This window comes from Acipenser ruthenus, chromosome 2 (genome assembly GCF_902713425.1).
Source record: "Acipenser ruthenus chromosome 2, fAciRut3.2 maternal haplotype, whole genome shotgun sequence".
NCBI lineage: Eukaryota > Metazoa > Chordata > Actinopteri > Acipenseriformes > Acipenseridae > Acipenser > Acipenser ruthenus.
Window position 1 is genome coordinate 64,850,506 of NC_081190.1, and position 144,179 is coordinate 64,994,684.

The 144,179-nt window shown below is 37.4% G+C and overlaps 5 protein-coding genes, 2 long non-coding RNA genes and 3 other non-coding genes across 13 annotated transcripts; 4 read left to right on the forward strand and 6 right to left on the reverse strand.

Moving 5' to 3' along the window:
• Positions 1–10,552: 10,552 nt before the first annotated feature.
• LOC117408790 (TNFAIP3-interacting protein 2) lies at positions 10,553–17,091 on the reverse strand. 3 transcript variants are annotated; one of them, XM_034014099.3, is made up of 7 exons: positions 17,022–17,091; positions 16,226–16,604; positions 14,226–14,531; positions 13,569–13,646; positions 13,204–13,452; positions 12,795–12,911; positions 10,553–12,661 (listed from the first exon to the last, which is right to left on the reverse strand). In XM_034014099.3, the coding sequence occupies exons 2-7, from the start codon at positions 16,550–16,552 to the stop codon at positions 12,377–12,379; spliced, it is 1,362 nt and encodes a 453-aa protein (XP_033869990.1). In that variant the 5' UTR covers positions 16,553–16,604; positions 17,022–17,091; the 3' UTR covers positions 10,553–12,376. The 3 variants fall into 3 exon arrangements, with proteins under 3 accessions (XP_033869990.1, XP_033869989.1, XP_033869988.1); XM_034014098.3 differs by lacking the exon at positions 17,022–17,091 and adding an exon at positions 16,729–16,811; XM_034014097.3 differs by lacking the exon at positions 17,022–17,091 and having other exon boundaries at positions 16,226–16,804.
• A 7,285-nt stretch (positions 17,092–24,376) lies between these two features.
• Positions 24,377–30,135, forward strand: LOC117409025 (uncharacterized). Its single transcript, XR_004545467.3, has 6 exons — positions 24,377–26,733; positions 27,486–27,687; positions 28,022–28,220; positions 28,656–28,816; positions 29,210–29,381; positions 29,934–30,135. It is a non-coding gene; the product is annotated as an uncharacterized LOC117409025 (long non-coding RNA).
• Positions 30,136–35,445: 5,310 nt separating this feature from the next.
• On the forward strand, positions 35,446–67,655 carry LOC131700620 (uncharacterized). Its single transcript, XR_009308450.1, has 3 exons — positions 35,446–35,679; positions 44,352–44,418; positions 65,988–67,655. It is a non-coding gene; the product is annotated as an uncharacterized LOC131700620 (long non-coding RNA).
• trnak-cuu (transfer RNA lysine (anticodon CUU)) lies at positions 36,579–36,651 on the forward strand. Its single transcript has one exon. It is a non-coding gene; the product is annotated as a tRNA-Lys (tRNA).
• On the reverse strand, positions 36,917–36,990 carry trnai-aau (transfer RNA isoleucine (anticodon AAU)). Its single transcript has one exon. It is a non-coding gene; the product is annotated as a tRNA-Ile (tRNA).
• On the reverse strand, positions 48,782–48,897 carry trnal-caa (transfer RNA leucine (anticodon CAA)). The gene is made up of 2 exons: positions 48,859–48,897; positions 48,782–48,827 (listed from the first exon to the last, which is right to left on the reverse strand). It is a non-coding gene; the product is annotated as a tRNA-Leu (tRNA).
• LOC131700617 (N66 matrix protein-like) lies at positions 61,198–70,107 on the reverse strand. The gene is made up of 7 exons (XM_058999122.1): positions 70,012–70,107; positions 68,532–68,598; positions 68,357–68,404; positions 67,881–67,904; positions 67,266–67,310; positions 64,249–64,473; positions 61,198–62,864 (listed from the first exon to the last, which is right to left on the reverse strand). The coding sequence occupies exons 2-7, from the start codon at positions 68,583–68,585 to the stop codon at positions 62,445–62,447; spliced, it is 816 nt and encodes a 271-aa protein (XP_058855105.1). The 5' UTR covers positions 68,586–68,598; positions 70,012–70,107; the 3' UTR covers positions 61,198–62,444.
• Positions 70,108–75,959: 5,852 nt separating this feature from the next.
• On the reverse strand, positions 75,960–85,414 carry LOC117974140 (dentin sialophosphoprotein-like). Its single transcript, XM_058999138.1, has 5 exons — positions 85,264–85,414; positions 84,701–84,771; positions 83,612–83,653; positions 81,464–81,508; positions 75,960–78,028 (listed from the first exon to the last, which is right to left on the reverse strand). Exons 2-5 carry the CDS (start codon positions 84,752–84,754, stop codon positions 76,574–76,576), a joined length of 1,596 nt encoding a protein of 531 aa, XP_058855121.1. The 5' UTR covers positions 84,755–84,771; positions 85,264–85,414; the 3' UTR covers positions 75,960–76,573.
• A 5,540-nt stretch (positions 85,415–90,954) lies between these two features.
• LOC117409139 (serine-aspartate repeat-containing protein C-like) lies at positions 90,955–97,092 on the reverse strand. Its single transcript, XM_059007531.1, has 15 exons — positions 96,979–97,092; positions 96,318–96,386; positions 96,169–96,216; positions 95,015–95,041; positions 94,833–94,886; positions 94,299–94,331; positions 93,933–93,965; positions 93,544–93,585; positions 93,386–93,418; positions 93,134–93,166; positions 92,519–92,554; positions 92,345–92,386; positions 91,989–92,024; positions 91,697–91,762; positions 90,955–91,329 (listed from the first exon to the last, which is right to left on the reverse strand). The coding sequence occupies exons 2-15, from the start codon at positions 96,369–96,371 to the stop codon at positions 90,979–90,981; spliced, it is 888 nt and encodes a 295-aa protein (XP_058863514.1). The 5' UTR covers positions 96,372–96,386; positions 96,979–97,092; the 3' UTR covers positions 90,955–90,978.
• A 31,696-nt stretch (positions 97,093–128,788) lies between these two features.
• On the forward strand, positions 128,789–134,679 carry LOC131700625 (calcium-binding protein P-like). Of its 2 annotated transcripts, none has more exons than XM_058999155.1 (10): positions 128,789–128,862; positions 130,023–130,090; positions 130,194–130,238; positions 130,444–130,497; positions 130,600–130,842; positions 130,934–130,987; positions 131,075–131,200; positions 132,045–132,137; positions 132,460–132,495; positions 132,781–134,679. In XM_058999155.1, the coding sequence occupies exons 2-9, from the start codon at positions 130,031–130,033 to the stop codon at positions 132,493–132,495; spliced, it is 711 nt and encodes a 236-aa protein (XP_058855138.1). In that variant the 5' UTR covers positions 128,789–128,862; positions 130,023–130,030; the 3' UTR covers positions 132,781–134,679. The 2 variants fall into 2 exon arrangements, with proteins under 2 accessions (XP_058855138.1, XP_058855128.1); XM_058999145.1 differs by having other exon boundaries at positions 128,792–128,862; positions 132,460–132,536; positions 132,781–134,672.
• Positions 134,680–144,179: the final 9,500 nt, after the last annotated feature.

The window sequence follows — 144,179 nt, forward strand, 5'->3', positions numbered from 1 at the left end:
TAACATATTTTTTGTGGCAATTGTAGTTTTTCATTTGATTTTGAAAAATAATTACTTTTGTAATGTGGATTTAACAAATTACTATAGCAGACAATTTATCAAGGTCTTTACACCACAAAGCAATTTGCTCCAGTTTTGTAATATAAAACTACTATTCTTACAAAAAAACGAACAAACACCTTGTAAGGTTAAGGCCTCAAAGGTGTGCCTATAGTGTTTGTTACTTGTTCTGGTACATTATTAATAGTTTTATTTCTTTCACAAAAGGCAGATTAAATTGCAGATTGAATTTTGATGTACATACCTAAGGTAATATGACCCCATGTCTCTTGACATGGGTAAGATGTATTTTATTTGCATAAAAAATGAAATACACAACCGATATTGTTTTGAAAGTTGTGAGGAGGGTGGAATTATTTATTATTCATTTCTTAGCAGATTATCGAGGGCGACTTACAATTGTTACAAGATATCACATTATTTTTACATACAATTACCCATTTATACAGTTGGGTTTTTACTGGAGCAATCTAGGTAAAGTACCTTGCTCAAGGGTACAGCAGCAGTGTCCCCCACCTGGGATTGAACCCACAACCCTCCAGTCAAGAATCCAGAGCCACACTGCTGCCCAATCAGCTGAGAGCATAACAGTTCAGCAGTAAATTATAAGAGGCGTGGGGTAGAATGTTGGTGATGTCCAGTTGTTCTAGGCTATAACATGATATCATGGGAACACTGAAGTTCCAATATGACATACTGTATACCCCAGCAGGCTACTCAAAGTAGGTTTGTTGCTTTAAGCTGAGGCTCAGGAAAAGTCTTTCTAAAGATAGGTAATGAGACCGTGCATAACCACAGTCTGCAGCAACACCTACATACAAGAAAGGGAACTTTTTTGGGTCAAATATCATATATAATCTAAAGTTCCTTTGTTATTTCCCACTTCCTGTCATTTCACTATGCTTTTGTGTGTGGTTAAAAACGACCTATAGTTCATCCTCATAAGAAACAATGAAAGGTAAAAAAAATAAGGGGGTGGGGATTAACTTTCTCACCAGAACTTCCAAGATACATATAAAATAGTATTTTAAAGTTTATTGTTGAACTACCTGGGTAATCATTCTTTTGCTGAAAAAAACTGTAATATTGGCTTATTAATATGCCAAAACATATACAGTTTATTCATACTGTGACTGTGTCTATTGGTTAAATCTCTTGTGAATCATTATATTAAATAAGAGTTACATGACTGTATGCCAGATAATTATCCAATGACTATTTGAATTTACACTAATAAAACACGGAAGAAAACAGAGGAATTAAAAAGTACAATTGCCATGAAAAATAAAAACAGCACATATAAACATGTTGCTGCTTTATTGTATCAGGTAGATCCAGTTCCCCTGTGATTGTTAAGAAATTCATTCCAAGAAAAGGGGAAACTAGATGTTAATTCTTAACCGGTAGGATTTGACAACTTTAATATATGCGTATGTCCCCTGACTAAATTGACCTTGTAACTGAATTTCATCTCCGTCAATAAATTATTCACCCTTTTGAAGAATGTTAATTTAAAGCTGCAACGTGAAGTGTGACTTGGTTTAACACCGTTGGTAACACTGTTTAATACTTCATCTATGCACTGCACAGTCCAATTGATTTACATGAAAGTAGTTTTTGACTTCCTCCTTTAATAGTACTGTATAAATGTTGCACCTAAATAGGCAGTATAGCTTGTTAAATATTTAAACTTTTTAACATAACAAAATTGTCTGACTGACAGACACCTTGAATTAAAATGATACGTAATTTTGTATTTTTTTTCTTATTCCAACTTTTGAAATAAGCACATCCTTTGGTTTTAAAAGCTTAGTTTAATAATGTTTTGAAATGGATACACCCAAAATTCAAGTTTACTGTGCACCTTTCTATGTTAAATAGCCTCTAATCATGGCATTTGCAGAGCAGTAAAATAATGTCAGTTACTTTTCTATATATTAAGATTACATAATGTTTTCTTTTTAATATTGTTAATATACAGTATAATTGACCAACTGACCATCAGAGCAATCTATTCTTTTTCTGGCCCTTTTTTCTTCTGACAGTATGTTTACCATGCACAATATTAGGTCTCTGCAAATTTTATTAAATCTCAAATTACTGTCAAATAGATGTCTTCTAATAAGATGTTTACAATTTCTGAGTCAACCACAGGTGCATAGGATAAAATTCTACTTATAAAGCAAGACTAACTTGACTAGGCACGGGCTTTTAACTATTTCCCCATGTTAGAAATGAATCACACAGCGGCAGGTCACATAGCACATGCAAAACAATATTGGGAAACTTATATCGAACTATTCATTTAATTGGGGCAGATATTGAACAAATGTAACTGATAAAGCAGAGGAAGTGCTCTAAATAACAATAAACCATGTGGTATTAAACCTACATTTTTCTAAGAACTCTTTCCTTTAATCAAGAGCTATAACTAACCCATATTTCACTTCGACATTTAAATGGTTCTGAGTTTCTAACATATTATTGGCAATGCCGCAATACTACAAACACATTTACTTTAAAGATATGTGCTAAATGTGTTACACACTAAAAGGGATTGCCTGAGGCAATAGGAAGAAAACATTATTTTATTTTTTGGGGAAAATCCCAATTTTCCACAAAGAGAATTCTGCAACAATTACTGGAATCAACACATATTGTATGCCATGAAAATGTTTGCTTTTATATTAAAAACAAACCAACCCAATAATAACACATAAATGCTGCTTCAACCTTCAAGTACATTCAGCTTTTCAAATGGAAGTACAGACTAGTCCTCAGATCTATGGGAAGTCCCTTCGTTTACGGGAAATTCCCACAATATATGGATTCACAAACTGAAAAAAAAGAGCGTAACCATAAATATACTGCCTGTGTATCAGCAGAGGTTATTCCTTCATTATCTAAGAACCCCATCTTACCAAAGCAAACACTGGAAATGAAAGGTTTCTGAAGCTGATAAGAAAAGAAAATATGAAGAAACACTGATGTAGTCATTCATAAGATTACAAGAGTTCTGTTCCTCTAAAGAAGATATGACCTTTTTCAGGATTTTTAAACTTCAAGTTCACGAAATACACCCAATACATTTATGAACTTTATGATGACAATCAGGCTTTTTGAAAATAAGATGGACCTTTTTTTTTGGCACTTTGCAAGTTCTGAGTGAACGACAAAAATGTTACGCTTCTAAGAATCTTTTGCTATCCCCTTGTGACCTAATTGTTCCAATGTAGTAGTAAGTATGGGGGAGGGTTGTATTCAGCAAGAGACGAAAGGGAATCCATAATAGGCCAGCGAGAATAGTGTAGGTGGACCTGTAACTTGTGGGAGGGGGAATCCCTAACCCCTGTGATTCTAATATGGCTGCTTTGTATATACCACAAGGTTATTCTTGGTATAATAAGTACAAGCCTGCCATGCTGTCATAAAACAATATAAGTTAAAATTGTCCTTAGGGTAAGAAAATGGCTTCTCTTGAAAACATTCAGTAAATCCCTCAAATGTCCTAGCTGCATTCAAAATATTTACATATCCTGGAATAAAATTTTAAGGCATCATGTGTTACATACACAGTTTTATGAGTAAATTACAATCATGTTTCAAAAGTTTGGGGATTTTTTTTTAATGAAATGGTTTTATTAAAGCATTGTCTGTGTGACGAAACCAGAAATGATTTCACAATGTGTCTGTGTAATTTGCGGAGCCTAATAAACTCATACATGTCAAGTCTGTGAGTATAGTGTGGGCTGTGCAGTGTTTTCCCATTCTTCCTTTGTGAGAATTGTCAAGTCAGAATTGGATACCCAAGCAAACCTGAAAAAAAAAAAAAAAATGATCCATAATTCTGCATCTTGGGAAAAGGGAAATACCAGAAAATGCCCCTTGTCTGCGTATAGCTGTTTTCAAAGTTAGATAGACTGCTGTGTCAAAAAGTTTCAACCCACTCCCCCTGATGATGTGTCTGTGAAATCGGTGGGAGCAGCAATAAATATCCAGTATCATAGCTTAACCTTCATAGTGTGGGTACATGCATTTTTAAACAATTTACTTAAATGGAAAACAGTTTTGTGCTGTGTTTTGCGGTCCTCTCTTTTTCTCATTTCAGAGACACCAGCCTTCTGCCGGGTTACATGAGTGAATCCTGCAGTATTTTTTATTATGGCCCAGAAATAAAATACCAGCCATCAAAATGCCACTTTGTCTTCAAAAGACTGCAGGAAAACGTGCCTGCTCACTGCAATAGAAGTAACCTATCATCTAAATATTGCCACCTTGTCAGTGGAGGAGAACCACAGTTGGGTTAGCTTTTATTTTCAGAAGGACTAGTAACGTTTAACATTTGCAAATTATTCATTAAGGGGTGTGTTTTCAAGTCTCGTTGTCCTGACTACAGTCAAAAATAAAATGATAATGTAGGCAAAGTGAAATATAAAAGATAATGTCTCATCTACACATAAGCTAGTCAAAATTATAAAAGTGATTATAATGTTGTAGACATCATCATCATCATAATAATAATAATAATAATAATAATAATAATAATAATAATAATAATAATAATACGCATCTATAAAAACAAATAAAGTGAAATGATGTTCTGCTTTATTTCCTACTGCCATGTCAGGTGGTTGTCATACAGTCAAGGTAGCAAGTGTGGTTAATCCAGCAGCAACAGATAGACAGAAGCAGAAGTTTCCAAAAACAATATTTTATTTATTCTGAAAAAACTGAAACAGAACAAAAGAACATTCAGAAACAAACAAAAATAGTGTACACAAAAACAACTAGCATATAGTATTTAAAGAGTCACGTCACGTCACTCTCCACACCGAGCTCATCATAGCATGGCTAGTGCCTACAAAGACACTAAGCTGTTTTATATACCTTAGATACCTAACTCTTCCCTCAGGGTTAAACCATTAACACAGGTAGAAGACACAATATAAAAATACAAATATATATATATATATATATATATATATATATACGATACCCTAACTAATATAGAATAACATTTTCAATGTATAATACATTTTACTAATACTAATTCTATGTTAGTCTTGTACTCATTTTAACAATCCATATATTTAAACTAGAAAGGAAGGGGGGAGAAACCAAAAAAACAGAAGGGAGACCACATCTAAACAAGGGCAACAACTCAGGTAAGACCACTATTAAATGTATTTATCTTAATGCTAGAAGTCTCAGAAGCAAAATGTTAGAACTTGAAGCTACTGCACTAACAAGTAACTACGATGTGATAGGTGTTACAGAAACTTGGTTGTCTGAGAGTGATGGAGACGAATATAATATTAGTGGGTACACACTGTATAGGAAAGACAGGCAGGACAGAAGAGGCGGAGGGGTAGCGCTATACATAAGAAATAGTCTTGAAGCCCAGGTGATAAATCAGGACAAAGAAAACAATGCAGAATCAATATGGGTCAGAATAATGGACAAAATAGGAGCATGCTATAGACCGCCAAATTCAGACGCTGAGCAAAATAATCTGTTATACAATGACATTCGAAATGCGTGTAGAAAAGGAGAAGCCATACTAATGGGGGATTTCAACTTCCCCCGTATAAAATGGGAGAACCCGGTGGGGAGCACAACGGACGAAATTGAAATGGTGGAAATGACAAATGACTGCTTCCTAATGCAATTTGTCAAGGCACCGACTAGAGGGGAGGCATGCCTTGATTTAGTCTTTTCAAATAATGAAGACAGAATAACTAAAACAGAGGTCAGAGAGCCATTGGCAAACTCAGACCACAACATGGTCTCATTTGAAGTATTTTTTAAAACCCCAAAAGTAATGACTAAAGCTAAGGTTTACAATTTTAGAAAAGCAAACTATGAAGGTATGAAACAGAGACTAACAGAAATAGATTGGAGTAAAATAGAGAGAACATCCACAGAAAAAGGATGGCTGTTTTTTAAAAATGTAATACTAGATGCGCAAAACAATTACATCCCAAAAGTAGACAAATCTAAATCTAAAACAAAATGGCCAAAATGGTTTAATAGATCAATTAAAAAAATATTCAGCAAAAAAGGCACTTTACAGAGCATTTAAAAGGGACCAAAACCAAAGTACACAGAAAGAGTACTTAGAACTGCAAACACAAGTCAAAAAGGAAGTTAGAAAGGCCAAGAGAGAGATAGAAATCAATATTGCTAAGGGGGCTAAAACCAATTCCAAAACGTTTTTCCAATATTATAACAGCAAGAGAACATTCAAAGAGGAGGTTAAATGTCTAAGAGACACAAATGGCAAAATCACAGATGAAGAAAAAAAAATAGCAAATATATTAAATGATTACTTTTCACAGGTTTTTACAAAGGAGGACACGGACAACATGCCCCACATCTCGACCTGTTCCTATCCAATTTTAAATAACTTTAGCATAACAGAGGCAGAAGTGTTAAAGGAACTAGGAGCTCTTAAAATAAACAAATCCCCTGGGCCGGATGAGATCCTCCCAATAGTACTCAAAGAAATGAAAGAAGTTATTTACAAACCGCTAACCAAGATCATGCAACAGTCTCTTGACACAGGGGTTGTACCGACAGACTGGAAAATAGCAAACGTAATACCGATCCACAAAAAGGGAGACAAAACCAAACCAGGTAACTACAGACCAATAAGCCTGACTTCTATTATATGTAAACTTATGGAAACTATAATAAGATCCAAAATGAAAAATTACCTATAAGGTAACAATATCCTGGGAGACAGTCAGCATGGTTTTAGGAAAGGGAGATCATGCCTAACTAACCTACTCAACTTTTTTGAGGATGCAACATTGAAAATGGATAATTGCAAAGCATACAACAGGGTTTATTTAGATTTCCAGAAAGCTTTTGACAAGTCCCGCATAAAAGATTAATTCTCAAACTGAACGCAGTAGGGATTCAAGGAAATGCATGCACATGGATTAGGGAGTGGTTAATATCTAGAAAACAGAAAGTACTGATTAGAGGAGAAACCTCAAAATGGAGCGAGGTAACCAGTGGTGTACCACAGGGATCAGTATTAGGTCCTCTGCTATTCCTGATCTACATTAATGATTTAGATTCTGGTATAGTAAGCAAACTCGTTAAATTTGCAGACGACACAAAAATAGGAGGAGTGGCAAACACTGTTGCAGTAGCAAAGGTCATTCAAAATGATCTAGACAGCATTCAGAACTGGGCATACACATGGCAAATGAAATTTAATAGAGAAAAGTGTAAAGTATTGCATGCAGGCAATAAAAATGTGCATTATAAATATAATATGGGAGATACTGAAATTGAAGAAGGGAACTATGAAAAAGACCTAGGAGTTTATGTTGACTCAGAAATGTCTTCATCTAGACAATGTTGGGAAGCTATAAAAAATACCAACAAGATGCTTGAATATATTGTGAGAAGTGTTGAATTTAAATCAAGGGAAGTAATATTAAAACTTTACAATGCATTAGTAAGATCTCACCTAGAATATTGTGTTCAGTTCTGGTCACCTCGTTACAAAAAGGATATTGCTGCTCTAGAAAGAGTGCAAAGAAGAGCAACCAGAATTATTTCGGTTTAAAAGGCATGTCGTATGCAGACAGGCTGAAAGAATTGAATCTATTCAGTCTTGAACAAAGAAGACTACGCGGCGATCTGATTCAAACATTCAAAATCCTAAAAGGTATAGACAATGTCGACCCAGGGGACTTCTTTGACCTGAAAAAAGAAACAAGGACCAGGGGTCACAAATGGAGATTAGATAAAGGGCCATTCAGAACAGAAAATAGGAGGCACTTTTTTACACAGAGAATTGTGAGGGTCTGGAACCAACTCCCCAGTAATGTTGCTGAAGCTGAAACCCTGGGATCCTTCAAGAAGCTGCTTGATGAGATTCTGGGATCAATAAGCTACTAACAACCAAACGAGCAAGATGGGCTGAATGGCCTCCTCTCGTTTGTAAACTTTCTTATGTTCTTATGTTCTTAACTATGCCCCCATTCTACATTTCCCTATGCTTTACATTGGCTTGCTCCCGAGTGAACAGTGTGCTCAGGCATGCGTGCGCTCTTCCAGCCACCCGCTGTCCATGTACACACAGAGACTCGCATGACTACCAGCGCCATCCACCAAACAATGCACAACAAACTCACAAAATCTCGACAAGACTTCCATATCAATACTCAGTAACAGGTATGTTACTATACTTTAAGAAAGATAATCTTTTCTCAGAAACAATAATTATAACCGGCACTTTAATCACCACAAAACTTTGTTTTTATTTATTTATTTTTCAACCAACTCCCATTAAAACTACTGTATTTTACAAAGGGAAAGCTGCAACCATCGATGTCACTATAAATACGAGGGTTTTGGGACCAGTGAGAAAACACCAGGTAGCTTTCTCAAATGCCACAATATTCAGAAGTATATTTGTAGGGAATTTTTCAGAGTTGGTTGATATTTTAATAATATAAAATAGTATCATAAAAATGAGTAAATGAATACATATGAATGCACAAAATACCAGAATGGCAGTTCAGAATAACCAGGCTTCTGGTTAGGAACCGAATACTGGTCCTGACCTCATCTCACAACCAGAGCTGTCTTGGTATTTCATTTATTGTATAAAATTACTGTTGCAGTAGGCACTTACACAAATTACATATTAATGGTGTCTAAAAATACAAAAATAAAACATGTCTAAAACCTATAGGGCATTGAATTCATTAATCTCAGATGACAATGCTGCATGTAATCCTAGAAACCTGAGCTGCTACTGTTAGCATTAATGAGTGAAAATAATAGGTGCATCTACCAACCTTTTTTGGAATGCACCTGTTACTTACTGACCGGAAAGAATGAAGATCCTAATTCCAGGACTGCAGCCAAAAGATAGTTCGGAGTTGTCCAAAGCAATCAAGAAAATAGTAAACAGAACAGCAAGGTCAAACACATCTTACAGGTATATAGTTTACTGGCTCTTTAAAGCAAAAAGGTTATTATTGTGGGCCCTTCCGTTGCTATAATTAATCAAGGTATAACTGATAGCCGCCACCATTTTGTTTTTTAGTTAATAAACATCTGTTATGCACAAATTTTCTAGATCAGGTGACCTGAGGAAATAAACATTTAGTGTATGTTTGATAATTAGGCAAATTGTAGTGACCCATGTTTCTTTATTCAAAATAAAGCTAGTTTTATTATTATTAATATTATTTATTTCTTAGCAGACGCCCTTATCCTGGACACCCTTAGTCACAATTGTTACAAGATATCACATTATTTCTACATACAATTACCCATTTATACAGTTGGGTTTTTACTGGAGCAATCTAGGTAAAGTACCTTGCTCAAGGGTACAGCAGCAGTGTCCCCTACCTGCGATTGAACCCACAACCCTCCGATCAGGAGTCCAGAGCCCTAACCACTACTCCACACTGTCATAAAGTATCAACAATTTCCAAGTATGTATTATAGAAACATATAACTGCTTTGGTATTTGCTTTTTTTTACAGCCTGTAATAAAAATAAAAGTGAGGTGCCACTTGTGCCGTGATTTTTACTTAAATGTTGTGAAACTCCATTACTATATAAGTCACATGTGCATTTTTAAAAGACTCGCCTAATCTCCAGATCACCAAGTTCAAGACTATTTCTGAAATTAAGGCTTGCATACAGAGATTGCTTCAACTCTGTAGGTAATCATGGATTGTTGTCTGGAAATTTACCTGCAAAATTTCACAAAAACCATCGAATGAACAAAAGCAATTATCATCAACATCTAGGGAGGGGGAACATGTTGCAGTCATGTTTCTCGTATAAAGCAGGCTATTATTTCACTACACCTATCAAACCTGTAATGGAGTGCAGGATTGCTATATATCCTTTTGAAAACCCAGATAAAATAGCTACAGTAACTCCCAACCCTACCAATGTTGTTTCATTAAATTGACAGTGGGGTAGGACACTCCTACTGATTTTTGCCATGGAGCCTGGATTAAACCAAAATTATGGTGCCGACAGACTATTAGCAGCACCACCATAAACTTAATCAGGTTTTTACATCAGTAGGGTAATCCCTAAATTATAGTTAGATTATGAAGTGTTTTAAATACACTGCCACTCAAGGAAGGGAAGTTTATTCTTATACTCCACGTTATGAAAGGTAATAAAAGATATTAGTAGACAGGCTGGTTTAGCGATGCAAGCTGGTAATGATGGGATTTAAAATAAAATGTTGGTGGTCTTTGGGAGTAATACATATGCTCTTAAACACTATATGAAACAAGCCATGTTGTCTAGGAGATTTTGGTTATGAGTGTAATAGTCAAGAGGCGACATTCTGTTACTGTCAAGATATTCCAAGTTTGTGAATGCACTTTTGCATATGTTGTGATTATGGGGACATTGCCAGTTGAGAAAAAAAACACTGGGATGTCTAAAGAAGATTCATGATGCCTATGGACACCCAAAAAACAACTGCAGTGCATCATAGACTGAAACATGTTTTATTATAAAAAATATTATTTTAAAATAACAATACTGTATACAATTATTATTAAGATTATTACACATTTTATGTAAACATTTAAATAATCCCAATATGTTTGTATCTTATGACAAACGTGTAAATCAGTCCACATAAATTAGAAAAAAACAAATCAAATAACATGTTTAGTCAGTGGGTTGTAAATGGTACTAGCAATACCGTCTGACTGCTATACAGTATATACTGGATTACTGTTAGGACCCTGTCTTAATTTAAGGAGCTGAAAAGAACTCAAAAAGATTATTTTGTTCAATGAGACACCCAAATTAGGACCATTTCAGTTATTTGTATGCCTGCAGATACCAGATACTGGCAATCATTTCCACTTTGTTGGGACCTTGCATAAATACAAGTCAAAATATGTCATTTTAAAATGTCTGTCTCAAAATAACTGTAATAGCTTCAAATACAATTTGATATTTAAAATGTGCCTGTATTATTTTATTTATTTTTTTTACAATTGAAAATGTGTTTGCTGTACTCATTTAACTTCTGAAATGATTAGAAATCTGTATTCTTGAATTATTAGACGTACCGCTATGGCCAAAAGTTTTGCATCACCCTATAGAATTAACAAAATGTGCAATATCTTTTGCAATATCATTTTCCAGTTTCCTTGATTACATGATGCTAAATAACATATCTAAATTATGTTCATAAAGGTTTTTTTTTTGTTTGTTTGTTTTTTAAATTATGTCTCAATCCTAAAATTCTAGGTGTTGCAAAACTTTTGGCCATAGCTGTGGCCTACACAAAAATGTATGTCACTCTTGAGTAGAGAGACTTGTGTATAGAGCCCGGTTTCCCCCAATATTTATCCATGCAGCAAAGTGGACATTGTCTGTGTAGTCTTACATAACACTTGAGCTAAAAAATATATATATTATTATTATTATTATTATTATTAGAATAGATAAACTGCCCTAACACTGAATTACGCATTCTAAGAAAACACGCTATTACTATTAAATTAAATATATTACCATTTACAATATGTACACAAACCAAGCACCAAGTTATTACAACTGCACTTATCCCAACCTTACTGTTCTTTTAATTAATTAGACATACTGTACATAACAAAAAGTGCAATAAGTAAACATTTATTACTGTGGACAGCACAGTAATAAAACAAAACTCCCACTAACACCTTACTTGAATAAGAGATTTACTGTATCGGGTTACAGCACTATTAGTCAAGTGCTCTGAGAATAGCTGTTGCTGTTGGTTCTCACAATAAAATCTCAGAAGTACAACTGGCCTTTTGGAGCACACAGTTGCGACAGTTAGTGAGTTGATAAGAAAGATATCTAAAGTACAGAAAAATATAAACAGATGAAACAGAAAAAAACACTATGTTAAATCAGAAGAAAATGATTTTGCTTCAGTTTACCAACATAGTGTCACATGACCAAAAATAGCATGTGCTATTATCCACAAAACAATAATCACTAGCAGTCAATTGTCACATTGTAGCCTGCAGCTTTGGGTCACGTTACCCACTATCTGTCAATTTAACTAAGAGCCTCAACTCCAGTAAATACAGTATCTGTATAAACTGACATTTGGAATATATTGGGTGCTATTTTGGAGTAGTGAAGACACAGAGAAGTTGGAAACTACACAACAGTTAAAAGGATGTTGTAAAAGCAGCAAGACTGTAGCTATTTCTGACAATAGCATTGTAACAGGTATTTGAAACCATTCAAAGTAGTGCCGTTACTTCACCGGTTGAATATTGCCTCCTTGGACTGTTTCTTTGTTTTATAGTTCAGCACATTCTGTACAATGTTTTAGAAATGCAGTCGCCTGGTCATCGTTATAAACTACCAAACAGCGTGGACACTGTAAGTCAGTCTGTGCTCTGTGCTCTGATCTTGAATTCCTGTTTGCCGCTGCAGAATCTTGAGTCGACTGGGAGCTTGATCTGTTTGCTCCTGATTGATCACGGCTATTGCCCAGCAACACTTCAGCAGCACCCGTCTCTATGTGCATAAGGTTCCTGTTGCCAATGTGTATTCTGAAGGGGGCAGCTTGATCTCCTGAATCCTAATAAATTAAAGGTTTGGATTATTTATGTGTTAATATTTTTTCAAGATTATTACAAAAATTACTTTTCTAAAGTATCTTAATGTAATATTGCTTTCTTGAATCACTGATGAATATTAGAATTTTCAATTACCTGTCTTCTCAGCTGCAGCTCTAAACGGACTATATCTTCCTGAAGATCTTGTATTTTGCTTTGTGCCCTCTCTCTATCAGCTCTCTCAGACTTAAAATCATCTTTATAAATGAGAACCTGAAAAATAAAAGAAGCGATTATAACCGGATGTTATTCTTTTATCACAGGAAATGTATTGTTAGGAGTTAATAACAATTCTGATAAAACAGGATCGAAGAGTCCCCCACTGGACTCAAGCAAAGGCAACTTTCCTTAGAACAAAACAATTGTATACAACTACTGAGTTGCAGATGGAGCTGTTAAATTGCAGCTTTGAGTAGTTTTTTGTTAGCAGTATGCTTTTGCTTCAAAGTAGGCCCTGTACAACTTTTAAGAATTGTAATTAAGAAATGTATGTGTGAGAAAGTACCTGCTGTTCAAGCATTTGGATGCGTTCTCTGTCCGTTTTCCTGGTTTCACTGCTGAACCTGTTGCATTCCTTCATCTTTTCTTCCAAAAGCCTGTTAAGCCTCAGGATCTCCTGCTGCATCATGTCCATGTTGGTCTGCACTGAGCCAAAGCCCTGCTTTGAATTCACTTTCAGTTTTTGACACAGTCCTTTCACATACTCTTCCCTGCTAGCATCATACTTCTGCCACTTGGCATTCAAGCTTTCTACCTGTGGCACAAAACAGAATAATAGTGTCTTTAACATATACATTATATAAACTTGTCAACTCAAGTGTCTTTAAACAGTATGCAAAATATTGTCATGGAGTTTAAGAAATAACTTACATAAGCCACTTTCTGCTGTAAAGCTTTATTTTCTTCCTGTAGCTGGCATACTATAGTCTTCGAGTCTGCACACTGAAGCTGTGAAAAAAAACCCATGAATGTATTATTATTTTGTTTATTTAGCGTATTATAAACTGTGGTCAAGATAACATTTACTATTTTAGTTATTTTTAAGGTTAGTTTGTCAAAATATACATGGTATACTTTCAGGTAATTTTATAAAAAGAATCCCCTGAAATAAAATTTTAAAAAATCCATGATGTTTACACTTGCTTTTGGAAAGTCCCTACTTATCCTGTAGCAGAGAAAGACATTTCAGTACTGGTAAAAGATGTACTAAAGCTGTTAACATCCAAGAACAAAACTATTGAAATTATTAATAATTAGAAAAACTTCCACCTCCAAATGGACAGTTACTGTTTTTTCAGTTTCAATATCAGCTCTGTGAAATTCCCAAAGCAGCTTCAGATACACATTTGGCTATTATCCATGAAATTAAATGATACTGGTTTAAACCTGTATGAATATGCCTACCACCCCTTACCGTCAGTAAACATGACACTATTGGGTTTGGTAGAAAATCCTAGGTCTAAATAATAAATAATAATAACATTGTTTATAGGGTATTTTAAATTCTGTAAATGTGATCCGGCATACCTTGCTCGATTGTTCTCTATGAATCTGTTCATCCACAGATTCAGGATGTTTCTTCTGTTTACCCTCCAGTCTTTGTGATAGCTGCTGACATACTTCCACTGTGGCAGACAGCTGAGCCCGGAGCTGCTCTGCCTCATCAGTGAGGGAGAGACACAGCACCTCCCTGGTTGCCTGGACCCTTTCCTTCTCAGCCAAAACCCCCCGGAGATGCAAAATCTCCAGGTCTTTCTCATGTGGAGGTCTACTTGTCATTCTCTGGATTTCTTCATCTTTGTCTCTCAAGTCCTTTCGCAGTTTCTGAAGTTCCTGCAAGTGAACACCAATGGTCTTTTAGCACAGTTTGGAGTAATACAAGCTTTGCCATGCAACAGAGATGAAATTGGATGACGATAGGTTGCTATATCTATCTCAGCAATAAATTTTGTTGGTCAATGGAAGTGAAGCAAGCATAAACATACAAAAAGTTCAATAAGGTAAGTTTGTCAACAACTTTAAACCTCCTGTGGGGGGAAAAAAAAACCTAAACCCCATTAAAAAGATGTCCCTCAGGTGGTTTTGTGTGCAGTTATATCAGATTTTAAAACCAGTTTCATTCTAATTTTTCAAGACAATAATAGGCCTGTAATATAATCAAACACATCCTGAAAAGAGGTACATACATTATTTACAGACTTATTTAGGAAAAATTGCTAGCAGTTTCCACACTTCATGCAAAAACAGGCTGAGGAACAACATTATCTCCATATTTTTCAGAAATATGTAATCTACCTGTGTCATACCCCGGTCTACCAGGGTTGGCAGGAATTTAGGTTGACACGCTTTGACCCGGGACAAGTGAGACAAACTACACGATGTGCGTTAGTAAGGAGATAAATAAACAAACAGCTACTTCTGTGTGAAGGTTTCACTTCTGCAAGGAAAACTTCTGTTTATTCTGTTTAGCCATATTTCTGTTGATTGAGACACACCATGAGCCAGACTGAAGAAACATTTGCTCTAATCAACAGTTGGGCGGTGGTCATGTGAACGTTGCTGCTTCCGGCACACTGGGTACACCCACTGCATTGCGTACACCCATTGTGTACTTGCTTCTGTCACCCAGGTCGACCCTGCTATCGGGTCACGACTTGGGTTGGGTCTGACCCAGGGAGAACATTCCAGTGTGAAAGGGGCTTAGGTCATTCTAAATTTCAGACCAAGTTGCCAGTTATTGGCAATGCTTTAGATGCCAAAAGCATATTAAAAAGGCAAATGACTTATCATGGTCATTCTGGTTTGTTACTAAAAGGATCAGGTGTGACTGAGGCCCATGTTAAACCCATATCATTTTAGTAATAATTGTCATAAAGGAAACTCGAATAACTAGGGCTGGTTACAGTCGACTGGGATTTATCAGAACAGATCACATACTGTATTACAAGTCTTAACTTACCATGACAGATATGGGTAAAAAAATGTATTATTGTTATTTTAATTATATATATATATATATATATATATATATATATATATATATATATATATATATATATATATATATATATATGTTTAAGGCCCGCATATACAGCCGAAGTCCGAAACTATGTAATTTCCGCATTCACAATATGACTGTTGCATGCGTCACTGCAAAAGTCCTGCATTAAAAAATACACATTTTATAGTTGCCATTCTGAATGTTTAGTGTACAACTTTATGTTAATACATGTCAGTAGAGTAGATAATGTTTCAGTGATTAAACTGCCAATTGAAATGGGAAATAGATTTCAACCCTATTTCCATGAGTTAATCGAAAACGTAATGGTGTGTGCTTGTAGATTATTTTCCTCAGACTACGTCACAATGCTTATTTTTATTTATTTATTTATTTTTTGCTTATTTTTTTTAGAAATAGCAACTGTATAATTTGTCGTTACTTTACTACAGCATAGCCTTCACTGTTCGATGTATTAACATTACAAGCAGAAAACAAACATACGGATAAATAATAAAGCAACACTCACTAGTTTCATTGTTTCCAATTGCTGTTCAGAACTTCTTTCAGTCTCTTTCTGTTGCTGTTTAAGTTTGCTGATTTCCTTACATAGATTCTCGAATAAGGACTTTGAAGGTCCGAAAACCATCGGCCCCTCTTCTCCCATATGAACAGTGGCGTTTTCGTATCTTGCTAGCCTTGCCTTTAGGTCCGCGATTATATTGTCTTGTACGCTGACTTGTTGGTTCATTCTGGCCAGTTCCAGGCGTGCTTCCTGATAGAAAGTGCTCAAAGTTGTATAGCTCTGTAGTTTGGTTTTAAGCATTGCGTTTTCCATCTTGATTCCTTCCACCATCTCTTCTCTTTGATTGTATCCGTGGATCAGTGGTTCTGTGCTGTTGAAGCTGCTGTGGGAAGACATTGTAGTATTATGATAAATTATTCCGCTTGCATGCCAAATGTGTTGGGACAGAAATTCAACTCTATAAATTATAAAACACCTACTGTAACAGTACGTTTAAACTACAGTACCTGTACACAAATGGTAACTAATATCTACCAGCGGCAAATCAATGCAATCAAACATACATGCTCATTACATTGCGAAATTAATAATATTCCAAAACCTGAGGGGGGGGGGGGGGGGTTTCCTTTTGGGACTTCCCCCGCTGCTCCGGCGGACTTTTTATGTAATTTTTGTAATGCTAGGCTCCTTTAATGACTGCTCCTTTCTGTACTGCTGTGATTAATCCCTGCTGGTAATCGAACTCGGAAGATTGTGTTTTTTTTATTTATTATTATTTAATGAAACTGGTCCAATTTACCTTTCAAGAAAATAACTTTTCGGTGAACATGCGCACTGATGCTTCCGGACTGTCTTTTACGTAGGCAACTATATTGATGAAGAATGTCTCTCTGTTTTTGTTATTGTTTTGTTTTGTTTCAATCAGAAAACGTTTGAGTTACCATTTGCTACGATGTGCCTAAGTTCCACTATTTTATAAACTTGATAATGTAACTTCTACTGCTCTATAAATTTACTTTCTATGTTGTCTAATTATACTAATTACAAAGTTGTTCATTAGTTAATAAAGCTTAAGCATTTAAAGCCTACAAGCCCAGTTCAAAAAGCTTGTTAGGCCTATTTAGACTGTAGTTAAAATAAACTTTATTTATTTAGTTAAAACAGAGTAGTAAAAGCTTTGTGAAGTGAAAAAGACCAAACAAAACAAACAAATTCATAACCCTGTAGTAGTATGTAAGCAGTATATAGGTATGGCAGTCAGAATGGCGTGATTTGATGCAACAAGCCCCCCTATAAAGCGATTTCGGTTAACGCAGGCAGGATCACACGCACACACACACACACACACAGATAGATAGATAGCTAATATATATATATATATATATATATATATATATATATATATATATATATATATATATATATATATATATATATATATATATATATAATTGATTTGTAATCAATTAATCTACCTTATTATTATTATTATTTATTTCTTAGCAGACGCCCTTATCCAGAGCGACTTACAATCGTAAGCAAATACATTTCAAGTATCACAATATCACAGTATCACAGTAATAATACAATTAAGAGCAAGATAAATACAATGACTTTGGTTCAAGCAAGTACAAGTGTGACAAAATACAATTCAATAATACAGTAGATAACAGTGTCAGTGATAGTTACATCAGGATATGATTAAATACAAAATACTACAGATTAAACACTTGGCAGATTACAGTACTCTGAAGTACAGGATTAAATGCAGTAAAAAAGGGGGCAGATAAGAGCAAGTAAAGCGCATTTAAGGAAGGGTGGTAAGTGTCCCAGGGGAAAAACAGAGGAGTTCTACAGGTGCTGTCTGAAGAGGTGAGTCTTGAGGAGGCGCCGGAATGTGGTCAGGGACTGGGCAGTCCTGACATCTGTAGGAAGGTCATTCCACCACTGCAGAGCGAGGGTGGAGAAGGAGCGGGCTCTGGAGGCAGGGGAGCGTACTGTAGGCTAGTACAAGAGTCTTGAACTGGATGCGAGCGGTGATCAGGAGCCAGTGGAGTGAGTGGAGTAGTGGAGTTGCGTGGGAGAAGCGAGGCAGAGAGAACACCAGGCGGGCAGCGGAGTTCTGGATGAGCTGGAGCGGACGGGTGGCGGACGCAGGGAGGCCAGCCAGGAGGGAGTTGCAGTAGTCTAGGCGGGAGAGTACCAAGGCCTGGACCAGGAGCTGGGTGGCGTAGTTGGTGAGGAAGGGTCTGATTCTTCGTATGTTGCTCAGGAAGAATCGGCAAGTGCGTGCCAGAGTGGAGATGTGCTGGGAATAAGAGAGGCAGGGGTCCAGGGTGACTCCGAGGTTCTTAGCGGAGGAAGAGGGAGAGAGTGTGATAGATTCCAGAGGAACAGAGATAGAGAGATCAGAGGAGGGGGAGGAGGAGGGGGGAAAGAAAAGGAGGTCAGATTTAGAGAGGTTGAGTTTGAGGTGATGCGAGTGCATCCAAGAGGAAATAGCAGACAGACAGGTAGAGATACGGGAGGGGATAGTGGAGTCAGAGGTGGGGAAGGAGAGTTAAATCTGAGCATCATCAGCATAGAAATGGTATGAGAAACCATTGGATGCGATGAGGGGGCCCAGGGAGCGGGTGTAGAGAGAACAGGAGAGGACCCAAGACTGACCCTTGTGGGACTTCCGTTCGAGAGAGGGCGAGGTGTGGAGGTTGCTACACGCCAGGTTACCTGGTAAGTGCGGTTGGACAGGTAGGAGGAGAACCAGGCCAGAGCAGTGCCAGAGATTCCCAGGTCAGCAAGAGATGATAGTAGAATAGCGTGATCAACAGTGTCAAAGGCAGCAGAGGTGTCGAGGAGAATTAGGACAGAGGAGAGAGAGGCAGCTCGGGCAGACTTTAGTGAGTTGGTGACAGACAGGAGGGCGGTTTCAGTGGAGTGAGCAGAGCGGAAGCCAGATTGGAGAGGGTCGAGCAGAGAGTGGTTGGACAGGAAAGCAGAGAGCTGGTGGTGTACAGTCCGCTCGAGGGTTTTGGAGAGGAAGGGTAGGAGGGAGACAGGACGGTAGCTCTGGAGGGAGGTGGGGTCGAGGGTGGGTTTTTTGAGGATATCTGAGATTTTAGAAGAGGAGGCAAAGTCATCAGGGGAGATAGAGGAGGGAGGAGGAGGGGGTGGAGGGTTTAGGAGGGAGGAGAAGGTAGAGAATAGTTTACGTGGGTTGTTAGTGGAGGCTTGGATTACAGATTGGAAATAAGTACATTTAGCAGAGGAGAGAGTAGAGGAGAAGGAGGAGAGGAGTGCGGTAAAGGTCTAGGGCAGCAGGGAGTTTGGTTCTCTTCCATTTCTTTTCAGCAGATCGCAGTGTGATTCTTGCCGAGCGGAGCGCAGAGGAGAGCCAGGGATGGGGAGGGGAGGGGCAAGCAGGTCGGGAGGTGAGGGGACAGAGGGAGTCGAGGGAGGAGAAGAGGGTGGAGGTAGCAGAGTCTATGGAGAGTTGTGAAAAGGAGTCAATAGTACCTGAAATACCCTTTTCTCTTTTTTTCTTGTTTCTTATTGATCATTTTGGTATACAGCAGTTTTCCTTTTTCTTAAACTTATATATAAATAGTTTATATATATATCTTCACAAGTCATATTTCACAAAAAACAGTCTCAAAAGTGACAAATACAATTTTAGTGCCTATTTTGGGAACAGACTTTGCTGCAGAAATCCACCCCCAACTTATCTAAAGGAATTAGAGATCGTAATCTTTTACGAATGATCACTTCATCAAAAACTATTTAAACACCCTGGCTCGTTGTTATTATGAATTATAAAACTATATATATATATATATATATATATATATATATATATATATATATATATATATATATACACTGTATGTGTGTGTGTGTGTGTGTGATGCGCCTGCCTGCGTTAACCAAAATCGCTATATGGGAATGCTGAGTGATGAAGTCACAGTCCATGATAAACTGTAATGGACAGTAAAGTGCATGTCCCTCCAGTCCATTCAAGGTATATAGTAGTTGGGAAAAGTCAAGTTCATACTAGAGGTGACATTTTCTTTTCTTTTTTATTGTTTTTGTGAAAAAGTACTGCTATTATTTGCAGCAGTTGTAACAATTAACTTATATTTCTTCAGCTTTCCTGGTTAGTATTAACTTTAAAATTATTTAGAACCATAATATAGTTGTATATTGCATCTTAAGCTAAGTAGGTTTATGAATCTAGTATGATGTCAGTATACATATACAGTATTATATTTTATGGAAAATATAAGCTAATGTTTTAATGCTTTTTTATGGACTATGCATGATGTTTTGTCACATTGACAGAATGAGTCACTCCATTATGCCAATTGTTTTTTTGTGTTTAGTTATTTTACTCTGAGTAACTATGCTATTGTACTTTGTTAAATTTTACATGAATATTTTGCTTTCTGTACTATCTCAAGATATATACTTTTGTTCTCTGGCTCAAACTGGCTGAAGTGACATGATAAAAAAAGAGAAAAAAATAGGGTTGATGATAACAATAGCACTACGCAGTATTTCTTCTGAAAACTTGTTAACACCAAAAGCACACTTTCAGAGTTACTATTGTGATTTTGTACAATAAAAGGCTCCATTTGGAGTTATTTTAATGTATACATTTATTTGGGTCATTCTAAAGTAAACTGGAAAAACCAGTAGTTGTTGTAATAACTGTACATGTTTTTTTTTTTGTTTGATTTTTTGCCAGGATAAAAAAGCTGATTGAATTTAGCGTTCAGCTTGTACCAAATTTTACTGATGGGCCGACAAAGTAATTTGTTGACTAAAATTATTTATAAATCCTTCAATTTTAAGAACTGGCTTAAAATGCAGAAATAGACAACTTCTGGTGTTGTAACTTACTAAGGCCTACTTGTATTTAAATTATATAAGCACGGACAGCTCACTGAATTTATCTATGCTGCTCCTGTGTTGATGCAGACTACCATAGACCCAAAACCATATAGCCATAAACAGAATTCACAAATAACTGTTGCGTGAATTTGGGGTGGGGGGTGGGGGGGATTAAGCCAGCAAACGTGTGTTGCTGTTGGGGGTTAATGTGTAATTTACAAACCTTACCTTACCTTTCGAGGAGCCATGCCAACTTGAACAATCACATATTAGTGCTATCGATCTTTGAGATGTTGATCCTACAGTGAAGGACCATTGGTAAGGGTGTTTTTAGATATAAATGGATATTATTAACTGTCTGAAAATATGAACAGATAACTGAGATTATTGTTCTGTATTCTCAACCGGAGGACAGGAAACTATTGGTCAAATTTTATAGTTTCCTGTTTTATTTATTTATTTATTTTTAGAATTCCTGTAAGGATTAGTCAAACCATGCAAAATGCAGAACACTGTATAATCACACAGAAAGTCAACAGACGGATGATATACCTAATATGGGGATCATAATTACAGTATGCTGTATCTGCCAATTTGGGTTTCCCTTGAAAAAAGAAAATCATAAAACAAATTCTGAAATGTGTACAAATCACCAAAAGGGAAAAAAAAACGTAATTGTAGAATTACATGCTACAGTACCAGATATAGAAAACATTGCATTGTTCTCTTAAAATTAAGATCTCATGATTTTAAGAAGTGTTGACCGTGCATTTTTCGGTAGTGTGGATAGTGTATTTGAACTATAATAATTAAATATAAAGCCTGTAGACTGTTCAGACTGTAATCAATATCTAATTTTTAGATCGAAGACGAAGAAAAATGATTCTGAACAGATCAGTGAAATTTGAAAACACCCACAGTACACAGAGAGATGAGTTTCTATGGTTCAGGAACAATTACTTAACTAGCACTGCACTCCCCAGTGACCTCTTTACCACAATCTACAATTTACAGTAAGTATAAAGGAAGAGTAACCAGGAATTAAGACTGAAACTCACAGTACTGCACATTGTTGTGTAATTGATACCAAATAAAAAAAAAATGCTGCCAGATTCTAATAATATTATTATTATTTATTTCTTAGCAGACACCCTTATCCAGGGCGACTTACAGGTGTTACAAGATATCACTTTTTTTTTTTTTACATACAATTACATTATTTTTACATACAATTACCCATTTATACAGTTGGGTTTTTACTGGAGCAATCTAGGTAAAGTACCTTGCTCAAGGGTACAACAGCAGTGTCCCCTAACTGGGATTGAACCCACGACCCTCCGGTAAAGAGTCCAGAGCCCTAACCACTACTCCACACTGCTGCCTGCTTAATATACCAGAATTAAAACTATAACTGTTATTGCAGCATACTTTGTGCATTGACAAAACCAGTGTATACTATAAATACCATTTTATGTAATGTGACATGGTAAAAAAATACTTTACATTATTTAGTGATACCATATTGGTTGGAGTTTAAAAGATTACTCTAATCACAACCCAGTTTAGTCAGCTTTTCCTACTTTTACAGCATGCAGGCATGCTTCCATAACATTTGATTCAAATTTAAACGTACATGAAGAAAAAACAAGCAATTAAATAAGTAATTATCTGTAATTGTCTCTGTTTTCCAGTAATAGTTATTATTGATAAGGTTAAGGCAAAGGTTAGGCCTAAGATTATGCTAATACAATTAAATAATTTGTAAATATAATGTGGTACCACTTGTTATCAATGTGTAAATATTACAATAACTAAAATTTCAGGTGATATAGGGATTATTTTCTGATTCACTTATTTGATATTTAGACAGTTATTTGTATTGAAGATGCTGTCGGAATGGAGGGCATTTTTGTAGAACGACAGGTCAATTCTGTATTTGATTGTTAGACCACTATTTAGTCTGTGAAACCATAAACTAATCTCCCAGCCTACTAAATCAGGCTTAACTTGTTTTCACATGCCAGCCTAACTAACATGTCATTCAGCAGGAATAAGTTGATCATATTTGGGGTACCACTGCACTTGTGGGACAGACTGATCTTTTGCATATTTTTAGAGGAGACAGTTATCTATTTGGGGATACCAATATATTTAGGGGCTGATTTTAGGATATTTACAAAGTGATTTGTGGCTGCAACACACCCATATTGCAGCCAATATGGGTGTGTTGCATATTCAACCCCAGGGTCACTTTGTTTGGGATGCCGAATGATGCGTGGTAAGGCGTTATCATCTCATTCCGCAGGATCTCACACAGCGCCTACTGCCTACTGTTCTCTGACTTCTAACTCACCTCATCGACTCTGGGCTGTGTAAGTGTGGCTGCTAAATAGCCCGATGCAGAGGTGGCACTCATTGCAGCCCTCGTTATGATTGTGGCTCATTATTTGTGCCTGTTAATTTGCATTGCTCTTCAACTTGCATAGGCCGCTGTGCAAAATAATTGCCTGGCTGCTAGGCAATTTGGATTTTGCAGCCGCAATTGTTTGAACTATGCCTATCCTTACATCAGCTTCTTAGAGAGCAAGTAGTATGTGAGTTTATTCGGAAACAAACTCCCTAGCCCCAGTTTTACTGCTTTCCTAGAAAAAAGATACGAAGTCAACCGAGTTTCTTAAATTGTCAGGTCCAGCCACCAGTTGAAAGACATAAAGACATAAAGACTCGATGACGTACGCACCACCCTTTTTCCTCTACGGTGTCAGCAAACATCCAGACTGGAGTTCGTATGGCGTGAAATTATGGCGTGAAATACAGCTATCAAAAATCAGTGATAGCAGAAACGAAGTCTGTATTTGTAAAACCCAGTTTATAACTGAAAAATGGGGAAAAAAAATACAATTACGGTTGTAATCTACACTTACGAAACTCAGTCTACGCTTACAAATCTGCTTTCTGCTCGTTCGCCACTTTTGAGAGTGAAATTGCTATCAAAAATACGAGCGCGCAGAAACGCAGTTTGTAACTGTAAAATGAAAAAAAAAATACAACCTGTCAATTTTTTTTCACTTACGGTTCTGTTCTGCATGCGCTCGAGTCCCTTTTCACATTTACAGTTTTTCTGCACACGCACGAAACTCGGTCTACGGTTACAAATCTTTTTGAGAGTGATTTCACGCTCAAAAAAAAAAACTGCAAATGTGTAGCTCAGGCAGCCTAGTTAGTTGATTGTCGGCACTGTCGATCGGTCACTGTTCATCACAGCCAACAAAGCCGGAACGAGACGGAACGTTACATTAATGAATTCAATTGCTTTAAAAAAAACAGCATAAAAAGTTACAGACATATGAGGAGAATATTTTAACAATCAGAACCGATTAATAACGTGCTGTCATTAACCCGTTACGGGCCAGAACCCTCTTTTTATCACCAAAAAGCTCCCGGAACACTGGGTTCCGAAGGTGCAAAGACGACGAAAATTATACACATAATACAACTAAGTTAACACTATTGAAAAAAACACCGAACCGACCTTTAACTGCCCATTCCGTGCAATAAAACTGTGTATTTGTTTTTATATGATCTCTCTCGCTCTCTCTCTCTGGTGGAGGATTGTGGGATCGCTGGAGCCTGTGGGGAGTTTGAGGAAGCGTAGGGTAGGAGTGTCGTTTTGTTTTTGCTTTTTGTTTTACTTTAACTATAACGTTTGGTTGTTTAAATTAATTTGTTGTGTGAGCGTGAGTGAGTGTGTGCTGGGGTTTGTGCTGACAGCTAGTCAGCTGAGCCCCAGTGATGAGCTCTCATTCCCAGGGAATGAGAGATTTGACCCGCCGGCACGGCTGTCGCTGTGTCCCTGACAGCGCGGTGTCGGTGGAAGATTGCTTGCTTGCAGTATGCAAGGTAGTTGAGGGGGAGAGGATCGTTTCAGCGTCCCGGGTGAATAAAGGTCTTGTAGTCTTTTTTAAAGATACGCCGGATGTGGATAAACTTGTGCAGGAAGGTTTTGTAGTGCAAGGGAGTTTAGTGCACGTCTCGCCCCTTGCAACATCCTTTGTAAAAGTGATTTTATCAAATGTCCTCCCGTTTTTAAAGAATGAATTGCTGGAAAGGGAGCTATTCCCCTGGGGTGTAAAAATCCACAATTAAATCATATCATGTCTTTTAGGAGACAAGTGTATATTTTATTAAACAACCCCGGTTTTGAAATAAATGTTGCCTGGACTTTCACAGTAGAAGGAAGCGGCTGTGTGGTTTTTGCAAGCACTGACACCATGCGCTGCTTCAAGTGCGAAGTGCGGAGTCCAGGGGCATCAGAGGAAAAACTGCCCGATGAGAGAAGGTGAGACAGGGCAGGAGAAACAGAACGAGGCTGACAGGGGTCCGGGAGCACAGGAGGAAGAGCCGCAGCGGGAAAGGGAGAACAATGAGCCTGGAGCCCAGGTAAATGAGGAAGACAGTGAAGATAATGAGTTCACTGTGGTAAATAGGGGGAAGAGGGAAAAAAAAGAATGAAATGGAAACAAAGAGGAAAAAAGAGACATAGAGCTGGAGCGGAGCTCTGAGGCGGTCTCTCCAGATCACAGGCTCTCTCTGCCCGCCCGCCTTGAAGGAGCGAGCGGTGCTGAGATAAGGCTGCTGGAGAACCAGGGTCTGGGAGTGGGGGCTGTAGTGCAATGGGGGAGAAGTCCCCTGCTGCAGAAGCTCCAAACTCGGACTGGGGGGGGGGGAAGAGAGAGACTCCGGCTCTGGGTCTCAGCCTGGAGCGGCGGTCCCCCTCTTCTCGGAGGAGGTGGAGCACAGCGCCGAGTCGCAGCTCGACGCTGTTGCGATACTCTCTCCCCCAGACTCGCAAGAAAACGCTGCAGATGAGCTGGGTGTAGCGGCTGAGAAAATACAAAAACGTCAGTGAAAGTGAGGAAGAGATTGAGATGGATGAGGAAGACGGAGGTGACGTCTCTGACTACCCTCGGTGCTTTCCCACTTACGGAAAAAACACATGTGATTCACATGGGAAACACATGTTATCACATGTGAAAATATGTGACAACATTAAAATGTCATTGATGATCACATGTGATTATAAAATTCTCAGCTGAAACACATGTGAATATGAAATTCACATTTAAACACGTGAATATTTCCTGATCACATGTGAGTATACCATTTTACATCTGATATGTGATAAGCTCTTACAGCAAATTAAACTTGTTTGATCAAATAAAAACATGTTAAGTTAAAAAATTATAATAATGGATACAATAAAGAATAAAACTATGAATACAAGTATAAATTAAAATAAGCCTAGTATTATTACAATGAGTTTACAGAACACCACGTATTTTTGCTCTAGCCTGATCAGACCTCGAGACCCAATTTGAATAGGATATGTTCTTTGTAGTTCTAACGGTTAAAACAGTTAAAATGTCTGCAATAGAAAACAAACACCACCGGCATGTTCTCATATTCTGGGTCAAATCAAAGGAAATTTGAAGAGAGATTTGTACAGGACAAAAATCTCCTCTCTGATCCTGAGAGAACTGGACTTGATTCATGGATAAAAAAAAAAAAAAAGGAACCAAAAGATGGATGGAAATCGTACCCGGCCCGAGTCTTAGCCGTCAGTGGTAAGTACGTTTTAACTGTAAATTGTATAGATTAATAAATTAGACAGACGCATTAAGTTTGTGAATACAGGGTTTTTATAAACAAATATTAAGAATAACAATTTGTGACAACAAACTCTTGTTACATCGCACTGACTCGCTCTCTTCCTCGACTTTATTTTACTCCGCCCAACACCAGGATTAACCAACCCCATTTTCTGGACAATTACGCCTCCTAGCTCCACCCCTCGACCAACCCACTTGCTGGCAGCACAAGTAGCCATCGATATATAAACACTAGATAGGACATTACATCAGTTTGATGTGTAAATTGAGACGCTGTCTTGTGCACTGTTCTGAAGCAACTTCACAGCTACAAACACATACAGTGCTTTCGTATTTACCTATTTCTCCCCCCATATTATGTATTTTTAAAAACTTTGTTTTTAAATTATTTTTTTTATAAAAAAGCACATACACTTAAAGTGCTACAATTGTTTACATATTAGTGGTTGTATGTATAATACAATGTATACACGTTTACTATATATTATTTTCTTCCTATTGCTTCTATATAGGTCCAGTGTTAACGTGTTCAGATGTCTTCAATAAAATTGTTTAATATTTAATTTATGTTTTCTTATTACCTGCTCACAACTACTTTTTCTTATTACCTACTTAACAACGTGAATTCCATAAAAAAATGTTACAAAATTATTTCTAAGATAATCAATAAGACCCTTCTTATTCATTTGTCATTTTCATCCCTACAGATAACCTAAGATGCATTAAAAAAAGAAAAAGAGTGGTTAGATGCACAAATAGATGACATCGAAGATGACAGTCTGAGTGGCAAGGGGCAGAGAGACCTAAAGCAGCCAGTAAGGTATTCACCTGAGCAGACTTCTGAAGAATCTTGCTCTGATAGTGGCACAAAAAAGACCCAGGATCTGCAGTGTTCCTAAACCTAATAAGGTAGTGTTCTGGCTGTCATTCCGCCTCAACCATTAATAATAAATTATTGGATTATAACTGGTCATACTACCCTTAGGTTTTAAACAGACACAGTGTTAAAGAAGTATAGAAAACCTACTCGATTGTAGTCCTCAAGGACTATTGCATATAGGCTGACGTCTATTACATGAAAGTTTAAGTGTAAACATTTTTTTTTTGCTATGTTAATATAGCTTTTCTGTCCTAAATAATAAAGCAGATTAAATTAATATGTAGAACTTTATAAAAACAGTAAATTATTGCTTTTTCCCCCATTTGCTTTGATTAATAATATATATGTTATTTTATTTTTCAGAACAAAGTTGCTGCTGCACAAAAAGCTAATTCTGAATTGCTTGAGAAATACAAAACAGCTAGCAATACTAATGATGGATATCCTGGTCAGATTAGCAGAGATAGACTCTTTAAAAAAATTGAAACTCTGGAGGATGAGCTACAAAGAAAAAGTATTAAAATAAAACAACTCACTAAACTGAACATGCAACTCCAAGAAGGTATGCAACTAAAATAAATCAATAACTTTTTTTTGTTACCTTACTGCCTATTTATTGACTCCACTGCACTTGGAATTGATATGTAACCCCAATGTAACTATCACCATATCTACTACTTGCACTGTCCCTTGATTGCACCATGTACTACATTATGTAATTATTTTAGTTAAGCTTGCTCTTATTAGGACTGATGTTACTATATATTGTACTTTCTCTTATTAGGACTTAAGTTATTGTACATTGTTCTTAGTTAAACTTGATCCTTTTAGGACTGAAGCTAATGTATATTGGACTGTAGTTATTGTGAAGCATTATGACTCCTGTAATATGTATATTTTGTGAAAGTTGTAAATCGCCCTGGGTAAGGGCATCTGCTAAATAAACAATAATAAAAATATATATTAAACAGCAAGGTTAATGCTCTTGTATTTGTAGGCATACCTGCACTGATAGATGCTTCAGTAAAGAAGTATGTTCAGAAACATCTACCAAGTAAAGTCAGGCCTCCAGAAACTTCACCAGAACAAGCAGCAAATCAGTTGCATCCAGTTGCCAACTCTGCAACACATGCAGAGATTTCATGCAACAGGGATAGTGTAAGTAATCTAATAATGACATCCTACAATAAATGTTTGAGACGAGTGATGCTACTCATAAGTTTAGCACACCACCACCTGGTTTTAATTTTGCATATTATTAAATAGCTTTGTGTAATTCTAATGAATACAATACAAAAACTATTTAACCACTATATAGAAGACTACACATGATATAACTTCAAATATGTCACACAGTATGGTAGGAAATATCATGCATAGTTTCAAATTATTTTTTTTGTTGTTACAAAGATAATTTCAGTTTCACTACTATATACTATTATTAGATTAGTGTTTGTTAATATTTTGTATTGCATGGTCAAGTTTTTGTTTTGCATGTTGTATCTCTAGTTTCTTATTGTTCTGTTTTTATTATTTATGACTGCTTTTCAGAAGAAAGATGGCTTATTGAATCCAATAGCCCAGCAAGAGGCAAGACAGGCCAGTGACTATAAAAAAAAATGACAAGAAATCTGATGGGGGCAATGTTCTCAAAAGAACAATTAACAGAGTCCTCAGTCACTGGCAAAAAAAGGGCATCCAATGCAATGACGTCACTGGATAGGTAATGTATATTTCAGGCACAATTTGTCCATGAAACATTTTATCTACCACACTTGATTAGTTTACATTGTGCCATCCACCACATAGGTATATTGTGTTTTCACAAAAAAGGATAATTTTTTTCTATACTTTCAAATATAAAATATAATTCTGTACTATAATTTTATACTCTACTTTTATTTAAAAATTAAATGGATAAAATAAACTATACAATGCAACTTACATATTACCTTTGTGCTATAGTAATATTATTTATTATGTAAGAAAAAGTAAAAGTATTTAATGTTATTTATTACTTTTGTTATTTGATTTATTATGTTTTTTTAAAAAATTATTATTATTTATATGACCCTGCGATGTTGACATACAACTATTGTATTGAGCTTGGGATTACACTCTAAACAGGACTCCATGGATGGCAACACACACACACCGTACACTCCAAACACACAGGGTGGTTCAGACTCAGAGGACAATCAACCCAACCAGCATGTCGTTGGATGGAAACCCCCTGTTGACATATAGTACTATTAAATCTATTGTTGTTTTGCAGATCATGTGAAAACCAGGTTCCCTCATACTGATGATACAACCATCAAAGCCTGCATGGCTCAAAAGTTGAGGGATGAAAGGACATTGAAAAAAAGCTGCAAGATAAAATGGAATCTTGTAAGAATGGACATCAAAATGACTTTTTCCTAATTACGTATTTTTGTTTATATTTAAATTGTGTTGATGTATGTGTTCCTGTAATTTTGCAACAGTATTAAAAATGATTAATTTCACATTGTCTGGTCTATGTTACTCATATATGGGAATACATTTAATTTAACTTTACAAAAAGCACTTTATCTGGTGGCAATGTGCGTCTGTGTAATGTCAATTTGTGTGCATGTATATCTGGTACAATAGGAGGAAAAAATATTCACCTTTGTGGAGAATAATTGTATACAAATATTAAATAACCTTACAAAACATTTCACATATGCATTTGAAAATTCAGGTGGAACATGTGAAAATAAACATGTGAATGACCACATGTGAAAATAAACATGTGAAATACCACATGTGAAAAGTCACACAAGAAAGTCTGAAAACCTTGTGTGAAAACTCACATGTGAACACATGTGTTTTTTCCATTAGGGCGAGATCCCTGACAGTCAAACCCCAAAGGAAAAACTATATTCTGTAGAAGAGATAAATAGCTTTTTAAACACGACCAAGGGAAAACGTAATGTTGATATAAAGCAATTCTTTCCCTGTCTTAAACTGTTTCTGTACTCTGCTAGTGTGGCTTTTAGAAAAGCCACTTTAAGAGAAATCGACCAGCCAAAGCGGTACAGACTCAAAAAATATGTACAAGTAGTCAGGAAAATGAGCAATACAACAACTAAGAAGGTTTAAAATGGCCCAGTTTTATTGCAATTTTATACTTTTTGTTGTCGGGTATCTTGTAATAGTTTTAAATAATTTTACTATTATGAAGAGGTTCAATTTAATCTCTTTTAATGTAAACGGCTGCAGACAGGGTTTTAAAAGAGCGCAAGTCTTTGAGTTTTTAGAACAGAAGAGGACGGGGATCATTTTTTTACAAGAAACACATATAGATGAAGGGAATTCTGCTGAATGGGAGGCGAAATGGGGAGGGCAATGTGTGATGAGCCATGCCTCTAATAACAGCGCTGGGGTGGCTGTGCTTTTTAGATTGGGGTTAGGAGCAGATATTTTAGAAGTAAGAGAGATTATTAAAGGAAGGCTTTTAATAGTAAGAGCTAAGGTGAGGGAGGCTACTTTTAACTTAATAAATGTTTATGCTCCTAATATAGGGAGAGATAGGATGGTGTTTTTAAACATTTTAAAACAGACTTAACAGTTAATGATGAAGACTTTTTATTAGTGGGGGGTGATTTTAATTGCACAGTGAATTTTAATATAGACAGAAACAGTATAGAACCGCATCCCCCTTCTGCGAAGGAATTAGCTGCAATTTTAAAGTTCAGTGGCTTGGTTGACATTTGGAGGTGTTTGCATCCCACCACTCGCCAGTACACATGGTCACATCACATTTCACAGTACATAGTTAGAGCACGATTAGACAGGATCTATACATTTAAACAACAACTTAATATATTCACAAAAGCCAGTATAATACCAACCAGCCTGTCAGACCATCACTGTGTGCAGAGTACTGTTACACTACCTAAGGAAACACATACCGCACCATTTTGGCATTTTAATACTAAACTATTACAAGATTTCACATTTGTGCAACAATTTAGAGATTTCTGGAAAATTTGGAGAACACAAAAAGATCATTACAGAGATCTGAGGCAGTGGTGGGATATTGGTAAGGTACAAATCAAAGTTTTTTTGTCAAAAGTATACCTCTGGTGCAACCAAGTCACTGAACGCAGCAGTGAGAGAGCTGGAGAGAGAGATTCTTAAAATTGAAAGCCAGGCTGAACAGAGCACAGTGGCACAGAAGACCTTGCGGGACCAGAGACAAGCCTTGGGCAGCCTGCTGGAGGAGAAGGTGCGGGGGGCACAGGTGCGATCAAGATGTTTTCCAGTGAGCCATGTGGTCAAAATGACAGGGACTCAATGCTGCAGGGCTTGCCCACCCTGAGCGAGGAGGAGAAGGGGAGTCTGGAAGGCAATATCACTCTCCAGGAAATGACCACGGCAGTTAAGCAGATGGCCAGCAGGGATTGATGGTCTACAAGCAGAGTTTTTCCAATACTTTTGGAAGGAACTGGGACCAGATCTGCTGCTGGTCCTGCAGGAGAGTTTGAGAGATGGAGAGCTGCCGCTTAGCTGTCGCAGAGCTGTACTGACTATGCTGCCTAAGAAAGGAGACCTGTGCCAGCTAAAAAACTGGAGACCAGTCTCAATTTTATGTGCCGATTTAAAAATATTTTCAAAATGTCTGGCGATAAGACTGAGAGAAGTATTGAATAGTATAAGACACCCGGACCAGACTTACTGTGTGCCAGGATGGGCAATATTTGAAAATATATTTTTAATTAGAGATTTTTTAACTTGTACTCAGAGGGGTCATTTTAATGTGGGACTGGTCTCCTTAGACCAGGAGAAAGCTTTCGATCGGGTCGACCACCATTACCTGTTTACAACCCTGGAGGCCTTTGGGTTCGGCCCCAGGTTCATTAACTATGTTAAAATTTTGTACAGTAATGTTTTTAGTCGGCCTTTCCCGGTGCACAGGGGCATCAGACAGGGCTGCTCCCTGTCTGGCATGCTGTACTCCCCTGCTGGCTCTGCTGAGGAGCAGGCTGTCGGGATGGGCGGTGCCTTGTTCTGCCCCTGCTGTGGCAGTAAAGGTGTCCACTTATGCTGATGACATTAATGTGTTTATTTGCAGCAACCAAGATGTCCAGCTATTACAACAGAGCCTAGAGACATTCCAAGGGGCTTCATCAGCAAAAATAAACTGGGCAAAGTGTGACACGTTCTTGTCAGGTAGCTGGAAGGAGGGGGGCCCTCCTGTTCTGCCACAGACATTGAGGTGGGAGAGAACAGGACTAAAAATATTAGGTGTCTTTCTGGGAACTAAAACATACATGGCTATGAACTGGGAAAGTCTTGTGGACAAGGTGAGAGGGCGGCTTAAGTGTTGGCGGGGGCTGCTCTCTCAGTTGTCCTTTAGGGGGAGGGTTCTTGTAATTAATAACCTGGCTGCGTCTATGCTTTGGCATAGGCTTATGTGCCTGGACCCTCCCCAAGGCCTGATTAATGAAATCCAAAAGATATTTGTAGAGTTCTTCTGGGGTGGGAGGCACTGGCTGAAGCCAGCCATGTTGTACCTCCCTCGAGATGAGGGGGGGCAAGCGCTGGTCAGCATTACCAGCAGGGTAGCGGCTTTCAGGCTGATGACAGTTCAGAGGCTCCTGTACGCCGGGGAGGAGGCTCACTGGAGGAAAGTGGCTATTTTTTTCATCAAAAAAGTGGGGGGCCTAGGGTTAGGAAAATATCTGTTTTTAACTGACCATGACATCCTGAACAGTTCTGGTCTGCCTGCTTTTTATCTTAATATTTTTAAAATGTGGAAGACTCTTAAAGTGAAAAGAGAAGAGGAGGATTTGACAGGGCAGAAACCTGCAGGAACCTCTTTTCTTCAACTCTCTGTTCCCGGCACCATGTCTCAGGTCAGAGGCATTGTGTGCCAGATTTGCAAGGGCAGGGGTGATCAGACTGGCCCATTTAATGTTACCTGGGAATTCTCGCTGGCTCAGTGCTGCTGAACTGGGTGGCAGGCTGGGCTGGCGAAGTGAGAGACAGATTGAAAAGCTATTGGATAGTGTCAGGGGCTGTCTCTTTCCAGGGCTCAGAGAGGTCCTGGTGGAGGAGATGGCAAAAGGACAAGAGGAGGATCAGGACTCTGACTTCCCAGTGCTGCTTGTGTCTCCCCAAGTAGGTGAGGAAGAAGAGGAGGAACAGCATGAGTATGGCAAGCTGTTAAAAATTGACAAAGTTATTAACAGTCTTCCACTGTCTAGAAAGTAAAGAGCTTTATTTTTTTAGTGTTAAAAATATTTTTTTATAAAGAACTAAAAGGAATGGTGGACTCCAAGTGGAGGGACAGTCTCTCTGTGAAAGAGGAGACAGCCCCAGTGTGGAGAGTTCTGTATAAGCCACCACTTGACAAGAGAACTGGGGACTTGCAGTGGAGGCTTCTCCACTGCATTTTAGCAACGGGGAGGTTCTTGCACAGAGTAGACCCGAATATCAGCTCTGTGGGCAGGAGGAGACAGTGGTTCACACGTACAGTGAGTGTGAGAGACAGCGGCCGCTGTTTCAACTCCTCACGGAGCTGCTGCAGGGGCTGGGAGTCACTTTTAGTAAACAGCTTTTTATTTTTGGAACTCCTTATAGTTTTAAAGAAAAGGAAAGGTGTGTTTTAATTAATTTTATTACAGGCCAGGCTAAACTGGCCATTTTAAAAAAGTAGGAAAAGTAAGCTGTCTGGAACAGGGATAGCTGATGTACAGGCTGTTCAGGGTGCTGGCCTGGTTAATGATCTCTGGGGCTTTCAGAAGAGGTGGTGTGTGGAAGATATACTGTGCTCTGTAGATGAGGAGGGAGAGCTTGCTGTGCTGCTCTAAAACAATTTTTTAACTGTTTTAACAAGAGTACAGTGTATTATGTTTTTATGTTATTTATTTATTTATTTATAGATGCTGAGTTAGTTTTCTCGAACCCACACTCGGCACAAATATAAATTTATAAATTTGTACTTTTGTTTTTTTGTAATTATTACATAGAATAAAGGACTTTTAAAAGTCAAAAGTCTCTCTCTCTCTCTCTCTCTCTCTCTCTCTCTCTCTCTCTATATATATATATATATATATAATATATATATATATTTGTATCATTATTTTAGCAGAACCATATTGATTAACATTGTTTTTATATTTTCTTTATAGTGGAATATAGTGAGGCCTTCTTTCTACTTTGCAGGGAAGGAGGTGATAAAGTAGCAGTATTTACACAAGTAGAACAATTGCAAAGGTCTAGAATTGCTGGTAGCCCCTAAATGAAACAGTTATATGTGATTAAAATATAAATTAAAATAATAACACATATATATATAGCTGCAACAGTTTCATAACATTTATTTTTTGCACCACTTTTTTTGTTCTTACTTACAATGATAAAAAAAAGTCTTTAAATGTATTTAACATATTCATATATGTACATAGGCTTATATTTGATACAAAATGGATACAATGCAATTACAGTGCAAAGGCAAGCAAACACACTAACTTACAATTATGTAGTTTACAACATGTAAGGAAAAACGAGCAAACAAAGCAAAACATTCGTACCCATAGGGGTTGTATTACATTAAAGGCTTATGAAACCCCAATCTCATCATGCCTACAGATACCACGTTAAAAATGAGATACAGTTTAACAACCCGACCTACATCTCACTCGTTTTACATTGCAATCTTAATATCACACATTTTACTACTGCCGCTTTTGCATCTCACTCTAAAAACAGTCTCATCAACAACGCTAGCGTGTTAAAGTGAACAATCAATAATTTCTATGTGGTTACACAGTCAACATCTTAAAAGTACACACACACGTTTCTTATATTATGACTCTTAAAATATGTACATCTGGTAATATTGACGAATTCTCTCGCTTTACTAGTGATGCATGGACCAAAAAGAAGCGCATGGGAACCCAGGAGCAAGCTGATGTTCTCTAACTAACCCCTATATTCTCATAATTCAGTCTACAACAACATCCAGTGTACGGATTGGGCAGTTAAAGGTCGGTTCGGTGTTTTTTTTTTCAATAGTGTTGTGGTTCTCACTTAGTTGTATTGTGTGTATCACTTTCATACTCTGTGCAGCCTCGGAACCCGTGTTCCAGCCGGTTTTGTTTATACAGCTGTTTATTGCACGGAATGGGCAGTTAAAGGTCGGTTCTGTGGGTTTTTTCAATAGTGTTATGTTGTTCTCATTTAGTTGTATTGTGTGTATAATTTTCGTCGTCCTTCAGAACCCAGTGTTCCGGGAGCTTTTTGGTGATAAAAAGAGGTTTTGGCCCGGAACGCGTTAAAGACATAGCGTTATTAATCGGTTCTGATTGTTAAAATATTTTCCTCATATGTCTAACTTTTTATGCTGTTTTTTAAAGCAATTGAATTCATTAAAGTGCCGTTCCGGCTTTTACCCCATCCCCTTGATTACTCCGCCATGTTGGCTGTGATGAACAGTGACCGATCTAACTAGGCTGCCCGAGCTATACATTTGCATTTTTTTTTGAGCGTGAAATCACTCTCAAAAAGATTTGTAACCGTAGACCGAGTTTCGTGCGTGCGCAGAAAAAATGTAAATGTGAAAAGGGACTCGAGCGCGCGCAGAACAGAACCGTACGTGTAAATCAGAACCGTAAGTGAAAAAAAAATGGAGGTTGTATTTTTTTTCATTACACTACAAACTGCGTTTCTGTGCGCTGGTATTTTTTATAGCAATTTCACTCTCAAAAGTGGCGAACGAGCAGAAAGCAGATTTGTAAGCGTAGACTGAGTTTCGTAAGTGTAAATTAGAACCGTAATTGTATTTTTTTTTACCCATTTTAGTTACAAACTTAGGTACGAAGTGCAAAAAAATTCAAAGGCAGTGGAAATATGGGTGTATGAAACATATTGTCAGTATTTTTTCGTAGCCCGGCTAGCTCAGTCGGTAGAGCATGAGACTCTTAATCTCAGGGTCGTGGGTTCGAGCCCCACGTTGGGCGCATATTTTTTTTAATTTAACGTTGTATTTTTTTGTTTTTCAAAATCAATATTTATTTACATTTATGTCTGTGTTACATGGAAAATATGGATGTACTTGCATGTCGCCATGCCGTTGGTCCCCTATAAAAAAATGGTTCCTGAACAAAATGTCGTTGTGAACTCTAGTCCGTCACACTTAAGAGAACAACGTTTTTTTATTATTATTATTATTATTATTATTTTACAATGACTATTTTATTATTTTAATTAAGAAAGAAAAAAACATGGCCAGTACGGGGATCGAACCCGCGACCTTGGCGTTATTAGCACCACGCTCTAACCAACTGAGCTAACCGGCCAATTAGGACACAGTCTGAAAAGGTTGTATTATTGACTCATATTGACTCAGGAGAGACGATTTTATTTATTTTTTTTAATGGTGCATTGTTTCTTTTTTCTGTTTTGTGTTCTAATGTACCCCAGCAAACATCTATAGCATTTCATTCAGCACAAGTTGGACTTTCCTCTGGTCAAAGCCCCCATGTGTAAAGCTGATCGCAATATTAAACCACAAGTGTAATGTAAACACTAAAATGTATATGTTATAATCTGTTTTGTTCCAGTTTGACCTGTTTTGTTTGCTATATTAAAAGCTGTATTGTTGAATTTGTCTTTCAATGTAATTAAATATTTCTAGTATGTTATTCATATTTCATACTACCTGCTCCACTGTTTAAAAAGTATCAGTATCTCTGGACATCACTTTTCTCATAAACACGTTGTTGGGTTTACCACTATGTCCTTGGATGTTAGGCTGATGTAATCAAGACAGCCAGACAGGTGGGGGTGAAACACTGAACACTGAAACAAAAGATCATCTTGTTGGTTGCATGAGATATGCCTTTAATTTCTATTCATTCAATGTAACAGAATAATTTATTGTAATATATATATATATATATATATATATATATATATATATATATATATATATATATATATATATATATATATATATATTAGCTCAAAGAGCCAGCTTAAAATAACAGAATAATTTATTGTAATATATATATATATATATATATATATATATATATATATATATATATATATATATATATATATTAGCTCAAAGAGCCAGCTGCCCAACGTTTCGATATGTTGTACATATCTTTCTCAAGGGAGCCTGTGTTTGAATCCAAACATTGGAGGTATTTATAGGTTTTTGACGGCATGACAACTACTTGTTATTGTTTACATTCAAATTCATGATTTATTCTTACATGATGTAATGGTGTTCTATATATTGTGACATCATTTTTACTTCTATCTTTGAATCTGTATTAATTCTAATTAACACTACTTTATATAAACTTATATTTTTATTATATCATGCAATGCTGGCTCTGAGGATCAGTCTAGATTTGGCCTCCCCAGCGCATCAGCATGCACAACTTTTGAATGAATTTTGTTTATTTATTTAAATGTTATATATTTATTGGAGTTAATTAGTTCATTCTTTTCTGTTGAGTCCCGCCGGCATAATCGTGTTCAGTCTATTTATCCATTTACTTTCTTTTATTCTTCTATATGTCGCATTGTCTAATTTGAGCTGTTCTAATACTACAAACTTTACATCATTTATGTCATGTCCCTGACTGGTGAAGTGCTGTACTATTGGTTCATTCATTTTTTTATTTCTAATTAATGAAAGGTGGTTCTGAATTATTTTATATAAAGTAGTTCCAGTCAACATATTTGATTTCATCACATTTTTCACAGGCTATTCCATAAACAACATTGCTATTTTTATAGTAGGTATTAGTTTTTAGTGGATATGTGGTGTTCTTATGTTTAATTATATTTTTACGTTTGTCTATGTATTTACACACTTTACATCTACTAGTGCATATGTTCGTAGAACCTATTTTGTCAATTATTCTTTTATGTTTACTGTGAACTAAAATATCACCTAAATTAGCTTCTCTTTTGAATGCTACAACTGGGGCCTTAAGAAATACTTTTTTTAATTTTTCTGAATTATGTAGAATCCGCAAGTGTTTCCAAACTATCTTAGAAATATTGGGCAAAAGTTTAGAGTAAGTCATTATTAATGGGACTCTTTTGACCTTTTTATCTCTATTTTTATAATCTAGTAGATCATCTCTTTTTAGTTTATCCACTTTTCTTAGCTCCGTCTCTATAATTCTTTCTTTGTATCCTCTTTTTTTAAGATTTGTTTTTAATACATTTCTTTGTTTTACATAGTCACTTTCTTTTGAGCATATTCTTCGTATTCTTATTCCTAGACCTTTTGGGATTGCCCTTTTAGTGTGTATCGGATGTGCAGAGGACATGTGTAAATAATGGTGCATGTCAGTAGGTTTACAGAAGAGGTCAGTCTCAATTGAACCTTCTTCAAGTTTTACTATGGTATCTAAAAATTCTATTTCTTTCCTTGTCCATCGAAGGTCCACCTTAATATTACTGTGTATTTTATTTGCCATTTTATGAAACTGGAAAAGAGATTCATCTCCATGTGTCCAAACCCCCAAAATATCATCTACAAACCGAATGTATTCTAAAGGTTCTCTTTCTGATTTTCTAAGTAATTGTTCTTCCCATTTCCCCATGTATGTACTGGCAAAATGCATTCCTAATTTAGATCCTATTGCGGTACCATCGTTTTGTTTGTAATTCTTATCAACAAATGTAAAATAACTGTTTTCTAAAACTATGTTGATCATGTTCAGTACCTCTGCTGTAGGTATTGATTTATCTAGTCTATTATCTAGTGCTTTTTGACAAGCTTCTAAAGTTTCTTTACGGGGGACACTTGGGTACAAGGATTTTACATCCATGCAAAATAAAATTGTATTCTCTGGAAGGTTGTGTTTTATTGATTCAAGTCTTTTTAAAAATTGTGTTGTATCCTTAACATGGCTTGGTAATTTCTCAACCTGCGACCTAAGTTGTTTTTCTGCTATTTCAGCTATTATGTGTGTTGGATTATCAATTGTACTGACTATCATTCGCATAGGGTGATTTTCTTTGTGCATTTAGGATTTCCTCTTGCTAGGCCTGTTCTTGCATTATGTGGCTGCATGTATTTTTTTAATTCTTTTGATATAATGCCTTTATTGTATAGTCTCTCCGCAATTTCCTTAACCTCTTTTACCGATTTATTGATCTTATTGCTTTTAACTTCTTCATATGTATATGTATTATTTAATTCACATTCTACAGATTTCATATAGTCATCTGTGTTCATTATCACTATTCCTGAGCCTTTATCTGCTGGTCTTATCATTATATCATCATCATTTAACAACTCAGTCATAGCTTGTTCTTCAATATTGGTTAAATTAAGTTTACATCTTTTCTTTAGTCCTACTGTTATTTCTTGTTTAACTACTTCAATATACATATCTAACCATTTATCTCTTTGTGGCAAAGTGCCCCCCCTGTGTATGTTATGTTACGTGTTGTGTGTAAATGTTGGTGTATAGGCATTGGTACACGGGATATAAGCGGTCTGTGTTTCACGTGTGTGTAAATTGTATATTTGTATTTAGGCACGGGGATGGCACATCACATCACGTGCAAGTAAAAAGTAATATGTGAGCACGGGGAATTGCACTTTAATTAATTCACGTGCAGTTGTACCGAGATTCCAATTGAATGATTGACTAGCAATCGAATCTCGGTACAACTGCATAAAAGCTGCATGTTTTCACTCACTGGTGGTTGGGTGTTCGAGAGTGGAGAACGGGTGTGGAGAAGGAGAAACTAAATAGTGAAAGAAAGCTTAACTATAATAGTTGTTTGTACTCACTGTGTTTGTTTGTCTCCGTGCACCGTTTGTTAAGTGTTTAGTCCGTTTTATCTACCTGTTTATTTTGGCGTGTAGTGCCGTGTCCTGTTTTGTGTTCTGTTTGTTAAACCTTTTTTATTTTGTTATTAAACGCTGAGTGCAACCATCGCACTCAGTTTCTCTCATCATCACCGTCTGTCTGTGTGTTTCTCTCTCTGGTCTGAGTTCCTCCCTGCAGCCGTCTTTGTCACACTCTTCCATCCGGAAGAGTCCATGTGCTTGTACTATTAACCTTAATCCCATGCTCATAATTACCCTCTGAATCCGAGATATTTTCATTGAAAAAATATTCTGCTAATCTCATGCGTCTCTCCCACTCCTTTAATTCAGTGGCCAGTTTATCTTTATCGATGTATCTTTTAGTCGGTATAAACTTAAGTCCTTTACTCAGTACCGCTTTTTGATATATATGTATGTAATAATTTGAATGCATTCAATGTAACAGAATAATTTCCTGTAATACATATATATGTAATTGTTTGGTGTGGATTTAAACACTGAAATGCATATATTCTAATCAGTTTTGTTCCAGATGTACCTGTTTTGTTTACTATGTTAAAAACTATATTGTGTTTCAATGCAATTAAATATTTCTAGTTTACAAGTATGGTATTCATATTTCATACTACCTGCTCCATTGTTTAAAAAGTATCAGTATCTCTGGACATCACTTTTCTCATAAATACCTGCACTGAACATTGAAATAAAAGTTTTATACCTATTGGTTGCACGAGATATGCTTATATGCTTTTAATTTCCATTCATGCAGTGTAACAGAACAATGTCCTGTAGTAAATTGTATGTAATTGCCTGGTGTGGATTTAATGCATTTTTCATCTGTGGTTTTATCTTTTTTTTTTTTTTGTACACGTTAAGATTTATCAATAAAATACATTCTTATTTTTAAGCACGTTGTATTGCTTTATTTCATTTTAAAATGCCTGTAATAGAAAGGAATTAGCAATACATAGTATTTGATTTTAAAAAAATCTTCTCCAGGGGTTTTCCTTACTGTTGACATCATTAATATATCATCATCATCATCATTATTACTATTATTATTATTATTATTAGTAGTAGTAGTAGTCGTAGTAGTAGTATGCATACTACATTATTCTATCAATTTTATATTATATAGCATCTTTCACAAAGACATAAACACTACATACTAGAATAAAATAAAAAAGAATAAACTAGAACATACTAGAATAAAAACAAAACATTACACAATCTGTATTATAAAAACATGACCAGTTTTAAAAGTAAATACATTTATAAAAAGTACAGGGGCTGTAGGAAAGTGAAGGTTTGGATGTGATCTGGACGTTTGTTTATTTGGAACGCCGATACTTTTTTTTATTATTGTATTAGGATCGCATTTGCGCAACGGGTCACGTGACACACTGATTAATGTGGAAGTGTTTTTTATTTATTTTTTCCAAAGCAGATACTGTCGATGCTATGACTACGGGGGGCTTTTTTAAAGCAATTTATACGGCGCGTCGGGGGCCCGTGCGCCGGGAGGGCACGGGCGGCGGCCTCCCCCCTGTCGGGACGCGAACTCGGCACCCCGGGCCCGCGACTCGAAGATTGAGCGCTCCCACCCATTCAAAAGTCGATGTTCAATCTTGGTAATATCTTGGTAGTTTTGACCAATCATAGCCTGTATCGCTACCAAGAATTGACCAGGAAAGAGCCAATCAGATTTCGCAGAGCTACCAAGAATCAAGTGATGGAATTATCCAATCAGATCTCGTAGAACTACCAAGAATACTGAGCGTTTTCAACAATGGGAGATTATTGAATCTTGAAGTCTTTTGGTTATTTCGAAATACTGAGTGTTAAAAGATGTAATATTTACGACAGCTAGAAACTTGTTTGAGAGACTGTTTTATCCAAAGCGCAATTATATTTAATACATTTGTCCGTTATAATGTTACTGTAATACTTGTATCTGGGACAACAGAAATCGTACCATGGGGGGCTCCCGAGTGCCGCATCCAGTAAAAGCACTTGTGTAAAGTACCGGATGCGCCCTATAGTCTGGACATCGCGAGTTCGTGTCCAGGCTATTCCTTTGCCGAACAAGGACGGGAGCTCCCAGGAGGCGGCGCTCACTTGGCCGAGCGTTGCCCAGGGGGAGGGAGGGCTAGGTCGGACAGGGTGTCCTTGGATCACCGTGCACCAGCGACCCCTGTAGTCTGGTCGGGCTCCTGCAGGCTTGCCTGTAAGTTGCCCGAGAGCTCTTGGGTGGCTGCATGGTGAGTCCGCAGTGTGAAAAAAAGCGGTCAGCTGACGGCATGTGTTCGTCTTCGCCCTCCCGAGTCAGCACAGGGGTAGTAGCAGTGAGCTGAGCATAATAAAATAATTGGCGATTCCAAATTGGGAGAAAGTAATAAAAAATAATTGGCAACTACTAAATTTATAAAAAAAAAATAAAAAATAAAAAGAAATCGTACCATGGTAAAATAAATAGTAGCTTATAGTACCGTGGTAGAGTGTTGCATTCTACTGTAGATACCATGATACTTCTTAGAAATAAAAAGTACAATTGTATTATCATGGTGGTACTGCATTACAGTACCATAATAGTGCATTGTACATTGATAGTATAGGATACATTGTGTTTTTCTATCATTTATTTTTAATTACGTATCCATGAACGTTATATTACTGTATTTAACTTTAGGTTTTTAAGTTTAATTTAGTTTTCATTGAAAAATGATCTTGTTTGAAAGCAATACTTGAAAAATGTGAACATGGGTACTCCATGCTTTTTTTTTTTTTAATAATCTCTCTTTTTTCAACAGTAAGTCCCTTTTGCCATTGTATAGTAGTGTTTATTTGTTTTGACCCAGTGAACACCTTTTTGATTTCTTGTTTTGTGTAGAAACCTTTTATTTGACCATTGTGACTATTTTGTGTTTTAGGCTATTTGTTTAATTGAAGTCTTTTGTTTAACTGCAACCTTGCTATTCTGTTACAAATGCTCTTTTTTCAGGTTCAGATGGAACCCTTGTTTAGAAGAAAGGCTGATGGCAGGCTCAACCTGACTGGTACCTCAGCTGCCTTCAAAGTGAAGGAGGAAAATCGCAGGAGACCATAGTCCAGGGCCACTTCTCCAGAGAAAGTTTTGAGCTCAGCTAGTAGTGCGGTTTTGCGTGAAGGCTGGTACCCAGACAACAAAGTGTATGTTTTGGGACAATATAAACTTCAGTTTGGTGTTTTCAGGGGGCAGGTATTTAAGTGGGTTGCCGAGAACGCCTTGGGATATGCTGGGTTTCTTGTGGCTACAATGGATAAGGACACAACCTCAGACTCAAGGGACTCTAAGAACCACAGCGCTAACAAGCTGTCCTTCAAGGAGTATATTGAGCTTTTTCCAGAGGGAAAAGAAGCTGTCAAGCTGAAGAGTGTGAAGGATAAGTCCCCAGCCACCGACCAGTAAGCCGCAGCTGACAGCAGTGCCTGCACCCGTGTCATCATCCCTTCCTTCACTGTTGGTTGGAAAGATGCCTCCCCCTCAGGCCCTTGCCAAAGTAATCCATAAGCTGGTATCGCCCCAGAAGGTTCAACCAAGTTCTAATTTGAATCAATGCTTATAAAAATAACGATCTTCACATTATAACTACTTTATAGGTCTCCCTTTCAGTGCTAATTTCATTATTTATTACAAAAAGCATTTTTATAACTTATTCTGTGATTTGAACTTGGGTGCTATATAATGAATGTTTTAATATACGCATATCAAATACTGGCATTATTATATTTGGAGGAAAACAGTCAGTTGATATAAATGATGTGGTCCAGTTACCATACCGGTTACCTATTGCTGTTGTTTTTCAGCTCTGATGACTGGTGCTGAAATGAGCGACCAAGAACTCCTGACTGAAGCTGAACAGATTGAGTCTAAGTAAGTGCTAAGTAAGTTTTTGTTTGGAAACAATAGAACATGCTTAATATTAATGCAGTAATGGCCAGTATATGTATAGAGTTTCTCTTTAACTACACTCCTGAAATTTCCAAATGTTCAGGCATCACATTACATGTTACCATAGAATACATACATTACTGTACATGAACACCTGCTGGAGAATTGATACTGTGACATTTCCAGTTAATACTTTTAATAATTCTGTATTTTTTTTGCTTGCACGGTATTCAGTGTAAAATGGTAAGTTATTGTGGTAAGTAGTTTTACTCTGTACCTATGTGAGTGCAGAGTGGCATAACCCATAAAATCAGTCCTTCAATATTTATCAGCACAAATTGCATGTGACTGCACCACTGCACATTTATATCCTACTCCCCCATATAGTCTGGCTGTGGTGATGTCCTGTCAGAGCTATCATTTATTATTATTATTATTATTATTATTATTATTATTATTATTATTATTATTATTATTATTATTATTATTATTCAGCCCTTGTAAAAGCAGAGGTGACATTTTGAAAATATTTAAGCCTGTGCTTATAATTCAAACCATCGCACTTCTGTGGTGTAATTGGTGAACACATTGGCACTTTGGGTGGAAGATCCAGATTCAAGTCCTGGTGGGAGTAAAAACTGGTTCGAAATAGAGATGGCTTTAAACAGTAGGCTTAATTCTTAAACCTTTTAACTACAAGTATTTGGATGCACAGAATTAAAAAGACAAGTATTGGGTTAGGAGCACACCTATTTTTTTGTAACATTGACGGCCTTTTTTTAAATTTTGACAGCCTTTTGTAAAAGGCCTTTTGATACCCAGCATACACTGCAATACCCAGCAAAGCTATACACTGATACTGTGATAGCACAGCAATTCAAATGTAGTTTGTAATTGGTTGTGTTCCTCAAATACACAATAAAAAGTGATATTTATAGGGTATACAGTTATACAGCGATACAGTGGTTTCGGACATCTAAGAACAGGTACTGCGAGCATCTGGATTCATACCCAGAGGTACTCTGTAGCCTCCTAGGACATTCACAGCTTGTTTGACACCCTCTTGTAGTTGCCCGTTTCTGCATATAAACCAAAATGCTGTTTGTCAATCTCTCTTTTTTCTTATAAATCAGTCTTTGCAGGAATCATTCCAAAAACACTTGAATCAGTTAGGGACTACCAGCCTGACACTACAGGCCTTTAAATTGCAGTACCAATTTGCAAGTTGCTAAGTGGTTGCGTTCCTCAAATTTGCACTGCAAAGTGATATTTTAAAGAATAGGGTATATAGTGCTTTTTTTCGCCTCTACTTGCTTTTGGTGCAAGACTATGCTCCGATACACTCAAGCTGATACTGTGATCACAAAACACTTAGAATGGACTTAAATTGGTGCTTCTGTTGTATAAATACACAACAAAATGTGCACATTTCAGGTCTTATATAATGGACATTTTTTGTATGTATTTTGCTATAGGAAATAGCGGTTGGGGCGGGGTGGGGGGGGGGGTGGGGGGGGGGGGGGGGGTCCTCCTGTCGTACCCCATGAGTCCACAAATCCTGGGCCAACAAACTCGCTAGTACTCTCTTTAGATGCACAACAGTCTTAGCTAAAGAAAATGAGCTCCTTCGAGTTCGTACGACCCACGACTGCCATTGGCCGAGCCTTGCCCCGATGGTGTTTTTATAATGGGATTTGCCATAGGGAAGGGGGTGGTCTCTTATCGTACCCGTATCTCCACGATCCCTGGGCCAACGAACTCAGAAGGGCACTCTTTGCGTGCACAAGAGTCTTAGCTAAAGAAAGACATCGGCCACGAGTCATACGCCACCCCACCGCCAGATGGTGGGCGTTGCCCCAAAGGGGTTTTATAATGGGATTTCCCATAGACATTTTTCAGGGTGCTATATCTCGGGTTCCGGGGGTCCTCGAGACTTGAAAATCGGTACGGAGGTCCACCTCGGGGCCTCTGTCGATCCCTCCAAGCGACGTGTCCCCAGCTAGAAAGGACACCAGTTTAGACTTTTTTTGCCAACCTGGAGCTCAAAACTATTGGAAATGCAACCTTGACATGCCATCATGCTGAAAATGTGTAAATTTGTTGAAAATGTAGCATTTGAAAACGGGTGGCTCCCTATGAAAGAGGGCCCCCAGACATGACAGGGCGTATCTCGAGTTCTGTGGGGGTTAGGAACTTGATTTTTTTTTGCGGCTGGGCCCCATGGGGCCCCGCACAAGGAGTCACCATTTTCATGGTTCAGATGCCAGGACAGCTTGGCAAAGTAAATTTTTTCGTCATGACATGAGTTTTTGGGTGAACCACCACACCACACATATCACTTTGAATGGTGGTTCTATGTGCTCGGGTTCGAGAGATATGCCTGAAATGTGTTTTTCAGCCCTGCCATAGACATGAATGAGGCTGAACCTGAACGCCCTGAAAATATTTTTTGCAAAGAATTGCTATGAAACTGGACATATTACATTCAGGCTGGTCTAGAACCCTTCGAACGGTGGTTGTAGGTGCTCTGGTTTGAGAGATATGACTGAAAATGTGTTTTTTAACACTGCCATAGACATGAATGGGGCTGAATACCCGAAAATATATTATGCAAAGAATTGCTACGGTGGGTGTATGCGTGCAGGGGTTGCATGGTGGTGTGTGCATGCAGGGGTTGCATGGTGGTGTGTGCATGTAGGGGTTGCATGGTAGTGTGTGCATGTAGGGGTTGCATGGTGGTGTGTGCATGCAGCGGTTGCATGGTGGTGTGCATGCAGGGGTTGCATATTGGTGTATGCATGTAGGGGTTGCATGATGGTGTGTGCGTGCCGGGGTTGCATGGTGGTACACGTGTGTGGAGGGGAATTAGAGTGCAGGTTTTGCGCAAAAGAGGGGCAGGGAAAAGACTGGGAAGGGTAGGGTAAAAGAAAAATTACTACAATCATTTATTTTCACTGTCGACTCCCAGTCTCCTTACCCTCACTTTATGATTTTATTTTGTGATTATTTAATTATTGTCAAAATAAACGGCCTTCATCTACTCACAGTTGCAGTCTCATTTCTGTCCAAAAAGAACCTGAAACACTACAATATATTGATGGACATTACATAAGAAAATTAGATTTTTTCGGAATACCATGTTCCTTCCCAAAAATGTGTTTTTAATATTAGTCTTTAATAAAGGAAAACAACTGCTTTAATTAATTTTCATGTATCTATTTCAGTGCAATGTAGTTTCTTCATGTAATAAGAAATACGTTTTTTTTTTTAACATTTACATTTTATTTGTTTTTTCATAAAAAAAAAAAAAAAAAGATTTCTGGGGAGAGTAAAAAATACATTAACTTTGATTCATGTACTAAGGGTTACTCTCAAATGAATTCACGATCCAGTTTATGGTAAACTGTGCATGGATGACTTAGAAGCTCTGCTGTCAGCTGAGTCCACAAAACTGGGCTGAATTCGAAAATGCAAAGCGGCCCAGAATTTGGGACGTTATCTAAAAATCAAGGCGGCCCAGAATTTGGGACGTTATCTAAAAACCTAAGCGGCCCAGAATTTGGGACGTTATCTAAAAACCAAAGCGGCCCAGAATTTGGGACGTTATCTGCAAATCAAATCGGCCCAGAATTAGGGACATTATCTGAAAAGCAAAGCGGCCCAGAATTTGAAAATGAAAACAGGGCCAGTCTATATGTAAAACTGATTACATTCGAGATAAACTAATGTATCCTCTAACAAAACTGCAATAGTGTATACATTTTATATTAAAATATATCGCAAAAACGATTATAGATATATGCTACTTGAAAGAAAAAAGTACACCACCACAGAAAGCCAATTCTTACATTCGTGCATAACATGATAATTAATATAAAGTAATCACCCATAGTTTGTTATATCAGTACAGCGTAATACCACATTATATTTTAATGGTAAGGTTGTGGAAAGCAGATCACTCTCTCTGATCACAATGTTAGAAATGCCTGCACGCTTTTCCACTCGTGTGACGACATATTCATGTGACAGACATGGACCAATCAAAACGCGAGACTGTTATGCGGGTCCAGCCTAAAAACCGGGCTTGTGTCATACGGTTTCGTGTTCGATCGGTTCGATTACCGTATTGGACATATTTTTTTCTTTGTTAATTAAAACAGTACAACAACAACAACAACAACAACAACAACAACAACAACAACAACAATAATAATAATAATAATAATAATAATAATAATAATAAAACGTTGTTCTTATAAGTGTGTCGAATCAGTTGGATTAACTCAAATAAATAACTGCGCAAAAACTAACGCATTTCACCCCTATCCCCCCCAAATAAAAATGATTGTCAGAGTGGGATTTGAACCCACGCCTCCATACGGAGACCAGAATACCTATTTCCATGGAAAGACTTCATCAGTCCTTGAGTCTGGCGCCTTAGACCACTCGGCCATCCTGACAAGTTGCTCGGGAAGTTGTTCATAATGTCTCCTATAGATAGTTAACTGGCCATAAACATTTACACCACAAACCCCGAGGACGGCGAGAGAGCTGCTGCTTCCTCACTCGCATGGGACTGCAGCCTCGATGTTTGCTGATAACGTAGAGGAAAAGGGGTGCTGCAGGGTACGTCATCTATTTTATTAACTGCAGCTATTTCATTTATTTTCTTTGGGGGGCTGGGAGGCATTTTGTTAGTATATAAAATAAAAGTAATATAAAAACATAAGACGAGACAGTTATAATGTGGGAGTTGTGTCCCAGCCTCAAATCCCATACAACATTTAGAAGTGTTTCTTAAAATATCTTTTATTGCCTTTATATTCTTGGAGTTGTTTCCTTTTTTTATTGCTTATGATCTCCCACAAGTAACCCAACGTAATGTATTCATTGTTACCATCTAGGCCTTTTAAATGCTTTTAAACAAACACTGTCTCTAAAATAAAATGAAGAGAAACCACATTTCTGTTTCAAACCCTTTTATAAGTTTTAAACCCACTTATTAATAACCATCCATAATCTGTTGAAGATAATAATATAGATCATATGCCCCGTTACTGCAGAATTGGCTATGCAAATAACGGAAACTTTCCTTTCTCTTGTTCTTTTGTTGGAACATTTTGGTTCATTTTACAGCATTACAGCATACTTTGTATGAGGTTAGTTCATCTCCACGTATTTTTTTTTTCTATATTTAGTTAAACCTGCATGCTAGTTAAGTACATCCTCACATTTTGATCAGAATTAAAAACATGGCAACATATCATTTACGAAAATGTAAAAGAGAAATATTTTTTTCCATTTGGAAGAATGTCTGATAAGCGCTACTCTGGTGACCTCTAGTGGTGGCAGTGTGCTTTGTAGTTTTGATAAGTTAATTTATGATCACAAATCATGCAATCTGTTTCCGACTTTATTTGGGAGGGTTAGAACGCTATTTTAAGAGTTCAAAGTATTTTCTTTTTGAATAAATAATTGTGATGTAGTTTGTAATACAAGCAGAGTAGTGCAGTCCTTCATAAAATGAACCAGATCCAACAGTATTTCCTAAAGAAGTGCATCATTAAGACAGTAAGCTTAGTTTTTAGAATGCTTATTTATTTAACATTACATACAAGATCTTGCATGGTATTTCACATTGAATGTATTGTTAAATAGGTTTCTACTGCTAGTTAAGATTTATTATTTAACTATTTTTTGTTTGCATATTAATATTTTAATGTATGGAAAATGTCAGCAATTCGATTGTTATTTCCATAATTCAATAGATCGTTCCTTATCTCATTTTTTTTTTTGTCTCTCCGCTTCTGGAATTAACATTTTGATCTTCAGCATTCAAGTACTTTTCTTGTTGGTCATGTAGTTGTTTTTCTGCCATATTTTCATTGTCAGCTACCACATGATGGTACATGCCTGCTCCCTATGAAGAATTTAGAGATACATATCAATTGCAAGGAATATAACTGAAATGGTTCAAATGAAGTGTATGTATACCTAAACCCATTTAATAATGAGTTCAGAATGGGTGCCATAAACATGTGATAAAAACTAGTGTGGATGGAATACAGACACCATCTTCAACCTCAAGGGGGCATGAAGAGTCATTTCTAAAAGCTTTTATAAGGAAAACATTTACAAATGCGAAAGCATGATAATAAAACAAACAGTTACATACGTTTAGATGCGGATATTTTCCTGGTGGATATACATGGAGTTGTTTGTAAATGTAATGCCCATTGTGGAAGATCCGGCCCCTATAGTACATCTACAGAATAACAAAAAAAATTAATATTATGAAATGTATGAATGATTTTATAGATTCCCCCCCCCCCCCCCCCTGTATTATCTCTTCTTTTACACAGCATGCATTGGGCAATGGACAAAATACAGTATGAAACATTTTAAACAAATACTTAACTGTATATCAAGTTACACCTAAATAAAAACTAATATTTAGATGTTTAAATTGATTTCAACAAAAATAATAAGCTAAGCTTAGTGACAAAAACTGATCATAATAGCCCTAAAAATAGGACAATTGTCTCCTCCCTCAAAGTTGGAGTAGATCCGATGATTGCATTTGTAAATAAATCTTTACAAATACACAGTGTAACATGAACTTGCCTCCTATTACATTTCAGAGTCTATTAAACAGATTAGGTCGGTTTCACCATCTTTAGCAAGTCACTGTGCAAATGCTATGAAGATGTTGAATGTGTAAGTTAGTTGCTGTAAATAGTGGACACATGATTCTAATTACATAAAAAAAAAAACATGTTCATAAAGATCTGTTAGTTATTCCTCATTGAGTAATACTTTTTATATAACAAGTTCATTGTTTTTTTTATTCCTGATTATAACTGGCTGCAGTAATGCTGTATAGTTTTCTGTAGGCTGATTGGCAGCGGCACCACCTTGGTCTATTAAAAGGCCTAGATGGTCAAAATGAAGACATTACGATGGCTTACTTGTGGGATATCATAAGCAATAAAAAAGGAAACAACTCCATAAATATAAAGACAATACAAATTATTTTAAGAAACACTTGTAAATGTTTTATTGGATATGTGGCTGGGACACAACCGGATTTCACCCACATTCTAACTATAAATTGATTTGAAAAGATCTCAATTACTATTAAATATTTAGTTATTTATGCACAATCATGTCTATATAGTTTACATTAGCGTTTTCAATAATAATAATAATAATAATAATAATAATAATAATAATAATAATAATAATAATAATAAATACTAGTTTTGATACTTGGCAACATTGAAAACAAGCAAATGAGAGTGTAGTATGTATTTTCTACATACATACTACACATTTTATAAGTCATGCAAAATTGTATGCTTGTTTTAAGTTATGTAAAACTACTAACATGTGTATTACTAACTAAATCAACTGAACAATAATAATAATAATAATAATAATAATAATAATAATAATAATAATAATAATAATAATAGAGTGAATATTGAATGCATCATTTTACCCCGTGTTCATCATAGCAATTTAACCCAGGTTGTTGATAAGGGTGACGAAACATCTAAAAAAAAATAAAAAAAAAATACAGAAAATCATTTTAACGATAAGGGTACTGTAGTTGTGTAAAGAGCAACAATTTCTCTGAAGCAGTAATCAGCAGAAACACAAACAGTGAACATGAAAACATGAAAAAAGAGCTTGCATTTATTGGGTAAATGATCTCTTCACCTTTCATCCAAAATCATCTTCATTTCTTAAACAACTCCTTAAAATACATTTTTGAATCCCTTATTAGGTTTATTGATCAATAATCGGTTCTTCACATGTATTTTACTGTTAATTTGGGATATAATAATAATCCTTATTTTTATATAGTGCCTTTCATAGCGAACACCATCACAAAGTGCTTTACAAGATACGAGACTAGGGTGTGTGAACTATGCATCAGCTGTAGAGTCACAACAACGTCTCACCCAAAAGACAGGGAGGTTAAATGACTTGCTCAGGCTCACACAAGAAGTCAGTGGCTGAGCTGAGATTTAAACCAGGGACCTCTTGGTCATAAGCCTGTTTCTTTAACCATTGGACCACACAGCCTCCTATGCCAATATTCCAAATACAACGTGGTTTGACTAAAGTACATGAAGTGATGGGATGCCAGGAAGTGGCAACTTTTCTTTCCTAGCATTGTCATTTAAATATCTGCATATTCGAAATCGAAGTAATGAAAATACATGAAAAGAACCAAAAGATCTTAAACAGAAGAAAAATAATATAATATAACCTGATAGTTTTTACAGTGAGCAAAATGTGATACAGCATGTTGTAAATGTGAAAGTCTGAGGCAAAAGTTGAACTCAAAACATGAATAAAAAATAAAATAGAAAATAGGCTGACATACCATCAAGGCAGAAGCTGCGCTCACAAGGAAAAGGCAAACAATTGCAGTCTTCATGTTTGTTGTCCTAGAAAAAAAATGTGTATATTTATACAGGTATATACAGCAGCTCTCATGGAATCTGTCTTACATGCATTCAAATCCAATGATCGAATATCTGGCTGAATCACACCCTATCAGGGGCTTGTCAGTTATCCGGCTCAAGAAAGGAATGACTACAGTAGTCCATGAACGTTCATCTAGATAAGTATGAGAATCCTAGGATTTGTATACATTTCATATGCAGTATTATATATCTTTTTTTCAAAGATACGATTTCAAGTATTGCAAATATAGCTTGTGAAATTAAAAGAAAATGTAAAGCAATTCAATTATTCTTTTTAAATCAGCAACCTTCTATAACGTATGTATTAGTATATAAAGTATAAAGCTAATGTTACCTTTGGTGTGCAACGAGCTAGAAACCTGAAAAAACAAAATATCTGAGATCCTGAGTTAAAATAAATACTAAATCTACCCCTTATATAGGATATCCATAGTGATATTAATAATACAAATTGGATTATCAGACTCCCACACTTAATTGGTTGGGAGGGCAACAGTGAAGGTGGTTTGTTTGTGGGGGTTGTAAAGTGCAAAGTCACTATGCATCTTCTGTTACAAAATGCAATAAGCTAAAATAGCTAAACTTGTTGACATTAGAATTATAGGTATCTACGTTTTCTATGGAATATTTTTTATAGTGCTTTTAATATGTTTGGATTTTGTCCCAGATCTGGATCTGTTTACAAATTGGCTGTGTTAACGCAATGGAAATCCTCATTGACCAATCAGTCTAAATTAATTAATTTGTAACTGTTCAACATTACCTTACTGTTAATGTTAAGCAGCAGATAATAGGGGAAAGATCTATCCTTCTCCACGGGTATGCCATTTTTAAGTTAAGCAATCAAGTTAATCATCATAATTGAAGACATTGAGAAAGACTTTTAATTGTTGTGATTTGAAGAGTTGGTAATGTTTATTTGATTAACTTATATTCAAACCCTAAAGAAGCAGGTGCCAGTGTTTCATTTGCCATGACATAAGAAAATATGTGGAAATTAAACAGACAGGAACTAACGCCTATTAGAAAATGCTGTGTTTGTTGTTTACCAGTATGCCAATTTATTAAAATGAATTTTAAAAACAGGACTTTCAGCAAAGAACGGATTTGTTTTTTTCATAAAAGACAATTTTGTAAACTTGGACCAATTTCACCATTGGATGGTAAACTATCCAATGCTGTCTTTGGATTAAAAAAAAAATCTGTCCAAAGACATCATTAGACTAGCTTTAGCCAATGTTTTCTATCCAGAGGTACAGTAGCAACAGACACATTCCATCCATATTCAGCCTCAGGATTGATGCTGGTTGGAGGAGTAGCATGTATCTCCCAAAATTGATGGACTGAGTGTGCAAGATTAGAACAGTCAATGGGAAGAACATTATCAAGTTCAGGGTTTTTCTTTTTTTTTTGTGAGTTCTCTAAAAAGGATCATTTTTGTGGGATCAGTCTAGCTTGTGAGTAAAGCTCTTAATGATTATGTACATTAAAGTCTGACTCTTTAAATAACAAAGAAGATCAAGTTTTGGGATTTGAGCCCACCATTTAAAAGAACAGTCCTAAATAAAGCAATTCCTCATGTATTTCAGTAGCAAGATGAGGACCTAATTTTAGATTTCCTCCTCAGAATTTAATTCAATGTAATTATTGATTTTATATATATATATATATATATATATATATATATATATATATATATATATATATATATAATGTACATGTTCCAAATGACAATCAAAGATGTTATCAATCTCCACTCCCATCAACATTCAACTTTGTCAGAAGCACTTCAACATCATCCAGACAAATCATTAATTTCATATCTCATCAATGGCCTTTCATATGGATTTTCCACCGGACTTTCCGAAATTCCGTCATCTTCTTTCACTTGCAAAAATCTACACTCTGCTACAATACAGCCGTATATAGTTAGCACTCTTATTCAAGCAGAAATAGATAAGGGTTTCATGGTTCTGTTTTCTGCTCCTCCATTTCCCACTTTTCGCATTGACTCTTTGAGTAATACGAACGTACTGGTACGTTCACTGCTCTGGTCCCCAGGGAGTACTAACGTACCGGTACATTCTGCAACTTTAAACTTGAATTATTGAGCCTACAAAACTTCTGATAACAAGATATTGTAACACTAGGTTTCTGTAACACCTTTTATTGGTCTCTTGTGCCATCTGCTAGATATTGACTGAAGTACATACAATAAACCATCACAAAAATGTGAGCGATGTGTGTAAACTGGCGAAAATTGTTCAGTGAGAAAGAAGTATTAGAAATAATACTGAATTCAGATTCCAATTTAAATTCAAATACATACAATTCTACCACTGAATCGGATGTCAGCAAGTGTGTCAGTGAAGACGTAAGTGAAGAATATTTACTATCAACGTGACAGGCGTCCAGCAAAGAGGCTGTGTGCCAAGCTCTGTGCATTGCTCTATGCTTCAAGGAGTTCATACGCTGAAGCATTAGACACTCTCACTCCCTCCACCCCCACAACCTGTTTCCCCATATATGATTTATTCGTCTCTCTCTCTCTCTCTCTCTCTCTCTCTCTCTCTCTCTCTCTCTCTCTCTCTCTCTCTCTCTCTCTCTCTCTCTCTCTCTCCCTCTAGTTCAGCCCATTTGTTTTTTGTTAGGACATGTTGTTATGGTTGTTCCAACCCGTTGTTTATTGTCTACCTGTTGTTTTTTAGTCAAAACCTTTACCTATGACAAAATAAAACATTATATTTATTTACGGTAAAAAATTTTTTTTCTGTATTTCGTTAGTGTTCATTACATACATACAAACATATAGCTTTCAGCTTGCTTGTACGCTGTACTCGTAATAATCAAGCGCATGCAGTAGACAGAAAAAAAAACCTCACTCCCGTAGGACCAGCAGTGCATTTTAGAACTCACTACTCAAAGGATTAATCCCATAGACATCGCTACCCGCAAGTATTCAGGTAAAAAAACGCCTCATCATCGACCACTCAGCCCCCCGAGGAAGCCTTACAAGCAGCATAAACTCTCTCATTTCTCACGATCAGTTCTCGCTACATTATATCAAGATAATAGACGCCATCAACCTTATAAAAATAGCAAGTCAAGGTTCATGGCTAGCCAAAGCCAACATATCGGATGATTTCAAAGTTATGCCTATTCACCCCACATTACGTCACTTGTTCGGAATTTGCTTGAACAACAAATATTATTTTTCCACTTAGCTCACTTTTGGCTGCCACAGCAGCCCAAAATTATTCGATACCATTTGAGAAGCACTGTGCTGGATCCTTCTTAATTCCTGCCACGTTCCATTTTTGCTCCACTTAATGGATGGCTTCCTCTTCATTTCTCCTCCATCACATCATCCAGCTCAAGCAATCAACCAACTGAAAACCCTGTTCACTTCCCTCGGCGTCCCACTCTCCAACGACAAAACCATTGGTCCCGTTCATTCTCTGGAATCCCTGGGCATAACGCTCAATACAATAAAATTCAAAACCAGCCTCCTGTCTACTAAACTAGAGCGTATTCGCTCCCTCATCACTTCATTCCCGCTCTCATCTTCTATCAAGAAATGAGATCTTCTCTCTCTTCTTGGCCATTTTAACTTTGCTTTACATATTATCCCCCAGGGCAGGACATTCATCTCTCGTCTCCTTGCACTCTCCAATACAGCCTAAGAATTTAAACTCTCACATCAACATATGATCCAACGCTAGGAAAGACATAAAAATGTGGACTACGCTAATCTCCCACTGGAACAGTCTCTCTCCATTCTATGATGACTACATCTCAGCATCCCATGATCTCTCTCTCTTCACAGACGCATCCCTCATCAACTTTCGGCAGTTTCCTAGCTTCTCAATGGTTCGCCAGCAAATGGCCCCCCAAAATTCAGAATTTATCCCATGTGTTCATATGCTTATGCAAAACTTTTGTCCGTAGCTGTATAACTTTCACTTCGCAGCACCTATTGTTTCCATACATATTAAAAACCAGATAAACATTTTTCTATTCCATTTACTGTGAATGTAGTCAGTTTAGCTACCGTATAATATGTCAGCTCAGACACGAATATACAAATTACTGGTGCATTGGTTTATGAATAATATTGTTTTTTGATTGAAATACATTTGGTTGCAACTCAGCAACTTTGTTTTGGGTGGTTCTATCTTGGTTTCCTTGTAGGTTGGTTGGTTTCTCTGTAAACATATTGTTTTAATTCCTTAGTTGTAAAAAGTAAGACATTACATTACACTGGCCAGAATATGAGTGCCCCGTTGTAGTAAAATAAAATAATAAAATGTTTAATATAAAAAAAGCAATACAACATTTTGTTTATACAAAGATTTGTTGTTGTTTTAATGTTAATGTATTTCTGGAAGCAACAATTTAAAGGTGAACTCATGTCGTTATTTTTTATATAAGAATGACATAGATTTGAATTCCTCATGACATTTCTCATTGTTTATTTGTAGATCTTTGTTTAAATGTATAATATGTAAAAACAAATATGGTGACTGAATGATGTAATGCATGGCCCCAGAGCAAATGACCAGTGAAGTAGGAAACCTTTTCTGCAAGATTGATGAAAAGGTAAAGCAGTGAAGAAGTATAACTGTGTTAAACACAATTATAAAAGGTGTTAAATGTATTTAAAAAACAGTTTACCTTTATGAATGAAGGAATTAAACAGAAAGAGATTATAAAACCAAGTACTTGAGGGTAGTATATGAAATACAGGAGTGCCAACAAGAATATAAAATCTGCTTATTACATAGAATATCCAATCAGCAGGTCAACAAAAATAAATGGTTCCACACAACTAATTCAGTGGGTAATGTAGTTGTTAGTGGAAAATTGTTGTTAATGGAGCCAATTCTGTTTATCCTATTACACTATTACACAATGTACAGACTTATTTTCACAAACTGTCTTACCTTGTTGGCATGTTATTTATAACTCATACTTATTTTCTTTGGCAAATTGACAAATTGTGTATTAACTTGAGGAAAACTGCTGGCTATATAGTTGCAGGCACAAGTATTCCTTATTATACCATGATTCAAGGTAACAGATTGACGACAAGCATCTAGTAAACTTTAACCCCTTATAATAAAACAAAAAGCAAACCACACTTCCAGTAATTTAACAAATAATCTTTATCAAAAAGCAAACAAACATATTTTGTTTAAAGTATTCATTCATGACAGAAGTATTGTCACTCTTGCTTTAATATTTCATGTGTCCTACTTTTGCTTTTATTATGGCTTTCAGACATTTATGATAATTCTTAATCATCACCGGTCTATTTATAAAATAACTAAGGAGATGGGAGTAAACAACCCCTTTTACTTACATCCATGATCACTGCCTGGCAACAATTCACAATACAAAAGAATGTTTTGGCGGCAAAATGACGAGGCACACTGTATGATTCTCACTGAAATGCAAAACCTGCATGCACTTGGGTTATGCTTTTTTCTAAATGAGTTCAACTTAATAATACTAAATCACTCTTAGTACAGGCATGAGTTTTGCTGAAGAGATGTCATTATTACCATACCAAATGTTTGCCCTATGGTACATTTTGATTTAAAATAAAATCGGCAGTGCATTTTTTTTTACATAAAGAGAAAGACAAGGGAGATAAAATCATTAAAAATAAACCAGAAATCTGTCTTTAATCATGCCTGCATATAGGACAAAACATTAATACATGGTATCTGCTAAATACATAAATTATTATTATTATTAATAATAATAATAATAATAATAATAATAATAATAATAATAATAATAATAATAATAATAATAATAATGGTGGTCTGAGTGGTCCAGACCACTGTGACGTCACAACGCTGAGTGGTGCAGACCAGGGCCACAGAATGCTACAACTCCTACTGAGTATTGGGGAGAAACAAAACAGGCTAAACAAACTTATTAAATGCAGCATTGTTTGAGTATTTCTTGTGTCCTCCTTTTGATTTTAATATGGTTTTCAGATCTTTATGATAATTATTAACCAGTATGTTACATCTTGTTGGTGAAATCTGGGCCCATTCTGTCTTGCATATTTCCTTCAGCACAGACAGATTGGGTACAAGATGCTTGGCTACAGCTTTTTTCAGATCAGTCCAAAGCATTTTTGTTGGATTGAGATCTATTGATTGCAAAGGACATTCCAGAACTTTTATCTTCATTTTCTTCAAGAATTCCAGTTGACTTCACCGTATGATTTGGGTTGTTGTATTGGAAGATAAACTGACTGCCAATCAGCTTATGAGCAGATGGTATCATTGTATGTTGTAGAATGTTTTGATACATGGCTGTGGTCCATTTTTGGGGAAACACTCTATTTAAGTCTTATTGGGCAAGATCATTTTGTTGAAGAATGCTTCAGATATCTGTTCATATTTCTGGGCAAATTTTATAGAGTTTGTTTTATGAATTTTAAAAGTGGTTTGCAGCGAGGTCTATGTGCATACAACTCCCCTGTGTTCAGGTGCCTCTGTACAGTTCTTTTGTGCACCATTATGGCTGATGCTTCTAAATCTTATTTTAGTCCTTGTCTCTTGGATTTTGTTTTAGCTGCTCAGATGATTCTCTTACCTGCTGCAGCCATAATCTTCTTTGGACATCCACTTCTTTGAAATGTTTCAGTTGAATTTGTTCTGTGGTACTTCTTGATTATTGCTCTGATTGTGGATTTTGGTATTCCATGTTTCTTTGATACTGTTCTGTAGCTATTTAATTTGTTGTATTTTGCTATGAGTGCTTGTCTTGACCATTATCTGCTGTGTTACTAAAACTTTCTTCTTCAACAGATGTTGAAAATGATTACCTTTTACTGGCTATTGGCTTGGAATGTAAATGTGCCAATACTTTTGTCATTAATAAATATTTGAAAATGCTTACATGCCTCTTTTTTAAATAACAAAAATGGTGTATTTTGGTCTTTATCATATTAATTAGTGACTAATGGGGGGGGGTTGGTGGAGTAGCCCAGAGGTTTGATACAGACAGGACTACATCCCCCAGAATGCCTTGGGGTTTGGAATTAGAGCCAGCAGGGGAAACACCTGGCTCTAATGAAATGAGGGACATCTACCTGTGGTTAAGCAGGCAGGCATATAAGGAATTCAAAATGTGTTTGCACTCTGTGTGAAGTCTGTCGGCCCCTTGTGGAGCCTGGGTGTAACCTGTGTTGGAAGATCTGAACAAAGTTACTGTGTATAATGGGTGTACTGTATGTAACTTGTTGTAGTAACAAGTGGTTTTGGTGCCCTGTAAACGGCTTAGCTGTCCGGTTGATAGCTAAGACTGTGAAAAGTTTAGTTAGCACTCCTTGGTGGAGTTAGGCTTTTTTTGTTTATTTTGTTTAATTGTTTGTGTTAATAAAAGTGAGTGAAAGTGCTTAACTTGCAGTTCCTGTGTCTGGGTCTACTATTTCAAAGGGCGCCAGCCAGCCTTGCCCTACTCCACAATATATATTTAAATGTGTTTGGGGGTGACTTAATTTGACATGTCCTAGTATTCCTTTCTGTGTTCTACCTGTGTGTACAGTACCTATACAGGTTGTCAGTGTGCTGTACCCTGTTGTTGCAATAACAATTTGTTATATATTTGTATTAAAGGCTAGAGACAACAATACACCTGTACCTGCTGTGTTCTTTAGTTATGTGTGTTCTGATGAGATCAGCATCAGAATATCAATATCAACTATAGTGCAATACTGTCCAATCATTTTGCATTAAGTTTCATTCTTTATACACCCAGAATATTGCATTTAAGGAGTATTAAGCATGTCAGCTCAATACCAGGATAACAATACTGTTGATTAATACCAGGTTAACCACAGGGGCTTATGCAATCTAGTGGGATTCCCATGTTTTGTCAAATGTTTTAAGTTTCCATGTTTCCTTTTTATTTTTTTTTATTTTTTATTTGACCGACAAATCATTGCCCAAACACTGGCATGTTACTTAATAAAGCATAAAAACAACACTGGTCATGTATTTACTCAAGAATGTATTTTTTGATCCAATTGTAAGCGACTCTGCAGCAGTAGCAGTTGTGATACATAGTTCACCCCCTGGTCTCTGTAAGTCTCTTCGGATAAAAGTGACTGCTAAATGACTAATTAATAATAATAATAATAATAATAATAATAATAATAATAATAATAATAATAATAATGCAGAAATCATTCAATTCTTGTGATTACTGGGGTCAGTTGCATTGTCAGTATGCACCTGTTTAAAACAGGATAGTCTGTCACTTTTGATGGTGGAGGGTTTCAGTGACTGGCTTCAGGGTGCATTGCCATATTATTGGTAAGCTTGAAATAAGTTTGTGAGGATGTTTTTTTTTTTCAAAAAGTAACCTTTATTTTACATTTGGCCTACCAGGGAGCCAGGGGACAGCAAGAACACATTCAACCATTACAACAATCATATCAACTGTCTATAATACACAACGTATAACACCAAATAAACCTTATGCCAGATCTTTGTTCTTAATGTTTTGTTCTTAACAAAACAAGATAACTATACTTTTTATTAGATAATTTGGCAGTTATTTGAAAAGGGCCTACTTTCACTCACAGTGCCCAACTATTCCTTGGTGTCTTTTTACCATATGCTTCCGCGGTTTACCAAGAGTGTGCTCTATTTATTTAAAAGAAATTACAGTACCGTTTAAATAATTTCTCCAAAGGTATTGGTAAATGTGGGGTCCACTATGTCACTGGGCATGCTCATGTTACTACTTGCAGCAGTAGGAGGTTAACATAAATTAAAAAAAAAATAATTTTTGTTTTTCAGAATGTTTTTAGACTGATAACATTGACATTTTAAGGCAGGATTGCACATTAGGCCATGCACCTCCCCAAGCAACAACCTGTGCCCCCTATATATAAGCATACTCTGAGCATAGTAATTAAAGTAGCCAGTAGTGTTTGATTTCTGTTTTTGTTTAAAATAAGTGGGGATATCAGAACAACTGCTAATAAACATATTTTGTCTACAATAGTATAAAAAAACATGCAGTTGTATTATCTAAAATAGCAAATGAATTATAAAAATAAAAAAATGCCCCTTTGTTTTTCAAACATATATAATATACAGTTGGCATGATTTCTATTTGTTTATTTATGTACATTTCTAATTTATTTAAAACATAGGTATGCAGTCAATGCATCAATCTTCCACATTAAAATGCTGCTCTAGCTTCTCTAGTGCAGAACTATATATTTGTTGACATGTGACAGATAATACACTTTTTAAAGGGAAAATCTCATATTTAAACAGAACATGTTTAAAACATTCTTTGTGCAAAGCATATTATATGTAAATAATGTAATCTTGGCGTAGTATATCTTAAGCTTATTATGTATTATTGAAACCACTGAAATACATTATTAATTTGAGTACAGACAAAATCATATTTTTGCATAGGTATTTTTATCATTGATGATAGCATTGCTGTTCAATCATCATCTCCATGTTAATAGCCTCCATTATTATCACTGTTTTCATATCCCTGGTCCCCTTTGTCTGCTTCATTGTCATCTCCATCCTCACCATTATCATCTCCCCCATTGTCATAACGTTCTTCATTATAATAATCTCCACCATCACCAGTATTCTGTACATTAGTATTCTCACTATTGTCACCAGTATCTTCAGCATTATCATAATCTCCAATTTTGTAATAGTGCTCATTTGCAGTGCCATCGGTATCTCCCCCATTATAATAATCACCATTTTTGGCATTAGCCTTCCAATCATTTTCACTGTTGCCAGCTTCTTCAACGTCAACACCAGTGTCTCCATTTTCAGCAATTTCATTACCATTGACATCATATCCATTGTCACCACTGTCAACAACTCCATTGTCCCCATTGTCTCCATGGTCCCCATTGAACTGTGAATATGTCACAAAAATGTAAATGCTCACTCTTCATCACACACACACACATAATATATAAATTCCTTCAAACATTGGGGTTGATTAAAAGCAGAATTATTTTGGTAGATGTTTTTTTTAACCTACTCAGACCCTTTACTCTATAAATGTCTTGGTATCCCTGAATAGATTATTGTCGCATCTTCGAATACACATGACATAGTTCAGTGATCAATCCGATCTAAAATAAAACAAAAAATGAGGGCAGAGATAACAACATTTTCTAAGTAAGAGGTCTGAATGGGGGTAACAAATACTCCCACCCACAGTCAAAAAATCCTGATTGTATAAAAGCAGTATGTAAACACAGTCAAAGTGTGTCATCTAGAAAGAGATTAGTGATAGTAAATAGCAGAGTAAACATAAGAAACACAAAGTGCATAGTGGGTTAAATATTCAGTCTAACCAGTGTGGGTGAGACGTTTCGTAATTCACTTATTTATGTTCTATCTTTGGCGCCATCATCTGCCAATTATGTATGGCCTGTGTCTAATTATCACTGTTTAAGAGAAGGTTTATTATTTCACTGCAACCGATTATATACATAGTAGTAATACAGTAGAACCTCAGAGTTACAAACACCAAACTTACAAACTGAGAGGTCTACCGAACACCCCGCTTTCAGATGGAAGTATGAAATCACTCAACCATTCGTACAAAACAACAGATAGACACTTTTATAAGCAGGATGTTGGTCATGAAGAAGGCAAAGAATACAAATGAGCCAGATTTTGGAGCAAATATGATCAATTTCTTTTCCAGCCAAAGGAGGCTGAATGACTGAGTAAAATCAAATAAAAACAAGCACTACATGTACCCATGTTTTCCTGGATGTTCCTAGTTACAATTTCAATGATAACCTAAATTGAATCTTTTTCCATTTATGGTGCGTTTTAAAGACTTCATAACCATATGAGTATGGCATTACTGTGCTGTATCCTTGTATTATTTGCCAGATTCGGGCTGTAGATAGCAGGTGTAGATATTAATTAAAAGGCTTGGCCTTAGACTGCTAAAACTGACAACAAAAATGTTCATAAGAAATGAGTGAGACTTGAAATGACATGAAAATGTGTAAAAAAAAAGTGCTTACTGTCTTTTGTACTAAACTTATAAACTCTTTCTGTTATGCCCTAGTGTCCTACTCTCTGTGCTATATTTGAAGAAGTGACTTGGGTTAACTTAGTAGTAACTGTCTGTGTTAGTTGTATTTTGAAGAATAATTTTTACATGGTATACCATGAAAATGTATGCATATGTTTGATCTGATTTGTTTGAAATAACATAATGTAGTCTTTATTTTCTCCTTGCACACGGCCTATATTTAAATGTATATATTTACCTGCAAACCACTTTTTCCGGACACTTCCCCCTCATTGCCAGTTCCTTCTTCTCCGTTGCCATCATCACCATTTCCATTTTCATCAGCTTCATCTCCACCATTTTCATCAGCTTCATTTCCACCATTTTCATCAGCTTCATTTCCACCATTTTCATCAGCTCCATTGACAGGTTCCTCTGCATTGCCATTACTTTCCTCTGATTCATCAGAGTTGCTCGAGTCACTCTGGGGAAACCAATCAAAGAATGTGCAGCATTTTTTTAAATTTTTGGCCCTAGTCAAAAATTTCAAAGTCTGTTTTGATTAATATAAAGCTTGAAAGGTTTTCAGGCAGGAAATCTATAGTATCATTACTACAGTCCCTAGTACATTAATTGGTCAATCTACAAGCCAATTACCGCCAAGTTTCCATCAGCCTATAAGGTATACAAACCTCCCTCGCAAACTCAGTCCTGCCTTGCTTTCGAATTACCATTCATCGTTTGTTTGGTTACATATCCCTGCCGGTTGTATCGGTGTTGTCCTTACTTTCGCATTATTGACTCGACTTCTCCAATCGTAGACCCAGTTCCAGGATTCAGCAGGGAAATGTCCTGACAGGAATCGTCTAAAACCATATCCACCTTACAAACACTGCAATGTTTCATTTTGCAGCAATCCTTCATCCCTGTCACTTTGTCGCCGAATGTTCCTCATTCCAGTAAACTTTATGATCAAAATCCACAAAGGTAGGAACGTAAATTTAGTCATATTGTTACTTCTCCTCGGAATGCATGACTTCAAGTTCAGGACACAAAGTAACTTTTCCAGAATTGTTTCATCTAGTTTTCAGACACAGCCCCGTGAGGCATAACAATTCACATAGCCGAATGCGAGAGCAATCACGCACAACAGGATAACAGAAAAAAGAAAATAAATAGTTCATTTCTGATCCATATGACTGCTGTCTCAATATCGCACAGCCAATTCTTCAAGATCAAAAGCAATTCAAACAGTAAATTTTGTCCCGGGACTTTCAATTTCGTCACTCACATTATTTTTCTAGGTAAGACATTCATATCTCGTTTCACTGCTGTATGATACAGTAAAAATGCGGTATGAAGTTTGTGCCAACATCTACAGTATTTCCGGAAAAGCCACAGTCTTGTATCAACTTAAAAGAAGTGAATTACAAAATATGATGAGACTGGGTTCAAAATATTCCAAGCAAGATCTTGTACCTGTGGTACTTCAGTTAAGTTACAAACATACATTTCTACATGTTTTATAAAAGCTGCTTGCCGCCTTAGAATCTATTATTCTTGCTTTCTCTAACTTATTGCTTCTAACCCCCAGTAAACTGGATGTTCTATCACTCACTCACTCACCAATCCTCCAGATCAATGAACCATCTCAATGGATCCAATAGAAAATCTAGTCTAATTCGCAGTGTGCTTTACACACGGATGTAGGAGCAGCGCCTTATTTTCATTCCCCTTCTACTTTTACTCAATGCAATTAGTGTCTCTTACATACCTCATTACTCATCAGATTAAAATATCACTCGTTAATTGCAGTTCAATCATGCTCGGTCATGTCGACTACTCAAATTTCTTCTATAGAATCGATGGCTTTCATTTACTTAATGAAATTCATGTCTCCCTACGATATGCATTACTAATCAGGTTGATATATCACCTTCGCTACTCGCAATTAATGTTTCCTTTAACTCACTACCCTGGATACAAATGTCGCTGCAGGACATCCAAAGATCTGCTCCAATCTTCATCTTCCAAACCACCCATCACAAAGGAGCCCTGGAGTCCTGTCAACACACTGTGCTCCGGATGCTTCTCCCCATTCAAGGATGTCCTTCTAGAAATAACTTTTGTCTCTGCTACCGGCATGGTGAACTCACAACCGAAACCAGTTCCTTGATCCATCATCAGACCTTCTAGCTACCTATCGAGGTCCTGCTGCAGTTCAAGAGGTGTTTTCTATCTTTCTTAAACAAAATCTGATAAATTAAGGGAAGGAGTAACTGTTCACATTGCTCGCACTAATTCTGTTTTATGTCCTCACACTTCCATGCTGAGATATCTGGCCTTCAGACCCCGATCCATGCCTCTTTTCTGCAAGACTCCAAGATCTTCTCCAATAGGCGGTCTTTCTTCCATGATCTAGTCATGCCATTCTTTCAGCGATGCTCCACTGCCTAATATGTTTTGTTCACCGGGATGAACAGGTCGCATAGATTTATTATTTCATTGTTTTTTTTGTTTTTTTGTAGCAGGCGGCACCGGGATGCTCCAAAGGATGAGGCTATGCTCCAACTACTTTTACTCGACTTATTTTTACTTATTTTTTACTTACATTTACTCTACTATTTTTTTATTCACCGATTGTTTGGGTTCAGTGTTTTTGGAAATCTGTAAGATTTTGTATTATAATAAAGGTGCTTATTTAACGCAACATTGTCCTGAATGAATACCATTATGATTGAATAAATCAAGTTTGCCGTTCATTAAAACGTTTTTTCAACTGTTGTAGACAGGGTTAGAAATCTATTTTTTCAAAGCCCACGAAAACTCAAAAAATGTTTATAAACAAAAGAACAAACCTTAAAACAGTTTTGAGAATAAGGCTATTTCATAACACTTTTAAAATACTTAATATTTAATTTGATTTTTTATATAGAATTTAGTGATTCACTTTAAGTATAACAGAATGACTTTATTAATAGTATCACTTATATGTATTACACACAATTGTAAATGTGAAAAACAGTCATGATTGTTTTCATATTTGTATCCTCATGTCCTGGAATATTAAACAATTTATTTCTTCTCTCACCATCATTTGTAATATTATAGCGCCTTCTACAAAAAGGTTAAACATAGTAGGAGGAAGTAAATTACTTCGGTAGCATTCCTTCTTTATAAAAATGACCCAAGATACTTTTGCATGACAACAACAACAACAATAATAATAATAATAATAATAATAATAATAATAATAATAATAATAATAATAATTACATTGTCTGAGGTATCTCCATTCTCATCTGAAGTGTCATCACTTTCCTGAAAAAAATAAATAAATAAATAAAAACCCATCATCCTTGCCCCTAAATAATAGGCTTGTGCGACCTAACTGAAAAATCCTCCCCGGCACACCTGAATCATTAACCTAAAGTCAATTCTCCACCTTGCAAGTCTCCCTTAAAATTATGCCTTTTACATATTGTTTTGACTACAGTACTGTATTTACATTAAAAAATATATATATATTTGTAGTTTGTTACTTATTTGGTTTTAAACTGTGCAGTTTACGCTCTTATTACAATACACAAGACCATAAACGAAAGTTTCCACATGGTATTTATAGGCTTTACTAGTTGATTACTCATTGGTTCTACATTGTGTAGTTGTGGCATTGGTACAGATATGCCTGTTTGGCATCATGACAAATTGTATTGTTACCCCCCTAGTCAAAGAAGCAGGTATTGCTGTTGCAGTAACATTACTGGGAACAGTTCATTCAATTACAATATTTGCATATGCTTTCTGATAACTGTGTATACCAGACTTTTGAAATTGGTAATTTTTAAAGAAGTGTATATATTTCATGCATTGTATGGATAAGCATCTTACCTCTTTTTCTGTATTTTCTTTTGCCTACATTAAAAAATAAAAGAATATGCATTGGGGGTGGCAGTGTCGTTTCCTGCTATTACCAGCCGGAGTTTTTCTACAAAAATTAAACTCATTGGCACCATCTGGTGGCAAATTGATAACATTAAGATTTTGCAATGGGTTCAAAATAAAAATGTCATACCACATTTAGAAAAGGTTTAATAATGTATGCCTTTGCATTGTGTTCCAGCTGTAAGACTACATCTCCAAAGCTACATCTCCAAAACAGCAAATGTGTCTTGTTAGGTAGAATGTTGACGACAATACTGACCCTGTTGTTCTTTTTTTGCAGGTGTGGTCTTTGACAATTGCATTTGCAGGTTTGGTATTCTTTTAAAAGCAACAGGATGATTTCCAAATGATAATACACTGTGATGTATAATGATCTGCTTATTCTCATGAGTCAAACTAGCAAAATAACGGAGTAATCATACCTCTTGCTCCTCCGAACTGGCAGACCGAACTTTCCGGTGCCTGTGCGTCTACATTAAAGAATTAAAAACAAAACAAAACATAAAGCTTAAAAAAAAACACACACACCTGTCCTATTGCTATTCATTTGAGCACTTGATTCTGCATTGATAATATTGTTTAAAGAAATATACTTACTGGGAATGCAAGGGCTACTGCCAAGAAACAGATTAATAAAAGTGCAATCTTCATCTTTTAAAAGGTTCTGGAACAGATTCAAAAAGTGAAACACTGGATATTAAACGGTTTTGAAATAACAATGTATTTCTAAGATTAATTAAAAAAGGGCAGGGATACATTTATACAAAATGTGATAATAGCCGTCTGTTAAAGATGTATAGCCATACTTAGGTACTCTACCAAAAAAAAAAAAAAAGGTTGCAATAAAATTAGTAGCCTTTATAATAAATGTATTATATGTATTTATATTTAAATGTAATGTTTAAGTAACAAATGTAAAACAAAGTCAACAAGTTTTACCACTTGATTGCTCATTGGTTATTATCAATCAGTCAATAAAATGTATTTTGTATAGCGCCTTTCATGCCAAGGCATCCCAAAGCGCTTCACATTGCAAATAAATATACTATACAATAATATAATATAATATACAATAAAATATCAAAAAACATCAAAAAACAAATGGGGAAAAAAAGAAAAATAAATACATATTAACAAAACTCTAAAATAGGCCATCACAATCTACAACACGGCCTCTGCGTAAAGATGTGTTTTAAGCTTTGATTTAAATGCATTTATCGAGTCAGCATTACGGATTTCAATTGGAAGATTGTTCCATAATACAGGTGCATAATGACTAAAGGCTCTTCCACCACAAGAGCTACGTTTTATCATTGTAGTCACCAGAAGCCCAGCATCAGCAGATCTCAACTGGTGTCCAGGGACACTATTATTGCTATTATATTATATACAAATGCCTGCTTTTCTTAGAAAACATTTGGTCACATTGGCATCATTACAAATGTTATTGATAACACCTCGTTATTGATAATACCCCCCCCCCCCCCCCCCCCCCCCCCCCCCCCCCCGTGTAATACAGTGTAGTTGATAACTCCAATGTAGCCATCCAGTCTATAATCTGGTCATATTTTCTATAACAATCTGGTCTTAGGTTCTGAAAACTAAACCTAATTCAGTTAGTTTACTGAGAATAGCACTTTTTCTGTGTTTACTTGACTTAGAACAAATAATCAAATACCAATATTCTGTTATGCCTTCTGTAGATGACTTGTAAGATTGAAATACATTGTATGCAAAACTTTATTATTCTTGTGCATGTAAGCGCATTGACTGTTTTCTTTAGTAACATGAGAGCAGAAAGATAGAAAAGCAAAACTTAATGCTTTTTAATTACAAATGCAAACATTTTACTGACCACCCAAACAACTGAAGCTTTCTAATAAAATGTATTGCAATAGAATCCACAACAAACTCACAAACAAATTACAGTTTTCTCACATGTAAGCATCTGTCAGCTCTAAAGCAAAACTTACTGAGAATAAAAGTTTTCCTTTTGTATGTTGTTTCACCAATAACCAAATAAGATGAATAATCACAAATAAAATAATGAATTGTGTACAACTAAACACATTCTTACCTCCTCTTGCCCTTAAAGTTGTACCCTTGAAAAAAAAAGAAATGTCTAGATTACTGAAGACAATATACTAGAGTGAAGTATTTTAGGTTAATTTCAACTTCTCAAACTCCCAACTAAGTAGGATGCAACTTAAATAGTGGCTAGAATATATTCAACCAATCAATACACAGGAAAGGAATTCAAAGTGTTACCATCATTTTAAAAAGTACAGCACACCCACATGATGGAAAACACATTCAGAGGTCTATTTAACATGAAAAAGTCCTTGTGGTTACTGGCTAGACAACTGTCGGCTTTAAGGCTGGCTTTCTAAATTTAATTTTATATAGTCTATTTAGGGAATGTTTTGTTAAATGCCCACTAACATTACAAGATGTTAAAAGTACACTGGTTACATGTTATTCATTATTATTATACATTCCTGAATGTTTTTATAAGTGGGCTCAGTTAAAAATACAGTATACTGTATATTGGCACAACATTTTAGTACCTAAATAAGTCATACATCAATTATATAGGGCAATACCCAAGACTTGGGCCAGTTGACTGGTCTGCTGTTTTACAGGTCTGCAATACAGACTTCACAATAGTCTATCTTTGGTTCTAGCAAGTACAAGTATGACAAAATACGATTCAATAACAGAGCAGATAACAGTGTCAGTGATAGTTACATCAGGATATAATTAAATACAAAATACTACAGATTAAATAACACTTGACAGATTACAGTACTCTAAAGTACAAATGCAAAAAAATAGGGGGCAGATAAGAGCAAGTAAAGCGCATTTAAGGAAGAGTGATAAGTGTCCAGAGGGAAAAAAAGAGGAGTTTTACAGGTGCTGTCTGAAGAGGTGAGTCTTGAGGAGGCGCCGGAAGGTGGTCAGGGACGTGTTCAATTTGTATCCCAAAGATCAGCCTGCTGCTCTCAGTGAGTCTGTCAAAGCCACCACAAGCTTGGTACCTGCAAAAACTTAAATCTGTTTCTATCAAAGAGACATATAACTTTCTCTCAAAAAAGGTGATCGCACCTTGTACAAGGGAAGACAGGTTTTAGATTTATTCATGACAAAAGAGTCGACTGTTCAGTGACTGACCTTTAATGTAGTTTACAGTTTTAACTACTGTGCTCAGTGTTCATTCAGGTCCTCACACAGATTTTTACCTACCAGTGGCCCTTATTTTTTCCCATCATAGCGGCTGACCCATCAGAAGAACATGCAACGAGGTTTTCATATGGCAGGCTGTGCACTGTAAAGTAACGGTCCACTTCATGAAAAATATCCTCATCCGTTGTGGTGTTAAGATTTGTAGACATTAAGATATCCTGCTTTAGTTCAGCTTCATCGATGTACCGCACATACACAAGTAGGACCGCCTCATCTGCCACTGTGGTTGTTTCATCCAACTGGATTACAAATTGTGTCATCTGTAATTTTTGTTTATTCTGTCTTTCACTGTATTGTCTGATAATGGAATTGTTTTAATCTTATTTACCATTTGCGGTCCACACATTTTCTCAACATTGTAGTGTGTGGTTTTTAAGTTTTTGCAATTAAAATTGAACAGCAAAAAGAAGCTTCTGTGGCCGACTGCATCGCTCTCTACTTTTTCAAAAGCAGCCTTTATACTAATTGGTTTGTTTGCAATTGCAATTTCTTTCTTTCTTAAAAAGTAGTCACCATCTTTACAGATTCCAGGTGTTTGGTTTCCTGGTGTCTTTTGAATTTGCTTTACTTCATGCTGTCATTTGCAAGTATTTCACCACAGATAACACACTGAGGCTGTGTTTTGTCAGTAAGTCCTTCCATAAACCTTTGGCTTGTGTTTTTCAGGCACAATAAAAGTGGATCGAACTTGCATCAAAAACACAAGCCAAGTTAGTAAAACAATTGGGGCAACCTTGACCCCCACCGCTTTTACAGTTGTGCCTATTTGCTTTGTGCTGGCCAATGTTGCCCCAGTGGTTTCTTGAAACTTGACTTGTGTTTTTGATATATCCACTTTAAATGGCTGGGCACTTTTGATAACATGGCATTTTTTCACATTTCCAATTTTCAGATGTTTCAGATACTCATATACAAGCTCTCTAGCTAAAGGGGATGTCTCTTACTTTAATACTTGGCAGTGCCTGTCAGTCCTCAAAGAGCTCACTGTCTGATCTGGTCTTTAAGTGTAGCTCATAGAATGAGTATCCTAGCCCCTTTTGCTAGATCAGTCCTTTAATTTGGGGTCAATTAATCAATCACCCACAATTTACACATGCATAAGTGTTTCAAAATCCTTGTGTATATGGCCTGCTCCGCATATTCACGATACTGGACACTTAAAACAATAATTACACAAACACACGATTTATATTTGAGAAAGGCAGATTTCTGTTCATAGGGAGGAGTGAGAAGTTTGGCAACAGCTACCACACACAGTTGTATGAGAAAGGAGAGCTCATGGCGCCACAGTCCCCATTACACAACGATGCAGAGATGATGAGTTGTCATGAATATATTTAGAAGACAGGAAAGATTTAAACTAGCAAGCATAAAGCATAAAAAACACAATACGTTACTTAGACAGCTAGTGTATTATTAATGATAAGTATGTGAAAATGAACCTCAAACCACACACTTTATAGTTGGTACACAGCTATACACTATGATTCTCTCATTAAAATTCCATTATAGGTGGTGTCCAGTAAAAATTAACTGTTTCAGTGCTACATTCTTTTAACCTCTGGTCATATCAAGAATACACAACCATTACTATACACATATGCATGTTCTCTATATGTTTTGCCAATTATATACCGTGAAAAATCAAGATCATTCAGTTTGCTGATTTGTCACTTGGTCATCATTATTTCAATACAGTTCATCGGACAACAGTATTAGTTTTACTTACTGGTCACTTTAACACCAGAATCTCAATCCAGTGAAAACCTTTTTTCCATTCATGGTCTTTACCAGAGCTCACTGCTGACGATTAATTATCCTAAACTACAGCATTTAGATCTTCAACATGTACTTCATGAAGTTGACTCAACATCATCTCAAACGTAACCTTTAATAAGTGGAAGTTCTGGTGCTGACACAAACATTGCTTAAACTTAAAATGATTATCTGGCTATTATTTCCATCACTGATTCTACATTAGGTCAGTAAATGTTTCTTTTTAGTATACATGTGTGTTATTATTTCTTTTTAAGGAGAGCTGTCTTTCAAAATAACACCTAATTAAAGTTGTTTTAAGTGGGCTTTAATTGATACTTAAAAATGTGCAAATAAAGTGAAAAACTGCTTAATAATGGAAGAATCAGGCTACAGGCATACCCTGTGGATTAAGTTAGTACCTCTTTAGAGTTTTGTTGTCTTGAATCAAAATGCTCAGTATTTATTTATGTATGTTTTTATATAGCATAGCGCAGTTCGGGGGACATGTAGCTGGGGATCTCTAATTAGTCTCTAATTCCCTATTTAAGCCCTGATCACATGCACTCCCGCTGTTTCGTGTTTTCATTGTCCTCCTCCTCCCCTCCACCACTTTTTCGCACATATCTTTTTCATCGGTCCCTCTGGGGGGCAAGTTCAGGCATCCGCCTACCTTCCTTCTAACGGGGGGGGGGTTCTGACTGCCATGAGTCAAAGCGAACCCCCGGCCACACTCTCATGCGCTTATCTTACCTCTGTTGTACGCTGTACACTTCCAGTGCTTGAGTCCCAAACTTACCTGCATGCCTTCTCTTTACTTCAGGTCATCGGCCCTCTACTAAATCTTGGCTTCGCCTGCTATGTTCCTTCTCATTTTCTATTGATGGTTTTTTTCATTGTGTAACAGGGAGGAGATCTGTGCTGACTCTTCTGGTGCGTTCATATTGCTGCAGGACGAGGGCAGCAGCCTTGCAATATCCGCCAGTCATGGCAGTGACACAGAGTGGTGGGAGAGAGGGTGTGTGGACTTTCCCTTTCTCTGAGTAGCTGAGAGCCGGGCCTTGAGGGGATTGCTGGCCCTATAAAATAACGTTCTGTTGTTCACTCAGGGCTGCCCCTGTAAGACAAAACAACGAGCCAGCGGAATCTCTGCTCCAGGATCGAGAACGGCCGGAAAAAGAAACCCAAAGAGAAGAAAATAAATAATAAATATATTATATAAGAAACCTTGGGCAGACCCCTTAAGTGTATCTGAAGCAGGTCGAGGGAGCGGTAAAGTGTAGGACGGGGCCGTGCGGGTAGCGACGGTCGGGGTAACGCTGTCGAGTGCAGCACCTTTTCTTTGTAATTTTTTATTACTGTGTTTTATTTTCTCTTTTTGATTTTGCCTTTTGTTATTATTATTATTTGAGAGCACCTGCGAGTGCATCAGCGGGACTGTTTACCTGTGGGTATTTCTGTGGTCCTGTCTACCATCGCTGGTATTCAGGCCACGGACAACAGCGCCGTCTGCGGGCTAAACTAAAGCACTTGCAAATATAAAAAAAAAAGTAATAAATAAAACTGGGCACCTGTGCGGTGTTGTGAAATACACTTCTGACTCCTGTGTCAGTGAATACCCACACCCTTCCACACACCGCTTTAGTAAAGCCCATTATTTTTCTACCACACAATAAATTCACTTCTTGTACAGGTTTTAACAACACTTTACACCTGAACCCACATACATGTGGAACATAAGAATCAGAAGGGTCTGAAACTGGAAGTCAATGTGTACTGTAGTATATTAGAAAGAAAATAAAGTCTGGGAAACTTTGTCAACATAGTAAGGCTTGTGAAATGGCTGTGATGGTGATAAGCAGTAAAAAACATATTTTGTGGTAGCCTTCACTTGTTTATTACCCCTTTCAGGAATAATTCCTCTTTTTAGATTAATTAAAAAAAAAATCTAAATGTTAATTGATACACAGTAAGGTTATTTGTTTTGTAATGGATGTTTGTTGTGAAAGACTGCTGAATTTAAGACTGTTTACCTTAAAACAGGGGTTTTCAACTGTGGGTACCCCTGGGGGACTTTTAAGGGTCATAGGGGGTACGCAGGATGACTCAGAAATGCACAAATAAAAATGAAAGTAAAATAATTATCTTGAATTGATGTTTTTTTTTTTTTTTTTTTTTTTTTAAATTTAGTCGTTGCCAATTAGTTTTTATTATTTTCTCCCCAATTTGAAATGCCCAATTATTTTTTAGGCTCAGCTCACCGCTACCACCTCTGCGCTGACTCGGGAGGGACGAAGATGAACACACGCTATCCTCCGAAGCGTGTGCCGTCAGCCGCCCGCTTCTTTACACTCTGCAGACTCACCGTGCAGCCGCCTCAGAGCTACAGCGTCGGAGGACAACGCAGCTCTGGGCAGCTTACAGGCAAGCCCGCAGGCGCCCGGCCAGACTACAGGGGTCGCTGGTGTGCGGTGAGCCGAGGACACCCTGGCCGACCTAACCCTCCCTCCCCCCGGACGACGCTCGGCCAATTGAGCGCCGCCCCCTGGAGCTCCCGTCCACGGTCGGCTGTGGAATAGCCTGGACTCGAACTGGCGCAGTCCAGGCTATAGAGCGCATCCTGCACTCTAGCGAGTGCTTTTACTGGATGCGCCACTTGGGAGCCCTCTTTGAATTGATGTTTTAACAATATTATATTTTCTTTAAACCACTGTGTATAGTTATTTAATCTTTGTTTAGCAGCTCAAAGTGAACCGCAGATGAAAAAAAAAACACAAAATCTATCATGTCCACATTTTCCACCTGTACGCATGCGCGATTTCGATTGAGTGGATTTCCACTCTGATATATAGGTGAACAGGCGTCTGGAGATTGTGCTTATGGAGAGTGCTCTGTGCTGCTCATGATCTTTGCTGTTTTCAACTTGTCGTATCAGTGAAGCACAATATTTCTGCATTTTTTAGAAGTATAAATGCTCCAGTAAACATAAATAGTAATCACAATACTCATACTTTGACGGTTTTTGTTTTATTTATCACCGCGGCTGCATTTTAGTAACAGCAACAGCGGCTTGTTGAATATGTTTTCGGTGTTTGAAATGGATACATTTCTTACTTGGAAAACAAAAACGAAGGAAGAAAACACAAGAGTCTACAGAAAGTGCAAAGCGACAGAAAGTTATACAGAGTCCCTTTGGATACTTTTTATGTTGGCTTTAATAAAAACACGTTTATCATTGTTAGGTATTATAGTTTTATCTTGAGGTTATGTTTTTGATGTTGTAAACATTTTAAATGGAACACATAATTAATGCTGAGATGGGAAGTAAATGGTAATGTGATAAACATTTACAGTGTAGACTATTTTGTATTATTTATAATGACTTTGCAGAATAGAAAGCGAATACAAGTGTTTCCAAAGAGATTCCTAAATACTGTCTTTTAATTCTGTGCATCCAAAGACATATTATTAAGTTTTAAGAATGAAGCCTACTGTTTGGTATTCTGAAATAAATACCTTAGGCAGTAATGCTTAATTTACACACCCTTTATTTACACGTGTGAAATACCTATGGTACATTAGCATTTTCCATGAAACCCCTTGCTAAAATCATCATAGTCATTGCCATTTTATTTATTTTCCTAACTGCTGCTATTGTTTGAATCACTTGTGTCACAGGAGTCACTGGAATCGCTTGAGTCACTTGAATCACTTGAGTCACAAGAATCGCTTGAATCACATGAGTCACTGGAATCAATTGAGTCACTGGAATTGCTTGAGTCACAGGAATCACTTGAATCACATGAGTCACTGGAATCACTTGAGTCACTGGAATCGCTTGAATCACATGAGTCACTGGAATCACTTGAGTCACTGGAATCGCTTGAATCACATGAGTCACTGGAATCGCTTGAATCACATGAGTCACTGGAATCGCTTGAGTCACTGGAATCGCTTGAATCACATGAGTCACTGGAATCGCTTGAGTCACTGGAATCGCTTGAATCACATGAGTCACTGGAATCGCTTGAATCACATGAGTCACTGGAATCGCTTGAGTCACTGGAATCGCTTGAGTCACTTGAGCTGCATGACTTACTGGAATCACTAGAATCTGAAGAGTCACTGAAATCACTTGAGCTGCATGACTCACTAGAATCACTTGAGCCAGAATCACTGGAATCACTGGAATCCGATGAATCACTTGAGCTGCATGACTTACTGGAATCACTAGAATCTGAAGAGCCACTGGAATCACTAGAACTGCATGCATCATTAGAGTCACTGTTAGCAGAAGTGGTGTCAGTGGAGTGACTGCTATCACCTCTGCTGGGGTCATCACCTTGCATTCCTTCATCATCAAACTCATAGTGGTCTACTTTTTCAAGGAGGTTATCAGCAATACTCTTTACTTCGTCACTGTGGAAATTATTGTTTCCAGTCCAGTCAAATAATACATTATCTCTATTATTTGTATGGTGTTTACCTTCTTTGTCAACACTGTAAATATCATAGTGGAAGTTGTCTTTTTTGCTATCTGTCTTATCTCCATCAATATCCTCTACTTTATTAAATTTAGTAGCAGTAATTCTGCCTGGATTATCCCCATTGATGCTTACAGTATTATCAGATTCTTTAATGCCATTGTCATCATTGTTATCACCACTGAATTCATCAACATGGTCACTGTCGTTAATCCTCATGCCACCTTTGACCACTTCATTCTCTTTGCTATCAGAATCTTCATCTGAACTGCTATTAGAATCTTCATTGGAACTGCTTTTGTAGCTTACAATTGATGTACTGTTAGAGTTTTCATTGGAACTGCTAATAGAATCTTCATCTGAACTGCTATTGGAGTTTTCAGTTGAAGTACTGTTTGAGTTTTCATTTGAACTGCTATTAGAATCTTCATCTGAACTGCTGTTTGAATCTTCATCTGAACTGCTGTTTGAATCTTCATCTGAACTGCTATTGGAGTTTTCATTTGAACTGCTATTTGAATCTTCAGTTGAAGTGCTATTAGGATGTTCAGCCGAACTGCTGTTTGAATCTCCATCTCCAGGTAGAGTGACGTTATTTCCACTAGAGAAAACCTGAAGTGAAAAAAAATATACCAACAATCTATAAACAATAATAATTTCAATAGTTAATAGGTGCATGTGGCAGGCTGGCTCGCAGTGGTGAGGTGTGATGATGTCACGGACCAGGAAGTAACTGAATCACAACAGTGGATGGGCGGGTGAAGCTGAATGCAATGGCACTCAGCGTGTTTAATAAACAAACACATGATTTTAACAAAACACCAAACAAAAGGGCAGGAGGGCCAAACGAATAAACAAACAAACAAGTACTCTCCTCTCTACACTCAAACCCCGAGTGCAGAGAGCTGCAGGTTTATATACTCTGGCCGAGGGATTAACTAGTTGTTAATTATCTTATTACCCCTCGGCCAGAGTCTGCACGCGTTTGGTAAGGATGCATGACTGTCAGCTAGTTAATCAGTAGCTGATCAGCCATGCATCCTCACAGGGTTTTTAAATATAATAATAAAAGACGTGGCGCTTTTATCCGCGCCGCAAACAAAAATACAAATAATAATAAATAGGGGCGGGACACTCCGCCACAGTGCATTTAAAAATACCGATGTACTGTGTATATAATTAATTTGTTTCAATGTGATTTATGTTTGCCTTTTTATCCTACATATCTATGAAGAAAAATACAATCCTCATACCTTAACTTACTGTTTAATTTTCATGAGGAAACAGGATATTTTTCTTCCACTTACATAAATACTATGTTGGTAACACTTTAGTTTAGAGATCTGTTACAAATGTTTTTGCCCAAAAAGAGCCAACATCCAAGGAGGTATAACTGCAGTGTACAAAAATAAAAACAATGAAAAGTTTTTTTTTAAATGACAAAAGCCCTTCTTCAGCTGTGTAGAAAGAAAAGTAAACACAGGGCAGTAAATGTATTTTTCAAGAATTCTGTGGATGATGTCATGATTATGTCAGAATAGAATGTTCATTCCAAGAAGTTACAAAGTTCCTACTGTGAAGATAAACTCACATTCCCTTTGTTTCCAAGCAGCATTTGTTCCAGCAGGGATTATCACTGGTGAAAAGTCAGGTTCTGGAAATGAAGTGGTGTTGATTCAAAGCCTTTGTAAATGTTCCACAAAGCTAAATGCCTGTAAATTTCCAAAATGTAGTTTGTTGCATTTCTTCCAGTATACTATTCCTTTAGAGGTGCATGTAAAAGGTTAATGGATGTTGCATGATGATCATCTGTGGGATCAGTCTATGCTTGAAAACAAAGGGAATGTGAGTTTATCTTCAAACTAGAACTTTGGAATCTCTTGGAATGAACATTCTATTCTGACATAATCACAACCCTCCTAAGGACATCTTCCTATTCTGTTTCTACCACAAGTATACTTTTTAAATAAATAGCAATCAAATGTGTACATTTTTTTAATATGAAATCAGTTTACTTTACCTGGCAGATCTTTACTTTCATTTGATTCGACGCAAATTACTTTTGAACCCTGTTTATGGCCTCTTTGCAATTTTTTAAATACAACCTTGAGCTCAGTCTGTCAGTTTGCAGCCTCTCTTTTGTTTCCTACCGTTGGTTAATGAAGGAACTACAGGCTGTTCAGATACGTCAGACGCAGGCTGATTGGTAACTGGCATTTCTTGACTAAATTCGTACTCAAGAAATCGGGGTCCAAATCAAAACAGCAATAGAAATCTGAAATTATTTCATACATTTTAAAGTTGTTATAAAACACGTATTGATGGCAGTATTGTATGAACTACCGAAGCGCTTCTCCGTCCTGAATTCAGCAGTCCCGGTAAGCATGTTATTCCAGTTAAGTTATCCCACTGAAGTGGAATAACAAACATGTATTCTATGCTAGATATACCCATGCTTGTGGTATATATATATATATATATATATATATATATATATATATATATATATATATATATATATATATAAAATTATACATTTCCATTGGGGTATGTACAATTTTGACTACAACTGTCAACAAAAATTAACATCAGAAACCCCACTGACACTTGCGTATAAAAAGGACAGTATTATTAATAACATAATAACAACCAATAATAATAAGGAGTTGTATTGAACTGTCCAATCAGAGAGATCGATGCAATTACTGGGTGGAACATGTTAGCCGTTTGACAGTGTTTATAACAAGCAGTTGGAGAGAGGACTCAGTGGAGTGACTCAGAGTGTAAGTTTAGTACATAATACATATCTCGATTTTAATAATTTGTTTAAAATAAATTAGTCTTATATATCTCTTAAATATTTTATATAGTCATGTCATCAATAAAAATACATTTTTAAATATATGCCTATTTTCTGAAACTGGACTTCCTGTGTAGTTTTTATGAATGAGATGAGTGAGTGAGTGAGTGACGCTACTCAGGTAGGCGGGTCAAACAAGCTCTTTAATCGTAGCTCTGTCTCTGTCCCCTGAAAACATAAAATGAAAGATCTTTGAGATTCATTTCGGACATTGACCAGGCATTATTGGGCAGTCATACATCAGCCCGGGCAAAACCTGGAATGAAAGATCTTTATGATTTATTTCGGACTTTGCCCGGGAAATTCACGTATCGCCCGGACAATTTGCGAATCACCCTGGCAATCCGCGAATTGCCCAGTTTCGGTTTGCCTGTAACATATATATACTTTTGCTCAAAGAGTCAACTTCCCAACTTTTCGGTATGTTTAGCATACCTTTGTCAAGGGAAAGTGTGTTTGAAAACAAATATTGGAGGTATTTATAGGCTTTTGATGCCATGGTAACCACACATTTATAATAACAAAAAAGTAATTTGTGCACTACAATGCTTGATATTGACGAGGTGCTGACCAGTATAAGGTAATTACATGTAATGAAGGTAGAGTCTCTATGGCAATGCAAAAGTTCAAAATTCTTTCAGCCAGACTTTCAGTTCAGATGGCTTACCAAAAGAGTTTCCGTAGAGACATTCATGGTCGCACTCTCGTCATTTAGCTTCAAAAGGATTAATTGTTTAACTCCTGCTCATTTGTTTTCTTAAAAACAAAATCTTTTCATTAATTTAAAAACATGATTATAAAAAAAACAAAAAACGTGTTTCGACACTAATGTGTCTTCATCAGGTTCACATTGAGTCTTTAAGTACATTAGCAGCCCATGCTGTAGTTTTTTAAAGTGTTTTTTCCATCTTTGTTTTCTTCTATTTCATTTAGCTCTTCCTCATCTACTGTTATGTGTCTACTCTTGACAGTTGTTGGTTCACTTATTTTATTTATATATGTTTTTTCAGGTGGTCTGCTGTCTTCACTCAGAAAGTTGGTGTTGTACCAGTTATGTGGAGTTTCATCCCCAAATATATTAAAGGAAATAGGTGGAATGTCACTCACTTTGGCAGTGTTTTTGTAACTAATAACAAATAAAATTGCAGATCAAATAAAATAACATATTTCGAATGCATTTCTGTTACCTTTTCTTCTGGGATTGTACTATTGTTATCACGGTCACCATTTACCTGTGGGAAAATACAACATTGTCATCAGTATATATTTCCGAAGAATGTAGCAGGATACATAGAACTGTACTTTTACATTTTATTAATAATTTCTGTGATTTGTGTGGTGATATTATGAAACATTAAGGTGACTGTCAAGAGTAATTTTTGAGGGGAAAAATAATCTAGTTATAAGTATTTTTATAATGAATTATATATATATATACAGTACTGTGCAAAAGTTTTAGGCAGGTGTGAAAAAATGCTGTAAAGTAAGAATGCTTTCCAAAATAGACATGTTAATAGTTTATATTTATCAATTAACAAAATGAAAAGTGAGTGAACAGAAGAAAAATCTACATCAAATCAATATTTGGTGTGACCATCCTTTGCCTACAAAACAGCATCAATTCTTCTAGGTACACTTGCACAGTTTTTGAAGGAACTCGGCAGGTAGGTTGGCCCAAACTTGGAGAACTAACCACAGTTAGTGGATTTAGGCAGCCTCAGTTGCTTCTCTCTCTTCATGTAATCCCAGACAGACTCGATGATGTTGAGATCAGGGCTCTGTGGGGGCCATACCATCACTTCCAGGACTCATTGTTCTTCTTTACGCTGAAGATAGTTCTTAATGATTTTCGCTGTATGTTTGGGGTCGTTGTCATGCTGCAGAATAAATTTGGGGCCAATCAGATGCCTCCCGGATGGTATTGCATGATGGATAAGTATTTGCCTGTACTTCTCAGCATTGAGGTGACCATTAATTCTGACCAAATCCCCAACTCCATTTGCAGAAATGTAGCCCCAAACTTGCAAGGAACCTCCACCATGCTTCACTGTTGCCTGCAGACACTCATTCGTGTTCCGCTCTCCAGCCCTTCAGCGAACAAACTGCTTTCTGCTACAGCCAAATATTTAAAATTTTGACTCATCAGTCCAGAGCACCTGCTGCCATTTTTCTGCACCCCAGTTCCTGTGTTTTCGTGCATAGTTGAGTCACTTGAACTTGTTTCCACGTCGGAAGTATGGCTTTTTGGCCGCAAGTCTTCCATGAAGGCCACTTCTGACCAAACTTCTCCGGACAGTAGATGGGTGTACCAGGGTCCCACTGTTTTCTGCCAATTCTGAGCTGATGGCACTGCTGGACATCTTCCGATTGCGAAGGGGAGTAAGCATGATGTGTCTTTCATCTGCTGCAGTAAGTTTCCTTGGCCGACCACTGCGTCTATTGTCCTCAACGTTGCCCGTTTCTTTGTGCTTCTTCAAAAGACCTTGGACAGCACATCTGGAAACCCCTGTCTGCCTTGAAATTTCTGCCTGGGAGAGACCTTGCTGATGCAGTATAACTACCTTGTGTCTTGTTGCTGTGCTCAGTCTTGCCATGGTGTATGACTTTTGACAGTAAACTGTCTTCAGCAACCTCACCTTGTTAGCTGAGTTTGGCTGTTCCTCACCCAGTTTTATTCCTCCTACACAGCTGTTTCTGTTTCAGTTAATGATTGTGTTTCAACCTACATATTGAATTGATGACCATTAGCACCTGTTTGGTATTTGTTTAATCATACACCTGACTATATGCCTACAAAATCCCTGACTTTGTGCAAGTGTACCTAGAAGAATTGATGCTGTTTTGAAGGCAAAGGGTGGTCACTCCAAATATGGATTTGATTTAGATTTTTCTTCTGTTCACTCACTTTGCATTTAGTTAATTGATAAATATAATCTATTAACATGTCTATTTTTGAAAGCATTCTTACTTTACAGTATTTTTTCACACCTGCCTAAAACTTTTGCACAGTACTGTATATATATATATATATATATATATATATATATATATATATATATATATATATATATATTTCCTGAAACCAGTGGATGACAGCTGATAGACATACATAGCAGTTATTATCAGAATTAAGTACATGCTACCATGACCCGGTTAAGTATCTTTTTAGGACTGTTTTGGAATTTTACATTTGAGGCTGCATAAGAGAACCCGCAAACTGAAAGCTGCACAATTCTCACATCTCCTCAGTACACACATGGCCCCACTGCCGGAAATAACAAAAAAATCTGCAATAATGTATCGCAATATGTTAATGTACTGTATGACACACTTACTGTTCTTTCTTCTAAACTCCTAGACTTTGGATCTTGTGGTAACTTAAAATAAAATTAAAAATACATTGTTATTATTGTAGTTTTCATGTAATGTTAATTTTGTATTTTGCTGCAGGATGTGTTTGTCTATTTTAGCAGTACCATGTTCTATTGTCAAAACACACCCTTTATAATTTGTTACACATAAATGTGGACGATTATGTTTAGGGTTTATATTCGAGTTAAGCTTAAGGGTTAGGGTTAGGGTTAGGGTTAAGGCCACAATACACCTGACACAATGTGATTTTTCATTACTTTCGCAGCGACACGGCCATACACAAGCGACACAGAGGTGATATGATGGATTTGATAACTGACAGATCTATAAAACTATAAAAAATTGCTATTGACAAGACTGGTACATATTCGTCAACATGATGTAGAAATTATGCGTGTCTTCTCTGATGGTGTTTCACCTCTGTATTTTTATAATTGTGATGATCTTTATGATCTTTTTCCACGGCAAGTATTGTTTCCTCCGTCATTTTGGATACTGCTTCCCCCTGCTGGACCACGTGCATTGAAGCTGTTCTCTGATTGCTCAATGCCCTAGTTGTCACGCGACAAAATGGACAATCCTATTTATATTGCATTGCTTCAGTGTCGTCCTGGTGCCACTTGTGGTGTGAAAGATGCTTATCAAAAGTAGAGTTTCTATTAATTTTGTCGCATCGCTGCATGCTTTCGCTTGTCGCATCGCGTCTGGTGTGTAGTGGCCTTTAGGCTTAAGTTAATGTAAGTGTTAAGAAGTTACATACAATCTAGGGTACTATATTATTCTGATATTTAAAAATGTTCAACTTTGGAATAGGTACCCTTTAATGTACAAAGGACATACAGTATGCATTCCCACAAATACAATGCTAACTTTATTATTTTTGCAGGTGCAGGAAACAGGGTTTACAATTTATTGATGGTTTGGATCTTGTCATCCAAATTGTCAGTTTTCTCGTGATACTTTGTATTTTAAGAAGAAACTGTTTGAACAACAGCTCAATTCCTTGTGTACTTTAAAGGGTTAAAAGAGAATGTTATATAAAATATACTTACTGGGACAGCACAAGCTGCCCCTAATAGGCAGACAAGAAATAATGTAGTCTTCATGTTTACCGGTTATTTCACTGATAGAAAACAGATAACATATTTTGTATTTTTTTTATAAATAACAATCACATATGCATACACATAACAAACTGCCAATGAAATTAAATTAAATGGTTGTACAACAAAACTCACACACACCCAATCAGTAAAACATTGATGCTGTCGTTTGCAAAATATTTTCTACAAATCGTATCAATGACCTATATAGAGGTAAGACAGACAGAGAAAAGAGAAATATATGGGTGGAGGAAAATGTTATCCCAACATAACCTATATCGCTCCCCTCTTCTCTGCCTTACTGTCTCTCTATTGCACACTACAAAAAGGATGATATTGACAGAAAATCTGTTCATGGAAAACCAACAGTTTGTGTTTAATATAAATAGTCGTAGAAATAATGTAACGTATATAACTATATTCAAGTTGCATGATCTTTATAAAGCATGAGATGAGAACAGACACGTTATACAGTATTGTATATACAAATAAATACGTAAATAACTTCTTACCTTGCTGTGCTCACCAGCTGCAGTATGTGCAGTTCAGCAGCAGTGTTTTTTTTCACTTTGAGCCTCCTTGGACAGACTGCTTACTCCCTGTGACGGATGGGGTTTTAAACTATGCTTCAGGTTGGAAACAAAAAATCAGTACGCTGTGATGATGTTATAAGGTGTGACCAACATTCACTATTGGCTTTTTCAATTCCCACTCACCCGTTTATCATCAAGGTATATTTACCTTAAAATGGCCCTGTTGCCCACAAATGACTAGTGTTTTTTTTTCCTTAATTGGCTGTCTTATCAAAGATTTATGTTCTCGGTTCTAATGTATGTTATTACTACAAAAGCAGTGTAAGGAGGATATATATTAAACCAATTTTCACCTACACAACACCATCAGTATAACTGTAGCTCCCGCTTGGTAAATATTTACATTGGCACACACAGTGGCCATCAAATCTTCTTTTACAGTTTCACATCTGACCTTTAGAACAGGTTGACATTGTGAGGCCTGGGGTATCCTAACCCTTCTAGACCATTTTACACAATTTTAATACGTTATTAATTGAATAGGCCTAAAAATGTAGGCAGCAGTGTGGAGTAGTGGTTAGGGCAGTCCCAGGTGGGGACACTGCTGCTGTACCCGTGAGCAAGGTACTTTACCTAGATTGCTCCAGTAAAAACCTAACTGTATAAATGGGTAAGTTTATGTAAAAAAAAAAAAAAAGTGATATCTGTATAATGTGAAATAATGTGTATAATATCTTGTAACAATTGTAAGTCGCTCTGGATAAGGGTGTCTGCTAAGAAATAAATAACAATAAATAATGTGTGAATAAATCTGCAGTTATCTAACACTTGGATCTAACTATTTATATTATATTACAGATAGACAATAGAGGTTTTATTTATTTGTGTCATGAGGGTCAGCAGCAGGAACCTTTAGCATGTAAAAATACACTGGGCCTGATAACTGCTCCTTTACTAATTACAGAGTTGAGTTTTTTAGATTTTTTTTTTATTTTTAAATTTGATACTGCGTAAGAAAAACTGCCAACTGAAAATGTATGCTGTTTAATATAGTGTACTATGGCATTTAACTTGTTTATACATTCACAAAACAATAATATACTGTCCAGTGTGTTACAATATCACATGTACATAAAACATGTATGGGAAAAAGTTGATGTACTTTCTTAAATAAACAGTTATACACAAGAACCCCTAAACCATTTAATAACTGTGTGTGGTTAAATATAATTATATTTGGTCAGAAGGTTACCAGCTTTGGATATGTAACTACATAACAGCAAGTGCTGAAGGTTTTCAGTGCTTCAAAAATGCAGAAGCATTTAAAAATATACAGTAAATATTTAGTAGTGGTAGCTAAAGACTTTACCACTAACATATTCTCCTCTGCTTTCAAACAGGCATGCATCACCCTATCTAAAAAAAAAAAACCTCCATTGACTCCTGATCCCTCCAGAACTACCATCCTGTCTCCCTTAACTCTCTAAAACCCTCGAGTGAGCGGTACATAGCCAGCTCTCTATTTTCCTGTCAACACATTCTCTGCTCGACCCCCTCCAATCTGGTTTTCACCTGGCACGCTCCACTGAAACTGCTCTTCTCTCCATTACTGACTCTCTACTCTCTGCCCGTGGCGCCTCCCTCTCCTCTTTCCTAATTCTTCTCGACCTCTCTGCTGTCTTCCCTCACTGTACTGGGACTCTCCGACACTGTTCTTACCTGGTTCTCCTCCTACCTCTCCGATCGCATGTACAGGATGTCCTGGCGTGGTTCACCCTCTTTCAACATGTGTCCTCCAAGACTCAGTCCTGAGACCCCTCCTGTTTTCTCTCTACACTCTCTACACTCCCTGTGCCCTCATCTCCTCCCATGGCCTCTCATTTAATTTCTATGCTGATGATGCCCAGATCTTCCTCTCATTTTCTCCCTCTGACCAACATCTCCTCCCGTATCTCTACCTGTATCTTGGCCATCTCCTCCTGGATGCACTCACATCACCTTAAACTCAACCTCTCCCCCACCACTGATCTCTCTATCTCTATTCCTCTTGAATCCACCACCCTCTCTCCCTCCTCATCCACCAAGAACCTTGGTGTAACCCTCGACCTCTCTCTCTCCTACTCTCAGTTCTACACGCCACACAGCTCCTAGTTCAGGTCTTAGTACTGTATCACCTTGACTACTGCAACTCCCTCCTGGACGGCCTTCCTGCTTCCACTATCTGTTCACTCCAGCTCATCCAAAACTCTGCTGCTCCCCTTGTCTTTTCCCTTCCTCATTTCTCCCACACTACTCCACTGCTCTGCTACCTCCACTGGCTCTCTGTCGCCGCTCACATCAAATTCAAAGCTCTTGTACTCGCCTATCGCTGTCTTGACCTTTCTGCTCCCTCCTATCTCCAGACTATTTTTCTCCCTATACCCCTTCTCGCCCCCTCCGCTTCTCTGCCTCTGGCAGATTAGCTGTGGATACTTTGTAATATGATACTTTGTAACAACTGTAAGTCGCCTTAGATAAGGGTGTTTACTAAGAAATAAATAATAATAATAATAATAATAATAATAATAATAATAATATCATCATTGGCACAAAAGATGCTGGCTGCGCAGTATAGTAACAGTAATCAATTAAAATTAACAGTAACGTTTATGAGAATCAGGAACACTTATGAAGACACTACTTTACTTTCTTATGTGTCTCATATAAGTTTTACCATAGTTTAATCTCCACTGGTCACTCAAACGAAGAAAGCGGTGTTGAAATTGTATAATAACAGTAATTATCTTATACAGTCTTCATTATCCTCTTCATTCTTACAGGTCAACAACATCAAGCATCTTTTAAATAAAGGAAAGCTAATTCCTTATGAACTAGCAAAAAGACATTTAAAAATATCACAAGAAAAAGGAAAATGGTACCAAGATAAGTATATTGCTTTTTCACATATGGGTTCAAGTTTCTTGTTTTGCATATTTTTTTCATACATTTCCTTCCTTGAAATCCACATAATTTCTATTTGACATTACCTGCCACATGACCACAACTAAGTTCATGCATAGTAAAGAATAAGAATCGACAACCAGAATCATTGTTCAAAGAGCAATGTATTTTGTAGTTGTATAGTCATTTTATTTTCATTAACCAAACATTTAAAATCTTCACCCAATTCACACTATGCATTTAGTGTACAGACGCCCCAAGGTGAGGGTATATCCAGCATCCCTGTGGTATATGTAGCCTTCATGTTGATGTGTACATCACAATAAACTGATTTCCAGAGGATGAAGTGCACTTTTGTATGACTCACTTTAAAATTGTTGAGTAGAGTCATCTGTATTTTAAACAGACACCATCTGGACAAATAAACATCGGACCTTTTTAGCTATAATTTAGTTTTAATTCAAATATTTTTCAATGAAGGTATCATTGTAGTTATCTATCAGGGGTGCAATTGATGCATGTTTGTAGTAAACTGCTTTGTTTCATGTACAGTGTAAATAATTGTAGTACAATACAATGCCAGAACAATTGTCATAAACCTATTTGCCACAACTTTCTGCAGACTCATCAAAGAAAATATTTGTGAATCATTCATTCAGCATGTGTCAGCATTTTTCTATGAGCACTATAATTACTTATGAATATTACAATAAAATCTATATAATCAAATACAACTCACACACCTTTTTTTTACAACCACTTGCTAAGACACAGTCTTGTGTTTGGAGCTATAAATAATATATACAATTATAATGCAATCTTTCTTGAAAGTAAATCTAGAACTCTGGGCCACTGAATAGTGTTTCAAATCACTGTTTTGTGGACATTTTGCAACTGTGAACATTACTGTATATGTACATTTTGCCATGTCATGAATGCCTGACCTTTAAAGTGAAACTGTATTTTCAAATAAAAGTGAAAAATACTCAATATGTATCACAATTTAATTCCATTGTTTTGTAAGAAAAAAAGAAATGTGGTGGATCTCTCATTTTTACCTTTTTCCTGATCTTTCGTAGAAAAAGATTTTGACAGAAAGTGTGACGTGTGAACAAGCCTTAAACGATTGGTTGATTTGTCATACATGATTTAAAATATACTGAACAGATGGTTCTATTTAATGGGTTCTATATAGAACTAATTCAAAAGAACCTTCATGTGGAATTCCAAAATTATTTAGGTGTTCCATATATTATTTTATTATTATTATTTATTTCTTAGCAGACACCCTTATCCAGGGCAACTTACAATTGTTACAAGATATCATATTATTTTTACATACAATTACCCATTTATACAGTTGGGTTTTTACTGGAGCAATATAGGTAAAGTACCTTGCTCAAGGGTACAACAGCAGTGTCCTCGACCGGGGATTGAACCCACGACCCTCCAGTCAAGAGCCCAGAGCCCTAACCACTACTCCACTATATGAAGCATCTTTTTAGAATTCTTGGGTTTCATATTGAACCCTTGGTTCTCTAGAGAGAAATACAGAACCGTATGTTTCTAAATAATGTATCTTGTTTTGTACACAATACAGTAAAATACAAAATGCAATCCATTTACAGTATCTGTATGTCAATGAACGGTCTGTGTAGGCGTTAGGTCTCCATTTCCAACATTTGTCATATATATATATATATATATATATATATATATATATATATATATATATATATATATATATATATACACACACTGTATATATTACACATACATTTGAACAAGATATGAAGTATTTGAAATTATTATTTATCTACTGTATCTTATAGTTTTATCTCTGTGTAATGTTTTACTGAGGAGTCATTTTATTGTATATTATTTAAAATGTTAGTTTTCTAGCAAATGTTTGCTTCTTTGACAAAAAACAGTGATTTGAGGTAATGTTTATTATGATTGGAGATAATCACTGGAATTCTGCATGTAGTTAATACAGGGCTTACCCCTAAAGACTGTACAAGAACAGCAATAAGAACCTCCACTTGCTATGCAAAAGAGTATATTAAAACTGAATGGCTGATGAATGACATTTATGAATTAGGAAATATTGACAACTCTTTTAACACCCAATGTTTTTATTTTATTTTATTAAATACATCTCTTTGTGATTTTAAATAAATAAGTTCATACGATGTAAAATATAAAAATAAGAAAAAACAAAAACATTGATTCAAAACTGCTCAAGGATTATACAGAACATTTTGTAAATATACTGCAGGTTTGTCTTACACACATGTATGCATCCAATGTTAGTTTTGTTTTACAGTTTTACAGTATTAATACAGTGGTCTCATGTGATAAACAATATATTTTCTGGTTTATAATTATGCTATTATATATCGTTTGCAGCACAAGTTTTGTCATCCTACATACAGTATGGGTTTGGCAAAAACATTTCAGAAAACTGAAAACTATTTTCAGTAGAGTGTGTTTCAATGGGATGTTCATTGGTTGTTTCATTCTAGTTCTTTATCTTATATATTTGTATAGGCTAACAGATACTCTGTCAATTCCATTACCAGTTTTGAGATCAATGTCATATGTGCTGAAGGTAGTTTACACCCGGAAACATAACCCACCTTAAGGATTTAAAATCATGATTTGAATTACATTTTAAAGCATGTAAACACTACACTCTGCATAATATAAATTGATTATATGTATACAGTGTTCTTTATTTTTTTTTTATTAAGGTCACCATGACTGAAATTCTTCAGGCTCATCTCCATGCATGAGAAGTTGCTCACTAAACGCATAGCTATTGTCACCTATGTCTTGAAAAACATATTCATCACTAGAATCTTCACAGCCATCATCCCCTCTTCTGTAATGTCTCGTGTCCATTTTGCTGTTAATGCCATTTTCTTCTTTGCTGTCTTCATGCTCACTGTCTTCATAATCATCTTCACTGTCACTCCCCTCCAGCTCCTGCTCCTTCTTGTTGCTGTTATCTTCATCATCACTGGCATCTTCATCAGTTTCACTATCACTGCTGTCATCATCTTCGTCACTTTTGTGTTTGACTTCAAAGATTTTAATCCTCTTCTACATGCAAAAAAACAAAATTGTATGTGATGGATACATTGTGATGTTTGGAATAATTATATGCTGCAAGGTTTTTCATGTACTGTACTTAAGTTTCTTCAATTAGGCTCTGCCTTGTCTATAGCAATAAATACTGCCTCTTGATGATATTGAGTCTCACGCTATTTCATTTTTTTCATTTTTCTTTTTGGATGAAAATATCAGACATCTATTTTCCCCCCTTTGTTTACATTTTAGTTTTTCCTCCCTGAGCTACAGCAGAGATTGCCGATGACATTCACAAAGTGAGTGGCAAGAGGACCCTAGAAACTTAGAAAGCTTGTGTGCCTACTTATGACTGAGAAGCAACTTGTTTCTCAAAACTCACCCTTTTATAAGCATCTTCACTGTCCCTGCTGTCATCTCTGGTATTCCCATGTTCACCTGAATCACTCTATAAAAAATATTTATATATATATAATGTTTATAATATTGTGTTATGTTTGAAGCAATTACCCCATATTTATAAAAAAAAAAACAGAAGTAAACCCTGATTTGTTTCTTATTAGTTTTGTAGCAAAACAAAACAAATAAATCAAATGACACATTACCAACATCGCTTTAATAATAATGCAAAAATATCTGTCTTGATTTAAAATGTCTGTGTATTGTTGACTTACCTCCATTTCTGAGGTATCATCATCTTCTTCAAATGTCTGTAAAATGATATATTATATACTGTGAACATATGACCATCATTACAAGGCATACATACAACGGTGTAAAATATTGCTTTATAGCCTTGGAAAGCTTAACTGGAGTTTCTTTTTATGTCCTTTCTGAACATTCACATTTGGTCTGATTTTTGCCGCAACAATGTAACAATGTCTCCCTCTGGGTGCTGTCAAAGCTCACCACCCTGCCTTACAGGTCTGGCTGTGCCAGGCCTCACCTCATGGAGGGTGCACCCTACTTCTCTCTAGGCCTCCCATGCAACCATTGCTTCAGCTTTGTGAAATATTGTGTGATGAGTTACCTTGTCTTCTGAAGTATCAATACTGTTATTTTCGTCAGAGCTCTGTAAATTAATGATTGACAGTGTAAATATTTCTGTTATGACTATGGGGAAAAAAGTAAATTCCTTAACTGTTTATTATGAAACATAGCAAAAAATGTGTAGTTTAGAAGACTTCATTTTAATACTACTTACCGTGTCTTCTGAGTCACTGTCGCTTTCATCAGAGGTCTGAAAAGATATAATTAACCTTGTCAATATCGGTGTCAACAATATCACTCAGAAACAGAATTCTGGTGACACAACAAGACCAAAGGTGAAGCTTGAATGTTTTATTCATATCACCAGAACAGCTTTAATGGGTATTAGTTAGGATGACATTTTGATGGCAAAGTCGGTGAAGACATTTGAAGTTTACAGTTATAACTGTAAATAATGAGCCTGTAAACTCATGTAGTTTACTCAGTTGCAAACGTTTACTACTACTACTAATACAAATAAAATAAGGCTATTCTGCACAGCCAGAACAAGACTGACACTTTCATACAATGGTTATATTGTACATATGACAGATCATCAGTAAATAAATACATACATAAATAGATGATGTAAAGATTTTAATGATCTAAGTGATCTAATAATCTAAAGTGGTGGTTCTTAATACTTAAGAAGCATCATTGTGTCTTGTGTTGTTCATAAATGCTCAATAATTCACCCCTGAGGAAAAAACCCTGTACGGGTAATATGTTTAAAGGCTGGCTGTTTGACGTACTTAGCCAAATATACTTTCTCCTAAAAGATTTAAGTTACCTTGTCTTCTGATGAACTGCTTTCTTCAGAAGTCTGTAGAGACAAAATGTTGATGAATATTTATAATATGTAGTATAATATGTGATAATAATAATAATAATAATAATAATAATAATAATAATAATAATAATAATAATAATAATATGTAGCATCTGATTTGGTCTAATCGTTTAAAACCTGTCCAAACAAAATAGTGAAAATGTTTTAAATATGGTATGTAAAGCATTGAATATGCAAGCAGGTACAAATTACCTGGTTTTGTGATGAACTGTTTTCTTCAGAAGTCTAGAAAGACAACAAAAATCATTGTTAATGACATCACCGATTCTATACATGTTATACATTTTAATTGTTGGTTTAAGAATTTTCTGCTAAGAATTAAACTCGGAATAGGCAGAAGTTGAAGTTACCTTGTCTTCTGATGATTCTGATGAACTGCTTTCTTCTGAAGTCTATAAGACACAGAAACAAATACATTTATAAACAAACAAATATACAAACTAACAAACACAGTATTTGACAATGTCCAGTAGTAATAAATCAGGAAATGATCAATATGTAAATCATCTGTCAACTACTCATATGCAAGATCATTGTAGTGCTGCACACAATTCATTTATTTATTTGAACTATGCAGAAACAATTAATTGAACAAAACAAAACAATTAATCTGACTTGTGTATAACAGTTGTATAAAGTCTGGGCAAACCAGTTGGGGGAACTAAACCTTGCTTTAAATTGCCCATGTATTTTTAAAAAACATACTGTCATTTGAACATTGAATGTAAATGTCAATCACCTGGTCTTCAGAGGTATCATCTTCTTCTGAAGTCTGTAAAATATATTGAAAATGCAAAAACATGAATGATTTGACTGACCCCAAGTATCCAAAACTAGCCTTAATAGCCACTACCACTACCAGACTAGTGGAAATACAGGCTAACCAATTGTTTCATGAAAATACTATATAGAACACATTATTAATAAAAATAGATTTCAGTCAACAGTTACACTATTATTATTATTATTATTATTATTATTATTATTATTATTATTATTATTATTATTATTATTTATTTCTTAGCTGACGCCCTTATCCAGGGCGACTTACAATTGTTACAAGATATACAAGATAGGTATGAATGTACATGGATGTTTAAATTACCTCGCTTTCTGATGAACTACTTTCTTCAGATGACTGTAAAGAGAAAATGTATAACACAATTAAAATTGTGTCACTAAAGGTATTACATGAAGAAATGTAAACTAGAAGTAAGAGGTCATGAGTTTAAAAACCCTCACACTCAGTTATGGCGGACTATTCTCAAACCTCCGTTCCTTGCAGTGTTTAGCTTGATGTACGCCTCAGTAAATAAGAAATCTCTAAAGGACCTTTACTCTCTTTTCTCTTATGAGAACAAACCTCCTAGTGGACCCTATTTACAAACTTTTAAGTTACTTGCAGGGTTACGTTTGATTATAACTTTGAATATAATTGAATTGTACAATATTAATAGAAAACTATACTGTTATAGACCATAATTACAGTGCAGTTAATCTGTATTTAGAAGCTTATCTGATTGTTTCAGTTATTTTTATGCTGCACTATTGAAAAGATATAAACATAGAAATGTGATTAAACAAATATAATAAACTTCCTAAGTAATACTACAACTGAATCTTACAAAAAGAGACTTACTGTATCTGTATTCAGATCTATGCCAACATTTTGACTAGACATATTTCTCAGTGTCTGCAATAAAAAAGGTTGTATAAGTTTATTTTAGTGTTACTACTTATACATTCTTTTGGTGTTTTATAGTTATGAATGATGTACTAGTAAATCTTAAATATTTATTGTAAAGATTGTCGTGCAGTTACCGTGTCTTCTGATGTATTTTCTTCAGTCTATAAAGAAATAATAACAAAAAGGAGATTAATGCCATTTATAATTAATACGGTAAATTTAATAAGTCATAATTTAATAAGTCATAATACATAGGTTCCTGTGGAGATTATTTTTTAAATACATTAATAGAATAATCATATTTAAAAATCAAATAAGTTTAATAAACATTTTGTTGGATATTTTAATGACAATTTAATTTGAATTCCTTAAAATGTCCCAACCAATTGGTTGCTTCAGCAGTTACAGTAAAAATCGCCTGAATGTTAAGTACATATAATGTTTTCTGAGGTAATACTTGTTTCCGATGTAGTGTTGGTTTCCTAAAAATATAAATAAAACTTACACAGAACAGAAACAAAGGTATAGATATTATAGAGAAAAACACTGTAGTAAAGTTGTGTATATAATATTTTTCAAATTATAGTATTTAGTATTAACAGTATTAACAGAGCTTCCTGTATACTCATGATACATTTTTCATTTTAGCATTTAGCTTGTACTTCGATGGTTTATATATCAGTCTTGTGTAGTACAGTACTACATATACAGTTTAAAAACAACAGTGTATAAGAAGTCACACCTATAGGGATGAACAGAGGTTATTTTCCAAGGTCAGGTAAAAAAAAAAAAAAAAAAAAAAGATTTACCGGCAATTAGTGTTGATATTGATTATATTAATTTATTTACATGCCTCACTCTCAACTTGTTGGACTAGATTATCATTATTATTTTTTTAAATCATCCAGCATCTTTTTTGATCTAACTCTATTTTAATTGTTACATTGCCTGCCAAGGTTGAATTATGTCATTTTATTTTAATTATTTTAATTATGGGCACTTTTCTTCTGGCAACAGTAAATGTTATTCATAAGGAACGGCTACAATTACTTTACCTTATAAACACTACTTGATCACTTCCTTTTCTTTCTAAGTTGGACATTAGATACACCTCCTCCGTCGCTTTACCATCTACAGCTTTAGAAATCACATTTGTGGAATGAGTCCAAAAAAGAAATGCTATATTCCATGTTCCTTGTGCATTGCCCTATTTAAAGTATGCAGAAGCATGTGTGTCCCATTGTATACCTTTTATACGATATATTTAATATATTTGTGAATGGCTTACAGTATGGTTTTCTGGCCTCTTATCTTTCATTTCACCATTTTGAGAAATCTGTTGGAAAACAAGAAAACAAAAACACATGAATACAATCCGATCATTATTGCATGTACCATTAATCAAACAGCATCAGGTAGTTGATACTAAGTACTTACTGGGACAGTGTAGACTACACTCAGCAGATAGAAAATGACAATGACTGTCTTCATTCTTGCTGTTAATTTCTACCAAAGAAAAGGTACATTTTTGTTATCAGACTGTACTGCTCCTTTTTTGTATTATAGCTATAAACCTACATTTAGACCTACATTTAGGTACTCAAAACAGGACATATTTACCAACACCTATTCTAAAGTTACAAAAAATGCATTTTTTGTTATTCCTTATGGTCAGATAAATAATGCGTATGTACTGACTTTTCAGGTTTATGAAGCAGCGTAGAGAAAGATATCGTAGCAGGAGGATCGTGTCTGCTACATTAGCAAGGGTCACAGAAATATAAATAGATTATTTTATGTAAAATTTGCATACACAGTCATTTCAGTATGTCAAACTACATAGTAATTTCAGCTGCAAAATGCAACAAAGTTGTATACATTTGTATATTGTATGTATATCATGGCTACAGACATCAAACTAAATAGGATATACTGGAAACCCATTAATAAGGCTTCCATTAATTTCCAATATAGAGCAATACTGGCTGTCTTATATGTGCCTTTCCAAAGCGAAAATGTGTGCACAAAACAGCTAAATAAAACACAGTAATACAGTAAATAACATAACAGAGTAAAAATGATCAATTCATATTCTCACCTTGCAGTTTAAAATATCCTGGGTTTGTTAACTTCAATGCTCTGAAAACAATTTGTTATCCTCAGTGAAATTGTCTAAAGATTCAATTGATGAAGCCTGAATTTAAACTCTGCTACAGGTATCTTGCAACCAATCAGAACTTTTTCATATCAGTATGACAAGACAAGGTGTAAGTGACATTTCCTACCAACCTACAAAACCCCTACACTTCCTTCTGTCAGAGAGGCGTGTTTGTTCTAAAAGCCTCTTGTGGTTTAAAGATGTTTACACTCCTTTCCTCTCCATTGACTGCCTTGTCAAAAGTTTCTAAATTTAACTGATTATTATATAGTCTGCTCAGAGTGAACACAGAGTTTTCGCCCACATTCTTAAGGTTGTAATAAGTGTATCTTCCGGCAGGCAAATATTTATGTTTCTCTAGAAATAAAAATGAACTGTTTCATACTGTTTAAAGACATTGTTCACTATTTAAAATGTAAGGTAGTACTGTACATTCATATCAAGTGGTATGTTTTGTAAGGCCTACATCTCATAGCTAAATATGCATTCTCCAAATTGTTTGTTTCTGTGAACTCAAAAATAAAAATGCGATGTGGTCAGAGCCACATTGGACTTCCTTAGGGTTTTCTAATGTCATTCAAGTACATAGATAGAGAAAGACACTCTGTGTATCTAAAGCTAAGCTTGAATTTCTGCTTTGCATACTACCATCCAGTGCTATAGCCAGTGCTAACTGCTAATGCAATATGCATAATAGGGTGAAAATGGACGCAAAAAGATTTAACAAATGCTTTTGTGTCAATGTCTGGTGTTGGCAGCACACGAGTGACTTAAATGTCAACCTTCAGGCAAAAATTCGGGGGGTGTCGGAGAGGGCTCTTCTCTCTCTACGATCTCCATTTGCTACCTCAATCCTGTCTCAATCCAGTCCTCCCGCATAGCCCGGATGAGACCAGCCACGCATAGTTTTGGGTAGCAAGGCTTTGCCTCTGCTCCTGAGCTCCGCCTTGAAACCTGACTCCCGAGCTGCACCCTGCCAATTCGTCAGTCCTGAGTGGACAGAGCGGGAGCTTCTCTTTGGCTATCTTATCTGTCAGTCCATATTCACCTATATAAGCACGATTCTAATTCCGGTCTTTGCCTGCGTTTGTTTTCTTTCCAAAACACTCAGCAACTGATTTGCCTTTGACCGGCTGAGCTATTTATAATAAATAATCGGAAATAACATCTCCTACCAGAATAACATCTCTGAAGAAATTACCACAATGGATTCTGATATATCATCAATCGAATCCGAGGATATACAGCCTGGGCAGCTATCTCCTATGATTAACATCGCTCCCAGGCTCGTATCATATCCTCTGCCATCACCACCCAGCCATGGCTCAGTGTCCTCCCGACCAAAGCAGATCAGCATTTACAGAGGGAAAGAACAAGTGCAACAAAGCAATATTTGGATAATTTTTTTAAGTTAAAAATAAATGTCTGATATTAAACACCCTAACTTTCAATGTCAGATTGTACATTGCTACATTGTTTAAGAGCTGCAAGATACAGACGCAGACAAAATATTGGCACTCTACACTTAATATCACCACTCGCATCCAGTTCAAGACTCTTGTACTCGCCTACAGATGCCTTGACCAGACTGCACACAGCTACCTCCAGACCCTCATCTCTCCCTACACACCCACTCGACCTCTCCACTCCTCTGCACTAGAAGACTGGCTGTATCTCCTCTACGCTCCCCTGCCTCCAAAGCCCGCTCCTTCTCCACCCTCGCCCCGCAGTGGTGGAATGACCTTCCTACAGATGTCAGGACTGCCCAGTCCCTGACCACCTTCCGGCGCCTCCTCAAGACTCACCTCTTCAGACAGCACCTGTAGAACTCCTCTTTTCTCTCTGGACCCTTTATCACTCTTCCTTAATGCACTTTACATGCACTTATCTGCTCCCTATTTTACTGCATTTAATCATGTACTTTACAGAGTATTGTACTGTAATCTGCCACAAGTGTTATTTAATCTGTAGTATTTTGCATTTAATCGTATCCTGATGTAACTATCACTGACACTGTTATCTGCTCCGATATTACTAGAACTGAAGTCATTGTATTTATCTTGCTCTTAATTGTATTAATACTTGTACTATGATTCTTGAAATGTATTTTTTATTTATGATTGTAAGTCGCCCTGTGTAAGGGCGTCTGCTAAGAAATAAATAATAAAATAAAATAATAATAATATAAGATCATTCAAGAAAACATATTAAATACAAGCATTTAGTGAACAATAGCCAGTAATGAATATGACAAAGACCAAAATACACAATTCCTGGCAGTTTAGCAAACACTCTTTATAAAAAAACAAAAGCACTTAAGCAGTTTCAGATATTTGTTCATGATGAATGTATTGACACCTTTAAATTAAAAGTCTGTAAAAAAATAATATATTAATTGATTGAAAACAGTTACACAGTAACTAAGCTGCATTATAAAGTCAATAGCCACAAAAATAGGTAATTCTTTCCAACATCTGTTGAAGAATGTTTTGGCAACACAGCAGATGATGGTCAAGACACATTTGAGAAAAGCACTTGTAGCAAACTACAACACAGAAAACAACTAAGTTTTGCATCACTCTATAAAATTAACTAATTTTGCTTCATAAAGTTGAATGAAACCTGCTGAATAATGTTATGTTGGCATATTGAATCACATACCACTTTGTAGTTTTCCATATACTTAACGAATAACTGACAAAAAATGAAAAAATATGACATTTAAAAAAAATACAGTACTACTATTATGGCTTCCGGTAGACTTTTGAAATATAATTTTGTAGTTTCTTTGATTACATAATGTTAAATAAAATATCTAAATTATTTTCATATAGGTTTTGTTTTAAAATGATGTCTCAATAGTAAAATTATAGGTGATGGAAAACTTTTGGCCATAGCTGTATACATGTAGACCTCACTGCAAACCACTTTTAAAGACAATTCATGAAACAAACCATCTTAAATAAGCCAAGAAAGATGAACTGGAATCTGAAGCATTCTTCTACAAAATTCTCTGGTCCGATGAGTGTAAAACATAATGTTTCCCCAGAAATGGACAAGGGAAAAAACTTCTTCAATGAAGAAAACGTTGTACCTATCATCATATGGGGGTGTTTTAGCAGTTCAGGGACTGGAGACATTTATGTGATTGAAGATCGAATGAATACAGCCATGTATCAAAACATTTTACAAAGTACGATACCATCTGCTTGTAGGCTGATTGGTAGACAGTTTATCTTCCAACTCAACAACAACCAAAGCATACGACTATGTCAACTCTGGAATTCTTGAAGAAAACAAAGATAAACGTTCTGGAATGGCCTTCGTAATCACCAGATCCCAACCCAATAGAAATGATTTGGACTGATCTGATTAAAAGTTTGTCCCCATACTGTACTTCCATGTCCATGGAAGTCTGTGTACCCCTCCTGTGCCTAGCACTGGTTCAGGCCGGGCTGGAGGCTCTGTTCTGGGCAGCAGTCGGCCGTTTGTCCCCATACTGTACTCTGCGTGCTTCCAGTGCAAGGAAAGAAATGAACGTAAATCAGCAACAAGATTATTTCAGAATGAGGAAATGAAAGATGGGCCAGTCCACAGGCTGCTGTAAAGTTAGCAGTTTAGAGACAACAGGACAAAATATACCAATGTTTAAAATATTATTAAAAAATAAATAAAAATATCCACTCTGTCTGAGCTGAAGGAAATATTCAAGGCAGAATGGGCCCAGATTTCACAGACAAGATGTAATATACTGTTTAAGAATTATCATAAATGTCTGAAAGCCATAAAAGAAAAAGGAGGACACACAATATATGAACAAATATTTCAAATTGCTTAAGTGTTTTTGTTTTATTTTATAGACTGTTTGTTAAACTTCCAGAAATTGTGCATTTTGGTCTTTGTCGTTTTAATTAGTGGCTAATGTTCACTAAATGCTTGTATTTATATACAGTATATATTTTTAATTATCTTATATCAAGTGTAGGATGCCAATGTGTTTGTCTGCTACTGTATGCTGCTGCAGAGAGTATTCAATTTGTGTTGTATTTTAAGTAAGGTCCAGATTATGTAAAATACTAGGGGTGTGCTGATACCGTAATTGCCTTTATGAAGTATTTATCGGCAGGTATTAAATAAATGGATTAATTAACATGTTGATTTCAAAACAAGAAAAGCTGTCCTTCTCTCATCTTTACAATTAAGTACCAGTCAATAGCAATAAACTTCCACATTGAGTGTTTTAAAAAACGCTTAGAAGTGAATTTTCCTCTCATACAGGACGCTGCCATTTTCACTGCCATACTGAGGCTGTAAGCTGACATGGATTTATTTAATACCTGTTGATAAATACTTCTTAAAGGCAATTGTGAGTGCGAATATCAGAAAACAAGCTGTGGAATGTTAAATGTACTTTATTAATCAACTAATTCTACCAAATAATAACTGCAGACAACTACAGGAATAACTGTATATTGTTAAAGTGTTCTGTAGTAATTCTAAAGTGAATGTAGTTCAATTTAGGAATTATAAGCGGTACAATATTTAACAAGCCTATTTTAGCCGGACCAGCTTAGTAAATGATTACCGGTATTACTTTGTCTCAGCTGGGCGGAATAGTTAGTCTGTATTGCACCATCCTTATAATTATCCTAACTACCTTTTATTTCAAAATTGTTAGAAAAGCGTATGCTATTAATTATAGTGGCTGAGAATGATTCACTATTCATGCTCAAACATAGCTGCTACTAGGGGTCTGACTAAGAAATAAAACAGGAAATATCTCAGACATCCTGTGACACCACATACAAGTGACAGTACCACTAAGTGGGATATAGCTATACCCAGAAAACAATGAAGTAGTATTTAAAAAGATACTACAGTGGGAGATTTGGGTATTTGAATGAGGGTGGTTGCTGGTATGTTATTAAGACAGAGATAATTTAAATGAAAGCAAAAGAAGGTTGACAGAACCACTGGAGTAGGCTGGTTTGTGATGCCTCTAGTTGAGTGGAGCTCCATCGATGCCTGGTATGGCTCTGCATTTTGGACGGTCCCAGAACTCTATGATCATGTTACATGAATTAAAGCTACATCTGAAAGGCAGACACAACACATACACTTGTTTTTTTTTTCTCCTTTTGATAATTTGCCTTTGTTTCTTGAGAACCTCCTAGTGGGCCATCTTGATTTAAGCCCTTTGGACTTTTCTGCTCAAACTGGAAGTACAGTAAAAGAATCACTCTGCACACAAATCAGCTTGGGGAAAGGGGGTGGAGAATAAGTGTGCTCTTTGGGCTGTATCAATTGAAAAGACACTTTAGGGATAAAAGCATTTTTATCGTTCTTGAAAGACAGTAAATAATTTGATATAGTAGACATATGTGTATTTGTTCAAATGATAACTAATTGAAGCAGATTCTTTCGGATTCTTAGACCAGAACTACCGTAACTCATGGGGCACTCAGTATTCTATCAACCAAATCACTGCTAATCTACAGTATATCCTTACAGAAACAGTTTACTCTATTATGCATTAAGCCATAAACCAACCTATACCCATGTATTTACTATATTTCCTAAACAGATGAATGTCATATACAGTATATTAGCTGCTTGTATTTTCAGCCCTGCCATCATCATTGATCCATGCAGATGTAAGGCAAAATTATATATTTAAAAAAAGAATAAAAAAGGAAATAATGTGGTTAATTTAATGTGAGTTTAGGTTTTCAAAACTTGCCAGACAACTGAAAATGAAATTATCAATAATAATAATAATAATAATAATTCAAACAATATTATTTATGTTTTGGGACACAAAACTTTCTCAGCACTTTTCCAAATAAAATGCCGTCTGATTTGACTTTGGTGGGCACTGACTTTGGACGAGCTTGTTTTCAGCTGGTTTGACTTTGAAATCTGCTTACAGGCTGGCGTCTTGCTTGTGTGGTTTTGCCATGCTTTTTGCATCCTGGATTGGAGGAAACATGTAATATTGTGAACTTTTAACTCTGTTAAAATATTGCATCCGCTTTGCATGTGGGATCCTCTGTTGATCATGCTGGGACGTTGAAATCTAGTGAAATGTAATATCAAATTAGTTTTAATGAAACAAATACAACTGTGAGAGACAACTTATGACTCGTCTGTGGATTTTTTTTTTTTGCGGTGACACACACACAACTCCCGAAAACACCAGAAACAGTAAGTATAACCCTTATAAATGTATAAACCACATTTCAGAAATAATCTTGCAACATCATTTATAATAACAAATATTTGACATTGCATTGTCATTTTAAATAACAGCAACCAGTCAAAACCACTCCAGTTGCTACAGGTTTCTGATTGGCAGTCTTTATGTTTTTGTCATTCTAACTATGGCACAGCAAGAGCAATCAAAAAGTTACTGAGACTAGTTGTAAAATGACCCCTCTACTTTGCCCATAGTGATCTGCCACAGTAAATCTTTGTGTTCATAATTAGTATTAAAATGTACTGTAATTTATTTACTATTAGATGCTAGAAAACACTTATTTTGATTTATTACAAAATATCTTAAGTTTATTACAAAATGTTTACCATAAATACAGATTCTGAAGTATTACATCACGCACATATTGTAAAATGTTCTGTTTATGACTGTTCAGGATGTTTCCAAGACAACACTTCCACTTTCTTGCAAAAGTCAAAACTAGACAGACAAAACAGCTTTAATGAAAATATGAGATCATCAAAAAAGGGCTGTAGGCTCTACAGGAAGCTTCCTACCATAAACTACTTTAAGTGGTTATAGGTAATGAAATAATTCCTATTGTGACCGTTCATTCACTATTTACTGTAGGTCTCAGATGTGTAGTTTTGAAATAAACATGTGTTACCTGGTGCTACACAAGGTCAAAGACTGTTGTCTGTTTGCTTGCCATACTTAAGGTAGTCTGTTATTACTTCATTTCCTTGGTCATTTTCCCTCAGAAGTGACCAATTTTCACTGTCATTATCTCCACTAGCACCGCTGCCATCATCATCATTGTGTTTATCACTGTCAACATCACCACCATTTTCATCTCCATTATAGTTTTCTCCACTTGCCCTTTGTCATAATCTGCATTAGTTGGATTATTTTCAACATTACCTTCTTCACCATTTTCAAAATCTCCATCAGTTCCAGCACTGCCAAAATCATAATCTTTACCCTCAGTGAGATAATCCTTGCTAGCCTCATCACTATCATCTCCATCTTCATTACATTTCCATTCCTCTCACCATTTTCATCTTCTCCATTGCCAAAGTCACCATTCTCTCCATTATTTTCTCCTCCATTCCTTCAGCATCACCATTCTCATAATCCACATGGATGCCAGTTTCATCTTGCCCGTTATGTCCATTTCCATTGTCATCAGTGGTAACTCCATTGTATCCACTTGGTTCAACCCCTGCATCACCATCTCTGTCCTCTCCACTGGCACCATTTCCATAATTCTCAATGCCATTGCCATCAGTGCCTGTATCTCCATCTTCACCATTGTCTCCCTCATCACCAGTGGGCGAAGCTCTGTTTTCTGTGTTCCCCTAAAATGACACAAAACATCAGGAAATTAATAGAAGATCCATTGTGTACTATTTAAAATTGAAGAACACAGGCATATGTACACTACTTTGTCTCCAAAATAAGTGCACTTGTGTTACTGAGATTATAATTGAGCCTACCATCTTAAGCCTAAAGAGAAATGAAGGACAAGAACCAATATCAAGATAATTTATATTACATTTAAATTGAAAAAGTTAATAGTTGTATTCATTCAAATAAGATTAGATACAGTCATTTTTTGGGAATATGGAGCAAGAATGACAAATGTGCTTGTTACGTGCTCCAATAGTAAAATCAACTCAGTGTTATTTCTGGGGAAGCACTGCAAAGCTTATCTTGTGGTTTTCATTTGGTGCCATGCTGAACAGGCTTTTTAGCCATTCCAACATTCTAACATTGTGGTTTCTAAATAGCAATCATACCTGGATATCACCTCCGCCATTTAAGAAAGTTTACAAACGAGAGGAGGCCATTCGGTCCATTTTGCTTATTTGGTTGTTAGTAGCTTATTGATCCCAGAATCTCATTAAGCAGCTTCTTGAATGATCCCAGGGTGTCAGCTTCAACAACATTACTGGGGAGTTGGTTCCAGACCCTCACAATTCTCTGTGTAAAAAAGGTGCATCCTATTTTCTGTTTGTATCATTTTCTCCATTGTTGGGCACTTCATCTGTATTATCACCATTGGAAACATCATCTCCAATACCATTGGCACCTTCCTCTCCATTTCCATTGGGACTTTCCTGTCCATTTCTATCAGGGTCTTCTCCATTTCCATTGGGACCTTCCTGTCCATTTTCATCATGATCTTCTCCATTTCCATTGGGGTCTTCTTCTTCATTTCCATTGGGGTCTTCCTGTCCATTTCCATCATGATCTTCTCCATTTCCATTGGGGTCTTCTTCTCCATTTCCATTGGGGTCTTCCTGTCCATTTCCATCATGATCTTCTTCATTTCAATTGGGGTCTTCCTGTCCATTTCCATCATGATCTTCTCCATTTCCATTGGGGTCTTCCTGTCCATTTCCATCATGAGCTTCTTCATTTCAATTGGGGTCTTCCTGTCCATTTCCATCATGATCTTCTTCATTTCCATTGGGGTCTCCTCCATTTCCATTGGGATTTCTTCTCCATTTCCATTGGAGTCATCTTCTCTGTTTCCATTGGGACCTTCTTCTTCATTTCCATTTTAGTCTTCTCTGTTTGCATTGGAACCTTCCTGTCCATTTCTATCAGGGTTTTCTTCTCCATTACCACTGGGGTCTTCTTCTCCATTACCATTGGGGTCTTCTTCTCCATTACCATTGGGGTCTTCTCCATTTCCATAAGGGGCTCCTCCATTTCCATCAGGGTCTTCTCCATTTCCATTGGGACCTTCCTGTCCATTTCCATCAGGATCTTCTTCATTTCAATTGGGATATTCTTCCCCATTTGCAATGGGGCTTTCCTCTCCATTTCCATTAAGGTCTTATTCTTCATTTCCATTGGGGGCTTCCTCACCAATTACATTTGGATCATATTCTTCATTATCATTCTCACCATTTTTAGTATCAGGAATCTTCATCTGAATCATCCTGTGTGATAATACATTAACATAGATAGGCCAGTAACATGTAGTCAAAATAAGGCTTTTCAGTGCTTATTGTAACTGTTTGAGGTTTTTTTTTCTTATTTGTATGCTTCCAAAATTAAAATAAAGAGAGAAGGAAACATAATGCAATTTAGTGTTCAGGCCATTCGCATATTGAAGATAACTATCTTGAGCTCTTGACTGAGCAGCTTCTATATTTTGGTTCATGTCTTCAATGAGTTATTGTTTTCTTTGTTTGCTTTGAGAGTGTTGTAACACTACTGGCTCTTACAATATAAAAGGGTGGCAAAGACTCTCACAAATGAAATCCATATATGGCTTTGGTAGTGTGATGTTGCACAAAAAGCCTTCAGTACACTGTAGAGGGCCAGCATGTTCACTATGTAATTATGTGACACCACACAGTACTGCCAGTTGCACTGTATCTATCCCTGTAAGACAAAGTTGGTTACAATTATGTTAAGAATCCTAATAGAGAAAGCTAGACAGTGAAGTGCAGATAGCTTTAGATACTCATATTTAGCTCTAGAAAAAAAGTTCTGATTGTAAAATGTCTGTGAAGGATAGGAATACTGGTCTTCTGGAGATAATTAAAATGTGAGTTTCACCCTATCCTACAGTTTATCTAGTCTTAGACGAGTGTAGGGGAAACATGGTGGAGCTATGTTGTGGCTTTCAGAAGTGGATGTGGTCTGGACAGAATGCAACATAATGTATAAACAGTATAAATGGCACACAGTATATAGTATGTAGTATTTAGCTCCACAATATCAGTCTTTTGATTTAGAAGGTTGGAAAATCTGTAGTTTTTGGAGAATCAAAAAGTCAGAAAGCAAAAATACTGAAGCTGTCTGGTTAAAAATACTTTTTTGTTTTCATTGCTCTTTAAGACCTCCCTGGTCATCAGTATGGCTCTTCTGAATTTCTTTTTTTATTTATTAAAATATATTTTCCTGCAAATCTGCAAGGTTAAGTGATCGCATCTGTTCCCAAGACAATTCACCCTCTCTGGTTATTTTAAAATGAAACCCAATGATTGCCCAATAATTGAGCAAAAACAAATAATTTGTGGATGCTGTGTTAATTTTAGTTTTTGACGGCAAACATTTTAAAAACATATTTCCTAACACTATAATACTGAAGTTAAATTGTGACAGATGTTTTCTTTCCTTATCATGGAAGTTGTTTCTGTGTGGCTTGAATAGGCACTGTGGAAAAGTCAGAAGTGGAAACGTTGGCAAAAGACTTGTAGAACACGTAAACTGAGTAAATCTTACGGTTCTCACACAAAAAAAGTTCAGTTTAAATATTAAAACTAAGATATTATTTGAGCCTATTAACAAAACTGGCCAGGTATTGCTGGCAGACCTTTTCTACTTCATTAATCAGCCTACAAACAAAGCTTCACAATCATGAGTCACACAAGCACCCTGGAAAAACGTTAGGTTACTTACCATAACCCTGGTTCCCTGAAAGAGAAGACGACCACCAACATTAAGTATGGGATATTCCCTGCCCTAGAGGTAGGTAATACTGAGCTCTCTATATCAGAGCTGCCGAAGGCCCCTTCCTGTGATTATGCACTCAGTCCCGCCTACCGAGGGTACAAAACTGTCCCTCACCGGAAGATCTCCCTCTTTTTCCGCCAAACCCATGAGGGCGACCGGAGCGACCTCATGGTTGGTGGTCGTCTTCTCTTTCAGGGAACCAGGGTTACGGTAAGTAACCTAACGTTCCCTTTCAAGTCAAAGACGACCAACAACAACAACATTAAGTATGGGATAATGTATACCAAAGCCGCATATGAGGGATGCACAAGCGCTGTCTAACCCAGAGGTTACTTGAACTTACACCCTCAAGGACCCTTGTGCCCACAGACGGCACAGCAGGATCTACCACATTAATGCCATTAGTTCCATGACAGACAAAGAGCTGGTCAGATTGATGCAGCACTCTTGTCCTAAGCACGTAACATCTCAATGCCCGCACTGGGCAGAGAAAATTAAATCTCTCATCCTCCGTTGAAGCAACGGAGGTGGATGAAAAGACTCCTGTTCCACAGACTGGTTAATGTGGAAAGCTGTAATCACCATGGGGAGGAAAGCGGGGTTGGTGTGCAGCGACACTCCGCTTCCATCCTCCCACACACGCATGCAGGAGTTGTGCACAGACAGCACCTGCAGCTCACCGATCCGCTTTACGGAGGTGATAACTAAGAGGAAGGCTGGCTTCATAGACAGATACTTCAGCTCAATGGAGTTTAAGGACTCAAACGGGCCTTTGTGAGAGCCTCTAGTACAATATTAAGGCTCCATTTGGGGAGAACAGTCCTCCTAGGAGGGCGTAATCACCGTGCGCCTTTAAGGAAATGGGTAGACAAAAATGCGCACCCGGAGACATAGAATCTATGGGGGCACGGCAAGCAGAGATAGCCGCTGAATACACCTGCAAGGTGGAAGGTGACCTTCCAGCACCAAGCAGTTCCTGTAGGAACTGCAATATGACTGGCCTAGGGCAAGTGATGGGGTCATGGTTTCTAGCCAGACACCAAGCTTGAAAATACTTCCACTTATAGGTATACAAAACCTAGTGGAGTCCGCCCTAGCGCTCTGCATGGTACCCACAACTGCGTCCGATAGCCCTTACAGGGGCTAGACCCATAGCTGGAACCTGTGTGGCTCCGGGTGCCAAAGAGAGCCTTCCGCCTGACTGAGGAGATCCAATTAAGTGGAATCTCCCAGGGCTGGCTATGCAACAGCTGGCACAGGGTCGAAAACCACATTCTCCTGGCCACCTGGAGAACTGATGCTTTCTCTAACCCGACTTTTCCTAGAAAAGCCGGGAGCAGCGGTATAGGCAGGAAAGCGTACAAAAAACGCTTTGGACCACTCGTGGGCTGCTCTCAGTTCCCATGCATTATGTCCAGTGATCCGACCAGGGTCTGCGAACTCCTCCACCTGCCCAGACCAGCCCCCCAACCAGAGTTGGGTGTGTCTGTCATCACCAATTGACAGTTGTGTATCACTCCTATGCTTGCGCCTTCGCTCAGAAGAGAGGCTTGCTTCCACCAGCGTAGGGCTTCCCAGCCTAGGCGAGACACTGTCAGCTGACGGTGTCTGTCGCGCTTGGGGTGCAGCCTAAGGCACTGAGCTACACTTGGATCGGGCGCTTGTGGAGTAACCCTAGTTGGGTGGGTGATGAAGCCGAGGCCATCAGACCCAATAGTTTTTAACACAACACCAATTATACTGTGAACCCTTGTTGAACAGGGCCAGACAGTTGCAAATGGCAGCCACTCTGTCGCCTGACAGGTAGGCTTGCACTGTGTGGGCCACTGCTCCTTCCTGCGACTGGGCAGATCAACCAGTCGTTCAGCTAATTCATCACCCTGATCACTTGCAGCCGCAAGGGAGCTAGGATGGCATCCATGCACTTTGAAATGTGCGGGGGCTAAGGAGAGGTTGAACTACAGCACAGAAAACTCAGGACGCTCCCCTTTAAGGCGAAGCGGAGATACTTCCTGTGCACTAGACGAATAGCAACATGGAATCCGCGTTCTTTCAGTCCAGTGTGATAAACCATTCGCCCGGCCGGACAGCCTGGCGAGTACGGCAAATGCCAGCGCGTAACATCCGGGGCAACCACCGGTGCAGGCGGGGTCAGCTCCGGGGCCGGCGTTATTGGCTGAGCTAGTGCCACAGAAAGGGCTTGAGCCTGCTGCCTGGCCAGGCCCAGCGCCGCGTACAGCTCAGCCGTGTACTGAAGCACTCAGGCACCAAGGGTGCAGACGCACCGAGGACACTGAGTGAGGTAGAATACAGTACTAGTGCACCGAAGCATCGGGGCACCGAGTGCCGGTATTATTCACATGCTGTGGTGCTAAGCACTGAGGCATGGAGCATCTAAACACCGAGGGCGCCGACTGGGGGGGGGGGGCCCAGCCTTAACCGTGTGAAGTCAACACAACCTGGGGTAGCGCAAAGCATACACCGGGGTGGATACCCAGACTTGAGTGGCTGCGGTAGGCAACCAGGAGAGCAGTACAGGAGAGTGCACGGTGCTGCACCATGGTGCAGAGCGGCGATAACCTGGTTCTGGACCGAGTGCAGTCACGCAACGTGGATAATAATAATAACGTGGCAGCGCACAGCGTATGCCAGGGTGGAGCTCAGGCTCAAGGAGCTGCAACCTGTTATTTCTTTTACCGAGTATGCGGGCTGAAGCAAGCCTGCGTATGTAACTCAACAGCGGGGCGCAGCAGAGCTGCCGGTGGATATCATACTACGTTTTATTTATTTATTTATTTATTTATTTATTTTTCTAAACTGCAAGGCAGTAAGAAAAAACACATCACACACACACAACAGCAAGGTTGTGAGGGTAAAATAGCGGTCACCACGGCAGCGCGTGTGACTGCTTTTAAACAGCGCACAGAGTAGGCGGGCTCAGACAAGCCAGCAGAAGCCGCTCAACAGCGGGGCCAGCAGCGTGGGAATAACGCTGTATTATTCTTTATTTCTAAACTGCAAGGCAGTAAAGAAAGGAAAATACACACCCTCCATGGCATGGCAGTGCGGGTAACTGATTTTGTTTTGTTTTTACCAGCCCACCGAGTAGGCGGGCTGAAACAAGCCGGCGTAAGCATCTCGACTGCGGAGCTCAGCATAGCTGGGTCCCAATGGAGGAATTGCGCTTGTATCGTTTTTTATTATTTTTAAAAATGCAAGGCAGTGAAATAAAAACACACATACATGCAAACAACAGCAAGCTGTGAGGGTAATAAAGCAGACACCACGTCAACTCAGGTGAACTGAATATTTTAAGCGCACCAAGAGGGTGGGCTGAGGCAGTCCAGCAGAGTCAATTCCACAGCGGAGCACGGCAGAGCCAGGGCCTGGTGGAGGAACACATGTCTCTTTTTCTTTTAAACTGCGACATTATTATTATTTTATTCCTTAGCAGACGCCCTGGATAAGGCTTTCCGCAGACTGCAATTGCAAAGCGATGTAGGCTGTTAAGCAGAAAAAAGAGTAAACACAGCGTAGTAACTGGACAGGGGTGTCTAGCCTGGACTACATGCAGTCACACGACCGGGGTAGCACGTAGCTTTCCATGGAGTGAAGCACCTTCTACAGGCAGAAGGCAACGAGGCACCTCATGCATCAAGCACCCGAGGCGCTATGCGCCCTGATGTACTAAGCTCCTGCCTACAGAATACCATACGTCCTGTGGGTATGATGCATCGCAGGCCGTACAGGGAAGGACTTCCCGATATGGTGCTGACTTTGTGCATTAGCACTGACGCACTGCTCGCACTACGTTGAACACTGGTAAGTGTTAGCGTAGTGTGTCCACTCACTAGCGTTACAGCAAGGTATGCTGAGCCCCGTGCACACCGAGTATCCTGTTTTCACAGATCCTGTGCAGCACCGTGAGCTATGTGCCAGGTTGAGCAGTGCTTACGCAATAACCCGTGCGTCCCAAGCGCACTGTGTGCGAGATGCTAGGCAGAGAGTCCTGAGACAGGACGTCTGGCTTGTGCATAGCACTAAGCACTGCTTTCACGGCTATTAACACCGCTTACCCTGCGCCGGGTACCGTGGGCACAAGTGCACCGTGTACTACGCAGCCTATGGGCACTAGTGTACAACCAACTACACCTGCACCGTGTAATATGTACACCGCGTGCAGCGCTTGAGCTGAGCTTAGTGCGCACTGGTATTACCGTGCAGCACCACGAGCTATGCGCTAGTAGAGCAGTACTTACGCAACGAGCGCAACGTGCACCGCACTGCTTGCCTTGAGCGTTCCAAACGCCTTGCGCAATGGGCACCGTACACTGCGTGAACTGCGTACCGTGCGCACTGTGCGTAACTGTACTTTAGAATGAGTGCAACGTGCACAGCACTGCTTGCCTCGAACGTTCTAGACGCCTCGCCCAGCGGGAGCGTAACTGCGTGCCCTGCGCTCTGTGTAACTTTTTGGAAGGAGCAACGAGCACCTGCGCGTTATGTGCCCTGTGAATATCGTTCTGCGTACACTGCGTACTGGGAACCAAGTACCGTGCACGTTATGCTCCTACTCTGGCGTCAGATAATACGCAGCCTGTGTCAAGAGAAATCAGGCTATGCGTGCTCCGCGGTACTGCAGCACCGGAGAGGACGCCACGCAAAGTGCATACCCAGACCGCGTGGTCAACACACACACCTGGTCAGCACAAAGTGTGTACCAGGGGGGGACAGGGGCCGAAGCTGCGGTGGGTGAAGTTTTTGTCAAGCAAATATTACAGTTTATAAGAAGGAAAGAAAGAGAGAGAGAGCACACCGAATGCACATGAACAGACTCACCGCAGCGGTCAGGTTCGGCCGGCGGCTCCGCTCGGACGGGGATACAGCAGTACCTAGCCCCCGAGGAAGGGAGTGCGGCTGGGTCACTCGACAGCGGGGATACGGCCAGGCCTGGCCCAGAGAAGGATACTTGTGTAACTCTCTTTAGGAAAAGACAACTCACTCGTGGGTGGCTGCACAGACAGCCGCTCACATACGACAGACAGTAAAAAGAGAGCGGCCCACCAAGGGTGCTAGGAACTACAACCGACCCGAATCGACTCGAGGACTCTTCCTATCAACACGCTCAGTTCTAGACACAGAGGTCTTACCTTACCGTCTTGAGAAGGAAAAAGAGGGAGATCTTCCGGTGAGTGACGGTTTTGTACCCTCGGTAGGCGGGACCGAGTGCGTCATCACAGGAAGGGGTCTTCGGCAGCTCTGATATAGAGAGCTCAGTATTACCTACCTCTAGGGCAGGGAATATCCCATTCTTAATGCTGGTGGTCGTCTTCGACTTGAAAGGGAACCAGGTGCACTAGAGCTCACTCACTAACCTTTTGAAAGGTAGAATTCTGTACTTTTACAGATGACACTTTCAATGTTTTGCTTTCCTTCCTTTTAGCTTTTTTTTTTTAAGCCAGACATCTACCCTGCAAAGAAGCTTCCAGATTGGTGGATGAAAGTTTCGAGGTTAATAATTTGTTGTAGTTTACAATTAATATGTAACATAAACCACTAGGTGGTATCAAGCCAATGCTTTAGTAGTCCTGGTAGTTACCATACAATTGCAGAAACCCATTTTAGGGGATAATATGAAGAACCCAATATTTTCCACTCAGTTATTCTGCATTGATAGTAATTTAGGATAACACAGCATTGGGTGTGTGAGTGTAGTAAATGATAAACAAATGACCCATCAACAATTGTTAGCTTTCTTATAAAATGGATTACATTGTGAGAAGCCCCTGATCCTGTGAGACAACCCTGTTTTCACCACAGTACAGGGAAGGGGGCATAGGGTTAAAAAGTATTATTTTAGTGTAAGACAACCCTTTATCTACCTATTAGGCAATATTTTACAAACAGAATACTCAGTCAAAACAGAAAAACAAACAGCAAAAAGCAAAAGTAGAAACATATGATATATGAAACTGTTTTACAATTTGACAATTTTACTAATTCACAATTTAGAGGTGTATAAGATAGATAGCAAGAGAGGGCACTGTGTGTATAAATATACTGAAGAAATACTTACTATGTAAGAGCTGCATTTTCCTTGATAGTTCTGCCCCCTTGTGTATTGTCTGAGAACTGCCATTCCAGACAAAACAAATATTTCCTGAGACTATGTTATGTTTAGCGTGACCTCTTCTTTAACCCATAGGGAACAGCAGACATGTGCAGACTTTGGACTGAAAATGTTTGAACATCTAGGTATTGCTATAAACTGTAGTAGGTGCTTCTTGGTTACAAATCTTTACAAGTCAGGTTAAGTGGCTTATGATGTTTTATAAATCTGGCCCAAGATATCACATCCACTTACATCACCCTTTTTATGAACCTTTCAAAGCCGGTGTCTTTTGCAGAGCTAAATTCCAGCAAGCTATTCAAGACAGAGAAGCATGAATAAAAGAGTTGGACATTTCAGTTTGCACTACAGTAACTTTTGCTTCAGTGTGTGTCTGTCATCTGGATTAGGCTCCACTACATGATTCTGCTCCATAAACTTGTTTTTTAAGAAACAACACTGTCTTTGTAACATCACAGAGCGAAAAAAAAACTGAAATTGCAGTGGGCCGGACATGTAGGAAGAAGAACAGACCATCACTGGACCAAGGTGATACTAGACTGGATCCCAAGAGATATAAAGCGACCAAGAAAAAGACCTCCAGGAAGATGGCAAGATGAAATTAGGAAACACGCTGGAGCAACGTGGCTTTTGTGGACGAATCTTGGGGAGGCCTTCATCCAGCAGTGGATTGAAAAAGGCTGAAGATGATAGATAGATAGATAGATAGATAGATAGATAGATAGATAGATAGATAGATAGATAGATTTTTTTTTCTAGAATAAGAATACATTACTGTATTTTTTTAATGCGTCAGTAAATAAGATTATTGTATTTCAACATTTGGCTACACACACACACACACACATATACAGTGCCGTGAAAAAGTATTTGCCCCCTGTCTGATTTTCTGCGTTTTTGCACATTTTTCACATTGTATTTGGTCAGATTTTTTTGTGGGTTGTAGTAGTATATAGAGGGAGTCTGAGAGAAAAAAATGACACCAAAGTTTGGTGCTTCTTTCATTTGTTTGGTGTGCAAGGTAATCTAACATGCAATCTTCAGGTGTGAAAAAGTTATTGCCCCCCCCCCCAGTTAACTCAACCCAATTAAAGGGATAATCAGGATCAGCTGTTTGAGTTCTTCGGTTAACAACCAGGCCTGATTTGGGCCAGCCCTCCCAATATAAATCTGACTAACTTTGGCCCTTACCATCAGAGTGAAGTTGTCAGCACACAGGTTCTAGAGGCACATCATGCCACGAACAAAAGAAATTCCTGAAGACCTCCGAAAAAAAAGTTGTTGATGCCTATCAGTCTGGAAAGGGTTACAAAGCCATTTTTAAGGCTCTGGGGCTCCACCGAACCACAGTCAGAGCCATATTGTCCAAATGGAGAAAGTTTGGGACAGTAGTGAATCTTCCCAGGAGTGGCCGTCCTGCCAAAATCTCTCCAAGAGCAAAGCGTAAAATCGTCCAGGAAGTCACAAAGAACCCTAGAACAACATCCAGGGGTCTGCAGGCCTCTCTCGCCTCGGCTAAGGTCAGTGTTCATGACTCCACCATCAGAAAGACACTGGGCAAAAATGGGATTCATGGCAGAGTAGCAAGGCAGAAACCATTGCTCACTAAGAAGAACATGAATGCTCGTCTCAAGTTTGCCAAAAAGCACCTGGATGATCCTCAAGAGTTCTGGAACAATGTTCTATGGACAGATGAGTCAAAAGTGGAACTTTTTGGCTGACATGGGCCCCGTTATGTCTGGCGAAAACCAAACACTGCATTCCACAGTAAGAACCTCATACCAACGGTCAAGCATGGTGGTGGTAGTGTCATGGTTTGGGGATGCTTTGCTGCATCAGGACCTGGACGCCTTGCCATCATTGAAGGAACCATGAATTCTGCTCTGTATCAGAGAATTCTATAGGGGAATGTCAGGCCATCCGTCCGTGAGCTGAAGCTGAAGCGCAGCTGGGTCATGCAGCAAGACAATGATCCGAAACACACAAGCAAGTCTACATCAGAATGGTTGAAGAACAAGAAATTTAAAGTTTTGGAATGGCCTAGTCAAAGTCCAGACCTAAACCCCATTGAGATGTTGTGGCAGGACCTGAAACTAGCAGTTCATGCTCGAAAACCCACAAATGTCACTGAGTTGAAGCAGTTCTGCATGGAGGAGTGGGCCAGAATTGCTCCACGGCGCTGTGAAAGACTAATCAATAACTACAGGAAGCGTTTGGTTGCAGTTATTGCTGCTAAAGGTGGCATAACCAGTTATTGTCTAAGGGGGCGATTACTTTTTCACACAGGGGCATTGGCTGTTGCATAACTTTAATAAATAAATGAATTATGTATCAAATTTTTGTGTTATTTGTTCACTCAGGGTCCCTTTTATCTAATATTAGGTTTTGGTTGAAGATCTGATAACATTCAGTGTATAAAATATGCAAAAATGCAGAAAATCAGACAGGGGGGAAATACTTTTTCACGGCACTGTATATATATATATAGTACATTTCTCTGTATTATGTTTGTCTTTTCCAGAGCTGGACACTTGCCAATAAAAGGTGTTATCGAATAATGTACTGCATTGTAATGGGGAAAGCTAAATGTGTACATCTTGCTAGTTTACTAGATTTAAGTTATCGAGGTTAAGCTAATTCACTGGTCCTGTTTAGAGTTTAGGTATTGTAGAGATCACTATTGTACTGTATAGGGCATTATTGGACATGTGTGAGTTCTTTCTTTATTTTATATATGTCAGTTTAGTTTCCTCAATAGACAGGGTTTAACCAAAAAAAGGAAAAAAAGGAAAAAAAAGGAAACACCTGCAACGTGTAACCCCTTGTGTATTATATCTACCTTACATTTAAAATGATGTCCCAGACATTTAGGAAATGCAGCCTTTTACTGAAAGATAAGGTCATCCCAGAAACTCCTCAGCTACAACACGTAGCTATAATCCTCCTCGGAGTTGAAACAAGCCGGCATTGTAATTTGATGCATGAGCACCTCCCTGTTAAAATCAGGAGAAAAAAAGCTTGTTTACTAAGTCAACTCTTTTTCCAGTCTAGCAGTTTCTGCTGTTTATTTTTTCTCTATCAGAGTGTGAATTTGGTCTTCGATAAGCCTGTCGTCATAACAACTATTCCCACTGTTCCACCATGGGACTTTATTTTAGGATATTCATAAAATGCTATGTATTCAGTTTTATAACATACATACATCACCAGAAAGTGGGGCTGTGTGTGATTTCTTTTTTTTTTAAATAGTAGATGCTCAGTAATCAGATCCCGCTAGCAGTGAATGGCAAAATAATGCAGAGTGCATTTCAGTGTAATTCTTAGACTTAACAGATCGATTAAAAAAAAAAAAAAAAGTTTGCACAATGGACTGGCTCAGCGAGAATGGAAATACCCAAACGGCAATGAACAGCGAGTAAGCAAAATAACCGGACTTGTGCTGTCCGGTCAGTGGTTCTGACCGTACACGGTACATTCCCTTAAAACCGGATGTCCGTAAGAATTATCAGTATTTCATCCTACATTTCTTAGCATAAAATATACCAAGATATTGGTGCATTGGTTACTATTTTCTTAATTTAAAGTGAGAGTTACAGTAAGTATGCATAATAAAGTTTTAAAAAGTTCACCAAGAGGTGGCACTTGTGCACTACTGAAAAAAATCATTCTCCAGTCCAGACACAAATATTTGCAATCATACCAGTTACACTTTTTTCCAACTTCAAACTTTTCAAACTTAGTACTCAAGTTTTTGTTTCAACCTGTTTCAATCATGCATGGTTTTTCCAGTGCACGTAAGGCAACACTTACAGACAGCCTCTGAGACTTTAAACAGTTTAAGGCTAAAGTGATTGCTGTGTTCATCATCTAACGTTGGCAGATCTAAATACTGCCATTTAAAATCATTAAAAGAAGGTGACCAGCATCTCTAACAGTGTGGGTTGGTCTCTTACCTGTGTAAAAGTAAACAAAATAACATGCAAATGTAAATTCAATTCCACGTTTAGTCCACATTAATAAAGATATTTAAACATTGGCAGTATTTAGAACCTCTGTTTCGAAAGAACCTATTAAGTTTCAAACCATTGGCTTATCAAAAACAAAAAGACATACAATGAGGTTTAATCTGCAGCTATAATCAATAAAATGTTTTCACTGTCCAACGCTTATTTAAAGCTTATTTTTAAGGACTAAAAGCCCTGAAAGACTGTATTTCTACACTGGTGAAGCAGTTAAATAGAAATGGAAAAGTTTAATGTCTTCTCTGTTTGACTGGGTTGTATGTTAAATTCAGTTTTTAAAAAAGAAAACAATATCCAGTTAGTTCACAATGCACAATTGTCAATATGGCAACATGTCCATAATTCAATGATTAGAGCACCTTTAAAAAGAATGCTAATAAAATCATAATTAAAGGTTCTGGTCAGCTAGACCAAAGCGCACTACTGTCCATTGTGGCCTGTTAGCAATAGCCATTTAATTTGTTCATAAAGAGTAATAAATGGACCATGTTTATTATGCCAGTGTTATCATTTATTATGCCAGTGGTTCACAATATCTGGATAGCCCTGAATTGCATTTTCTGTAAAGGTAAAGCAAACTAGGTAATTATTTTGGAGTTTAACCCCATGTTAAGACAGTAATCATTTCTTTATAAAACACAATTCTTGTGTGATACTATATTTATTTTTTAACATGTCTTAGGAGTATTCCTTTTACAAAAATTAAATGTGTCCACATGTTTGTTAAATATGGACCATTGTGCTTAGCTGTTATTGGCTGTGTTGTTACAATAAAAAAAAAAAAAAAAAAAAGCCATTTTCCCACAAAGTCATTCTGGCCACCTGGAGATTTAGCCTCCAATTATGCAGGCTCATCTTAGTAGGTGTGTTAAACACACTTAGACAGGATTATAACCACAACACCACAATAACATCGGGGACACCTGTGTCTGATCATTTCTGTCAAATTATAAATAAATGAGTACATTATACACTTCATCTTCTAAGAGTGATTGAATGGTTGATTTTGTTCTAAAATATAAAATCTAGAAGCTACATAAGGACACCACAAGACGATTTCAGAGAGATTAAGAAAAATATATTAACAAATGCAAATATAGCATGAAGAAATACATAGTTAAAATCAACATACTGATTTATACACTACCGAAACACATGGAAAAGTTTCTAATCACTATTTTATTATCTAAATTACAGCTTTACCAAAACAACCATGGGTTATCTGCAAGCAATAGCATGGAGGTAAGTCTTATGTTTGCTCATTTCAACATTCAGTTTCAGATACAACGGTGTACAGTTCTTAGCACTGCCAAACAAGTATGTCAATGCAAGACCTCACCATAAATGAAAAGACAAAGACTTAATGTAAGACACAAATGCCAGAATTCACAGACCTTCTTACCTTAAGTATATATATATATATATATATAAGGCAGTCCAACTTTAGGGCTAATTGCGGTCTTTGTAACAAGCTGAAAGTACATTTGTATGCTCCTTGTTTTGCAGTGATTTGTGTGACTAGCAAATTACCTCTTCTTTTTTCAGATCTTAAGGTACTCTGGGCTTGGCTACTCAGCTGCTGGATATGGACAACTTCAAGTAAGTTTCTCAAATTTCATATAAAATATCCTTTACAAATCTTGGATGGCAAATGTAAATTTTAGTAAAATATTAATGCAATCTTTTATTATTGTTCTTGACAGGCATTGTTATATGTTCTGCCTTATCTATACCAACAACCACAACTTGACTTTGGTCTGACACCTCAACTGGCTCTTACTACCCAGGGTGCTGGACAACCTCTGCTTGCCCGACGAGCACAGGGACCGATGAATCCTCAAATACTGAGACCAGCACAGGCACCGATGAATCCTCAAATACTGAGACCAGCACAGGCACCGATGAATCCTCAAATACTGAGATCAGCACAGGCACCGATGAATCCTCAAATACTGAGACCAGCACAGAGACCAATGGATCCTCAAATACTGAGACTGAGTAAAATGTAACATTACAAAACACAGACATTCTCATCCAAAAAAAAGGTAGCAGTTTTTGATGAGTGTCCTCAGTCTTAATGGGAAACAAAATCTGGGCATGCACAGTACAGGGTGAAAATAGCCTGGCCATGCGCAGTACGCAAAGTAGGAATATTTGATATGAAGCATAAATTGACGTGACCCCTGGTATTAATGAAAGAGCTGCATACAGGCTGCTCAGATAAGTCAGACGCAGGTAGATAGGTAACTGGCATTTCTTGACTAAACTCGTTCTCAAGGAAATCGGGAGTCCAAATCAAAACAACAATAGAAATTTGAAATTAGTTCAGACATTTTAAAGTTGTTATAAAACACGTATAGGTGGCAGTATTGTTTGAACTACCGACACACAGCTCCGTCCTGAATTTAGCAACACCACATTGGATTGGAAGGTAAACGAAGACACATTCAAAGCTAGTCCCGGTAAGCATGTTACCGCACTCAAGTGAGATAACAAAAATATCATCTAGTAATATATTGCAATGAGACAGGGGTAATGAACAGCCCTTACAAGAACTCCCTGGAAGTGATCACATTTATATGATTGGCAACAGATCAAGGAAGTACGCTGACAGGCTCACCATGTCATGCACAAATGACAATGAGAAACACAGTCGCTTGCAGTACTAAAAACCATTTTCTAGATTGTATTGTATGATATTCATTTTACATGATTCCTCTTCTATCCAATAAAACCTTTGGGATTAGTCTTGTGATCGTCTTGCTTGGTAAAAAAGGAAGTACACACAACTTCTGCCACCTGTCGAAGCACATGGCATAACAGAAACATGGTAAGTTCATTTTGGGGGGGTAAAACGTTATATAAACCCAATTAAAAGTATATTTTTAGTTTGTTTAAAGGTGTTGTGACAGAGTAGAATTAATTTTAGGGATAATTTTAAATAAATAAATATTAAGAAACATAAGAAAACTGTGCGTCATTTATAAATGACATTGTGCAACTTCGGTGAATATAATGAACACTATCAGTGATCTATCAGTCTTTTGCTAGTTTTACACATTGTGACTGTCTGTTTCATAGGTGGATGTCAACAAATTTTATGGCAGGCAGATTAGAAATGGTACAGTTCCTGAAAATAGCGACAATAGTGATGCTAGTGGGAATTCAGATGAGGAAAGAATAGAAGATTCCTATGTTCTTCCTGAAGAGCAAAATAACAGCAGCGATAGCAGTACTGAGGAAAGTGTAGCTGAAAATGATGAAATACCAACATCATCACATGTGGCAAATAACAAGCCTCTTTGGAGACACACGGTCTGTGCTCATTACCCAGCTCCCCTTTGGAAATCAAAGCTTCCTCAGGTAGATGAAGTGCATTCTCCTAATTTTTACTTTAGACAAATGCTTACGACAGAATGCCCTTTAAAAGAAGAAAAGCTCACCTTTGCACTGCAGTGTGGAAGAAAATCTATTGGAACTACTTTTTACATGTCAATTTTTGGACTTCCAAGGTCTCGCATGTACTGGAAGCCAGAATGTAGAATCTCTCAAATTGCTGATGCCATGCCTTTGAAGAGGTGGGAACAAATAAAAGCACATCTTCATTTCAATGATAATGCTATGCAGATAGCAGCTGAAGACAACTCAAACAGATATCATCTATTCAAGGTTAGACCCCTACTGGACCTTGTTCAGAAGCAATTGAACAGCATTCCAATGGATGAGAAGCTTTGTGTTGATGAGCATTGTGCCCTTTAAAGGATTCAGTAGTACCTCCCCAAAAAACCAAAGAAATTGGGTTATAAAGTATTTTTGCTCTATGACTTAAAGGGCATTGCATACAACTTTGATCTTTACTGTGGAAAATTTCCCAAGTAAATGGAATGCCTGATCAAGGTTATAGTAGCAATATCGTCTTGAAACTGGCTAACGTAATACCCTAACATTAAAACTTCAAATTGTACCATGACAATTGGTTCACAAGCATAGGCCTAAAAGTGAAGTTGGCAAAGAGAGGGATATATTGCTTGGGCACAGTAAGATTTAATAGGTTGAAGGGATGCACATTGAAAACTGATGCTGAGCTTAAAAAACTAGGATGAGGATCATACCTCACATCAGTTGACGGAGTGCAGTTGATTGCAAGCACTGAGGGGAAACAAACATTAATTTAGACCAACTGTAAGGTACAGTGAATTCAATGTATTCCAAAAGGCAGCTGATCTAAATACTGTTACTATTTATACAAAGATGTCAAAGCAGACATCCCACTCCACAGCTGTAAATTCAGAATTGGAGCTATTAATTTTGACATATTTTAATATATCAACAGTATGTACAGAATAGTATTGAATTACCAAATTGTATGACAATTTGCGTTTATCCAGATATATGCATAAATGTAAGAGTGACAGGATGGATGAATGGACAGACAGACACCTCCCATATCTCCATAACCTTATACTCTATAACGTACAATAAGTAATAATGTTAATACCAAGTTTCAAGACAATAGAATAAGTTGTTTTCCAGGTATATGGAGAAATCTGTGAAGTGCATGTACCACCTCAACTATATCCCCTTTGTAGGGGATTTCATCTTCAGCAAGGATCATAGTTACTAAAGAGGTTATGAAACTGAAACATTCAACATAGCAAGTTATTCTATGTTTTTTGTCAGTAAAAATAGATTTAAAAATACTAGAAATGTTAAAAATGATTTAATAGAAGGTGGTACTGTATTTAGATCCACCATTGTTTACATTAGAGCTGCACAGGGTTTACCCCAAATAGGCTCCTTTCACCCTTAAGGATAGTCTAGGAATTTGTGCTAAAAAAAAACCCAAATAAACCCACTTACACCTGTCTTTCCACTGCAGCTATTTAGGCATAGGAGGAGAACAAGGGGCCAAGCAGTTGAGCTGGTGGAGAATAGTGGGCCAATGAAATGTTCTGTCTGTGTCAGTTACTGCTCTTGAGCAACACCATTCTATCAAAAATAAATACAAACATCGTCCAAAGAAAAAGGGTTACAGCAGATATAGCGGATGTCTCGGTATGTAATATTATTACCACAAGTGCAATTCCTGCGGACCCCCTAAAGATCATTCATTTCTTTCAAGAGTTTAATATTCTCAGAACACTTTTTCCAGTGTGAGCAATGTCATATGGATATGAATATGACAAAGAACAGTCACACAAAATGAATGGGATATATCTGTGAATGAATGGCAATGTCCAGATCATGACTGTCGGGCTAAAAAATATGTTCTGTCAAACACAAACAGCTACTTTGAAAACACTCGCTTAAACCTCCAGAAATAATTTATTTCTGGGTTTACTCATTAACTCACTGCTATGTATGTCGATATAGACAAAAACAACAGCAATCTACTGGTGCAGCTTCATTTGGGACATCATCTCAGGGAAGCTGATGCAGGACCCAAAGCTGCTCGGTGGGCCAGGTTGTTTGGTACAAATTGATGAAAGTCTGGTCGAAATATAGACGTGGCTGCAGCCTGGGAAAGCCTAATAGGCAGGCATTCAACATTTACCAATCAGATAAGAAGATCATGTGTAGTGTGGAGTAGTGGTTAGGGCTCTGGACTCTTGACCGGAGGGTCATGGGTTCAATCTCAGGTGGGGGACACTGCTGCTGTACCCTTGAGCAAGGTACTTTACCTAGATTGCTCCAGTAAAAATTATAAAAAAAAACAACTGTATAAAAATAATGTGTAAAAATTAGTCACCCTGGATAAGGGCATCTGCTAAAAAATAAACATAAGAAAGTTTACAAACGAGAGGAGGCCATTTGGCCCGTCTTGCTCGTTTGGTTGTTAGTAGTTTATTGATCCCAGAATAACATCAAACAGCTTCTTGAAGGATTCCAGGGTGTCAGCTTCAACAACATTACTGGGGAGTTGGTTCCAGACCCTCACAATTCTCTGTGTAAAAAAGTGCCTCCTATTTTCTGTTCTGAATGCCCCTTTATCTAATCTCCATTTGTGACCCCTGGGCCTTGTTTTTTTATTCAGGTCGAAAAAGTCCCCTGAGTCGACAATGTCAATACCTTTTTTGAATGCTTGAATCAGATCACCGCATAGTCTTCTTTGTTCAAGACTGAATAGATTCAATTATTTTAGCCTGTCTGCATACGACATGCCTTTAATTCTGGTCACTCTTCTTTGCACTCCTTCTACAGCAGCAATATCCTTTTTGTAATGAGGTGACCAGAACTGAACACAATATTCTAGATGAGGTCTTACTAATGCATTGTAAAGTTTTAACATTCCTTTGATTTAAATTCAACACTTTTCTTCTTTGGGTTGTGTTGCTTAATTATTACCTTTACATTCTGGGAACAGCAATAGAAACAAACTGTACACCTAATTATACCAGTGTCTTTATGTCTGAAATGAATAAAGCAGTGAGACACTGTGACAGAGAGGACCCTGTCGCTGGTTCAGCTGTGCTGCTGCTTAGTGGGCAGGAGGGCTTACCCGGGAGCTGATTGGGAGGTCCTGATTGGCTGGGGGGGGGGGCGTGCCCAGGGAGCCTACGCCTGTTTAAGAACGCAGCAGCGGCAGCGTTCGAGGCCATTGCACAGCCATAGCCATACAGACGGGCGCTGAGTGAAAGCTTGCTGTTTTACATCGAGGAGGAGAGCGTCCGCTCCACAGGATAACTACTACGGAACCCTGGAGGTCAGGTCTTCGGTAGCAACAGCAGTAGGTTAGTTCAGGGGATTTTACCCCAAACTAAGTATAGAGAGGGTTTCGTATATATGTAGTAGATTCCTGGAGCGGGACGTCTCTTTTAGTGAGGCTAGCGCTCGCCTTGTGTGGCTAACTTTTATTTTTAGCTTTGTTTTGTTTTCTTTATTAAATCCGGCGCTAGGATTACCATTGTTGGTATCCTAGCGTCGGGCCTGTGTTATTTATTAAATATGCGCGCCTGTGCGGAGTGTCAACACCCACTGCTCTGTCTGATTCATTATTATTCAGTAACGACCCATGTAGGTAACATTGCCCTGTTACAGACACAAACACACAAACCATGATGTGAAAAATGGAGGATACACTTTTAACCCTATCTAAAACAGTTGAAAAAATGACTCAGGACCTGTAAGATTTATTTAATTAATCAAAATAAGCTTTAGGAAAATAGTCCTTAACAAATATTCTAACAGTTTTGAGAATAGAGCCCTACAGTATATTGCAACACCTATGACACGGTATTCAAAGGTGTTTTTGGTACACGCACGCACGCACGCACGCACGCACGCACGCACGCACGCACGCACGCACGCACGCACGCACGCACGCAGGTCTTCTCACTCTCACAAACACTCAACTAACATACCCAAGCACTCCCTTTTATACAGGTGCCTGGGCTAATTGGGCAATTCGCACCTCATTAGACCAGGCACATTCCACACATTCCTCACACAAACTCACTCACTGAACCACACCCCAAACTCACTCATATCCACTCTAAACAATACAAAAAACACAAAACCACTACATAATAGGCTGCACCCCATCACAGGCACCCATCAGCACAAACCATGCTGCTTCTATTATATAAAACATTTTCTGTGAAATAATGTAAATATTATTCTGAGATTCTGATTGCTGTCAATGCTACACCATCTCTCCCTCACACTGTTAAATTAAGTATCGAACAAACTGGCTTATTATCCCTTGTCCATTAAGTCATTACATTAAAGCCAGTACTTCATCTGTAATACTAGTAAATTGTGTGCTTGCAAACCAGTATATATCACAAGCAGCTGTCAGTCTGACAAGTTAACTACAAGGAAGATAAGGGAAGCCATATTTACATAATTTTAAAAGAATGCGCCTTTTTGGTGCATCCAGTTTTCGGCAGTTCAGCGGTATTACCTATGACTATATGATGACATAGTGAAACGGCCAGACACTGCAGTGACATCAGCAATAATTATTATTACAGGGATTATTCCTTCAGGTGAGTATTATGGGGGATGAAGTACAGGCGATCCACCCCAAACCACCTAATCAGTCTAACCACTACAAATTCCAGACGGCCCCATGTGCAGCTTTAATTTATATCAAGCATGTGTCAGCTAAAATCATTGATTTAAATGATGTATTCCATAATTATAAACTGACATCAGCCTTTCAAAATTGTTAAGGTCCCACCAACAAAGTCATGTCCTTACAGCAGTAAATCCTGGTTTATTTATTTATGTTTAGTTTGCACTACTATAGTTTCGTTGTCCACTCCTTCGTTGTGATGGACTTGTACATATATGCTTACCTCATAAAGAGTTGAAGAAATATCAGATTGTTTTGCAAAAAGGCTTAGTAAAATCAGCATTATTTTTAAAGCTTAGCACTGTGGTCAATAATTTGTGAATATGCCACCAAAAATTTGACATGTTGAATGTCATGTTTTTCACTCAAATACAATAGATTTTTTTCAACCTTGCACATGTTTGCTCACTTCTCCTGTAGCTCATGTGGAGCACGTGGATACAGATTACCAAAACACTGAACAACTATAAACTTGTGCAGACAGCCAGTGTCTCTCACAAAAAGCGCCATGATTGTCTAGAGGTAGCCATAATATATTACTGTATATCTAATTTACAAACATTGAATCCACCACTCTCCCCCACCCCCATTCACCTATGCTTTTCACAGATCACGCTGTAATTGTATGCTTAGTTTTAAGCACTACCTGCAGTTGTGCGACGCTCAGAGTTATTTTGAATGTTTCTGTAATTATACATCTTTACATACATTGAGTACATACAGAAACTGCTTACTCAGTGCTGTTTCCTTCAATGCCAAATATCTTTCTAAACAATATATGGCTTACAGTGTAATGTTAAAAAAAAACAGCTTAGCGTTGTCTCTTCTTGTTCTGTGAACATTTTGTAATATGAAATAAAAGTTATTCCAGCAGAGAGAACTTGATTTTTGCATTAGGACCACTTTACAGTATACTAAAAGAATGATACAGTATCTGTTCCACCAATGTGAATGCCTGACTACTTCACACAGATCCATATTTAAGTTGAATCTTCTTAGATCCATTTTGGGTACAGTAGGTAATGTCAGTGTGTGTTTTGCCTGTGCCTATTATTTACTGTAAAGTCATTCAAAAACCCAGAGCTATCTTTTACCATCTAATAGTATGTGAAACTAACCATATGCTACAATTTATAACATAAACTATACAAACAGCAACAAGAAGACATTTTTTTAAATATAAGATTGTTGCCATTAACAGGAAGGAATTTTTGGACAGTACAGGCTTTAGGACAGTGTTCTCTCTTTATTTCGGTAACTCGCACATCAAAAAACTTTGAAATACTGAGAACCATGAATTAATTAATGAATTAACCAAATTTGTGAATTGTTAAATCGTGAAATTTCTAGGGAGCATGGTATTGTGTACAGCATACTGTATATGTGTCTTATACAATACGGAAATGCACGGCAAAGCATCAGAAATGTAATTATTATTCATAAATAGTTTGTTGGATAATTTAGAAAAAATATCAGAATGCTTCAGAAAATAAATAAGGCTAGACCCTTCAAACCCACATTCTGTATATACAGTACTGTACCAAAATCTAAAACTCTCCATAAAGATGTGCAGCTAAAACACCTGTTTTTATTCACGTAGCATGAAATCCCTGATGTGGCACAGACTGACAAACATTAACATCTTTCCTAAAGTATTTTCCTAACAAGTGGCAATTTAACCATAAAAAATACATTAGGGAAGTGGGGGTCTAACTAGGGCATTGTATAATCTTAGCATAACCATGTTTTTTGCAATATAGCCTAACATTTTATTTGCCTTTTTAATTGCCTCACCACATTGGCGAGATGCTTTTAAGGATGATTCCACTATAACCCCGAGATCCCTTTCGAAGTCCTTGTCCCCTATTTCCATCCAGTTCATTTTATACTTATAACATGGATTTTTACGCCCAATATGCAACAAGTTTGCCCAGTTACAGAGAAGATCCAAATCCCTTTGAATCAGCTGGGATTTTGATTGAGAGTGCATTACTCCCACAAGTTTGGTATCATCTCAAAATCTGACAATTTTGCAATGTGTATTTTGGTCCAAGTCATTTATATAAAATTGCTTTCTGTTTTTTATACAGTTATGTATCCAATTACATTCCTGCTGATTTTAATTTATGTATATGTTTTTCATGTGGGACTTTGTCAAAAAGCTTTTTAAAAATCAATCATAAGCATCGCGATCATCTAAAAAAAGTCAAGTAGGTTAGTTAAGCATGACCCCCCCTCTTCTGAACCCACGCTGGCTATCTCCTATAATATGGTTGTTGTAAAATTGATTGCATCCTGCTTTCTGTTATATACATAGTGTTATACAAAGTTTTACACATTTTTTTCCCCAAAAGGAATCAAATAAAAAAAAAAAAAACCTAAGTGGTAAATTTCAGACCTTCAGCATGCGTCTTACTTCTGTCTTGCCAGTTCTGTAACATTTTCTTAGCAGCTAGGTAGTTTTTTTTAATTAAATTATTTGTTTTCCAAAGACATGTGTGTAAACTGATTTGTTATTATGTCAACCAGAAGACTATCATATTATAGTTTTTCAAATAAGCAACTGCATTATCTTTTCAAATTTTGAAAATATCGCTGTCTGGAACTAGGCTGAATACCTGGAGGAGTCTTGTTATTGTGTTGTGTTTATTTAGTTACACTGCCCAAAAGGACCAGGATGTAATTATGTTTTAATAATATTGTTCAAGTGTCTGAATCCACAAGACCCGACTGGTGGTGTAATTTGGGGTTTATGTCGTACCTTATGAATCACAATGTGCTTCTTGGAACTGATTGGCTGAATAAGGACAGAGCGAAACTTTAAAGAGCGACAGACATAGAGCAATTTCAGAAGTCACAGCCTCGGAGACGGGAAATCTTGTACGTTTGCAGCATACCAACAGAGGTATTTTTTTTATATAAATTATTATAAAATTTAGTGGAAGAAAAGGTAGGGAAAAGGCAAGACACTTCCTTTTGTGCATGGTCAAACCAGATTTGCACAGTATTATATTACTGTAAGCATGTTGAAAATAGTAGGAAATATATGATTATGTTAAAAACTCAGAATAAACTGATATGAAAATCTGTAAAATATAGATAACATACTATCTAAGGAAGTATAGTTATTTTTTGATGCAAAAGCATATTTGTGACAGGGCAGAAGTGCTGCTGCTGTAAATAGTGTGTAAATAGGATGTATCAGTGCGACCACTCCCTAATTAGCACCAATTACCTAACTGGGGAATGGCCACACCGTTGATTGCTGGCAGGGACAGATTTAACACCATCCCTATTTACAGCAGTAGGGCTTCTTTCTGCCGTGCCACAATCATGGGGTTTCCATGCAAGTTTTTTAACTCGAGACATTTACACAAGAAAAATGTCTTGTGTAAAATGCTTTTCTGGGTTTCCGTTCGCTCGGTTTATTTTACTCGAGTTTTTCAAATGTCATTAGTGGGGTGTCATGTCGTTAGTAGTGAATACTGTTTCAACAAATTTATCTTACGACTCATTAATTAAAAATAAACTCTGAGGTATAAAATGAAACTGACCAGCAGGTATTGCAGATCGCCATGGCTGAAAACCGGCGGAGATGATATATATATATATATAGCTCAAAGAGCCAGCTGCCCAACTTTTTGATATGTTGTACATATCTTTCTCAAGGGAGCCTGTGTTTGAATCAAAACATTGTAGGTATTTATAGGTTTTTGATGGCATGACAACTACTTGTTATTGTTTATATATATATATATATATATATATATATATATATATATATATATATATATATATATATCCCTTTCATTCAGGCAATACAGCATATAGGGGATCAGGTGATGCTGCGTATACTACCGTGGCTTAGAAACCCTGCCAGTCCAGACAGCTGACAGGAAGCATTCAGCACCAAGCTTGGGCAAATACGGGTAGTGGGCACTTGAAAGGGAGGTGGTGGATAATGATGAAATGCACTGAAGTACATTAATTTGCTGCTTTAATACTATAACAAGGGCATTATTATTATTATTATTATTATATCTTTTTTAAATTTTTTTATTTAAGGAGTGTTGATGAAGATGAAGACATCAATTATATTTGCCTGCCTTTTGGGTGCATCATTTGCAGTGCCAGTAAGTCAATATAGCGTATTTAGAAATTTGCAAACTACTACAGTAAACTCAATACAATTGTCTGAGAAGGATAAATAGTACTGTATATTTCCTATTGTTTCAGGTATATCATCAACGATATGGATTATCAGCAAGTAACAGCAATGAGGTAAAATTATTTTGGTGGATTTAATTATCAGAAAAATCACAATAGTAACTAACTATTTCCATTAATGATGTTGAGCTGTATAGATACATTTTTTAAAATGATTCTTGTATTATTAAAATTGCAATGCAACCTTAACTAAGTGATATACACTTCTATATGTTATGTTTATGTATTAAACATTCACTGTTTTGTTGTCCGTTTTTAGTTTATGCGGCACAGTGGAAATGCGTACAACGGAGTTGGATATGGGCAACCACAGGTAGATTATTATTTTTATTAATTTAATGGTCTTAAATGGGCACACATTACATAAGAAGGAGCCTTTTTTAAATGTCTTATTGTATTATATCTTTTTTGGCAGGTGCCGTACATGCCTCCCTATGTGTACCAGCAACAACAGCCTGACATGGGTCTGCCATCCCAGCTGCCCCTTAACCCTCAGGTAGCTGGAGGAGCCGGACAGGGACCCATGCAACCACAGGGGCCGCTGCCCCCTCAGGTACTCCTGCCACCACAGTCCCCACTACCTCCTCAGGTTCTCTTTCCACCCTCCCAGAAGGACCAGTCACCTAATGCTCCTCAGCAGCCACAACAGCCCAACCAGGTAAAATACCATAGAATCCTATTTTTATTTTTATTTCTTTTTTATCATTTTTATATTCAGCCTGACATTACCCTGTTTCTTTAATCCCAAGATGCTGCCTTCCTACTACCCCTCTGTAGTATTCCCTCAACAGACAGGAGGACAGGTGATATCGCAGATCCATTTTATAAAATAACAATTTCATAAAAAGGAATATCTGCATCATAGTTGACTTCATCTTTCTCACTTACAGGGCATGCCTTACTACATAAGCTATGGTTACCCACAACCAAACCAACCAGCTGTCTGGCAGCCAACACAGGAACAAGCCCAGCAGCATCTGGAGCAGCCAACACAGACATCCCAACAGCCAATGCAGGTAGAGTACAGCAGAAATGTGTTAGACATCAAAAACTGTAATCTAAATGTGATACCTTTGTGTTTTTGTTGTTTGAGTCATATTGTCCTTTTTAGTTGTTGTTGAGCAATTTAATGTATAGAACTACTAGTTTTGCCAATCTATTTATTAATTGATTGATTTGTTTTTGTGTAGAATGCAACCTCAGAACAACACACACATATATATATATATATATATATATATATATATATATATATATAAACATAACGTGGCTGGGCTCAAACGAGGTAGTTGGTGCTAAGTGGGACCAGCCACATGAAATAAAAAGGGAGCTTGAAGCTCTATTAATGGGACTGCCAGGGAGCTGGTAAGAGGGAGAAGCTGGTAAGCGTGGAGAAGCTAGAGGAAAACCAGTGAAGGCTTTTGCCCAGCCTGGTTAAATAAAAAAAGTGGTTTTGTTGGGAAAACCGCTTAGCCATCCCAGCCCTTTAGTTAGCCCCCCCCCCCCCCCCCCCAAAGTTTAGTTTGTATTCCGAGGGGAGATAGGTTTTTTGCTTGTTTACTTTGTTTTTGAGTTTAATAAACGTGCGCGACCACGCTAAAACACACAGTTCTTGTGTCTGGGTCAGTATTTTATAGGGTGCAACAAGCCCAAGCTCGTTGCACCCTTTAAAATACTATAGTTTCTTGCCAATTCAACACATAATCTGAAAAATAACTTGATAAAGTATGCATGAATACATAATGTTATTTTCTCTCTGTCTTTATTTTACAATATAATGATTCACTTTTTAAGCATATAATGTGTACAGTCGCCCACATTTATTTTATAGCCTTTTTTTATTTTTTATTTTTTATTTAGGAAAGCACAGCCAAACAGCCTCCTGTAATTGGAACAGAAACTGTACTTCCTACAACTGCTCCAGGACAACTTGAAGGAAATATCAATAGTGCGGTATGAATGTGCATTGTTACGGCTTATTTCATTCAATATACTATGCAGATATTTATACAATGACAGGATGTTGGGTCCACTGATACTAACTGCTTACTGCAAATCTGAAAGAAAATAAGTGTTATCTTTGTAAACAGAAAAGACATCTCTCAACCAGCAGGTTCATGAGGCCATCTTTTTCAAATATATTACTTTCCATATCCTGGTAAATATTGCTGCCTGTTGATTTACAAAACAATGCAAATGTCTAGGAATTAAAATATTTGTTTAAATCCGCCCTAAATACTGTTATACATTTGTGTTTTATTTGTTTTGTTCTTAGACTCAGCCTGGTCTTGCGTTCCCTTTTGAGCCATAGGTAATTAAATAAAAAATGCAATATGCACAAGTAACCACCAGGTAAGAATTGGTATTTATTATTATTATTATTATTATTATTATTATTATTATTATTATTATTAACTAGTTGATCTTGACTTTAATTCCAGTTTTGCTACATTGTATTTGAGTATCAGAGGTAAATGTCCATAACATAAAAACAGGCTTTAAATATTTATGAAGTTATTAATTAATATCTATACATGTACAGTAGTTTGAACAAATTAACTTTAATGTAACATGTATTTTCTTTTCTATTTCCCAGGACAATGCTGCAGATTACTTTCTTACCTGAACCTGCATTTTTACCAGTAATTTTGTACTATTAGCGTTTGATATAACAATACTTTGCCACATATTTTATGTAACTGTTTTATTATTATGGTATGTAAAAGGGCTAAATCTTTCTTTTTAATTTCGAATAATAATCTTTTTAGAATTATTTAAACAGAAACAAAATGATGTATGATGTAACTGTTTTAGATTCATGATTTGTTTAGAAGTTGCTTGAAATGTGAAAACACCCTCAGGTAGCTGGAGGAGCTGGACAAGGACCCATGCCACCACAGTCCCCACTGCCTCCTCAGGGAACATGCCTCCCCAGGCTTTCCATCCTCCCCGAAGGACCAGTCAGCTAATGCACCTGTTAACTGACTCACTGGTGTGAGAATGATTTGCTCAATACAACAATTTATCAGTTTAATACTAATGCTTTATTAAACTTCAATATCAGCATGCAATATGAAAAATGTGCATAATTTTATATATATAGTGGCATGGGTTCAGTGGGAGGAAAGAGCGGACCTGGTTGGAACCAGGCTGCAGCAGCTACACAGACAGACGCACAACACAGCGTGAAAGTGAACACGGCATACAACTATTTACAAGCAAATCCCGCTCCCCCAGCAGTTCAATGCAGCACCAAAACATCCCATACATAAGTCCTGCGGGACCCAATGCTACTATATATATATATAAGAAATAGGTAGCTATTGTGGAAGAAACACTATATTTGCTATCTGAATCATATAGAACTTTAGTACAGCCAGTATGGACACTGGTCAAGCGTACAGGACATAAGTGGTCTGAATAATGATTAAATAATTATTATAAGATAGCCCCTACACTTATTATTATTATTATTATTATTTATTTCTTAGCAGACGCCCTTATCCAGGGCGACTTACAATTTTTACAAGATATCACATTATACATTATTTCACATTATTTTTACATACAATTATCCATTTATACAGTTGGGTTTTTTAACTGGAGCAATCTAGGTAAAGTACCTTGCTCAAGGGTACAACAGCAGTGTCCCCCACTGGGGATTGAACCCACAACCCTCCGGTCAAGAGTCCAGAGCCCTAACCACTACTCCACACTTGGGTACTTGCGTCCAACGTATAACATCTGCAGATATACCCGGATATGCCTGCCATGTGGAGTTATTTTGCTATATATTACCAGAAGCGGGGGTTGTCCCTATGGGTTCATTCCAAACCGACACGTCCAATACTCCTAGGCATCGTACATGAACTATTTGATGGAACACATTCTGTGACACATTCAGGGATGGAATAGAATGTGTAAAAGGAAATACATCTGATTGACAGCACATTCATATTGGTTATTACCACAGTACCATTTGTTTTCCTTACTTTGATTTGTTTCGGTCATTTCCTGCATCTCCATAAATGTAAGAATATATGTGGCGGGGTACCTCGGCCCTGTGCGTATTTTGTGGTATGTTATTGTGTGTATATATTGGTGCACAGGGTGTGGGATTGTTAGTATTTAAAATGTTTGTATTTGGGCATGGGGGTGTAAAGTAGTTCACGTGCAGACTGTGCCCAGACTCGATTGAATAATTAACAAGCAATCGTGTCCCAGCGCAGCTGCTGAAAAGGAGCATGGTTTGTCGCACTCGGGTTGGTGTGTTCAGAGGTGGAACATGAGTGTGAAACTAAAACACAACAATTGCTACTCGCGCTAGTTTAGACTAGCACAATACTTGTTTGCTCCGCGTCTGTTTGTTTAAGCCACTGTGTCGTTTTGTATAAGTGTTTTGTTTGGTTTGTTCAAATCTTTTATTTTGTTAATTTATTATGAAACGTGCACTTCAGCACTTCCATACCCCGGACTACTGTCTGTTTCCTGGTCTGACGTCATGCGCAAGCCACCCCCTTCACAGTATAAAATATTTTTTTCTCAAAGGTACAGTACTTTGCTTTTTTTATACCATATTACCATTATTAATGGTGTAATTAAAACAGCAAATTTACAGTATTCCATTGTAACCCCAAATTATATGTTTCTGCTGGAATTGGCAGGGCACAACTTGGATCCCATGTCAGGCTAATATTTGGTTTAAAATATTTAATCATGACTTCTTCAGCAAATATATCACTTAATATTTGTTTTACAAATTCCAATTTAGTTTCATTAATAGGCTTCCGTGCATTAATTCCAAGTTCAAGGCAAAACAGGCGAACAACTGCAGATCAATTGACTGCAAATTTCAACCCGGGGTGTGAACAGCCAGTTTCATCAAAAACGGTCCACCGAGAACTCCACAGTGCGGGATACCATAGTGGCCCAACGTCCTATTAAGTGACTTTACATTGGTGTTTCCATTTTTTGGTCCACTACCTGTATATATATATATATACAGTACATATATATATATATATATATATATATATATATATATATATATATATATATATATATATATATATATTGTAAACGAGCGGCACTCACTCGGGTTCGTTGCCCCTTTAAGAATACGACCCAGCACACAGAAATGGCGTTTTCAAGCGCTGACGCGCTATATTTTAATAAACACAAAAATAAAAACAAATACAAAATAAACACCTAGCTCCTCTTGGAGCACTAACTCAACTTTCAGGAACACACTGCCTACCACGGGACAGCTAAGCTGTTTTCCTGTCCTTACAAAACCACAGGTTTGAAACCGCACTTACTTTTTTTTTCCTCTGGCTACTCGGAGACAGAGCACCTCTTCTGCCTCCTTCTACTCAGCAGCCTCGAGCAGCCTGCCTGCTCTCCTTTTAAACCCTGCACCTGGATCTAATTCCCCCAATAACGCCCAGGTGCGGATGATAATTAATAATAAAACAATTAAACAATTAAACTAAACAATAAAACAATTAACAAAACAATTAGCAAAACAATACAAAAAGGTGCATTTCTCTCTTCAGGGAGGCTTTAACCCCCTCCCTGCTGTCTCTCCCAACCCGCTATCTCACAATATATATATATATATATATATATATATATATATATATATATATATATATATATATATATATATAGATATATATATATATATATATATATTGTGTGTATTGTAACGATCTGTGCATTTGTGTTGTACTGTACTTCTGTACATGCATGTTTACGTGCTGTGTGTGTCTTATGTCGTTCCCGCTATTTGTAATTGTGTTCCCCTCTGTATTTCCCGCTGTTGTTTAACCCTCTCTGTTGCTGTGTGATCCTAACCTGCCCGCTGGGGCATGTTCTGTGTCTCCCCTGTGATTGGCCCTTCCCTCTGTATCAGTAGTGTAGTGCATGGTCTGTATCTCCCCTCTGATTGGTCCCGTCTGTGAGTCACTGTGTGTTCACGTGTTCAGTATGTTCCCATTGGCCCGAAGTGTGCGACTGAGGACCAATGAGATGTGTACGTTTTGAATAGAGTAGTGGGGGGCTGGGGTTATAAAAGGTGCTGCGACGCCCTGTTGTTGTTGTTGTGTCGTGGTTGCCATGGTTGGGGGGCAGCTGACAGGGAGCTGTGTGTGTGAGTGAGTGCTGAATAAAGCTTTTGGGACGAGAAATTAGTGTGTCTGTCTCTCCTGTTTTCTGGATGTCTGTGAAACGCTACATTGGTGCCAGAAACGGGATAAGAACAAAACCTACAGCGTCAAGCATGAGCACTGAGGAGAGATGGACCAGTGGATCTGCTGCAACCCCGACACATTCCAGACCGGGTGGGATGGCAACATGGAAGACCTCCTCGGTGGCCTTGAGTATCAAGGCTGGTGCCTTGCCTGCAGGGAGTTTGGGCACAAGGAGGTACCACCTGCCCCGAAGCAAAAGAGGAGGAGGGGCGGTTGTTCTCTCAGACAAACGAGGGAACCGGTGCCGCTTCCAATGTAGGAGAGGGAGGTGCTGCCCGCCTGGGCACCAGAGAGTGCAGCCTGTGTGCTTGAGAGTGAGACGGAGCAGTGGAGCGGCTGGAACCCATACCCTTCCCGGATCCGGTGGGAGAGCCTCTTTGAGGACCTAGAGGACTGGGGTTGGTGCTTCATCTGCGGGGAGTTCGGGCACAAAGTGGGGCTCTGTCCCCATCAAGAGGGAGAAGAGCTGCCTGCCCAAAAGTGGAAGAGGGGCGGCCGTGCCCTAAGACAAACACTGGAGCCAGCGCCGTCCCCACTGCCTCAGAGGGAGATGCTGCCGGCCCAACTGCAAGGGAGAGAGAAGCCACTGCAAGCGCCAGCCCTTTCAAGGGCTCCTGCAAAGGGTGTGAGCAGGGACCAGGAGCGGCGACGGTCGCCAGTGCAACCCCCTGTCCCCCAGCAAGCGCTAGCCCTTTCAAGGGCTCCTGCAAAGGGTGCAAGACCACCTGACTGCACGGCGCCACTGCCTGACTGCCCAGCGCTGCCGCCTGACTGCCCGGAGCCACCGACTGACTGCCCAGCGCTGCCTACTGACTGCCCAGTGCCACTACCTGACTGCACATCGCCACCGCCTGACTGCCTAGAGCCGCCACCTGACTGCCCAGCGCCGCCTCTAGACTTCACAGAGCCACCGCCTGACAGCCCAGCACCACCGTCTGACTGCCTGGAGCCGCCCCCTGACTGCACAACACCATCGCTGCTGAGCTGCTCGTTGCAAGCGCCGGAGGGTCCCACGCCACCGCTGGCATTGCTACTGCCGCCATTGTCCCTGCTGGAGTGCACCGCGCCACCGACAGCATTGCCACCACTTGTAAAGGAGCCCCGATGGAGCAAAAGTCATTAGTTTTTATGGAATTTGCCAGCTCCAATTGCTACTGAGAACCTAACAGCAAGACTTACCTGAATTTAACTGCAAAAAATGTTGGGACATCCAGCTTTCCACCTCCAACAGACATGAAATCAGGGTGGAGACAGCTAATGTATCCCCAGGCTTTACCGAGATGTAAAGATGTGTGTCATCAGCATAACAGTGAAAATGTTTATGGTATTTATGGATAATCAGGCCCAATGGTAGCATGAATAAGAAGAATAATAAGTGGCCAAGAATAGAGCCTTTAGACCAAAAATTAGACAAAGATCTTGCCTGAACACCTGTGCCCATTTTGTATATTTTCTACATCCAACCAGGCCTAAAGACCTTAACTAGCTCCATGACAATAGATACAAGTAAGGAAGACATTGCTCTGGGAAAGGTAGTTATTTATTTTAATTTTTTTTTGTTTTGTTTTTTTTTAATGGGAAAGGGGTGGTCAACGTGAATTGAGTAACCATTTCCATCATTTTTTCCAGTGTTTATTGGCTATACACCGTTTTCAGTTTTTTTTTGTATCGGCGGAGTTTTATCAGTTTTTATTGGTTAAAAAACGAAGGGGCTACCGAGTGGCGCATCCAGTAAAGGCGCTCCACGCGGAGTGCAAGATGTGCCCTATAGCCTGGAGATCGCAGGTTCGAATCCAGGCTATGTCACAGCCGATCGTGACTGGGAGTTCCTAGGGGACGGCGCACAATTGGCTGAGCGCTGCCCGGGTCGGGAGGGCTTAGGTCGGCAGGGGAATCCACGGCTCACAGCGCATCAGCGACCCCTGTGGTTGATAGGGCACTTGTGGTTCTGCAGTGGAGCCGCCAGATCTGTGTTGTCCTTCGGCACTATAGGTCTGGTGGCATTGCTGTGGATCTGCAGTGCGAAAAATGACAGCTTGGCAGGAGCACGTTTCGGAGGACTAATTAAATTAATTAATTAATTTCACAGTGCACCACCAAGATAACTTGTCACTATCACTTAAAATGTATAGTTAGAGGTACTTGTAAATGATGATCAGCTGTACTGATTGAAACAAAAGCTGTACAAATACATGCTTGAGTTACTGTTTTTTTTTTTGTTTTTTTAAATAGGTAGAGGCTTTTCCAATAAAGAGAAAAAGAGAAAAACTCTCACTGATCAAGTTTTACTAGACAGGAACTCCTCCTGTCATAGTTACATCTCATGAATGTGGATGTCCCATTCCACACTACCTGCAATCTCAGGGCCGTTGGAAAGAACAAACAGGCAAATTAAAACCATGCTACAAACCTTGTGTCATTAAATGGGAACAGTTGGGACAGCCTCCTATCAATAAATAGTTAAACATACCAGAGATAACGACTGTAGGAAATACATACAGTATCTAATTACAGATAATTTTATGAATAAATTAGTAGTGAAGGATTTTAAAAAGAATATTCAAATTGCTGCGCACCGTCTTATAGACCCATAAATAAATACCTACCCATCCCGTTCCTGCTGAATATGTCACAATGGTCTTCAAAAGAATCTCCAAACTAATACTACAATGACCCACAACAAGTTTCTGTAACATCACAACGCCGTCTCCAACCGGACAAACCGTATAAGAGTGCACATAAACTACAAATGTTTGTGGATTTATAGCAGATATTGATAAATTGTTTGATAGCCAGGCTAGCGTTAACACATTCATACTTAGTAAATTGATTAGATATGGAATTAATGAAGGCCAGAATTGACTCAGGTTTATGTTTTGAGGCTCATATTCGTAATGTCACTAAATTGACCTTTTATCATTTACATAATATTGCCAAGATTAGGTCTTTTCTATCATTGCCTGTCGCTGAGAAGTTAATTCAGGCATTTGTTTAATCTAGACTGGATTACTGCAATGCTCTGTTATCTGGGCTACCAAATCATGTCTTGTTCCATTTGGTGCGTGTTCAAAATGCAGCTGCTAGGGTGTAAGTAGAACAAAGAAAAGAGAGCACATAACTGCAGTATTGACGGCACTTCATTGGCTTCCAACACGTTTTAGAATTGATTTTAAGATTTTTCTGTTGTCTTATAAGGTGCTCCATGATTTGGCCTCTGATTATTTAAAAGAGCTGCACACCTATCTGTGCTCTAAGGTCAGCCGATTCTGGCCATCTTGCTATTCCAAAAACTAAGACAAAGAGAAAAGGCGAAACAGCTTTCAGCTATAATGCACCAAGACTGTGGAATAGATTGCCATCTGACATCAGAGAAGCAGAGTTACTTAATGTTTTTAAGTCGAGGTTAAAAACTATTTTTTTTTAATTAACTTTTGAATCCTAATTTTATGTATCAATATTGTAATTTTATTCCTTTCTTTTGATTGTAGGTTTTTCTTTCACTGTATTTTTGTTTCTCTTTTTATTAAATATTATTATTTGTTTATTTAGCAGACGCCTTTATCCAAGGTGACTTACAGAGACTAGGGTGTGTGAACGACATCACTTGCAACAATGTCTCACCTGAAAGACAGAGGACAAGAAGGTTGTGACTTGCTCAAGGTCACACAGTGAGTGTGCTGGGATTTGAACCGGGGACCTCCTGAGTAAAAGCCCTTTTCTTTAACCACCAGACCACAAGCCCACAAGCCTCTTACTCATTTTTCTCTACTCGTTGTTCAAGTATACTGTATTCTTTATTGTAAAGAGCTTTGGGACACTGAAAGGTGCTCTATAAATAAATAAAGTTGACTTTAATTTAGTGGTGGAAATACCAACTGGCTGTAATTATGATTCTAAAGCATCGCAGTCTGGAGACATGGAAGTGAGCCAATATTCTGTATTTTTAGTTTTAGTGTCACTGTTTCCTTAGTATGACTGTTCCATTGCAAAAGACTGTGTTTTCTTTATGTTTTCTTTTTCTTTGCTTCTGTTGGCTGTTTTGTTTTTTTTGTGCGCAGTGCCGTGATCTTCTTAATAGACTCTATTGTGACACCTCACAGTGTTTCACAATGTTTTGCTAATAGGAGAGGATTTTCAGTCCTTAAATTGGAAAGGGTAAGAAGCAGACAATTGTTGTGCAATCAAAACAAAATGTTTTCAATCATTACTCATCTTTGTTTACCTGGGTAACTCTATAGTTGTACTTGGTTTTATTCTGTATTTTTTTTAAAAGAAAAGGGATATTGTTATTTCTGAAGGGAACAAAAAAATGATACTATCAGTCAGAAAACACATACGTTCAATTTTTATGAAAACCCTCAGAGTAAACCGCCTTTGTCCTGTAATATGATTCTGGTGCTATGCCTTGAACTCTTTTTCCATTTGTGTTAGTCCCAGTGGTTAGCATAACTTTCAGGGGGTGCAGCCAGTCCCATTGCGAAAAGAAAACATCATTAGGAAGTGGTGAAGGAGAAGGAGCACGCGAGAGAGAGATGGAACATATATATATATTTTAAACAATGTCCTAAATGATATACATTTCTTTTTTAAATTAATGTAGCTATGCAAACTGATGTGGAACACGCCTTTATTCAATTTATGACCTCTGAAAAAATAACGATTCATATGGATTTTTTTTTATATGCATACACATCATACTTCATAATTACTGAAAGTAATTTAGTTCAAAGTGTCTTACATTTGAATATGCACTTAAGTTTTGATGTACAACGCTACCCCTCCACTTCTTCTGTCCTGCCTGTCTTTCCTATACAGTCTATACCCACTAATATTATATTTGTCTCCATCACTCTCGGACAACCAAGTTTCTGTAACACCTATCACATCATAGTTACTTGTTAGTGCAGTAGCTTCAAGTTCTAACATTTTGTTGTGGAGACTTCTAGCATTGATAAATACATTTAATGGCTATCTTACCTGAGTTGTTGCCATTGTTTTGATGTAGTCTCCCTTCTGTTTTTTTTTTGTTGATTTCTCCTCCCTTCCTTTCTAGTTTAAATGCTTCTGAACCTCCTCGAGGATCCTTTCTCTGAGTAGATTGGTTCCCTTTATATTTAAGTGCAGTCCAACCTACCTATATAGATAGTCCTTGTTGTAAAATGTGGTCCAATGTTCAAGGAAGGTGAAGCCTTCCTGTGTGCACCACGATTTCAGCCATGTATTTAGATTATTTATTTCCAGCTGTCCGTATGGTCCTTTGCAAGGTGCTGGTAGTCTCCCAGAAAATACCACAGTTTTGGTCTTGTCTTTTAATTTCCTTCCTAGCTCTCTGAATTTGTTTTGCAGGGATCTTGGTCTGTCTCTTACAATGTTGTTTATACCAATGTGGACGACTACTACCGGGTCATCTCCTGTTCATTCTAGGAGCCTGTCCACGTTCTCAATGATGTGCATGACAAACGCTCCTGGAAGGCAGCACACTGTTGTTGTAAGGAGGTCCTGGATGTTGGGGTCCTGGATGTTTATGGGGTCCTGGATGTTGTTCCTTTCATTCTCTTGATGCTGGTTTAGATCATCTAAATTTTGAAGTGGGTCAGATTTGTTTGACGTTTTGATTTCTGGTGGGTGTGTTTGACTACGTTTCTTTTTTTCCCTGTTTCTGCCTATCTGAACCCAGCTGTTTCGACCGTCTTCTATCTCCCTGGTGGCTTTTTGTCTGTTAGGGATGCAAACTTCCAAGAATGTTGGGTGTGCCAGCTCCTCAAACTCCTGTTGCTCTGTCATTTCATGCAGCTCCATTTCTAGCATATTTACTCGTTGAAGCAAGTCCTGGATTTTGCAGCACTTTACACACACTTGGTTTAGCGCTGCAAGACTTTCTCGGATTTCCCACATCATGCAGGTGTCACAGATTACTGGCTTGAAGGCCATGTTATTTTTTTTTTTTTTTGTTAGTTAAGTTTTGTTTCTGCAGCTGTCAAACTGCTTTCAGACTGCTTCTAAACTGCTCTGCACTTTTCCACAAAGCAGTTTGATTGTTTCCTAAAGGGTTACTTTAATTCTTATAGTGCAATATTTATTATTTATTATATGGGTATTTCTGTTTATTGTGATAAAAGGGGTGTACAGTTGAAGTGGAGACTGCAAGATGTATTTATTTATTTACCAGTTAGTTTTAGGATTATTGTCATGGGTGGTGCATGTGTACAGTACCTAGTAAAATATGATGAGGTCAGTTGTTTATAAAAAAAAGAAACGATAATTTAATATTATTCTAATTGGCTGTCTATTTAACCTCCAACCTCAAAAATGCACAAACACACACATTTTCCAAAAAATTACTTTGGAAAGTGATACTCGCTGTATCTCTGATGAAAAACAGACTTTGCTCATTACGAATATTCGTTTGTACTCATTGCTTGGCACGTGCCTGCCATCAACCATGAATGTTAATGTTTAGTATTAAGTAAGTATATGTTACAAATTATTTATTATTGGGAAGTCTGGATTCACATCACTAAAGGGTTTATTGAAGCCATACATTACATTCAATCAAATTATTCTAATATCTCAAAAACAGATGTTAGCAAACCATCACTATGTTGACCTCTATACGGCTTTTATACTTTTAACATACAGCCTAATGTTGTGGGGGCCTGGAACAGGATACAGTGGATTTAGGTCATTGTGATCAACTTTTTGTGACATTTTACTTGCCCCACAGGCATTATGATAATGTTTAAACCATGAACTATTGGATTAACTATGAACTATTAAAATGAACAAACCTGATAACCATTGTCAGACCATGCTTTATAATGCACCACAGCCAAACTGTGTACAACCTATGTTCAATTCAATGCATTGGCTGTTGAGTAAACCTAGGTTATACAATTAAATGTATATGCTTAAACTGTAATGCAGCAGTGCTAATACAGTATATAAGGAAATACCATTTGGCTGTCAACAGCACTTTTCTTTGGACTATCAGGGAAATGTTTTTAGTCAAGTAGATTGTTGCTTCACATATTATATTAAAATATCCATATAGTCCACATCTATCAATATAATGCATCTACATTTAAACTGTTACATGGATAAAAGCAGTGTTCTATAAAATACAGTATCTAGTATGACATGTTAAGTATTTCTAAAATTTAAATTATACATTTCATTTAACTATTTAACTGGCCCACATGGCTGTCTATCTCTCACACTCCACATGGGGAACATGATAACTGTACTGATTTTGTATCACTCATAGGGCCTCATTTACTAAGTGGCAGTAATTTGGCCAGAATTGCCAGAGGAAAAAACATCAAAAATTCTAATTAGCATACAAATTGTGGGTGGCAACAGGTTTGAAGTTGCACACAGTCTTTATTATATTGACAACAGGTGAAAGAGGATAAAAATATGAGAGACAGATAAAAGAAAATATGCTGAAATAATTTAGTTTCAATTTAAAATAACATTTTATTATCTACGTGTCCTACAACAATGTGAAGCCTAAAACGCATCAACATGGTTTGTTTTGTACTGTATTACATAGACTAAAGAACATTTAAAAAAAAAAGCCTGCTAGGTATTCATTTAATTTTACTACTGTGCTGTTAAGCCTATTGATAACATTAATGTTATTTTAATTATTATTATTTATTTCTTAGCAGATGCCCTTATCCAGGGCGACTTACAATTGTTACAAAATATCACATTATTTTTACATACAATTACCCATTTGTAC

Excerpts from the sequence above, each read along its gene's own strand:
- LOC117408790 (XM_034014097.3), bottom strand. The coding sequence starts at position 16,618 with ATGTCTTCCCACAGCAGCTTCAACAGCACAGAACCACTGATCCACGGA. Across the intron at positions 14,532-16,225 it reads AATTGGAAACAATGAAACTA|GAACTTCAGAAACTGCGAAA; the intron begins GTGAGTGTTGCT and ends GTTCACTTGCAG. Across the intron at positions 13,647-14,225 it reads ATAGAGAACAATCGAGCAAG|CTTCAGTGTGCAGACTCGAA; the intron begins GTATGCCGGATC and ends TTTTTTTCACAG.
- LOC131700617 (XM_058999122.1), bottom strand. The coding sequence starts at position 68,585 with ATGAAGATTGCACTTTTATTAATCTGTTTCTTGGCAGTAGCCCTTGCA. Across the intron at positions 68,405-68,531 it reads CAGTAGCCCTTGCATTCCCA|ACGCACAGGCACCGGAAAGT; the intron begins GTAAGTATATTT and ends TCTTTAATGTAG. Across the intron at positions 67,905-68,356 it reads CCAGTTCGGAGGAGCAAGAG|GCAAAAGAAAATACAGAAAA; the intron begins GTATGATTACTC and ends TTTTTAATGTAG.
- LOC117974140 (XM_058999138.1), bottom strand. The coding sequence starts at position 84,754 with ATGAAGACTACATTATTTCTTGTCTGCCTATTAGGGGCAGCTTGTGCT. Across the intron at positions 83,654-84,700 it reads GGGCAGCTTGTGCTGTCCCA|TTACCACAAGATCCAAAGTC; the intron begins GTAAGTATATTT and ends TTTTATTTTAAG. Across the intron at positions 81,509-83,611 it reads GGAGTTTAGAAGAAAGAACA|GTAAATGGTGACCGTGATAA; the intron begins GTAAGTGTGTCA and ends ATTTTCCCACAG.
- LOC117409139 (XM_059007531.1), bottom strand. The coding sequence starts at position 96,371 with ATGAAGACAGTCATTGTCATTTTCTATCTGCTGAGTGTAGTCTACACT. Across the intron at positions 94,332-94,832 it reads TAGATCTGAATACAGATACA|TCATCTGAAGAAAGTAGTTC; the intron begins GTAAGTCTCTTT and ends TTCTCTTTACAG. Across the intron at positions 91,763-91,988 it reads ATGATACCTCAGAAATGGAG|AGTGATTCAGGTGAACATGG; the intron begins GTAAGTCAACAA and ends TATTTTTTATAG.
- LOC131700625 (XM_058999155.1), top strand. The coding sequence starts at position 130,031 with ATGAAGATGAAGACATCAATTATATTTGCCTGCCTTTTGGGTGCATCA. Across the intron at positions 130,239-130,443 it reads CAGCAAGTAACAGCAATGAG|TTTATGCGGCACAGTGGAAA; the intron begins GTAAAATTATTT and ends GTCCGTTTTTAG. Across the intron at positions 132,138-132,459 it reads AAGGAAATATCAATAGTGCG|ACTCAGCCTGGTCTTGCGTT; the intron begins GTATGAATGTGC and ends TTTTGTTCTTAG.